The 144,179-nt window shown below is 36.5% G+C and overlaps 2 protein-coding genes across 2 annotated transcripts; both read right to left on the bottom strand.

The window, feature by feature from the left end:
* Window positions 1-4,823: 4,823 nt before the first annotated feature.
* Gas2l3 (growth arrest specific 2 like 3) lies at window positions 4,824-25,621 on the bottom strand. Its single transcript, XM_076853233.2, has 9 exons — window positions 25,542-25,621; window positions 24,576-24,623; window positions 19,582-19,750; window positions 18,439-18,554; window positions 15,389-15,530; window positions 13,260-13,323; window positions 12,377-12,515; window positions 8,567-8,674; window positions 4,824-7,005 (listed from the first exon to the last, which is right to left on the bottom strand). The coding sequence occupies exons 2-9, from the start codon at window positions 24,597-24,599 to the stop codon at window positions 5,680-5,682; spliced, it is 2,088 nt and encodes a 695-aa protein (XP_076709348.2). The 5' UTR covers window positions 24,600-24,623; window positions 25,542-25,621; the 3' UTR covers window positions 4,824-5,679.
* Window positions 25,622-46,795: 21,174 nt separating this feature from the next.
* On the bottom strand, window positions 46,796-89,646 carry Nr1h4 (nuclear receptor subfamily 1 group H member 4). Its single transcript, XM_076855419.2, has 9 exons — window positions 89,538-89,646; window positions 83,561-83,926; window positions 65,801-65,953; window positions 63,359-63,492; window positions 61,874-61,972; window positions 61,433-61,532; window positions 58,594-58,740; window positions 48,697-48,810; window positions 46,796-47,037 (listed from the first exon to the last, which is right to left on the bottom strand). The coding sequence occupies exons 1-9, from the start codon at window positions 89,644-89,646 to the stop codon at window positions 46,796-46,798; spliced, it is 1,464 nt and encodes a 487-aa protein (XP_076711534.1).
* Window positions 89,647-144,179: the final 54,533 nt, after the last annotated feature.

The raw sequence follows: 144,179 nt of genomic DNA, 5'->3' as shown, positions 1-144,179 counted from the left end.
CTCAGAAAGTAAGCTTTTTCAAATTTTACCATGACATCTTCTCAGAAAAATCCTTGCACTATAGGTGAATCAACAGAACTAAGCTAGAGGTTCACTTTACATGTACTGAGGGCTTATTTCTGCTAGTGAAAGGAGATTCCCTTCCCTCCTGACTCCCATAAACACTTAGGCACTATCTGAACATAGCAGATGCAGTGGTGAGACAGTTTCTATTCTAGGTTTGGTGGGAGATATAGATAAGTTAATGGGTTATTCTAGTGTAAGAAACAATGCAATGATAGAAAATCAATGTAAGGCAGGAAGAAAGTGCACTGGAGGCATCCAACCCAGATTTGGAGGATCTGGAAACTTTTAAGTAAGTGATATTTTAGCTGAGATATGAAGGATAACTGTCAGCCAGGTGATAGGATCCGCAGGAGGAGTAGACAAAGTCAAAGGAGCAGCACCCAGCTCCCAGCTCCTGCTGGAATATCCCCTTAAATCTCCAAACTATTATCCCTCTAAACTTGCCCTTTGAGCCTCACAGATTTCAAAGGCTGTAATTCTCAGCAGGGTTGATTTAAAAAAAAAAAAAAAAAAAAAAAAAAAAAAACCTGTAAGGAGTCCGGAGGCTTCATGAACTTCAAAAAATGCTTTTGCTGATGCCTGAGGTAAACAGAAACTATGGCAAATAGCAGTTTGAAGACACTTGCCTCCAACATATTTCAATGCTTGGGAGTACAATAAAATTGAAAACATCACATTCTACTCCTTTTTCAATACATACCACAGTTTGATCTATCCTTCAACAATAATTTATTGGATTCCTGAACACAGCATGGTGCAATGAATAATTGAAAGGATCTACATAACACAACTCTGTATCACATTCTCAAGGCTGTGTGAAAATTTTAATTTATTCCCTTTGGAAAAAGCTGAAACCTGCTGGCTCAGAGGACAATCATTTTTAAATATTTTTTTAAAGAGGAAGTTCTAGGACCACCTACATTACCTTTTATCAACATCTATCTCCATTGCTCCAAGAATAATCCAGTAAACATGCCGAGGTGCTTTATAACCACCAATTAAACTAAAAACATAACCACTATTAAACTAAAAAATATGGTCTTTAATTAATCTCTAAATTTTTATATCTACAATAATTAATAAACAATTACATCAAGATTTTTCTAAGAAATAATTAAAAAATAGGGAATGATATTATAGTTTTTTTTTAATGTCAAATAAATCCTATATTCTGAATCACATTAACATGAAGCAACTAAACAATTTATGGGAAAGTATAAGCAAAGTCACTAAGATTCAATTAATCAATTCCAATAGGTATTTTTTGCGTTCACTGCCAGTTCTCTTAAGGCTTAGTTTCTCCATTTATAAAAAGTGAGTTCATTCATTTATCCATTAACAAATAATTATTGAATGCCTATTATATAACAGGCATTGGTTTAGACCTTGGGAATGCAATGTTAAACAGAATAGCTGAAAATCCCGTCTTATATTCTAACAAAGATAATATCTATCTCACTAAATTGTTGGGAAGATTCAATGTTATGTACTTAGAAGTATTTTGTAACTTGTGAAGCACCACATAAACCCAAGTGTCTTAAATATCATGAGTGTCCTATTTATCCATCTCCCAAAGCATCCTCCACACTAAGCAGTATTACTAAGCAATCTGAGTAGATGCAGAAGCATTTCAACACTTGCCACAGTTGACTATTGGACATCCTTAGTAGTCACATCCAACTTCAATTCATTCACTTTATTTGTTCCTTTCCATATGTTAATTTGAGAAACAATTTAAAGTAACTTAAGAAAATCAGTTGTTTTCAATAAAATGTATTATAGAAAACCCTAAGAGACTAGCCACAAGAGGTAAATTACTTAGGGAGACTATATCCTATAACAGGCAGTATGCTATCCCTGGCCAAAGGCAGAAAATTAGAACTATTATGTATTCATGGTTTATCATTGCAGTCTTTCAAAACAAATTACTTCATTTCCAAATGTACTACTTTAAAATAAATTAACATCTATATAATTTTCAATAACTGTATGGTATTTTATGGCTATACCAATATTAATAATCTGTTTATGATTAAATTGTTTATAGATTAAATCTTTAAAATGTATTGTTTCATCAAGATCGAGTCTTTTGTGTTTTTATACAAGGACAAAGCTGTATGTCTACTGTATAACAGCTTAATGTAATAACATGAATTTTTATATTTTCAGATTTACTGGAAAATGCTTTAATATTTTATAATATTCTCCAAAATTTTATAAAATGAATCTAAATTTAAAATGTCTATATTCTCCAAAAGGTTAGGAAAATATGAAAATTCTGTGTAAGTTGTGTGTTTTCTTCTTGAAAATATCATAGGAAATACATATTAAATCAATGCTTTTTATAATTGCTGTCTTGAATATAGGAAAAAGATGAGTTTTTCCAGAATATTCTTACTTCACAAAAGTGTGAAATTAAAACAGGATTGGAAATCTGGAAATTTCTATTATCAGAAGACTTCTGTGAATACAATGCTAGTGTGACCTAAAGAATTTAATACAATAAATTTATTAAATAAGAGGCTGGCCTTTCTGGAGCAAACTTCTAGCAGATACAGAAATTTGGGAGAACAATACTGTTGCTTAATGGCAACATCTTATAATCTTAGGAACCATAAAATATATTCGATAAGTATAAAGGGGGCATTTTAATTAGCCAAAGAGCTATTCTCAAATTATGAATGCTTCATGTATACAACTTCACATATGAATCAAGTGATTAGAATGTATTCAGAATACATCAAAAAAAGTAAACTGAGACCTTGGATTATGTTAAAATTTTAATACTTGAGAAAAATATAAATTAAAATCAGATACAAATACTGCTGGCACAAGAAAAGAATATATGCAAATGTGAAGTCCCATGGATTCAGTAAGTGAACCTGGATGTAAGAATATATCATAAAAATCTGCTACTGAGCCTTTTAAAAAGAAGTTATAGATACTAACTAAGTCAGACCAAGATGGAAAGTTGGAGAAGGAACAGTAGTTTTTCTTCAAATAATTCCTTATTCATTGAGAACTGTAGGCTCAGCATGGAGAGGAAAGTTCAAGGTCATCTAATTTATCAAGCCATTTTGAAGATACTAACTTTAAACACTTACTTGAAGTTCAAAAAACATAAAAATAAACAGCCTTTCATTTCCCCATTAAGGTTTTTTATTATTATTATTTAGTTGTAGATGGACACAATACCTTTATTTATTTATTTTTATGTGGTGTCGACACTTGAACCCAATGCCTCACACGTTAGCAATCTGCCATTGAGCTACACCCCCAGCCTAAGTTTTATATATTAAAAAATTATAGTAAGAAAAAACAAAAATTTATTTCATTTTTTAAAATAAAGCACACATTATTTCTTCTTCCAGGTATGTAAGTAATTTAAGTTTAATATTCATTTTATTAAATATTAAATACCAAAAGAACCTATAAAGTCTCGCACTAATATTAAGAAGAAATGGAAACTTTATTCTAACTTCAACAATGTGAAACTGTTTTAAAAATTGTGAAAGTGATTACAAACACAGCTCTCTAGGAGAACTTCAAAATATATTTGAAGAAATTAGTTGTCTTTCAGCCATTGTTTTCTTACAAAACATTTATTTTGGAAAGGAAGGCTGTATATAAGTACAAATTCATCTGACATAAATATATCTAAAGAAATTCCCCATTGCTGAAGAATACATTTGTAAATTGACTTCTGATTTTTGAAATAAACAATTCTTTGGTTAATTCTGGAATTTGTGTCAGGTGCTTCTGAAATACTGTTATTTTTTATTTCTCTCAACACAAAAGTTAATGTTTACAAGATTAAAAGGCCTACTTGGTTCCAGGCTAGCCATAATACCATTTACTTTTTTCCTGTCAGTTCTAAAGTTACTGATATAGAACTATTGTTTGGTCTTATATGGAAAAAAATTCTGTGAAGGTAAAATTCTTTCTCTTTGAAAGATGCTTTAAATATTTCTTATTAATAAAAACAATGCTTCTATCACCTCTTGAACACTGACTTCTCTCCCCAAGGATGTAAATATTATCTCTTTCAATGTCCAGAATAGAGTCACTAAACTAAATATTTGGTGGCTGTCTCTTTTTAAAAAAAATCATTATTTATTTTATAAATAAAATAATCATTTATTCAAAAAACTAACCTGACTTTTTAACTGTGATCCTCAGGCAAAAGATCACTTATTTTAATAAAAAGATCACTTACTTTAATAAAAAAAAATATGTTATAACCTATAGAATATTAGTAGCCAACTTAAATGCTTATTCTGTGATTGTACATAATTTTGTTCCTATAAAAAATATACTTGAGTTTAAAACAATAGAGAAATACAAATCTCAATACTGAACATAAATGCTGTGATAATACTATAAAGTTATTAAAAGTGCCCTTAAAATTTCTCAAAGTACATTAATAATTTTTAAATAGTCACAATCCCTTAAATAAATTATTTGCCACTATCACTTTGGGTAGATGAGTCTATACACTCATACAAAATCTGGGTAGTTTCTTGAAAGTATCTGTGCAGCATACGTGCTGTCTGCTTTAACTTAATTAAAGAAAATTAACAGAATTGGAAGAATGTAATTAAAACTGGTTATCAAAAGAAATAACATTTGATAGAATTTATATACAGTATCACTCAAAGATTCTTTTAATATCATCTTAATTTTAAGATCGTTAAAACATTTTAATGTAAAAATTCATACCTGTTTTCATAGGGAATTGCATTTAAAATATCTGTAACATGATGAAAGCCAATAAATCCGTTTCTGCTCTAATACTGCACAACATCCATCTAAAATTAAAAGGTATCTAAATTTTTACAGATGATGTATGCAAAATCTTGTTTTGTTTTTACTAAATTTGCTTATATTTCAATAAGCTTATTTAATTGTTTTTAACCAAAATATTGGTGATAAAATATCATTGCCAATATAAGCCAGATTAAAAAAATCAGCTCCTTCTGATTTGGAAAACTTGAAAATATTTAAATAATAAGAATTCTACCTAACCCAGAGTAATGCCATGCTAATCAGCAGCAGCCATTAGTATTTAGTATTGCTGAATCAGGTAATCCTGATGAGGAAATTAAATTAGGTGTCTTTTATGGGACAAACGCAAAAACCGTTGCTTTCTTACTGAAATGTAGTAACTCTTAATGTAAGCACCAGTGTTGCCATTAGCAGGTATAAAACCTCCATGTTTAATACCCATTCAAAAATATAACAACTATAGTTATAATAAAAATATAACAACTATAGTTATAATTCTAGTAGTGTTATTTGACTTTTACATTTCCCTTAACAGACAGACATTAACAAGATGCTATGGCTTAAAAATTACCTGTATGTCTATAATAATAAGAACCCTTTGGTGATTCTACAATTGTTTGCCTCAGAAGGATAGCTTCTAGTGAATTCAGACTTGTGACTTCTGATGAGCCTTCTCCTCAATCCAGCCTCCACCTCCATCCCCTACCTTCTTATATTTAATGTCTGCACCTATTTGAACAAACACAAACAGGAAAAACCTTTAAGATTTGAAGCTAACTCATTCATTTTGCTCCTTTCTTCTGACTTCTTAAAGTGACCCACATGTATTTATTTTCTAGGTTTCTTACTTCCAGTCATAACAAAATAATGGTCATCATCCTCCTTTTTCTTTGCAGTAGGTTTTTTTTCTCCACTATCTGTTCCCTTACCAGATGAGGGTGGTTTCCTGGTTGAAGCTTGGGGTTTGCCACTCTTTGGAGGCCCTTTAGCTGAATACTGGCCCTTAGGGGCAGGGTGTGCTGACTTTGGTGCAGTTTGTGTTTTGGTAGCAGACTGGGGAAGACTCACAATGGACAGTGGGGTACGACCAGGAGACTTTGAGGAGCTGGATCCTGTCTTCTGGCATGTACTTTTATTCTGAGGCTGCTTTTTGGCACCTGAAACTATCTTCTTATCTTTCAATTCTTGTGCAGCTTTTGCAGGACAAACTGAAGATACAGAAACTGGTTGATTTAAATTCAAGGCAGATTTAAGTTTCCGTGCTGGGATTGCCCCTGTTTGTAGGCTTCCATTAGATGCTTGAGTCTGTGTTCCTAGATCTGTAGCTGTGGTTTTAGAACTGGGTTTTGCCATTTTTCTAGGGAACTGAAAAGAAGGAGAAGGTTTAGGCCTTACCTGTATATTTGCTTTTGGTAACTGTGGACACTTTGATGAACTTACAGGTGCAGGTGAGTGAAATAATGCATCATCCCTAGAAGAAATGTGACTGTGTTTCAAGTACCTTGATTGAGTTTTTCCAGAACACTTATTTGGCAAAAGTTTAGGCTCAAGCACACCTGTAGATTTCTGGCCTGGAAGAGCCTTGACCTTAAGAGTATTGGGGGATGTGACACATTTTTTCACTGACTCAGATACACAAGGTCCAGTTCTTGATAAAGGTGGTGAAGAAGTGTTTTTATCTACATGATTTAAAGAAGCAAGGGAAGATGAAACATTGTTTGAAGGAGCAAGTGGTTTCTTTGTTACACCCTTTGAAGACTTGAGCTTGAGATGAGAAGATGCTGAAGAATCTGGAAATTTCGAACGGACTGACATGGAGCCTGTATTACCTTTTAATGAAGAAGCAGGCAGCAATACACCTGTTGGGTGAACCTGCTTTTCCTTGCTCCTTGGAATACCAACTGGCATGCTAGGCTTTAAGTTTTGTTTCTGAAACATGTTAACTGCTGACAAAGGATTCATTTCAGGAAGTTGAGGTGTTCTGCTGGGTGAATCAGGTATACTTTCATTAGAAATTCCTTTTTGAAATGCTAGAATTTTTTGTTCTAGTGTAGCAAACTGTAATGTTCGACATGGATCATATTTAAGCAAAAATCCTTGAAGAGTATCCCAGCCTCCTCCAACACGGACCATGACATGTTTTCCATGAAGCATCTGCCCCCCAAAGAAAGTGGAAAATAAAGCAGAAAAAATATGAGGTTTAGAGTTACAATTTATTAACAGCCACAAATTGTTACATCTATGATCTATGAAAGTCAGTATTTGTCAACAGCTTGACTATAAATTGACAGTCTCTTTCTTGTTTTTCTTTTTTTTTTTTTTTTTTTTTGGTGGTGTTGGGAATTGAACTCAGGGCAAGCACTCTACCAACTGAGCTATAGCCCCAGCCCTCTTATATTGATAATATAATAAATTTAATGAGTCTTAAACTATGCAAATAACAACTGAAGTCCTCCAATTTGTAATGAAAATATTTACATATTATTTACGTGCTAAAAATCTAAACTGTTAATATACAAAATTGCAAGAGCAATACAATGAAGAATTGAATACTGAAGGAAAGAAAGAGGAGTGAGGGAAGAAGAGGAAGAGAAAGAGAAATGGTGACTTAAAGTGAAAAAGAATGCTTCATACTAAAGAAAAAAATAATTAGGGAAAAAAAGATTAAAATAAATGAAATCTTATATTTTATAAATTAATAAATTATTTTCATATATTAGTTTAATCTTCAAAATACGTTAATTTATTATTCTTTCTTCCTTGCAGATAAGAAAATTATGGCTTTGAGAGGTTAAGAAATTTGAACCTGACCTCAAATGTTCTGGGTTGCCAGCCCCTAACCCAAATGACACTTTTGCAGGGATAAGACAAACTCTGATTCTTACAGACCAGGCTGAATTTCAGGCCCCTGTCCACTCAGCTGGTAAATCTGCACAACTGCATAAGACTAGCCACAAGTTTTAACTCTAAGTCCCATCCTCTGTGCACCATTCACTATATCATATCGCCTTTAAAAAGGAAGTTAATTAAAAGATAGAAAGAGGTTTGGGCATGTGACTCAGTAACAGAGCATTTGCCTAGCACGCACAAGGCACCAGGTTCAATCCCAGCACTGCAAACAAACAAACAAATAAATAAATAAAATTGCAGGTTTTTTTTTTTTAAAGAAAGTATATGCAGGTGTTTCTGTGAAAGCAGGACAGTGGGTGGAAATGTAATGAAAACACATGAAAGAGAAGAAAATATGGATGGTGAAGTTATATATTTAAATCTTTTATGTTCATAGATCAAGGAAAAATAGCTCTTGTATCAGAAGTAAAAAGAATGCTAAACAAGTGAAATTTCAATCTGTTAATCAGAAAAGGGGACAAGTAATCAATTGCAGATGGGACAAAGAAAGGTAATGACCATATATAGCAACAGATTGGTATGCATACTGATGTTATGTCAATAAGAAAAAAGATCCTATGCTTAAGGCCCAAAGTATATATCATTATAAACTGTAGTGTTTCTGTTTTCTTTACTTATTATGGATAATAATCTTATTAGACATTTTGTTTCATCTTATGGTGATGTACAGTGAAATTCGTCCATTAATAGTATCCTTTATTCCAACTTTTTTAAAAGCAAAGGGGGTGCAAAGGAGTTGGTAAAGCAATGAAATCAATTCTAAAACAAGATCTATGTGTTTATAGACTGTGAATAGTAGACTTACCCTTATGAAGAGTATTTTATCCCCTAGTCGGTATCGTCCTTCAGATAAATACTCAATAGAAAATCGATGGGAACAACTACAAGGAGGATCTTCAGCAATATGTTTAACCTAAGATTTAAAATATGTAACAAAATTTGGTGCTAGCTATACAAAGTATTTTGTTTAAAGTTAAAATGCAATGTTATTTGATAGAAAGATAAATCACAAAGACAAAAGTTTAACTATATAATATCTCTTCTCCTTTATTTATTAACAAATACTGAGATTAGATGTTGCCAATCTAACACAAAAGCCAACAGTGATGGAATCTAGGCCTCCCTCTCTCTCTCAGCCCAAAATGCAGTCAGGCTTGCACTGTGCTCATGACAGCTGAAGAAGGTCTGCAAATGTGGAACAGGGAGGTCAAGTCAAAATACATTTGGTGAGTTTAAGGAAATATATGAGACCATTATTAAGCTTGACTTATGGAATTAAGCATTTGTGTCAAATCAAAAACTGGCCAGATAAAGGCTAAGGAGGAATTTTAACTTCTCCCTTAATATTGTACTAAACTAAGATTTATTCAGAGTTATTTAAATATACAAAGACATATTCCTATCTATTCACCCATGACTAGGTAAGATTCTTAAAAGTTTCAATTCAAGAAGCATTTTTCTAAAAGTGTTTATTCTCTTTCAATAGTCTGCTAAGGAGAAAGGAGAAAACTCCACTTCTATACCTCAAGAATTATTTTTATCTCAGTAAATGAAAAACGAAGATGGTAGAACCACAGTAAGTATAAAAAGAAATTCAATAATTCCATATTCAAGCTGGGTACACACCTGTAATCCCAGCTACTCAGAGGCTGAGCATGGAAGATAGAAAGTTTGAGGCCAGCCAGGGGAACTTAGTGAGACCTTGTCTCCCAACAAAAAATAGGAAAGAGGGGCTATGGTTGTGGTTCAGCAGTAGAGCGCTTGCCTAGCATGTTTGAGGAACTGGGCTTGATCCTTGGCACCACATAAAAATGAAAGAAAAAAAAAAAGGTATAAAAAAAGTTGTATTTGTTTAAAAAAAAAAGGTATAAAAAGTTGTATTTGTTTAAAAAAAAATAAAATAGAAAAGAGCTAGAGTGTATATAGCTCAGTAGTAGAGTGCCCCTGGGTTCAGTTCCCATTACAGGGGAGTGGGGGAGATCTATATTTAAAACATGGAAATTAAAATAAATTGATTAAATGAAGACTTTTTTAAAATCTGTCTGAAAAAAAAGGTCATATATATGCCACTATCAAAAATATTTGACTTTTCTCTAAAATCACATTTTGCAAAAATAAGATCATGAATATTTTTCTCAATTACTTGTCACACAGAAGATATCTAAATAAATTAATTGAATTTAACTTAGGTATGATGTTAAAAAAAAAATTCTCTTCAGGTAGGCCCAATTTAGCTGAACACTGAGGAATTTATTTGATTGCCTTAATTATCTACCAAAGATCATATATTTATAGGTGGACGATAAAAATATTCATACAGTACATATGTAAGGAAATGTGTTCATTTGTAGTTTCCACAGCAAGAAAGTTGATCTCAGAAGTCACTTTCCTTGTTTAACATATTGAAATAACCACTGAGTAGTACAATATTGCTAGTGCTAACCATCAGCACTTACCAATAAGCTCAATAAGACAATGACTCTAAAATAAGAACTGTGGATAAGAAGTGTTTGCTTCTGGTTTTATTTATTGCATAATTAATATCAGAATACTAAAGGAAATAGCTAAAAAAATTATCTCCAATGATACATTACTATTATTTTCATTCTCTTTGTTTCTATATATACATATTTTTCACAAAATAAACATATTTTTTTTGCTACACAGTTGTCATGATGACTACATAAAATTATTATTCTGTTAAGATAATGAATCCTAATTCACTAAGCCATTTCCCCATTGGAAGTTTTTTATACTACTTACAATTATTACCAATATAAATAGTGCAATAAGCATTTTTATTTGTTTTTCCTGTTTTCAATCATAATAAAAATGGAAAAGGAATATTTTTGTAGCTCATGATATCTGTCAATTTTTTTTTTTAAAGTATGCATCATTTTCCATTACTAATAGCAATCCTTAAGTGTAGTTTCACCAGAATTTACGGGTACTGTTTTGTTTGTTTTTTCCCCCTGCAACACTGGGAATCAAACTCAGAGCCTCAGCTATGCCAGGCAAGCACTCTACAACTGAGCTATATCCCCAGCCCAGGTTTCATAATTTTAAGAAATTTTGCTATTGGGACAAATGGTTTTTCAGAGCTATTTTAATCTGATTTCCTTGATTATCAGCAAGTTTCAACATTGTACTTTCTGTTTGTGTGACCATAGTCTCTGCCCATTTCCCTACTAAAAATTTCATAGTCTTTAAATAATAGTGAAGTTAACATACTATATTTCTCACTTAATAAAAATACTTTTCTGATATTTCCTTTATATTTTATTATAAGTCTTTAAAAATTTTTAAAATAAATTTTACTTTTTACTGGCTGTATTCTGTATTGATTACTTATGATCACCAAATGTATCAATAAAATAATGTAGGTAAATATATTTTGATCTGATAAAGGCATGGCTGACATAATCTTAAACTTGTCTTGCAATGCTATCTGAATGTTTTATTAATGACTTTTGTTATATTAAACAAATCAATCAAAGCAATACTTTCTAAATGTTTATTAGTAATGATTTATTCATTATTTTAAAAGAATTTTGGACGGGGCTGGGGATGTGGCTCAAGTGGTAGCGCGCTCGCCTGGCATGCGTGCGGCCCGGGTTCGATCCTCAGCACCATACACAAACAAAGATGTTGTGCCCGCCGAAAACTAAAAAATATTTAAAAATTCTCTCTCACTCCTTCTCTCTCTCTCTCTCTGTCTCTCACTCACTCTTAAAAAAAAAAAGAATTTTGGACATTAAGCATTTCTATAAAATGCTATAAACTTTTGAATTACTCTAAAGAACAATCAGTGGAATATGTTTGATAGTCGGTTTACCTCTGTCACTTACATAGTAGTCATTGCAGAGACCCACAGCCTAAGGAATGTAATTCTATTAACTTCTATAGAATGAACAAGCAAAGTTAAGAAAATCTTCCATTGTAACCCATTGTCTAACAAATATGTAAAGATTGTATGAGGGGGAATATTAAAAAAATTTTGATTTTTCCATTAAAATTTTTCTTCTTCCTATATTGTCCAAGTATCAGTATATCATCTACTTCACCTTGGAAATCACCTTAGATTTTCTCCTTCCCTCATAATCAGTCACTAATTCCTGTCAATTCTATCTCCTAAACATGGCTTATAATTGTTCCTTTGGCTCTATGCCCATTTCTGCTCAAATTCAAGTTCTCAACATCTTATATTTGGATTATTCTCATAAAACCAACTTAACCTTTATATGACCATGAGAGTAATCCTTATCATTTGTGAGATAATACTATCATATTTTTAAAAAAGAATTAATGAATTTTTGCAGCTTATAGTACCCTTCATGATAGGTTTCAGGCTCTTTGCCCCATGATTCCTCAATTACACATTCATTCCTCATCATAAGCAAGAAATGACAAATCTCCTCTAAGATAAAGTACCCATCAGAGAGTGGGGATTATTAACTGGTATTCTTATACAGAACTGGTATTCTTATTCAGAACTGGTATTCTGGATAAGAAATATTTTCTTTTAAACACAGTATAACCAGTGGCAGTATAGAAAAAGCATGAAACTACGAGATTTCAGCTAGGATAGTCAAAAGAAAATATAGTGATTACTTACAGCTTCATGTAGTTCTTCATGCTGACAGCACGATTTTGGTATGTTGATAGAATCTTCAGGTCCAGAAGTATTAAGCAAGGTCTCTTCTAACTCAATTTCTTTCTCGAGTTTTACTAACACTGGTGGCTCAACCCCATATCTGAAAATAAGCCAGAAAATCTGATCATTCAAGCAAAGGTGGACCAAGAACTTCCTTGTATATCAAGATAGATTGCCTTTTATTTTTAGAGCAGAGATCATATGATTCTCTTCTACCAATTGTTTCACTGGGACATCTAGAAGTGCCTTTTTTAAAAAAATATTTTTGTTTTTTAATATTTATTTTTTAGTTGTAGTTGGACACAATACCTTTATTTATTTATTTTTATGTGGTGCTACAAGTGCCTTTTTAATGTCTCACAGATTACCAAAAATTCAGATTATAACTTTCACATCATTGCATGTATTTGGTTACTATAGTTCTCTATATTCTTCCTGAGATCCTAAACGTTGGCTTTAAAATCAGCCAGAAAGTAAAGAAGGTTTAGGGCATACCAAGCCTTATCCTTCTTGTCAGATCCTGTGTTCAGAAATTGCTTTGCCTTGGAGTGCTTTAGGACTACATTCCCTTGCCCTATTCTTAATCTAAACATTTTAAGTAATCACTTTCACAATTTAGTATTAAATGAAGCAAGATACATGAGGGAACAAATGTTGACATATGCTCATGCAAATAGAACAAATAAAGACACAAAAAGAAAGATAATATAGGAAATTAGGTTACTTCATTTCAATCAAGAATCACTTTCTTTCATTTTAGAAAATCATGTTCTATCTAAGCTAAAATTAAGTAACTTAAAAGAGCTTATGACACTGAAATTCTGAAATATTGTGGAATACATACCTTGACACAATGCGGCCAATTTCAAGCAGACAAAGATATACTTGTCTTGGATCTTTGTGTAAAACTGTGGGAAAATAAAAACATATTTTAAGGAGGAAAATTAGAAATTTTTTTGACATGGAAGAGAGAAAGAAAAGAACAACGGAAACAGTGGGTTTACTTGTTTGGAAAAGACTTAGAAAAGACATTTTTATTTTCTCCACATATTGTTATTTTCTATAAATTATTTTTAAAAGCTGGCTAAAAAGAAAAGGATTAACATTTACCATGGATCCAATTTCTATAGCATTTTAGTTTTTGAAAACTAAGGGCTTAGTAATATTACACTATTTTTATTTCAGATCTCTCAATAGGAGATACCATTAGAAGAAATATATCACCTCAATTTTACCCTAAATTATCTTTGACTATATGCCATTATCTCTTAAATGTCACAAAAACAGAAGAGGAGAATATAAAGATAACTCAGAATATAAAGGTAAACAGAGATACTGTTTATTAAAAAAAAAAAAAAAGTCCTGATCACAGAATTCATGTTAAATGTACCAATATAGTAATTGTAAATCATCTTCTTTCTGTTCTGGTCCTTATTAGAAACTCTAGGAAATTTCTGAATCTGAATCTAATAATGTATAATGTGTGGTGAGTTTTATGTACACTGATCCCTCCAACAGAAATGGCATTTGTTCTTTGATTTCTAAATAGCACCTTATAATATACCCAAAGACAAAGTATTGTTTTTCAAAGCAATAAAAAAGCCTATATTCAAGTTTAAAATTCATAACAACAAATGAATTTATCCTAATTTTTTAAATCTGTTTTTCCAAACACTTAGGATTACCTAAAATTAGCATTTGTTTCTCTTAAATTGCTTTGAGTTACTAGCAAAATGTAAACATTTAAGAGGCTCGTTGCTGAGGCCTTTAGAGAGTAAAAAAATTAGATCATCAGTTCAATGCCTAAAACTGAATTACTGGTATTGACAGTGAGCTTCAGGATAATCAGAGATATCTCTTACTGATATTGAAAAATACACAACAATCTTATATTCTTTCAGAGCCAGAAAACTAGAAACTAGAGAAGGCAAAGCATTTCCTTTTCCCTTTGATTTCTAGAAGCTGGAAGTGCCATCAAATCAACTACATATTAGCAGTGATCAACACACCTGGACTAAAAGCAGGGTGTATACTGAGGGGTGAAAGAATAACCCACTTCCTTCTACCCTAGATAGGAGTATCCAGTGGTGCAGGTGATAAGGATGTGCACTGTCAGAAGTAAATTTAAAGACAATAGTAACACCAATTAAAAGTCAATTTGCCTTTTATTATCCCCACAAAATTAGCAATTGTAAACAATGTCAGTGATAAAACTTTTCCCTACCAGGGCAGATTCCCACCATGCCTACCCTTGATAGGCTACTGTTCACATCATAGCATTGTAAATTCTACTTGTGTATTGTAGACATATATACAGATGTATATACATATAAAAATGTTTTGAAGTATGTGTGTGTGTGTATCTATGTGTGTATAGTCTAAAAATAGCTACCACTTTAATAACTATATTGATGCTTTTATTGACTTAAAGGAAATGAGAAAATAATGTCAATAATTCTTCAGTAAAGCATGACTTTTCAAAAATGAATAATCAAAAACATTAATCCATTTGGATAATCAAGTTGGCAGCTGTTGTTTACAAGGTAAATCTAAACACTATAAACACACACCATTTGGTTTTCTATTATTTATGTAATTATTCGATTAAACGGAAATTACTAGTAATTTAAACTTGGTAAAGTAAACTTGATGAAAACATTAATTAGTAAGCATTAGTCCAGAACTTCCCACAACCAATTCATTAAATAAAATACAGTTGGGGCATTCTAAATATATAAAATACTTAATTATAAATGAAAAGCTTAATGTATTTAATTTAATATATGATTCTCCAATTGTTCAACATAAAATTAAAGTACAAATTTTTCTAAGAAACTGAGATATGGCATTGTAAGTCACTATTTTAAAAGATGAAATTTTGAGTCCTTATTTGGAAAGAAAAATTAGGAGGGAGGGACACAAAATACCCTAACAAACATTAAAAACTCTAACAATGATAGCAATACCACTTACCTAAACCTTCAGATTCAAAGAGGTAAGTTTCATCAACCCCAATGTCTCTACACCAGTGAAGAAAATTGGCGGTATTGTCTCTGGCAAAGAATGAACCGGATGCAGCATCTTTCTTACAAGGCACTTTTCTCATTGGAAAATTCTGGAAAAGACATAAGGTTCTTTTTATTAGACATCCATTTCAATATTATAAAATAAATGATTATTGCTTTGAATTTAACTAAAAAGTACACAACTTTAGGGAGAAAATATCTTTTTTTAAATACTTAATTTTAGTTGTAGTTGACAATACCTTTATTTTATTGATTGATTGATTGATTGATGCAGTGCTGAGGATCGGAACCAGGTGCTCATACATGCTAGATGAGCAGTCTACCACTGAGCCACAACTCTAGCCCCCGGGAGAAAATATCTTTTTTTTTTTTTTTAATATTTATTTTTTTTCTCGGCGGACACAACATCTTTGTTTGTATGTGGTGCTGAGGATCGAACCCGGGCCGTACGCATGCCAGGCGAGCGCGCTACCGCTTGAGCCACATCCCCAGCCAGAAAATATCTTTAAAAATGATTTCATTTCACTTTTAGTAAACTCAGAAAATGATTCCTTAGAAAATAAACTGGTCAAAATTATCAGTAGGATCAGACTTCTTTAATCTCTCTTTTTTAAAAATGACAGAAGAAGGAAAGTCTGACAATTCCAAAGTATATTTCTCCATACAAAATTCAATACAAATACAAAATCACGGCTATGCTCAAAGTTAACAAACATACTCATTTTTTTTTAACTTCCTTTCATGGAGATTCATGAAGTCAGTCCTGAGTTTCTCAAGGAGACTATCAAAAAAGGAAGTAGTTGTCCATTCTTAATTCAGGTTCTTTGAAAAGTCTAAATTTCACAGATCCCTAAGTTTTTATTATCAGGCCCAAGAATATTTATTTAGATAATCCTGCTGAAGCTGAGGTGGAGGGAGTTACTTTGCTTTAGTTTAAATTTCTACTTGAGAAAACAATTCATGAAAATGATTTTTTAATGTAATAGGTACAGTATGCACCTCCGCCCCTTAGTTCTCTCTTCCTAGAGATAGTCACTATGACCAGTTCCTTATATACCCTTTTTTTTTTTTTTTTTTTTTAAAGAGAGAGTGAGAGAGGGAGAGAGAGAAGTTTAGTATTTATTTTTTAGTTATTGGCGGACACAACATCTTTGTATGTGGTGCTGAGGATCGAACCCAGGGCACACGCATGCCAGGCGAGCGCGCTACCACTTGAGCCACATCCCCAGCCCATATACCCTTTATATAAGGTATATCCTGTTCCTATTATCTTTCAGAGGTAAGGCTTTTTTTAATAGACTATGAAATCATTATAAAAAATAAATAATACAGTAAATACAAAGGTAAATAGTACCCACTGAAATTCTCCCCATTTTCATAGGACATCTCTAGGCATAGCTATTCATGCAGCTGTACCTACCAAATGTCACATAAAGATGCTACTCCGCAATTTGGTGTGTATGTATGTGCACATGAACTCTTATTGACAGGTTGCAGGAATCTTTAAGGATTGAAAATAATAGATTTAAATAATCATTTCTAATAAATGTACAATATTCTAATGTGTTTAAGATCCTTAATTAATTGTAACATGTTTTTATTGAAGAGCATTTAGGTTGTTCCTAAATTTTTTTACTAACATTTTTATAAATTGGTAATTTTCTTAGAATAAATTCCAAGAAGTAAAGAATTATACTGATGGATGAGGTTTAATCTCAATGTTTTACATATATGTATATATGTCTTGTTCACTGTCCCCCAAAACAGTGATACCACTTTATATTTCCACTTACAGTATATGAGTGTCCAGATCTAAAACTTTTGAAAACACCTACATCTGATGAAAATAAAGAAAATCTGATCTATTTCAAATCATGACCTAAGGGTCAATGAAGGAAAATTTCATTAAAATTATTCAATCTTTGGGGCTGGGGTTGTGGCTCAGCAGTAGAGTGCTTGCCTAGCACATGTGAGGCCCTGGATTCAATTCTCAGCACCACTTAAAAATAAATAAATAAAATAAAGATATTGTACCAAATTACAATTAAGAAATAAATAAATATTTTAAAAATTATTAAAGCTTTAAAGAATTTACTACCAAGACACTATATAGAGACTATAAAGAAGATAATAATAATGTTGATGATGATGGTAGCTACCTGTGTGCCAGTAACTATCACAAGCTCTTTTCTCACTTAACCCTTATAAACATCTGGCCCTGTAAGGAAGTACCCTATAAGGAAGGTATGATCATTGATCTTAAGAAGAGTTAGCCACAATGCATCAAGCACTATGCTAGATACTATCTGTATATTATCTCATTTAATTTCAATGAATGCTCACTGCCATGGTTTAGATATTAGGTGTCTTCCAAAAGCTCATGTGTGATACATTCCAAGAAGGTTTAGAGGTGAAATGATTGTGTTATGAAAGCCTTGACCCTATCAGCACATTAATCCCCTTATAAGATTAACTGAGTGGTGACTATACGCAGCCAAGGTACGGCTGGAGGAGATGAGTCCTTAGGGGTGTGCCTTTGGAGTTTACATTTTGTGCTTCCCAGAACCATGTCCCCAGCTGCTTTCCTCTGCCATACTCTTCCACCATGATGTTCTGCCTTATCTCAAACTCTGAGGAATGGCCAGCTGTTCATATACTGAGCCCTCTGAAATCATGAGCCTTCAAATAAACTTTTCTTCCTCTAAAATTGTTCTCATTAAATTATCAGGTCTTTTGGTTACAGCAGAAGAAGAAGGGAAAAAAAAAAAAAAAAACTGATGAAAACACAAATAAATCCCACAGGGCAAATGTTAATATCTCCACTTCACAGAAAACATCTTTTCAGATGTTCAAAAAGCCTAAGTAAATTCTTCAAAATATCATAGCCAGTTGTGGGATAGAAGTTTACAACCTTGTAAAGATGAAAAGAAACACACATAAACAAATTAAATTATACCAACCAAGGTATAATATCACCTCTATCAAACATTTACTTACCCCTGATTCTTCAGAGTTGCATGCTTTCACCATATTTTGAAGAACATCAATCAACTGGCATAAGAGCACTCCATTATCAAGTTCTTCCAATAGTCTTTCTGCCTTAACTTCAATACCTAAAAACAAATTTCAAAGGTAAGGTTCTTCTAAAAAGAGTAAATTCAAATAAAATGATTAAAATTTAATTAAATAAAATTAGGTTACAGCTAAAAAACAAAACAAATTCTGATCATACTCAAAATATTCCCTCTTAGAAGAATAGTTAAAACAAATAAGGTCAAGTTAAATGAAAGCCAACCAAAACAAAAATATCTATGATGTATTACTGCAGAAAAAGATAAAGACAATTGACATGTTTCATTTAAAATAAATTCATTGAATATTAATAGTTTGCATAAGAGGATTTTTTATAAGTAAGATTGATTTTGTTGTAGTTTAAAAATTAAATCTAATACCATAATAGTCAGACAATGCCAACTTTTCACCTTTAAAAGCATTATTATTACATAAAAAACTTTTTAAATTATCCAAATCATCAAACTGTTATCAGATAACCAGATCCAGTGTGTGTTTAATTATCTTAGGAGGACCATAGATGATCTTGAAATGCCACATGAAATTCTGTACTTAAAGTGAATTTTTCTGGTAAGAAAGTTCAAAGAATTCATCATACTCTCTAATAGAGTAAAATATATAATGACAGATATTCTCTAACCTGACATTTCCTTTTGTTTCATATGTCTCTAATCCTCAATGTCTCAGAAATAGTAATTATTTTAACTACAATATAAATTTCACTCAGAATCTAATGATTTACACAAGACCGTGGAAAGATCAGTTAAAAAATAGATCTATGTACTTTTAGAAAAAGATTTTCATATAAACAATTAAATGTTGATTATTCAAAAGTACTGACCTCCTCACTTAAATCTCAAATTTCCTACTATTCCAGACCCAAGGTTCAAGGTGAATCACAGTATTTCCCCTGAACTGGAGGGAATTTAAGCTTGGTAGGAACAAGCAACTTAAACATTTAATTTTACTAGAGCATCTAGAACCAATATTCCTTGACAAAAAGTAAGATTCTAAATAAATATTTATTGAATAAGAGATTATAATTTGGGGTCTCTTGGCAAGCCTTACCTAATAGACCAGATAACCAGATAGACAGATCTTCTTGCATAGGCAACAGAGTAGCTTCATGCCTCACAGCTATCCACTCATCATACTGACAAACATCAGCCAACCCTGGTCCATGTCTGGGGGTCAGAGGACTCCGTGGACTTAGAGGCAGATCTTCTCCAAACCACACCTAGAGAAAACACCAATTGGCTGAATTAATGCAAACTTGCTAACAGTTACCATGATTCACATCTACATTTAAATGGCAAAGTATAAGCCAGACACAATATACTCGTGCACAAAACTGTATCAACTCATAGAAAATACATAAATTAGAAGCAACTATTAGTTTAGATACTTGAAACATTTTCAATATTTAATACAATAGTGACAAGGTAAACCCCTAATAAATGAATGGATTTTATTATTGAGCCAAGAGGATAAAATTCAACAATATTTTTCCTCCACTTATTAGCTGAATAAGTTTAACAATGACTTGACCAGAGATTGAGAATTTCAACTGTGAAATGGGTTAATGATATCTGCTTTTCAAGAGATATCTTTGTAGCAACTGGCATTGGGCTTTGAAGATAGAGATTAAATAAACATTTGTTGAATGAATGGACAATTAATAAAATGTAAATGGCATTTTAAACTTTAAATTATAAAAACAATGCTTTTTAAAAAAATTAATTTCTAAATATTTGATTTAAAATAAGGGAGTGGGAACTACAGATGTTGTTCAGTGGAAGTGTCTTGCCTAACATATATGCAAGACCTGGGGTTTGATCCTCAGCTTTAAAAACTAAAATAAGGTGAGGGGGAGAAAAACTAGGTCCATGAGGCATATCTTGTCTGTCATTTGATTTTGTATGGCCCACAAGTTAAAAGAGAATTTTACATTTTAAAATTGTTGTTATGTAAGTACCTATTTCACAGCCTTGATTTTGCCTACTGACCCACTAAACCAAAAATATCTACCCATAAACAATCCTTGATTTAGAATAAAAATTGATATAACCATATCATCAAATTAATACTTGCAAAATTTTAAACACAACTAGATATGCTTTAATATAAGATTATTTATAGAAAAGACTATTGATTCTTTAAGTTGTAAAAGAAGTAATGATGTCATCATGAAGTCACTTTTTACAAAAGTGACAATAGCCTTTGTCCTTCTCCTTCCTGAATAATTCAGGAAGGGGTATTAGGACCTAAGTGAAGTGACCAGAAGGTTCTTGGAGGGCAGTTGCTTAGAACAACTGAGAGGTCGGTCATCCACATATGGGGATAAGATTATGCAAAGTGTCAGATCCTGAGCAGGATAATAAGGGAACCCAATGGAAGCCAGATTTCTCATTGCCAGACAAGAAAGGACAAATATGGAATTGGGCGGGGGAGGGAATGAACCCTATGACCTTTTATCAGAAAGCAAAGAAGCACTCCAAAGATATGAGGACATGAAAAGAGAACAAAAACTAGCCTGAAGGGACTTCTATTGGCTAAACTGGGGGTAAATTTAATAAATGACAGGAATGGATTATACCACATTGACTAAAATAGACAACTATGAGTCCATACAGATGTAAATAAATAAATAGGTTGAAACTTTTACAAGTATTGGGATGTTTATAACATTATTTATGCTCAAAATACTTACTTAGGGAGAAAAAGAGTAATTTTATAGTAGAGAAACCTGACAGTATCATAACCAAGTGACAAAGGTGAACACTGTCAATAATCATATGCCACCGATAGAATGCAATGAGAAAAACCAGCATCTTTTAAGTAATATTTCTGCCAAGATGCACAACCTGAACCCAATCATGAGAAAACATCACCAAACCCAAATTAAGGGACATTCTATAAAACAGTTGTTCTAAAATATTCAAAAGTGTTAAAGTCATTACAGACTGGCAAAGAAAGATACCATTCTAGACTGCTTCAGACTCAAAAAGAAACCAGACAGCAAAAGGTAACACAAGATTCTGAACTGGATATTACCAGGACAACTGGCAATATCTGAATATGACCTAAGTATAAAATGGTAGTATGTGATATCAGAATATAATTCTGATTATTTCACTGTGGAAGGTGTCCTGGATTTTTTTTTAAACACACACTAAAATATTTGGAAGTGGTAAGTCATCCAACTGTCCACTTTATATTTTTTAAATATAGAACATTTTCCCCTTAAAATACATTAAGATTCATTTGAGGTAGGTCTTACTATACAAAATTAAAAGCCAAAGCAATACTATACGTAATCTAGACAAGCTTTGGAGGAAAAAAAATGAAAACCTGCTTTCAGTCTCCTCTGATGAGAAATAAACATGTTAGAGAGACAGAGAGAGAGACAGAGAGAGAGAGAGAGAGAGAGAGAGAGAGAGAGAGAGATCCCAAAGGTAAAGAAAGAAAATTAGTAAATATAAGAGATATGCAGGAGTAATGAATTCCAATAAAAATACCCAAAGACAAAATGAAACTTAATTTGAGGAACATTATTTTGGGAATTATAGGTAGAAACTGGGGAATGAATTCCTAAACACATGAGGGTTCTATAAAAATTTAGGAAAAAGATGTAATTTACTTTTCTGAATTCTCTCCAAGTAATTTCAAAGGGAGTACAGCAAAGATTTACTGGTTCTTCCCTTCATAAATGTGTTATTTCTGTTTGTTAACAGAGAACTCAGTAAAGTAACTTAGCGTGCAATTTTCAATCAAAAATATTTGAATAATTGAGAAAATAATATTAGCAAATGACTCTAAAATCAAAATCAAAGTGTATCTTACAACCACTCATATTTTATTATGCTATTTGTACTTTTAAATCATTGGCTGAGCTGAAAACAGGCAGAGTAGATACAAGTGTTTATCAAGGAAAGATGAGCATGAGTTAGGAGGGAGGTTTAGAAAAAATTATGTGTAAACATGGAAATGTTAACATTAACAAAAGTCATTCTCACTTCCTGATACTTAAGAGAAGAGACCAAGGTTGAATTTTCCTTTTATTGTAAGCAGAAGATGTTATAATACCCTGGGCTACTCAGCAGCATATTAGTGTTAAAAATTAGATGTTAATACCAAAACTGCACATCTAAATGCTGTTTATATGTATTGAAAGTTGCCACATTGCAGAGATTCTTAATCCATAAGCAGTTTACAGATAAACTTACATACATGAGCTTTCTTACAATTTGAATTAAATTGTATGCTTACACATAGATCATTTATCCGAGAAAGAATTCAAAGATTTTGTCAGATTCTCAAAGAGGACTATGACCCCAAAGCAGTTAAGAACTATTGTTCATTGACTTTTAGACTGTATGTTTCCTTTATTAATCAGAATGAAGGACATAAAAGTAGGGTATGGAAGATTTTAATGTATTAAATTAATAAGAAATCAATTGATTACAAAGATATACCGGCTGTCTCCTCTCTTCAAAGTACTTATAAGTAAGTAACTGTCCAATACATTTAACAGAGAAAGAGCTAAAAATTTCTTACTTTCAGCGGGGAGAGAAGCAAAAACCTCCATGAGAGATATCAAGGTTACTCTGGAAAAAGAATCAATAAAGATGGATCTGTGGAATCTAGATCAGAGATTTCACAGGACCAGAAAACAAAACCATGGGGGGAAAAATCACCAATAAACTACTAATGATCCTCAGCATAGGAAAGAGAAAAACATGGATAATGTGGCAATGAGAAAAGCACTCTATAAGAAATCAAAAAACTATAATCAACAAGAAATTAGTGTTTAAAGACTGAAATGAAGAGAGGACAGATTGAAGGAATCAAATCAAAATGGTTTTGAGAAATAAAGGAGTTCTGGGCACAATGGATGTGAATGTGAAAGAACACAAAACAGAAGAATAAGACCTCTGGGGAGACTGTCATCAATTCCCAAAAGAAAAACAGCATGATGGACTCCATCAGTACAGCAGAAGGGTATGGGACATAACATAGGAAGGCATACAAGCAGCACTGCATTCAGGGTTGTTCCTAACCATTTGATAAACATATTCTCTTCTCTAAACTTTATCAATTGTTATCTTGGTAAGCCTTCTTTCTTAGTCAAGAGAAAGAGAGGCTTTCATGTCACAGGTACTACCTCCAGTTTTACAACTGGATAATTTGGTGTGCCAAGTTTGGTACAACCAAACTTCTGGAGCACCTGCTAGGTACTATGCATTCTTGAAGGCCCTCTGCACACATTATCTCATTGATTCCTCACAGCTGCCCTGCAAAATAAGAACTATTATCCTCACTTTACAGGTTAGGCAGAAGATACTCAACAGTTAAATAACTTGCTAGAATATCACAACAGAAGTAGCAGAATGAGGATCAGAACTGGAATCCGACTAACTCTAAAGTTCTTACTTTCCAGCTCATTGTATTATCAGCTGTTTGTATATTTCTAGATAACCATATTAAATATTACTTTTATCTTTAAGTTAATATTCAATCATGTTCTAGTTATAATAAAGTAAACAAAAGGATATAAGACTAATATAACAAATACTAACCCTGAAAATCAAAGATAAGATTATCCTGGCTTGTCTCATTTCCCCCAGATATAAAATGAACAAAAAAATCTACTCCGTAAAATTTCAAATTTTAACCCCTAGTCACGTTCAGACATTTACAGAGCAAATGTACAATTATCTAAGAAATAAATATATATATATATATATATATATATATATATATATATATATATATATATATATATTTGTTTTCACTGAAAGTTTTTTTTAACTGCAGTTATGTACTAAGTTATAATAAGGGGAAAATGATAAAATATTCTAATTCTTTTATCAAAGTGGTACAAATAAGATGGATGCACCAACTCTACGATATATTTTATTCTTTCAAATGTTTAATACAAATAAAACCTTAGACTTAAAAAATGTTTTTAGAACTAGAAGGTCAAAAACATAATATTCCTGCTATCAAAATGTAATGCTTTAAAAAAAATTTAAAGACATTTTTCCAAGAAAAATACTTACTTGAATTGCAGGCTGCATGGTCATCTATATGGAAATGAAACAGCTATTCTGAAAACAGAACAAACATTAATACAGATGATGGCAGATTTCCCACTTCCCAAAATCCCCAAATCACAAGATTTTAAAATGTGTTTTTCTCTTATTTGACCAAAAACATTCTCTTCCTGTTGGAATAGTTTGACTATAAAAGAACTCAGTAATGACTCCCTGCTTCTAAGGATACTTCCTAAGGATGCTTCTCACTTGAAAGAGGAAAACCTGAAACATACTTTAATATGTTGTTTCTGGCACTAGTATCAAAGAATTAATGAAGCATCTGGCCAGTAACATAAAATTAACAATAAGACTTTGCTTATGTAAAAGTCTCCCAGAATTTCATTTTCCCTGTAAATATAAGATAAATATAAAAATCATAATACCAATATTGAAATTCAAGCATCTTTCAACTGATTTTCATAGGGATCATTTAAGATCATCTGGACTTTAATATAAATTCACAAGCTTAACCATAAGCTTTTTCTGCTAGACAACAAGGTAATAAAGATAATTATCAATTTTAACTATGAAACAAAAATACTCAATTCTTTCCTATAAAAAAATTCAAAAGACAAATAAACAAAAGAAATAACAATTTTAGTTTCAAAGTACAATTCTTGAAATCTACAGAAAAAAAGAAAAACTTTAATTAGTTAAATTAGGTTAATGTAATTGTTAATATATTTTCAGGAGAAAAGTGAAAAGCTTAAAAATGTTCAGAATAATACATACTGTATAAAAACCCAGGATTATTGGTTGCCTATAGCAAACATAATAAGCTAGTCTACTTTTCATTCTACTAAAACATATTAAGAAAAATAATATATAAAACCATTTATAAGACTAAATGCTTTCAATTTCCAAGGAAAAGTTATTTTCTCCTCTAAGTGATATCAAATATACCTCATGCACACTGCCAACTATACATACCACTTTCCTTTCAGGAACATTTCTTCTGATACCAAAGTTGAACCTGAGCTAAACCTAACTGAAGAGTCTAATACTGTAACACATTTTCTTTGTGGGAAGGCAAAAGACAACAGAATGTCCTTTTTGATGTCATTTTCCTACTCTCTACCACAGCAAAAGGCCAAAGAACAAGTGAGCATTACTAATGAGCTTGTTATGCTTCCCACGAGCTAATTCAGTGGGGAATACTTTTTCCTTTAGCATAAATAATCCTTTGTCCCCAACAAAGATCCACAGTAAGAAGCTTCCGAGACGATTTTTTAAAAACGCAGCAAAGAAGCTGTTCCCATTAAAATGGAGTTCCACATAATCAGACAAGAGCTTTAACAGTTGGAACTGCCAACCCAAAACAAAAGAGAGTCTAAATTATAAGGCGTGTGCAAATCAAGAACAGTGACACATTCACAAAGGAGCTATCAGAAGAATGTTTAGTAGTTGCATTTTATGAAAAAATTCAACAAAATTAGTTTTATGAAAGAAATGAAGAATTTGTACACAATATTCAGTTACTTGAACTTTAGCAAAATCATATATATATAATATATATATAAATCATTCTTGTGTAATAGAATAAAGAAATAATAATCTGATTAGCATCAAAAAGAAATTACTTAACAAAATAGTACTCACATAAATTGTAATGTATCCTCATAAATGAAAATCTACTATGTATATCAATATATGCTTTTATTGAAAAACTTTTATAAACTGTCAAGATTCAGTCATTACTTAATGAGTACTATGTTCCAAAGTATGCAAAGAGCCAGTTTTTAATATTTTATAATCATCCTTTATTTTCTTTCTAAATCTTTTTTGTGTCCCAGGCATTGAATCCTGAGAGTAGCTCCTTGGTTAGCCCTAGTCCCCACTCTGCATCATAGCCACAACTCCAGCTTTTCACTCATTACTTATTTTATCTTTCCTTAAAAGTTCCAGTCTTATTTTTTTCATATAAACCAATTATACTGAACCAGTAATACGTAATATTTCCTTTTTGAAGCTGAATTTTTTTGAAGTTGAATCTTAACTAGCACTTTACTTTGCTTTTGTTTTTGTCTTTTAGGAAAAGTCTACTTCAATTCTTTGCCAACCTAAGGAAGTTGTTCCCCTTAGATTGGGGGTCAAGGGAGGAATCTCATGTGACCAAGTCCAAACTACACTCTAAACCTATTGGGAATCTTCCACAATACAAAAATATATGTATAGATCATAAGTTAAGGATACTAAGCTTTTAAAATCCAGGCAAATGTGAGAAACATAGAACAGGCCTATCTACCTTAGATTTGACTTGAATTAGGGCCTAACCCACTGATCCTAAAAAGTGTCAGTCATGAGACCCTCAAGATTACAAGTCTTCTGGTTTGATTTGAGAAGCCTTTAAAGACATTCAAGTAGAAATATCAGGTAGGCAGCTAGAAATACTAGGACTAAAAGTTCAGGAAGAGATTGACAGCAAATATTTGGGAAGTAAAGCCATTGGAAGGAATAGCATTTTCTGATGAGAATGGAAAAGAAAGTGAAAAGGGTCTAAGTACAAATGCAATAAGGCTCTACATTACAATCTGACTTCAGATCATGGGGAAAAAAGACGACCTACGGAGCTGATCCTGGGACCCTTGGCAGTAGGCTCTGAAGCTGAGCACTTTTCCATTCCTTTCCCACATTATAAAATATGATGAGGAGAGCTAAGTGTCATGACTCAGATCTGATACAAATATGGGCAAAACCAGGAATGGCAAAAAAGCAGACCAAAGTTAAAATTCTTCAGGGAAAAAAAAATGCTAATAACATTAATTGCTACTGACCCACATATTTATTCATCACTCTGTCACCAGATTATTGCCAAGATACATATACTGCAAGGACATGATAAATGCCAAAGTTGGGACAGTGGTTACTACTGAGGCTGGGGGAGGAGACTGGTGAGGAATGCACAAGGACCTTTCAACTGAACCAGAAATGTTTTATTTCAAGATAAGTGGTAAGGAAACAGGTATTTTTACACTAGTCTGAATATATGCATTCAAAAAATGTTTCATCATTTTTAATGCTTCATTTAGAAAAACAGTCAAAGAACATATTCTTTATGATTTATTCAGAAGTTGAAAACATTTCCCAGCTTTGAATTTTTGAGTTAAATATTTCTTATTTGTCTGATCCAGAAAAAAGAAATGCCATATCTATACCAAAATATTTCACAGGGCTAGAGGTGTTGATCAGTGGTAGAATGCTTGCCTGGCATGTGTAAGGCCCTAGGTACAAGTCCCAGCATGCCCCCCCAAACACACACACACACACACACACACACACACACACACAATGTGTATTAACATGTCTTATCATAAAGACAGCACAGCACTGTAGCAGTAGAAAGTATTAGATTTATCTGTTTTGAATTCCAGCTATACCATACTAGCTATAAGACCTTGAGATAGGGTAGTTAATTTCTTGGTGCTTCAGTGTTCTCATCTGAAAAACAGTAAATTACCATCTTCTTCAAATGACTGCTGTAAAAATTAAGATGATAAATACAAAGTACTTGACATGTAGCTAGCATTTAATAAATGAAGAGTTATTAATTTTATGATGAGACATAATTATAGTTCATTTAATATAATTTATCAAATTAAAAAGATAAAATAAGGCTAATAATATTCAAACATTAATGATAATTTGGAAAGTTTCTTTTACTAACATAAATATGGTTATAAGTAAAAGCAAAAGTTTTATAATATCCATGTCATTACTAGAGGTCAGAATTTGTGACTAAGATCCTCTTTGCTAGAATGACTCTTCAGGATTTTTTTTTTTTTTTTTTTTTTTTTTTTTTTTTTTTTTTTACATAGGGCCTTTGCTCCATACAGTCTCAATAATTTACTCATGCCCTTTATTGAACTAGGCACTATAGGTAAGAAAGGCAGTGGTGAACATAACAGCCATGTTACTGCCAAAATGAAAGTGATAAAGGAGTTGGAAAGTCTGAAAATAGCAAATACACAACTGAATACACAATATTAAATCATGGTAATTGCTTTAGAGGAAAGAACAGAATCCTCTAAGAGAGATAAACATCAGGGGCCTACTTGAGATTAAATTGAATGAAATTATTTTGCTAGAGAAAAAGCTTGAATTGAAGAATGGTAGGAATTAGCCAGAGGAAGAAAGGAAGAGGAATTATGTAATTAGAGAATGACTTTTGCAAAGGCTTTGAACAGAGAAAGTCTGATGCATTTCAAGAACTGGCTTGGGAGAAAGGGTTGGAGAGTTAGGCACTGGCCAAATCACAGGAGGCCAAGTTGAAGAAATTAAATTTTATTCTGAATGCAGTGGAAAACTGCTAAAGGGTTTTAACAAAGTAGTGGTGACAAGATCTCACTCATAGTTTTAAAATAGCTCTCTAAGAAGACAAATATAAGTGAAATAGTGATGAGTTTCACAGAGAAAAGGGGAAACAAGAAGGAAGGTGGCTAAAGGGGGAAAAAAAAAGCTAAGGAAAAAGAACTAAAGAAACAATGAGAGAGAAAAAGGGGGGGGTGAAAATAGAGCAAAAGCAACAGAACCTAGAGAAAATGAGATGGAGAATAACCTGAAGTAGGGAAGAGTTAGAATCTACTGCAGTAGTTTAGTGACAAATGATGGTGACTGGGTTAGAATCTGACAGTGTCTCCAAAGGAATGGTTTGATAGATGCCACAATTTGGACTTGGAATCTTCTGATTTGTTTGATTTGAGAAGCCTTTAAAGACATTCCAGTAGAAATGTCAGGTAGGCAACTAGAAATACTAGGACTAAAAAGTTCAGGAAGAGAAATTGACAGCAAATACTTGGGAAGTAAAGCCATTGGAAGGAATAGCATTTTCTGATGAGAATGGAAAAGAAAGTGAAAAGGGTCTAAGAACAAGATCTGTGAAAATCCGATATTTTACACGAGAGAACTCAGCAAAGGATATAGAAGGAATAGTCAAAGAGATGCCTCATCTTTTCAACTAACCCAGGCTATAGCTTTTCTTTTTTTTTCTTTTTTTTTTTAAAGAGAGAGAGAGGTAGAGAGAGAGAGAGAATTTTAATATTTATTTTTTAGTTATCGGCGGGCACAACATCTTTGTTTTGTATGTGGTGCTGAGGATCGAACCCGGGCTGCACGCATTCCAGGCGAGCGTGCTACCGCTTGAGCCACATCCCCAGCCCCAGGCTATAGCTTTTCTGATGGAGCTCTTTCTAGTAGTCGTTCCTGTTGGCCTGAATTAATTATATTTTTAGATCTTGAATTCACACAGTATTTCTCTTAATCACTTGCCTATATAGTATCCTGTACTATTCTGAATCATTCCTGCATATTTCTTGCTTAAGTTTCTGGATAACTATTGAAAATAGTGTTGATAGAAAGATTCAAGTCTGAAACAGATTTGGTGAGGGAAATGTGAAATCCCTAGGAAACATTGGTTGTCTCCCTTCTCCAAGAATTTCTGCTGCAGAAGAAATGAGACAGCAAAGCTTAGGAAGCAGCCACGTGGTAGACATCAGGGACCTTTTTGATATTATTTATTATGTGACCTGAATTAATGCATGATTTTGTCTCTTATTCAACAAGTCCAAAGTAAAATATATAGAGAGATTACTGATCAAGGTACCAGCAAATTAAATGAGCTGCCTGATATAACAGATGACTCAGTAAGAAAAAAAATAATTAAGGCTGGTGTATAGGCAGAGATTCCAAGAGAATAGTTGTACCAAGGAACAAGGATTCTGATCAACATGCTACTCAGGAATTCAAAGGACTGCCCAAATAGAAACACATACATTTTAATTATTCCATCAGACAGAATAAGGATCCTGCACCCTAAAGGTTTCTGCACCCTAATCTCCAGAATATGTGAATATGTAACCTTACAAAGAAAGGAGGACCTTATGGATCGATTAAATTAAGAACCCTGATACGGGACATTATCCTGGTGAACCCAATTTAATCACCATAGTCCTTATAAGAGGGAGGCAGAAAGGTCAGAGTTATAGAAGATGGTGTGAAGACAGAAGCAGAGAGGGGATGCCATGATGGGGGAGAGAGTGTGTGTGTCTGTGAGCTGAGGTGCTACACTGCTATGAAGGTGGAGGGAGAAGCTACGAAAGAAATTCAGATGGACTCTCCCCTGGAGGCTGCAGAAGGAACACAATGTTTCTGACAACTAGTTTTTAGTACCATTAAGACTAACTTCTGGGGCTGGGATGTGGCTCAAGTGGTAGCACACTTGCCTAGCATGTGTGAGGCGCTGGGTTCGATTCTCAGCACCACATACAAATAAAAATAAAGATATTGTGTCCACCTAAAACTGAAAAATAAACATTTAAAAAAAAAAAAAAAAAGACTAACTTCTGGGGCTGGGGATGTGGCTCAAAAGGTAGTGCTCTCGCCTGGCATGTGTGTGGCCCGGGTTCAATCCTCAGCACCATATACAAACAAAGATGTTGTGTCCGCCGAAAACTAAAAAAAAATTAATATTAAAAAATTATCTCTCTCTCTCTTAAAAAAAAAAAAAAAAGACTAACTTCTGATGCCAAAACTGTAAGATAATAAGACTGTTGTTTTAAACCACTAAATTTGTGTTAATATGTTATAATAGTAATAGGAAACTAACACACACCTTATCTGAAAGGAAGATTTGCCCAAAGGATCAGAACATTTGATCTAGAAAAAATAATATATATGCAAAATATAATTAGAAGGTGTAACTAAACCAATATGTGAAACTTCAAGGAAAAGGCCACCAGCTGTATCCAGAATGCTTAAACATGCAAAACTGAGAGGCCAAACCCATTGTGAGTGCTGTGTGCTAGCTACTGTCATCACTGTCAATTAGTCCTGCCTTTGTCTATCCATTCCTTCATTCATTTATTTAAATCTACAGATTTTTCTGTGTCTACCATCTCACAGAACAGCACCAACATTCACCAAGTTATTAAAGCATCCTGATTCCTTCCTCTCCCACATCTCTGCTCCTCTCCCTGTTGCTATCTTTCCTCGGTCAAAACAATGACCATATTGTATTTCCACCTCCACATTTTCTCTTTAATACCTATGACTACTCTTCTAATTCAAGCCACCATCATCTTTCTACTAGCTGGCTAAAACAGGCACTCTTTCTTCAGCCTTGCAAGTCTCCAACTATTCCCCTCCTTACCAGGCTTAACGGTTCTCTTTATCCTTCAGGATAAAGCCCATGTCTTGTAACAAAAGCTTACAGGATCCTGGCCAGTCACATCTCTCTCTCTCTCTCTTTTTTTTTTTTTATTAATTTTTATTGTTGGTTGTTCAAAACATTACATAGTTCTTGATATATCATATTTCACACTTTGATTCAAGTGGGATATGAACTCCCATTTTTACCCCGTATACAGATTGCAGAATCACATCAGTTGCACATTCATTGATTTACATATTGCCATACTAGTGTCTGTTGTATTCTGCTGCCTTTCCTATCCTCTACTATCCCCCCTCCCCTCCCCTCTTCTCTCTCTACCCCCTCTACTGTAATTCATTTCTCCCCCTTATATTTTTCCCCCTTTCCCCTTACTTCCTCTTGTATGTAATTTTGTATACCCCTGAGGGTCTCCTTCCATTTACATGCAATTTCCCTTCTCTCTCCCTTTCCCTCCCACCTCTCATCCCTGTTTAATGTTAATCTTCTTCTCATGCTCTTCGTCCCTACTCTGTTCTTAGTTACTCTCCTTATATCAAAGAAGACATTTGGCATTTGTTTTTAAGGGATTGGCTAGCTTCACTTAGCATAATCTGCTCTAATGCCATCCAATTCCCTCCAAATTCTATGATTTTGTCATTTTTTAATGCAGAGTAATACTCCATTGTGTATAAATGCCACATTTTTTTTATCCATTCGTCTATTGAAGGGCATCTAGGTTGGTTCCACAGTCTTGCTATTGTGAATTGTGCTGCTATGAACATGGATGTAGCAGTGTCCCTATAGTGTGCTCTTTTTAGGTCTTTAGGGAATAGACCGAGTAGGGGAATAGCTGGGTCAAATGGTGGTTCCATTCCGAGCTTTCCAAGAAATCTCCATACTGCTTTCCAAATTGGCCGCACCAATCTGTAGTCCCACCAGGAATGTACAAGTGAACCCTTTTCCCCACATCCTCGCCAGCACTTGTTGTTGTTTGACTTCCTAATGGCTGCCAATAGGCTTAAAAATAAGAACCATATGATCATCTCGATAGATGCGGAAAAAGCATTCGACAAAGTACAGCATCCCTTTATGTTCAAAACTCTAGAAAAACTAGGGATAACAGGAACATACCTCAATATTGTAAAAGCAATCTATGCTAAGCCTCAGGCTAGCATCATTCTGAATGGAGAAAAACTGAAGGCATTCCCTCTAAATCTGGAACAAGACAGGGATGCCCTCTCTCACCACTTCTGTTCAACATAGTTCTCGAATCACTGGCCAGAGCAATTAGACAGACGAAAGAAATTAAAGGCATAAAAATAGGAAAAGAAGAACTCAAATTATCACTATTTGCAGATGACATGATTCTATACCTAGCAGACCCAAAAGGGTCTACAAAGAAACTATTAGAGCTAATAAATGAATTCAGCAAAGTGGCAGGATATAAAATCAACACGCATAAATCAAAGGCATTCCTGTATATCAGCGACAAATCCTCTGAAATGGAAATGAGGACAACCACTCCATTCACAATATCCTCAAAAAAAATAAAATACTTGGGAATCAACCTAACAAAAGAGGTGAAAGACTTATACAATGAAAACTACAGAACCCTAAAGAGAGAAATAGAAGAAGATCTTAGAAGATGGAAAAATATACCCTGTTCATGGATAGGCAGAACTAACATCATCAAAATGGCGATATTACCAAAAGTTCTCTATAGGTTTAATGCAATGCCAATCAAAATCCCAACGGCATTTCTTGTAGAAATAGAGAAAGCAATCATGAAATTCATATGGAAAAATAAAAGACCCAGAATAGCAAAAACAATGCTAAGCAGGAAGTGTGAATCAGGCGGTATAGCTATACCAGTCACATCTCTTAACCCTTACACTTTAGGCACATTGAACTTTTTCTTAGACCCTCAATCACCATGTTCTTGGTTTCTGCACCTGCTAATCCATAAAACACTTCCTCTTCTCCTCCAGATTCTTCTACCCATCCTTCCAAGCCAATTCCTTCAAAAGTCTCCCCTGAAATACAGTAACATATAATATGATTCTGATTTTACTATACCCTATACTTTAAGATCTTTAAAAGTCAGTAACATTCTCCATTTCTACTAAATTAGCACTGGAATTACTTCTAAAAATAATTTTTGTATATATCACTAAAAGAAATATGAAATTATAAAATGAATCTGTTATATATTCTGTTACAGAAAAAGCAGCTTTAATAAGAGATGAAGACTTTTAAGAGAAAGAAATATGATTTTTACAATTTGATAAAACAAAACATCACATGTTATTTGAAAATATGGAGACTATCTATTGGTTGGAAATCTTTGCTTTTTTTAATTTGAAAATATCCTCTTGCAATGTTCAGCAAGGATTTAACCAGAATAACCTAATCTTACAGTAGAAAGAATTTTTCATGTGTCAAAAAATTTTGTGGAATACAAAACTTTTTAAATCAAAGTTGAAATCAGTTCACCTTTACATACAGTAGACTAAAAAACTATATGGAATATATGCAGTACACTAATATGAGGAAATGTAAAAAAAAATATCTAATTATCCATTAACAAAAAAAAACTGCTCAAAGAGCTTATGGGACACTCATGCAGTGGACTTATTAAGCTACTTGAAAGAATAATATAGAACTCTTATCTCTTGATACAAAAGGATGTCTACTATCAGGCAACCTGTAGGACAATATGTATAATGTTGCTCAGATCACAGTTTTTTTTTTTTTCTAAATTATGAGTGTGTGTAAAAAAGAAAAAATTCTAAATATGGTTAAGCGTTTTTTTCAACAACCAGTTTTATTTTTTTAATCAAACTATAAGTAAGTCAGAGGCTAGAGGTATAGTTCAGCAATAGACTGCTTGCCTGGCATGTATAAAGCCCCTGGATTCAATCCTCAGTGTCTGTCTGTGTGTGTGTGTGTGTGTGTGTGTGTCTCTCTCTCTCTCTCTCTCTCTCTCTCTCTCTCACACACACACACACACACACACACAGAGAGTCATCCATTAAGTCATTATGTTTAATACTGTATATAGAATAAGCCCTTCCCCACAGCTAATATACTTTCTCTTTTTTTCCATATTTTTTATTGGTGCATTATAGTTATACATAATGGTGGGATTTGTTACATTTTCATACATGCACACAATATAACAATACTACTATGCTTTCTTATAATAAATTGATGTTATATGACAGAAAGAAAAGAGTCTCCATTAGTCAGCATTCCAACAATATCCAGCATATGACTGGATAATATTACAAATTCCTATGATACTGTCAGTAGAAAAGCTAAAACTACATTTAGTGTATCTGTTACATTTTGTTACATTCTTTAAATTTATAATTAATTTATGGAATACACAGTAACTTTCTGTAAACTAAAACATGCTATTATGTAACAACGTAATAAGAAAACCTGAGTTTTTAGAAAGAGAAACACCAAAGAAATACAAGTATAGTTATTGTCTGTATCTTGTAAACATTATCTCTAAGGCATTTCTCTATGACAATTAAATTGAAATTAAAAATAAGGAAACTCAATGTGAGATAAACTGACAGAGACTCAAGTTTCTATTCTCTCAAATCCAATGCATATCATTTAGCTCATTAGGTATGTAAAGATATATTTAATCAAGGTAGGGAAAACAAGGAAAAAGTAAAATACACTCATACATTTCTGAATAAAGTAAAATATAATAATATTGTATATATTAACATTGATTCTTTACTTTCCTCATTAACAGTTGGTTTTAAAACAATTACTTGAGAATCTGTAAAAGCAAAAAAAAAAAAAGAAAGAAAGAAAAACAATTACTAAAGTAACTAAAACTTTTTCCCTTACCTTCAAGGTTAAATTAAGAAATTATGAAAAAAAAAAAAAGAGTGGTCACTTAGTTTTTGTTTATTCACTATGATTTTGCTAAGTGGGAAACTATGGTAGGAAACATTACTTCTGAACTAATTTTCAAACACTGTTGGACTTATTTAGTTTTTTACTAAGAGTATACATATTATTGACATTATTCTCTTATCACACATTTAAGTTTACCATCACAGGTATTTCTCATTGTTTTTTGATTAATAAAATATTCAAAATAAACTCATATCCATAACAGAAACAAATCTGGGCCATACAGAAAACTCAGTCCAGGAAGTTCTTATATTAGGAGTGTAATGCAAAAATAGTGGGATACAGAAAAAGAGATTAGACAGTCTGCACAAGACTCTGGGTGGACCTCACTAGGTTGTTTCCCTTCTTTTAGCTTTAGTTTTCACATCTATAACATGGAGATAACAACAACTCAGTTGCAGAATTACTGATAAATTTAAAAAGGTAAAAGTAAAGTACCTAGAACACTTTATGGCACATTCTAGGTAATAATGTATTTGACAATCAGCAACACAGCATTTACTGTTTCAGATATGATCTTTAATTGCATTCCATGTATTAACTTAATCAATGAGTGATAGTTGTCTTTACCTCTGGCACTGCCTTCACCTGATTCTCCCCACATTTTGAAGATAGCTTGCAACTCTTAATCCAAGTTAAACAGTATAAAAATAATAATAGCTATCTATCAGGGACTGTGCTAAACTAGTTATGTGGATTATTTCATTTAATCCTCACATCAATAAAGTGGAACTATTATTAACCTTCTCTTACAGATTAGAAAATTTGGGCTTAGAAAGATTAAATAACTTGCCTACGGTCACACATCTAGTGGGATCTGATTTCAGATCCATATATTTAGCAACTTCATCCCACCAAAAGGAAAAATACTACTTCTAATTCAATAACGTCCAAATATCAGACACGTACCATCAATACTTTTTTTTTTTTTTTAACGGTTGAGTCAGAAGAACAACACATCAGGAGCTACACCAGAAGACTTTCACTAGTTTCCTCTCAAAAGAAAAGTAAGTAGCTCGAAATTCCAATTCCTAATCACTGAAGCATCAAGAGAGGGGATCAGATAGCAGTTCACAAACTGCTTATTTACACTCCCCACACGCAAAATAAAACCCAAACTCTCACCTAGACTGGGCTTGCAAAAAAAAAAAAAAAAACTTCACTTATAGACTGATCGACTACCTCACCATCCTCCAACAAGGCATTGGAAACTTTTAAAAGCTGATCCTTCATTTAAAAAGGACAATTAGAAAACAGGGGTAATTGCATAGGGAGGCATGCTTTCCAAAAGTTTCCTCTGACTTCTAGGGACATTTGCAAAGTTTTTTCTCTTGCCAGCCTCCCCCAAACTGAGGGGTGTGGGTGGGAAAGCACTGTGCAAGGTCTCCAGTCACATTCCCTAGTTCCGTACATCTGGGACATCTGAACCCTGCAGGGACTACGGAGTACAAATAGGGAAGAAGCCTGCTAAAGGGCAAGATGACCATGTGTCGTTTCCTGAGCCAGTGACTTCATTTCTTTGCGAGGGTGATGATGAAGAATCAAGTGACCCTCGTGCTACACGCTTGAGGATGAGGGTCCCCAGGAAACCCCACACTAGCTTCAGGCTTTGATTTCTCTTCGGATTCTAAGACAGGACGGGCATGGACCCCAAACCTCTTCCCCAGCCTCTTCCACATGCACCTGCTGTCCCCCGCCCCCCCGCACCCCCCCCCGCACACCCCCCGCACACCTGCTACCCCTCCCTCAGCACCAGGGTGGGCAGGTGAAGGCAAGCAGAACTTCACCTTGACAGCTCCAGGAACCAATCAGAGCCCGCGACTCCCACGCCCAGCCAATCACAGCGCCTCTTGGATCCCGCGGCTCGGAGGCCCAACCGAACCTCCACTCTCCTCAGCAGTCGCTGGGGGCTCCTTCAACCTCAAGCTGAGGCGCGAGAGACCAGAGAAGACGAGGAAAAACTCACGAGGGAAAGAGAAGGCACATAAGAAAGCACTCACCAGCCCAGGTGCGGGAGGGTCACTTCTCCCTGCGGGACCCTTTAGCTCAATCTGTGCCGAACTGCACGCCCCAGACCAACCGCCGCCGCCTCCAGCGTTCGCCGCCGGGCGCCGCCCGCCTGTTTCGAAGGAACCAATCAGAGCTCGAGGGGCGTGGCCTGGATGCCCCTCCCCAGGACCGCCCCGGCTAGCGGGAGACCAGAGCGCTTCCCAGGTCTCTGGGTTCTCTGCCCTTCACCTCCCAGAGGCTGGGAACTTTGGAGCCCCTCTTTTCACTAAAAGACAAAGTGGCTCAATTACAGAGCAAGTCCTCCCATCTGGCCCCCCAGCGATTCGAACAACCCCTCTATTTGTCCTGATATGCAGGAGAGGTGAATGAATCTCACCTCTAAAGACTGCTTCCTAAGCATCCTGGAACACTGCGGGGTGGAGTTCAAGGGCCTTTCCCTTTTTATCCGGATCTGTTAGGAACCGCTCCCAATCCTAAATCCACTCTTGTCCTGACGGCGCCACAGCTTCTATAGATACACTGGAGTTTGACTTAGTTCATTGGGCTTTACAATATAGAGATTTCTTGAAAGAAAAAAAAATAACAACAATTACCACTATTAGTAGTAATAGTCAACAGGGATGTATGTGGTCCTAAGCAGAAATCATTCAGAGAGCATCCCCTCCTCTCGTGCATGTGAGAGCCCAGAGGACTCCTGTAGCTCCAGATCACAACTGAAAGCAAATGTTGGCTCTTCCTCCAGGAAACTCCAAAACCAGGCGAGACAGGGGAAGTGAATATTATCCTCGACAAAGGGGATGCTCATTTAGTTCCAAGAGTTGAAATAAAACAGAAACTCTCTCAGTGTAACACCGTAATGATGTCATTGTTTCAATGTGATTATGTCATTGTTACAATGTAATAATAGATCTGTGAGAACTGTAAGTGTGGCTTATTCATGTGGGGAAAATTGCTGGCTAAAAGCCAGGAGAACTTTGTTCTAATCCTGGCCCTCATTCTCCTGTTATTTTTATCTTTATCCAATCACATCATCTCTCTGTCCTTGGTTCTCCATCTCTAAAGTATGGACCTTGAACTGAAATGATCATCTCTCTAGCTTTTATTCCGTCATTTTCTCACCAAAAATAATTAGACAAATGGTTGCTACTGAAACTAAAATCAAGAAGGCAATCTCAGACTTCAAAGTGCTCAGGAGCATAGTAAAGGCGAAATGAAATTAAGTGAAAGAGGGAACACCCCACAGTCCTGGAGGTTGATGGTCAGAGGTTTGAAAGGAATTGAATTTTGAAAGATAAGAATCTGCCAGAAGGAGGAGATAATTTTGAGGAAGGAATGCTTTCCAGGCAGAGAGAACAACTAATGTGAGACTCAGGAGATGTGGGGGCATGTGGAATCTTCTGGGAATAGTAATTTTAAATATCAAAGTTTGGAGATGGGGAGACAGATCATTGGGAAGGATAGGCATAGATGACAAGCCTGATAGGTACTGGGAGGTGTAGATTCTTTCCTGCAGGTGGGATGATCACTTGGGGAAATCATTTTCAAGGATTTCTGAAGAAGGCAGTAAGACAAGTGGCAATTCCAAAAATTGAAAAATGACAGTTACCTAAAGTAGCTCAGAAGGGATAGTGAGGAAACATGTCTGGAGTTACCTAAGGGGCTAACTTATCTTAGTTATTATGTGATGGTGGTGATGATCTAAGGAATACAGGGAAAACCAGGTATGGGGAAAGAATAGTGCAGTTTGGTTTGGGGTGTGTTCAGTTTGAAATACAAAAATAAATTGAAAGTAGACATACTTCAAAGATGGTTGGAAAATTAGGCTTAAAGTTGTTTAAATTGGTCTGTGCAGGCGATATGGATTTGAGAAGTCAATTCAACAATCTTACTTAACATTGGCTCTGCATCAAGCTCTGTGTACACACCAAGGATCCTACTCTCACATAGCTTACATTCTGGGGTGATGGATGAAGATGGTCATTAAAAGTTGACATACAAGTGGTAATTGAACCTGATCAAAAACACTAGTTGTTGCTCCTCCTCCTCCTCCTCCTTCTTTTTACTAAATCAGTCCCCTGTGACTGCAATAGATACATATTCATAGGACCTGTTCAAATTGACCTATGTTTTCTAGTGTTTCTATTTAAAACTAAAAGGCAGTTTGTATACTGCTTCATTTTGAGTTGAGTTGAGGCTTTAAATTGAGTTATTGAACCCTAACTTCAAAATATAATTCTCTACAGAATCTTAAGAATAAAAAAATCATGGGCTGGAGTTGTGGCTCAGTGGTAAAGGTGCTTGCCTCTCACACATGAGGCCCTAGGGTTCTATCCTCAGCACCACATAAGAAATATAAATAAATGAAAACAAAAATATTGTGTCCATCTACAACTAAAAATAAATAAATAAATAAATCGATCAATCACTGGGTGTGATGGCACGCACCTATAATCCCAGCAACTTGGGAGGCTGAGGCATGAGGATTGCAAATTTTTGAGGCCAGCATCAGAAACTTAGCTAGACCCTACCCCAAAATAAAAACTAAAAAGGACTGAAGGGTGTAGTTCAGTGGTAGAATACGCCTAAGTTCCATCTCCAATATTGCTAAAAAAAAGAAGAAGAAGAAGAAGAAGATTGTGTTATATAGATTTTTCTTACTGAGTCATTAATTTTCAATTGTTCTTTTATATTTTCTTATGTGTATATTATGTACCTATATATTTGAATATTATTAAAAATTAAAACTATGCTTGTATGAAGTACTATTCTACTACACAGAAAAGACATACACACACACACACACACACACATACACACACACTTTATATTTTTAAATCGTTTAATGAAACTTTGCTAGCAGGTTATTTTGTGTTTATTTTCATTTTATTCTCATTATGTATTTCTCTATAAAAATATAGAACACTGTCTCTTAATGGCGATGGTGGGGGAGCTTGGGAGGAATGGAGGAACTTTAGATAGGGCAAAAGGGAGGGAGGGGGAAGGAGGGGGCAAGGGGATAAGGATGAAGGTCAAATGAGTTAGACATCATTACCCTAAGTACATGTATGAAGACATGAATGGCGTGAAAATACTTTATATGCAATCAGTGACTTAAAAAATTGTGAGAGAATTGTAAGACACATATAGAGATATGTGTAATAAGAAATGAATTGCATTCTGCCATCATGTATAACAAATTAGAATAAATAATTTAATAAAAAAGATGAATCTCTTAAGATGTAAAGTAAATATCACACACATGTATGTGTGTGTGTACACACACACACACACACACACACATACACAAATATACATATACATGGTGGCAAGTGATCCAGAATCAGGAAATTTATGTAAATCACTACTCTTAAAGCCCATATTCTTTATTGGTTAAATGTAGGATTGGATAAGGAGTTCCCTTCTAGATTCTTTGATTCATTTGTACATCTCTCCCTGCCTCCATCTCTTCTCTACTTACACACACACACACACACACACACACACACACACATTTGTGCTCCCTCTGCCTGGCTTTTACGTTAATTCCCAGTTGCTACCCCATTCCCTAAGCAAACTAACCATTTTATCTACCTTTATTTTAACACTGCAATTAGTAATTGAAGGTTCCATCTAATAAGCTGCAACCTGCTTTCATGTGCAGGCTTTCTAATTGGTGGTTGGGTTAATAACCATGTTCTAGAGGATCTCTCTTTACTTGTAATTGGCATACTGGTAACATGCAAAGCAAGACTCACCAGTTTGTGTCCGTCAACTGACAGTCTATTAGTTTTGACCTGCTAGTTGTGAAGATGTGCCCCATTTTAAGAAAGCACCATGTTTAGAAATCTAAATTGTTTAAATTATTACATTACGAATTATCATTCATCTGAGTAAAAGACTCTATAATACAGAAGTATTTCTAAAAATAATATAGGCCTTGGATATTGAAAGTCCTACAAGAGTGCTTCTATGGCTTCAAATATTCTCTGGATGTTGATTTTTGTTTGCTTTTAATTGGATTCTTAGTTCATTTTCCCTGTATTTTGTCATTATTGTTGCTGTTTCTATATAAATTGTTTTGAATGCTTTGACATCAGCTTATGGATTGTGCCTGTGTGACATACTGGATGAAATCTTTGGGTAATAGAGATCTTGATTTATGCACAATTAAACTATCCATTCAGCAGATAATCTACTGAGATCCATTTACACTAAAATAGTATGTGTAAGTAGCTCAACAATATGAAATTTTACGATAGCAGCAGTTGTGGTTAATAACAAAAATATTGTGTTAAATCTGTATAGGGGTTGAATAATGTGCCCCAAAATTCATGTTCATCTGGAACCTTAGAATATGACTTTTTTTGAAATAGGATCTTCATAGATGTGAAGGTAAAGATTGAGAAAAGATGTTACTGGATTAAGGTGGGCCCCAAATACAATGAGAGTTCCTGATGAGGGTGGAGGAAGAAATACCAACCATGCACAGACAGAGACAGAGATTAGGATTATGTAGCCGTAAACCAAGGGATGCCAGGAGCTATCAGAACCTGGAAGAGGCAAGGGAAGATTCTGTTGGCACCTTGACTTTAGATTTCTGGCCTCCAGACTATGAAATAATAAATGTCTGTTGTAAGCTGCCCAACTTGTGATAACACGGGGGCCCTAGGAAATCTGTGCAGCCTATATCTGGAGAGAAATGTAAAAGTCTGACAACAGAGCAAGAATGACTACATTGAGATACACTCTCCATTCATTCCTCCACTTCATCTACGAGATGTGGTCACAGTAATAACAGTGTGGTCCATGCCAGGCTTTCACGGAAACTATGTTATCTCTAATTGGCTTATCATCTAAACAGCATTAAATTTCTACCAGGGAACAAGCCGGGGAGGAGATGTTCTGGTGTGTGTAACTAAAATGCTAGCATAGAACTTTCTAACTTCAGGCCCAGTTTGATAGAAGAGTTCAAATAATATCACTAGAATCCAGTCTCTGTTGATTCTACTTCTCACGTTGATTTTATTCTCAGATTCCCTCTGGTTACCAGATGGTTTCCAGAAGTTCTAGTTCCACATTCTCTTAGCTTCAAATCTAACCTTAAAAGGCAAGTAGCTCTGAAGAGTGACGCTCAGGTTAGAAAACACAAATCACTCTGGGTACTCCAAAAAGAGGAAACTTAACATGAACTTGGTTTTATAGGAAATGGAAAAGCTGCAAAGATAAATAGGAGCAGATGAGATAACCCAGATAAGAGCCATGTTACCCAGCCACTACAGTCCCAGGGCCTGGAGGTCAAAAAGAGGAATTCAGAGGCCAGTGCCATAGGCATTAGGGCAGGATTTGCCCAATAGGACTGGGAGCCACATGAGAGATGCCATCTGAGAGAGCAAGGGAGAAATAGCTTGGCTTTCCTTTTGTTCCCATTCTCCAATCTTTCACCAATGCTTTCTGTTGATTGAACCTGCCAAAGCCAGTTGACAGGCGAACCTATGAAATGCAGCCTGTTAGGGGTTAGCTCTCCCTCCCGGTATGAACACAGCAAAGAAGGGGAAAGGGGGATGGATCTGAAAAGAATTAGCATACATTTGTGAGGTTTTTTTGCTGTGACCATGCTATATAAAACAATGCCCAATTTTCAGTAGCTTATAAGAATAAACATTGATTTATCTTGCTTGGAGATCTGCAAGTTAGCTGATGATGGAAGTGGGGAAATGCTGCTTCAAACCATAGCTCAGGTTTAGGTACACACCTTCTGACTCTTATTCTAGTACTTGCAGCTATCCAGGGCATGCTTCTCACAGCAGATGGCAGAAGAACAAGAGCAGCAAGTAAAAACATGTGATGTCTCCTAAGGCCTCAGCTCTGAACTGGCACACACTGTCACTTCCACCCACATTCCATTGCCTGAAGCAAGCCACAGGGACAACCGTAACATCAGTGGGCATGATGTGTGTTCTACCTACTCTGGGGAGAGGCATTGAAATTTGACAAGGCAAAGGTCTGGGCATAAACTTCTATGACAGAAAGAGGGTGAAGAGTTTGGAACAATAATACAGCACAGAGACAGGAAAATGCCAGGCACTGCTGGCCTCCCAAAAATATCCTAAGCAAAATATCTCATTTTCTTTAAATGGATCACGTGCCCAGTCCTAAACCAATCACTGTGGTCCAAGATGTGTGATGCTCTGAATTACCTATTTGAGTCAAATTTCTGACTCCGGAGCTAGGAATGGAGTCAATCCATCCAAAGTACATGACCAAGCCAAGAATGTTCAAAATAAAACCCACTACGGTCACCTAACACCCTATTGTGATATGTAATCGTTTACTGGATTTATTCTTTTCATGACAGGGAAAAATAACTAATTGTAATTTTGTAAAAAGAAAAAAATATCTGGGAAAACAAATTTGACTATAGAAGAAACAAGTGAAATTGGTTTCTAATTCTTGATAACAAAAAAAGAAAGAAAAAAAAAACCCTAAAAAAAACAGTTATACATATACAGACACAAATTTTCTTCACCAAATGGATGTCCTTCAATTCATTTCAGTTCTGACACTAATTACTCGGACTTAGTGCCAATCTCACAGTTCGAGGGCTCAGGACAATAAGATGGCCCTCACTTCAGACATCAGCCACAAACCCCAGGTAAACACTTATGCTTCTGACCAACCAATTGGGTTCAATAGCTTGTTAAAGTACTTGGGGAAACATCTCAGTCCTGTTACCAGTTTATCATCAAGGATACTTCTCAGGAACAGCCAAATGGAAGAGATACACAGGGAAAGGTCTAAGGGAGGGAAGGAGCACCTCCATGTGTTTACCAACCCCCTAAATTTCCAAATCTCATTGTTTAGGGGTCTTTAAGGAGATTTCATTACATAAGCATGATTTATTACATTATTGGCTTTTGGTGTTTACAGCCTATCTTCAGCCCTTCTTTCCCCACAAGTCGGGGCTTAGGGCTGAAAATTCCAACTCTTTAATCATTCAGTTGGTTCCTCTAGTTGCAACCCAACCTGAAGTGATCTAGGGGCCCACCAAGAGACACCTCAGTAATAAACCTAGGAATGGTTAAAGGGAGCTTGTTACAAATATCAAAAGATTATTCTATTAACTCTATCACTCAGGGATTTCCAAGGGTTTTTGAAGCTCTGTGTCAGGAACCAGGATCAAAATCAAAATATGATTTGTTTGTTTGTTTGTTTTTGGTAGTTGTCGATGGACAGCATTCCTTTATTCTGTTTATTTTTCTGCGGTGCTAGGATCAAATACAGTGCCTCACATATGCTAGGCAAGTGCTCTGCCACTGAGCCACAACCTTTGCCCCCAAAATATGTATTTCTTATAGTATCATAATTAGTTTTCCATAGGGTAAGCATCATTGTTTGCTATTATAAGGTCATAATCATTTTAATAAATCTAGATCTACAGGATTAAGCTTCTAGCTCTGTCCACAGCACCTCCACAGTCCCCATGTCTCACAACTTCCCCCAAAAGATACCTTGTGATCTGGAGACACCAAACCACACACAGTTCCCCAAAGCTGGATCTACCCTTTGAGACATTCAGAAATTTATTTGTCTTAAGTGTCTTTTCCTCACCAGCCCCCTCCCCGAGGGCCTGCCTATGTTCTCACTTACCTCTTCATTAATCAACTATATCCCTTTAATCGCTGGATGCCGATATCTTCACTTTACAATGGTGAAGCTAAAGTTTAGAAAGGAATGGTGCTCCCTGCCATTGTCCTAAAGATTAATTTTGGTCTTCTGGGGAATCTGCATAATTCCCACCTTCTTCCTGTTGCGGCTGCCCTTCTTTCACCTTGACTCCTAGCCATTGAATCCAGGGCCATCCTTTGAAACCTAAAGGAAATGCCACCTCCTCCAAGACTTTCCCCAGTTGGGTAAGCCCTCAGAGCGCTTTCCTGTGCACCCCAGGTCATTCCCTCCAGTTGATTACTGGGTCGTAATCATTTTTGTATCCCTCATGGAGTTTAACAAAAAAAAAAAAAAAAAGCATGCACTTAGTTGTATCAAGATAGAATCCACTCCCCTTTCCACTGACTACTTATTTTTAGAACTTCAGGGTTGCTTTAGTATTTTAATACAAGAAAAAAAAAACTCTTTGTTTGCTAGGCAAGCACCATTTTGGCTGACTTCAGGAAAAAGGAAGATTTAAGATCATCATTTATAGAAGGTGTGTTTTTGTATTCACCAAAGAATAATGGGGAGAAGAAAGCAGCCATAGAACAATGAAGGAAGGAAATGAACTAATTCCTGCTTTGGGGGAAGTATACAACAGCTGTGCACCCAGCTGTAGGAGTGTTTTCAAATAGCAAAACAAAACAAATGCAAAAGTGATTAATTGTATACACTGGAGCCACTAGTGAGCACTTTAAGAGAGATAAGGGTATGTTCCTTCACTGTAGTTATCTGTCTGCTCTCAATTTATAAATGCAGTGTCAAGACTGTAACTAGGGAGAAAAGGGATGCCTTGAGGGGATATTTTACATGAAAATCATTAACTTTTCTCTATTCTATTCTCTCAAAGAAAATGAAATGATCACAGGGCTATTACAAATGAAAGAATGTGCACCATGACTTCTCCAGGCACGAGAAAAGGGCCATTTAGTTATAAAGATTTATCTTTCTGTAAATTAGCGTCCCCCAGGTTCTACAGGATGTCTTACATCACTTAAAGAAATGTTTGTCAAATTTTGTTCCCAGAGAAGAGCCTTTTGCCATTATGTTCAGTTTATTGCTAAAACTGAATACAACTCTTTAACAAAATATAAGCAATAGGGTAAGAGAAAGAGCAAAATGGGGTTTCCCCCAATTCAACAGACAGAACAGAAGTGACAATCAATTTAATTAGGCAACAGGGCATGCCAATTGGAAAGTAGGATTCCCTGAAGCCTTGTAAAATATAATATAGAGAAGTAATTCTATCTAACCCCATATTTACAGCTGTGGAAGTTATATAATTACTGCATAAATATTCATCAAGATTCTTGAGTGAAACCAGGTACAAATGAAATAAAGGAAAGTCATACATCAGATTTATATTACAAGGGTGGAAAGGAGCTCAACACTGCACATCCCAGATTTCACAGAGCAGTGGGGTGAACTTGTGATCATTCACTCTCCATGACATCAGCATCTCAGCGTGGTGATGGTTGAATGTCCGCAATTCTGTCAGGCGACCCAGAAGACAGGCAAAATGCTGAGGATTTTCAGGCTGATGAATCTTGCACAGTTTTTGTAACACATCGAGCAGTGGTTCCTGAAGTTTCTCCACTGCCTCTCTATCCTTTATGTATTGTCTATCTGTTTTGGAGTTTAAAATATAGTGACAAAATTAAAAAGTGGGAAAGCGTTAATTTGGCATATTATAGCAAGGTTAACTTTTGGGAAATGTACATATACACTCAAAATGTACAAATTAATATACACCCATTAAATCACATGTACATCAAGATATGAACATCTAATGCTCCCAAGAATCCCACTTAATGTCCCCTCCCACCAAAGCCCCTGAAGGTAATCCATGTGATAGACATAAGTACCCTTTCTGATGGGTATAATCCCAGAGGTGAAATTGCTGGGTTAAAGAATATCTATGTGTGTAATTTTAGGAGGAGGTTCTGCCCAACAGCTTTTCTTTCTTTCTTTCTTTTCTTCCTTCCTTCCTTCCTTCCTTCCTTCCTTCCTTCCTTCCTTCCTTCCTTCCTTCTTTCTTTCTTTATCACTGTTTATGGCTTTAAAAAAAAGAGCAATTAGCTTCTGCCTCAATATCATGCATAAAAATGGCTTAATAATTTTTTTTCTTTGTGGTGCTAGGGATTAAACCCAGGGGGCCTTGTGCATGTGAGGCAAACACTCTATCAACTCAACTATAGCCCCAACCCTAAAAAAAAAAAAAAAAAAAAATGGTTTAAGGCAAGCGTTATAATTGTGCTTTACAAATCCTAAACATAGCACAAACCTGGATTACTTGCTCCCAAATACACTTATAAGTGAATTTTATGTACAGAGGTATCAATATTGTTTAAGAAAAGAAAATCGGAAGCATCACACTATACAAACATATGGTAAAGATTTAAAGATTTAGAATGTAATTGTACATCCATACAATGGATTATTATGCCTACATTATAACAAACTTTTACCAATATAATTATACAGCTTACAACTATAAATCAATACAACTGCAAAACAATTGGAATGACTTGGGAAAAGGTCTATTGACAAGCTATAAACTTTAAAAAGGCATAATATGTTCTCTATTATTATTATATGAAGTACATAATTTATTATTTATTTATTCAGTATCAGTGATGCTTACCCACCAAGGTACATCCCTAGCCCTTTATATATTTTATTTTGAGATAGGATCTTGCTAAGTTGCTTATGGCCTCACTAAATTGCTGATGCAGACATTGAACTCGAGATCCTCCTGCCTTACCCTTCTGAGCTGCTGGAATTACAGATGTGCATCACCACACCTGGCTAATAATTTCATTTATAACCCTGCTCAAATGTCAACCATTTAGAAAAGACTTCTCTGACCACTATTTAAAATATCATTATCCTACCACTTTCTTTCCTATATTCTCATCATTACATTTTTGGAAACATTTTCTATCTCCTGAAAAATTATTTTTATCAGTTTCATCATTTATTATCTTCTTTGTACTAGTAGAATGTGAGCCCCATGGGAGTTGTATCTTATCATACCTAATGTCTAGTACATAATATATGTTCAACATGCATTCACGGAATGCACAAGGGTGATGTTTGGGAAAAAAAGATTAAGAAATACACTAAAATGTTAACAATGGCTCTATTTGAATGGTAGAACTACAGGTCATTTTATTTGTCCTTTATGTTTCTGTGTTTTCCAAATTTCCTTTAATAAACATTATTACTGTTATGCCAAGGGAAAAAACAAAAGGTATAAAAATTTAAATGCACAACTGAAATTACCTGGAGAGAGGATAACAATTGCTGTAAGCAGAGCATACTCTTCTTGAGTCATTTTCAATTCCCCAATACTTTTATAAAAACTAAACATAGGTGTGATATAGTCATCAGAGATACCTACATGAGAAGGTTGAAAAATTACAATTACAGTAATATTTTTGAAGCACTAAAAAGCTTAAAACATATGATGATCTCTACCCCCATAGGTGCACATTTAAATAATCACATAATTTAAATTCAGGCAAAAGCAGAACATTGCAAAGAAGACCAATTGATAAAATCCTCAAAGTACAGATTTCAGCCGTGTCTTTGTTTCAGTCACTACTGTTGACATTAAATAATAATGTTTTTGAATTGCCAGAATTTCAAAATTTCACCATTTTCTAGATGGAGCTTAGTTAAATCTTGTTTAATAGTAATATCTATAATCAAGGCATAGATGGCATCTTAAACAACTGACAAAAAAAGTTGTTCTTTAGTCGAGAAGTATTGACAGCTCTGTTGAATACACTGGCAGTGTTCCTATCAAAGTGTTCCAATCTCTGGCCAGAGTAGCAGGCCTACTTGCCCACTGCCTACTTGGCAAAGGTACTTGGCTGTTCTTTTCAAACTCAGTACGTCCAAAATCAAAGATACCATGTACTGAACTCTCTCACCTTCCTCTAAAGCCACTTCTTTCCTGGTTTGCCATTCTCAGTAACTGATATCTTTATCCACCCCATTGCCCAGGCCTGATAACTGGGACCCAGGTGGCTGGTCTTATGGATTCTCCCTTCTCCCCTCACCTGTTGTTCTCTCCACTCTTCATGTCTCCTGGCACTGGCTTAGTTAGCTTAAAGTCCCATCTCTTTCCATCTGGGTTACTGCAATTACCCCCTCGATGGCCTTCCTGTTTTCAACTTGGTCCTCTTCAATGCAACTTTTATCCATCTACCAGAATGACCTTTCTAAAATTCAGACCACACACTATCTCCCCACTTCTTATAAGTCTTTCCATGGCTTACAACTTCCATGACTTTTGCCACAAAATTTTAATTTTCTTCCTTGACTCTGCCCCAGTCATCCCTAACGGTGTGGGCCTCCTCCATGTTTGTATAGTCACTGTGACACACGACACAATACAACAGACACTTGTGACACAGGCCCTTTTTCTATTTCCAAAACACTAAATCTGGCACACGTTTAGTTCCGGTATGCATCTGTAACTTTCTTGTCTCCTACCTATGGAGACCCAGCACCTGGTCTATGCAAACTGTAAAAAACAAACAAACAAACAAACAGTGGCACTGTCTTTTTTTCTCTTTTCCTTTTCCCTATATCATCAGATACCTTCTTTGTTTCATGTTCCTCTTTGATCTATCCTCTATCCAGGACACCAGAATGACCTTCATAAAATTCAAACCATACACATCTCCCCACTTCTTACAAACCTACTGATACTTTGTTGAAGGAATTATCTGATCCATTGGTGAGTCTCTGGAAAGAAATCCCTATAAGTCCTAGCATTGACTGTTTGCTCCAGCCAAGAGATAAGACTCTAACAAAGAGTTCTAAAAATAGCATTAGGCAGCAATTTTATTATGTAAGGACCCTTTTTATAAGACACCCCCCCCAGAACCCACCCCTGGTGATAGTAGGAGGCCATATTTGTTGAGTACTTATTATGTTTTAGGCACTGTTCTAAGTGTTTCTTATGCAATAATTAATCTTTCTATCATCTCATAAAGCAGATACAAAGAGGTATATGACTTGTCCAAAGTCACACAGCCAGTGAGAGGTAAACCAGAATTCAAACCAAAGCTTGTGGGCTTTGTCTAAACTGCCACTGCTTTTCTATCCAGCACCCTTATCTCTAGCCATGTTCAGCCACTTGTTCCCATAACAATTCAATCTGCCCTGTTTCTGCATGTATTGTTCTCTCTCCTTGGAATATCATTTTTCTCCTTTATCTAGCTTACTCCTCTTCATAAGTTAAGATTTCTTTGTGTCTGCTCAATCAACAAATATCAGCTTGGTGCCTGTTCTATGCATGGCTCTACTCCAGAAGGGCCTTTGGCTGGGAAATCAAGGAAACCGAAAATACTGTGATGTGACTTATAAATGAATTAAGATGAGGATGCATCTCCCAGGATTGTTCCAGATGAGAACAGACTGCTCTATTCCTTTCAAAATCAGATCTAAAGCCAAAGAGCCTTGGCTGAACTGAATCAAAATAAAATTTATTGGTACATGTTATAGAAAGTGAATTTATTAGAAAGTCTAAATCTTTACTTTAGAAGACTATGAAGAATCTTCCCAAAATAAATCTTGGGCTTTTCCCTCTCTAGTCAATGTACCACACTCTTCTCCCCTTTACTTCTGATTCTTTAATTGACCCCAGTGGGCTCTCTTAACAACAAAGTCTTTGTTGAGCAACTTGGGGATTTCATCATGTGGAAGGGTTCCTTTTATTCAGCTGTCACAGATTGAACTGAATCCCCACGACCAAACTGGATACAGTTTAAAAAGCTGTGGACTGGAGTATGTGAGTCTAGAAATACAAGTCCTGGCTCTCAACACAGTGTGTAGGAGGCCATGAGCCAGCTCTGAGTGAAGTTTGACTCCACAACTTAGTCTTGGGTACAATGCTTAAACTTTTTAAGCCATAGGTCTCTTATCTGTGAACTGTGAATTATATAACAATAACATCGCATGAGATAATGTGTCAAGAGTGTTTAGCACAATGCCTGGCTCATAAAAAACCCTTGATAAATGTTAGAGCAAATAAGCAGAAAACCTACTGTTGTTATTCAGGTGAACTGAATCCACAGATTAGTTCATCTTAAACTCAGTTCATTTTAGCCTTAGATTAAATTTACTTTTACCTTTACAAAGTTATGTGTTTTTTAAAGAAAATCATTCTGTATATGACTGAGAAGGAATACAAATAAGCTGATCAGTGATTTGCCTCAAAAGATTCCCAGATATTAAAGGTAAACTAAAATCTGGATTTTTCTCATTAAGATTTTCTTTTCTATCTTCAAAAAATGGCTGTCTTTATGCTCTCTTGAGCATGAATGGACTTTTTCCATCAGTCAGAGTTACCTAAAATAATAATTCATGACTATGCCATAATCATAAATAGTACATGCAATTTGGAAGTGATATTCAAGGCAGCTGATTTTAAAATGTCCAATTTTTAGAAATCAACTTTGAATACCTAATTTCCTGGTTCATTTGTCTTTCTAAATCCCCACTTACCCTCCAAAAATGTTACTTCAATTAGCTATCTAATTATACTTGATACTATTTGAGGAAAATTGAGTTAAAATGTTTATTATGATTGTTTCATTTTGTGCAAGTTGTAAAAGCCCAGTATTATAAATATAGAAAAATGTAGAAAACCAATAATAGAGTTCTTAAAAAATAATAATTTTCCAATAGGATGAATCAAATATAAATGTGCTTTGGAAATTAGAGTCAACAATCATTAACTACACAAAAACTAAGAGTGTATTTTCAAGATTTTGGGAACCAGGGATTTCTAAAATAAGTGTAATGACAACATTATCCTGAAGGGGGCAGCCTTTTCCAGTTTTTCCAGCTTCCTCCTACTTCCTAACTGCTTTCTTAAAATTTGCTTCATTTTTGCTCTTGTGACCAATTAGTTGATTTTTGGTCACTAGAGGGGGCTATTTTCTAATTCACTTGCCAAGACTTTGCCATGAAAAACTCTGAAATTGTTAAAATAACAACAAAATTTCTATTTTTACTCCCCAGTTTATTTATTTTCCCTTAAAGAGTTCTGTGATGGATGAATTAATTATTCAATTATCAGAAATATTCTCTTAGAGAATAACCATTTGACACAATTAACACTATCTTGCTTTATTTTAAAATGAATTGTCTTTTGTCTCCAAATTAACTTCCTAGCCTTAATTAGGAACCACAACAAAAAAGTGGCTTATTTGTATGTGTGAGTGTGTATTATATACAAGGATACATATTATACAAGACCAATTTCCAGTTTTGTAAATACCTCTTTTTGATTTACTTTAACTGAGGATCCCACCTTGTTAAAAATGAGGCTTTTTGCAGACCTACGTAATTTTTTAATTCTTTCAGTAATGATGCCATCCCATAAGCCTCTGACATGACATACAAGGTTATATCTGCTTTCTGCTCTCCTTTCAGACTAAACTCTTGCCCTCCCAAGGCTTTCTTCTGAAGTAACTTCTGGGTTTCTAAAGGTGAATCAGTTTGTTGCCTACACTACATATCTACCTTCCCCAGCCCAGCCTCATGACCAGGTAGGTGGAGGGAGATCCTGGCTCCCACCCACAGTCATTTCCCATAGCAGAGGTTGGTGTAGTCAGGAAGAGCAGTGTAATTCTGGCTAATGAGACTGGAGGGGAAATCTACTGGGATGCTCCTTAGAGAGATTCCCACCCTTGGGACTCATTCCTCTCTTTCCTTTGGCCATTGTGGAGCTTGGAACTGCTGTGGCCATTAGATGACCAGGAGGAGAACTTGCCTGAGAGTGAAGCGAACACACCAAGGTTAGCAGAGGAAAAAGAACTGTGTTTCTGGTGATGTGCAGAGCCCCTGGATTAACCAATTCTGCAGCCACCCTTCCTCATTTGAGTTAACACATTTCCTTATTTTTAAGGCCATGTTGGGTTAGATTTTTTTGTTACCCTCAACCACCAGCATTTTAATAGGGATCTCCCCTAATAAATGAGAAAACATGTTTTATGTCTTCATATTTTGTCCCCTGAAACATAATACAGGGTTCTTGTTAGGGTAAAGCACCCTACCCATGTTCCAAAGCATGCTACCCATTGTTCCAAAGCCAAGTTCAACAGTGAAGCAGAATTAGTTGCTTTATTTTCCATGTTCAATTATATGAAACCTATTACAATTTATATCTCTCCTTTCCACTGGTGTATAAAACACCATATATGTATATTGTATAAGAGCAGGAACCAATTACTGCATCTCCAGTGCCTGGAATGTGCCTGGTCCATAAAGGCTACTCCATAGATGTTTCTTATTCATCCCTGTATCTCTAAGAATATCATCTTTGTGGAGACGTGGCAAGAGATTAATAAATATTTGTTAAATTTAGAAGTATTGTGTTTTGTTGGTTCCTTGTGACAAAGATGACATAGCTGTGAAATGTGATTGGGCAAGAGATGTCATTAGGACAATAGGAACATTCTTGAGGTGCTAAGAAAAGTTCCAACTGCAAAATTATCCAGTGAGTCATTTGTGCCACACTCTTAGTCCTAAAAAAAGAAGCTGCTGTCATTGCATTAACAATTTTTTTTAAAAACCTACTATAAATATAAAATATTTCATTTAAAATAGTTAATAAATGACATTCTTTGTATTAGGCCTCACTGGTACTGTCAAGTTTTAGATTCATTCTAACAAACTTCACCAATTTTTGTATGCCTGTTATCCCAGGCACTGTGGCAGTGCTAGGAATATGAAGTCCTCAAGCAATTAACAGATTAACAGAAGAGACAGATGCATAAATAAATACATGATGTCCAAAAATGAGCAAGTACAAAGGACTTTGGGGAATACAGCTAAGGAACAATGGTTCTGTCCAGGAACAGTGAAAATACCAATTCATATTCCTTTAATACTTCCTGTCCATTTTAAAGAAAAATTTTTCCAATAATTGAGCTCCAAGTTGTCCATTGTCAAAATTATCATGTGATCACATTCAAATTAAAATAGTAAGAATTCTAAACTTTAAGCATTTTACCTTTCTTATATTTTCTCATTTGTTCCTTTACATTTCCAACCTTTCTTTGAAAGACAGTATTTCAACTGATCATCAGATTACTGCTGCTTCTTGGGAAATTTTTAATTCTTTTTATTATTTTTGCTTGTGTATGTTACGAAGCCTAACACAGTAAAATTATATACACACATACACATATTTAAAGAACAGAAAAACAGGCACAGTATATTTTAGTATAGTACTACTAACTAGCTACAACTTCATCTCTCTAATATCTTCTTTCTCTGACCTCATTGTCTCTATTTATTTTATCATTTATTTAAAAGTAATTCGACATTGTTAGCTGCTGCTTATACTTTCCATCTCAACTGAAAGGCAGGAGCTGATTTGCTGGGTCTATATTAGACCTTGGTAAGTGACAGGTGCAGCATGTAGTTAAGGCACTGGGCTTGCAGTTAGGGAACACCCGCAGTCACTTCCTGAACTCTACTGATGAGCTGTAGGACCTTGGGCAGGTTATCCAGCCTCTCCAAGTCCATTTCCCATTCTATAAAATATGAATCTGACACCTACCTACAGGAGCCACTGGGAGTACCAACAAGATGATTGTGTATTCCTGAATAATACTCTCTGAACTGAATACTTTATTTCTGTCTCTTGGGGGACCTAAAAAAAGGGGGAAAGCCTATAAAGTTTAGGAGTTATTTATATTTGAAAAGAACAGAAAAAACTTGCTTTGTTCTGTAAGAGGTTATTGCTAATTTCCTTACTGTTAAAAAGTAAATCCATTCAGTGTAACCACTATTGTGTTTTATGGCATCATTTTTGATTATTCCTATTTTTATTAAAAATTCTAGCTTAAAAACCTAGTTTGCATTATAACAGTACATTAGGAATGAAATCATTGCTACACAATAGTGTAAAAACAATCCAACCACAGATTATGTCATATATATGTTCTGAAGCTTCCATTAACATAAACAAAAACTATAACTCTCATTAAGTAAAAGTATCTCATGAGACAGTATCTTTGTGTATGTAAGTGAAATGGAATAATAGAAAACAAAAGAGTATGAATTTGAAGAATGAGGAGAGAAAATTCACATTTTATTCTTTCAAGAGTTCTGCAGGCATAAACAGGGGAACTTTGAGAGGTTGTGCTATCCTAGAATTAAACATATAATAGAAATTAGAACATGTTACATTAGCATAAGAATGAAAATTTCTGAAAGGTCACTGAGCAAGATCAGGCTTTTATGTAGTATGTGAAAGAGGTAGTGTTCTGAAAATCCATGGAGGAGGGGAAGAAAATTCATAAATATTAATAAATAGAAGAAACAGCATTATGGATAATAAAATATGAAGCAGCACGTGAGTTTGGATGGTTTTATTGTCACAATATGTGGTTGATATTTGGGGAAAGGATCTTATTATGAACTAGAGACGTGCTGTGTTAGTCAAATTTTCACTGCTGTGGCAGAAATACCTGACACAAACAACTTAGAGGAGGAAAGATTTATTTTGGTTCATGATTTCAGAGGTTTCAGTTTGGTCTAGCTGACTCCAAGACAGAAACATTGTGGTGGAAAGGTGGGGCAGGGGGAGCTCAAGGAAGGGGCCAGGGATCAGACACAGACCCCAAGAGCACATCCCTAGTGACCTACTTCCTCCAAACATGCCCCACCTGCCCACAGTTTCCATCTCCTCTCCTTCCATCTCCTCATTCCTATTATTACTCCATCAAATGTATTAGTCATTGATGAGGTTAGAGCCTTCATGAACTAATGGCTTCGCAAAAGCCCAACCTCTGGACATTGCTGCTCTGGTGGCCAAATCTAAGCTTCAGGGGAGGGGGACATTCCAGGTAGAAACCATAATGCATGTGTATTCATTTGTACAGATTATATTGTAGAAAACTGAATTCTTGATCTTTTCTGAAACCTAAAGAATCACAAGCTCTGAAACTTATGACAGGAGAGCAAAGTTTTTTGTTTTTATTTTATGAGTATATATGTTAAACCTGGAAGAACTTCATGATTTCTCACTTATATATTACATTAGTCTCTTTATAGGTCTCCCTACTTGTAGTCTCAATACCTCCAAATCTTCATTCAAATCTTCAAGCTAGAAGGAGCTCCTGTGGTATAGCTATGGTCATGTCATATATGCTCAGAGTATTACCAAGGCTGTCCACTGTGTAAGAACTAAATTAAACTACTTTAGTGGCATTCAATGCCCTCAGTAATCTAGCACTTGCTACATCTTCCATTTAATAATATTGCTGTCTAAAACATTGAAGCGCTTGTAAATTCTATACATGGATAGTTATTCACTATTTCTATATTATTTGCACTATTTCTATATTATGGAAATATTATAGTGCAATATTATATGTGACATATAATATTATATCATAGTGATTCTGTTTCTTTCTGCTTGGAATGCCTTTCTCAGACTTCTGTGGCTATTAAATTCCAAGTCATCCTGCATGATTTTATTATTATTATTATTATTATTATTATTATTATTGGTACTAGGGATTCAACCCAGGGACACTCAACCACTGAGCTATATCCCCAGCCCATTTCTTAATTTTTTTTAATTTTGAGACAGTCTCACTAAGTTGCTTAGGGCTCCACTGTGTTGCTGACTTTGAACTTGCTGGCCTTGAACTTGCAATCCTCCTGCCACAGCCTCACACACTTCTGGGATTATAGTCATATGCCCCTGTACCCGGAAAATTATTAATTTTTTTGAGCCCATCCTAACTCACCAAGTAGACTTAGGAAGGCAGACATTCCTTTATGCTCCAATTTCATTTTATATATATCCTCATATTTGCTCATCCACTTCCCAATAGTCTACAAGATGCTGAAGGATGAAGATTATGTATCCTCATCTCCATATCTAATTCACTATGCAGTACCTTGTGTAAAACAAGTACTTGCATTCAGTGTATATTTGTTGAATGACAACTCAAGAAATGAATAGAAAATCTCATAAGGTATCCAATTACTGTGTATTTTCACAAATATTTGCTGTTGGAATCATGACATAGAAGACATTTCAGTTTTTGACCAAGAGGAGAAAACATAATGACTATGGAAAGACAGCTTTTAAAAAATTAATTTTCGATCCTTCAATTAGCTTATTTATAGCACTATCACAGATGCAGAATAGTCTGAACACTCTCATTCCAATCTCTATTCTAAAATACTTTCAAAAGTCTTTAAACTTATTCCAACCAATCACAGAATGATAAGATTTTGAGAAGTCATCTCATCTCATTTGCCCTCCTCCCCCAACTCAGACATAAAGTCCTTAAGGAAAATAAGAACATATTCTATTTTAAGGTTCTCCTAAGACAAATTGCTCAGAATTTCTAGAAACTCATCTCAATATTTCTTGACCCTCTCTGTCACAGTATTACTACATAATAAGTTAAACTAAGTTACATGTGCTATTATTTCTTTTCATCTCTTGAAAGGTAGTGCAATATAGATATTAAGATGCATGGCTTGCTTGCACATGCAAGGACCTGAGTTTAACTTCTGCCATTGCAAAAAGAAAAAGAAAAAGACACATGACTTCTGAAGTCAGATTTCCTATCCATCTCTGGGAAAGTTATTTAACTTCTCTCTATCTCAGTTTCCTCATCTGTAAAAACAGAAACAATAATATCACTTATATCAGAGGGTTTTTAAAAAAATTAATGAAAGAACAGAATCTGGAACCCAGTAAATGATATATAAAAATTGCTATTGAAAATGCTTCTTATTTTATTTTGAATAGTGACAGATAATTGGATAATAGTAGCTGGAATCTAGTCTATTTCACCTGAAATTTTTGAATAAATAAATATTTCTGTAATGAATAAACTCAGCTCCTCTGTGTTATTTTTTTAATCAGACTAATTTTTCAGTCTTTTCAAAAACCTTCCTTTAACATCTCATCTTAATGCAGTAAAGAGAAAATTTTTAGTATTTTGCTATTATAAAACAGATTTTTGAACCAAGACTCCAAAAGACCCATCTATTAGTACCATTCTTCATGCTAGGCATGATGGACATATAATGTTGCATAAGGCAGATAAGAGCCTGCATTCCTGGGGTATACCAATGTTTAGTTGCATAAACAAACTCTTTACCATTAATCAAATCACTTACCACTCTTCCGAATTCTTTCTTCCAATAGGTCAGCATGTCCAGCTGGCAGTTTCTTATTGAAAATCTCAGCTGACCGGAGGAACATAGCTTCAACCGCAGACCCTTTTAGCAAAGCAATTTGGTCTTCATGGTCCAAAGTCTGAAATCCTGAGTATAGATGATAATCAAATCAGAATCAAGGAGTTGTTTGTAACAAATAAGCAATGAACAATAAGCAGTATAAACTTCAATAAGGAGTATAAACTTCTTTGGGCACAGATTTTTATCTGTTTTATTACTGTTGTATCCACAATGACTGGTACATCATAGGTACCTGAAAATTATTTGTTGGATAATTGAATGATTGAATCAAAGAGGGAAAAACACAAATTTGTGTGCATGTTGGTACACACACACACACACACACACACACACACACACATTAATAGAGGTAATTAATACCATTAGGATCTACATGGCTTAGGAAGGAATTAAATAACAATCAAAATTTAAAGAAGACAGCAATCCTAATGATTAAGAGCTATTATCCTGCCAAGTGCACTGTTAATTCCAGCGATTTGGGAGGCTGAGGCAGAAAGATTACAAGTTTAAGGTCAGTCTGACCAATTTAGTGAGACTCTGATTCAAAATAAAAATTAAGAGGGCTGGTGATGTAGCTCAGTGATAGAGCACCCCTGGGCTGTTCAATCCCATTTTTTCATTACCACCAAAATATATATATATATATGCCATTATTATCTTTGAGTATCCAAAAGCTCCTTTGAGAGGAGGAGCCATGCTCTGCTCCCCTCTGGGTCTCCAGCACCCTGGACAGAGCCTGACACAGGCTCTGCTCAAGGAACTAAAGGGAAACACTCAACTGGAATCTTCTGAAAATACCCTTTCAGTATTGATGTTATATTGTTGTATGTAATAACATTGTAATTTCTGCAATTATTTTTAAATAATTTTTCCTTATTGAGGGTTTATTTTTTTGCATCTTTTTTTCTCCTGTATTTGTATTGTTTCCTTCTGCTTTACTCATTGAATATACATTAAATGTACTCTTCCTCTGGAACTAGGCTAGGCACTGAGAATTTTGAAGAAATGTTAACATATAGCCATTGCTTTCACGTAAGCTACCTTTGTATAAATTAAGATTTCTTTGTCTTCAATTATTTCTTGATTCAAGACCAACTGACCATTTGAACTGAAAAATCCTTTCCTATAAGTAACCAAAAGTATCACATTTCTTTCCTTTTCTCAGCTCCTCCCAGCACATACAGTTTTCACTCTTATGTAATCCTGTTTTTTTGATCAAGATTGCCTTTGAATTAATTAGCTATAGCAAATTAAGTTTATCTTTCATTGCTAACAAAGAAATGAGAGAATATTAGTGTTTCAATGATAACAAGAACTTTCTCCCCACATTTTATTAGTTTTATGTAGACTTCTGCCTGTGACAAATTTAATAAAATAATAGCATAATGCTGACAAAAAGAAGGCAAATTAACATACCAAATTAAAATCTTATGACAGAAACTACCAGAAGTAATTTACATTATAGAGTTTTGCAAGGTATCTATTATACTCTTCAAGACCAGGGATTCTGATACACTAAATTTTTTTTCTTAATCTAAAACACTGGAACAATTTCAACTGATTAGATTAGAGGGCACTGATAATGCAGCAGAAAGAATTTTAGGCTAGAAGATAAGACTCCTGCATTCTAGTTTCTGTGTTGATAAGTCCCTCTCCTTTACCTTACATGTACACTGTTCACCAAGTCCTGTCATTTTGCATCTGTCTTCATTTTGTTCCTCTTCCCTCTCCCACTGTTATTGCTTTATTTCAAGCCCTCTTGACAGGTCTTGTGCAATAGCCTACTAGCTGGTCCTCTCAGCTCCCATCCCTTCCTATTCAAATCCATCTTTTATGACCCTGATAAAACCACCTTCGTACAAGAAAAATTTTATCATTTCCCTCTCTACAAAATGAGAAGCCATCAAAATGTCTTCATCACCCAGGGGGAACAAGGATTAAATTCCTTAGTTAGGTCCTTGTCATCTGTACCAACTTGCTTTATTGTCAAATGAAGGAGTCATCACAGACATCATGTTATTGTCACACTGAATTTTCTCTCCCATCTCTAACAATCCTGTTCTTGTTATTGCCTCATTGCCTTCTCATAAGATCTCTCAACTTGGAAAGCTCCTCTCCATGCCCACTGAAAACCTCCTTTGTTTTCTATTCAACACAAATATAATTCTCTCTGAAGTCTCCCTATCTTTCTCAGACACAATGAGTAACTATTCCCTCTCTGTTCTAGCAGCTCATTTTGTGTGTGTGTGTGTGTGTGTGTGTGTGTGTGTATGTGTGCATGTTTTAATAGCCTGTCACCACTTTTCTTGAAGGTAATAGCTAAGCAGCTAAGCATTTAGATACTTACAGAGTAAGTATCAACAATTACTTATTGGATGAACAAGTGGATGAATGACAACTTTACAAAGTCCCAATTTCTATTGATTTGGAAGAATCTTTATAAGTGATATTAAATATCCTTTATAACTCTAACTTTTCATGTCTATAGTGGTTATATACGAATAGGATGTGAGATGACTCTCATTACACAATGAACATATCTGCCCCACTCAGTGTCCCAAGAATATTATACAGCACAGCAGAGAAGTAACTGCATATAAAGGTACCTGCCAACGGTAATAGCGATAAAAGATCTGATCCCACAGGAATGTTTGAGACTCAAGAAAAAAAAACACTATATGTAAAGTGATGAATATAATCTGTGGCACATAGTTAAACACTCAATAGATATTAAATTTTATTATTTAAAAAATACTACCTGGAAGTTTTTTTGTGAATTCTACAAGAATCTGTACATGAGAGGTAGCCATTTCTGTTAAAATGAGAAAATTTTCTTCTGCACTGAATTCTTCCTTTAACTAAATTTTAAGAAAAAAGCAAATGATTAATAAATAGATAGAAAAAAGGTTAAATCAATATAAAATCATTAGACTAAAGGAAAACAAAATTGAGATAATGAAATTTTAAAACCCAGCTCATATTTCTCAGATCTTTGGAGAGCAATTACTATTAACAAGATAGATGTGTGACTTCTTCCTTTTTAATTGCTTAATGCTGCTAAAAGTTTAAATATAGAACTTAAATTTTTAGTTTGAATTATTTCAAGTAACATACCCATAAAAAAATTTCACATCCAAGGTAATAAAAGCTCCAGAAAACATTAACTTTAAAGAAATATATTTTTAAATATTATACATACAATTTTATTTGTGATTTCCTGAGGCATCCTCTGTTTGCTATATGAATCCATAATATAATGTAGAAGATTCTGTTGATCTGGGGTGAGTTCATTTTTCTCCTGCACTGGCAAGAAAATAAAAGGTGTTAGGGAGAGCGGTTATAAGTCATTCTTCCTATATGTGCATTCACTTGGAGTGAACTGATAGCAAAGTGTTGAGAAATGCCCTAAGTACAGCAGGAACTATGAAGCTTAATATAGTGTCTAATTAAGAGCTTTTTGTGGGTCTTGGGGCAGGCAATATCATTCTTCCTTACATTTGTTTCAAGTTACTCTTTTTTCTATCTAGAAAATATGTATAACAAAATATGCCTTTCATGTATTTCTTAAGAATAACTAATAGTGTGCACATGAAAACCTATTAAGCCCCTTCACATTGAAGGTCAGGGGAAGTTCAAGGTTTAATCAAAAGTAAGAAAATATTCCTTCATGTAAAATGGAGACTCCAGCTAAGCATATTATTCTATATGCAGAGGTTGACAAACTGGCTCATGGACCAAACTACCTACTTTGGTAAATAAAGTTTTATTGAAACATGGCCACACTGTTTTGTTGATGTATTGTCTATGCTGGTTTTGCACTAAAATGGAAGAGTCAAATAGTTGTGATAGAGACCATGTGACAAAATCCTCAAATAATCTGGCACTTAACAGGGGGGAAAAGGTTTGCTGATCCCCAAAACAGAGAGTTGTCAATCAGGACAATTCAGATCTCAAACATTTCTTTCCCTCTTAATAGCATCTTTTAAGGAATATGAATAATTGTGTCAACTCTTTGTTTCCTTATACCAAAAAGTGTTGCTGATGAAACACTAGGAAGAATAATATTTGGGGGGGGGGGGGCGGTGGGATTGTGGCTCAGAGGTAGAGTGCTTGCCTAGCATGCGTGAGGCACTAGGTTCAATCCTCATTACCACATAAAAATAAAATATTGATATTGTTTCCACCTATAATTAAAAAATAAATATTTAAAAAATTTTTAAAAAGAATATTTTTCTATAAAATTATTTTTTTCCAAAATGAATACAAGATAATATATTTTGAAAAAGTAAAAATGGACGAAATTGGGGCTGGGGTTGTGGCTCAGAGGTAGAGCGCTCACCTTGCACGCGTAAGACCCTGGGTTCGATCCTCAACACTGCATAAAAATATATGAATAAAATAAAGGTATTGTGTCCAACTACAACTAAAAAATTTTTAAAAATGGACGAAATTCTCTTTGGCCCTTTTCAGAATAAAAACTTTTACTTTTCACCTTATACATTGCTATTATTTGAATTTTTTCAACAAAGCATGTCTTTTTCTCTTGATTAAAAACAAAAGAAGGGATCCATTTTAATGCAAAATGGAAATGGGAATTCTGCTGTAGCTATGGCTCTAATCTGAGTCTCCCAGCCAGATCGCTAGGCTCCTGCTGGCTTTGGCAGACACCACTGCATGTTATTACCCTGCATGACTTAGTCGTTGAGGTCACTTGTCTCAAGTCCCGTCCTTCGCTGTCCTCATTAATGGTCTGATCTGCATACTGCTTCACATTTTTTCTCAGTCGTTTAGATTTACACTGAATTTCAGTTAACAAGCCTGAAAAAATGAACGTAGGGACTTTATCAATCACAGAAAGTTCTGTTAGGTGTATGGTCATGAAATAGTTGTATGGTTGGCTCAGACAATCTGTGCAACTTGGCAAGGAACTAATTCCAGCTCTTTAGATATTTAAAAACAGAAGGCTGAGATTTAAAGACTTGACCTTGAATAAGAAGTTTAACCCTTGTGAATCTCAATTTCTTCATCTGTAAAATGCAAATAATATCCACCTTGGATTTTTTTTTTTGTAGATTAAGTGTAATCAAATCATTTTTTAATGATGGCTTTTATACGAAGAATTTGTGTTACTAAAGCATTACATACAATGCAAGACAATCAATAAAAAGGTGAATGACAATCTCCCTATTCCTAATCTAGGGGATCTGGAAAGCCCTTAATTCAAAACATAAGATTAATATTATGTTGATACATGTTATATACTATGCCATAAGAAGTACATTTGTTTTCACATTTAAACTTGTTGAGTAAAACAAATATTAACATCCTTTAGGAAAACAAAATCTTATCAATTTCTATAGCTATATAAATTATTGAAATTATAGTTAAATATTAAAATAACTCAAGAAATGCTATAGTTTGGGTGTTAAATGTCCCCAGAAGACCCAGGTGTTAAAGGCTGGGTCTCTAGTATATGCCCTTGGGAGGCAGTGGAACCCTTAGGAAGTGGGACCTAGAGGAAGGTCCTTAGGGTATTGGGAGTGTGCCCTCAAGGGGGCTTGTGGGGCCCTTTCCTCCCTTTTTCTCTTTTGATTTCTGGTCATATTAAAGTGAGCAATTTCTTCCGCCTGCCTCTCCACCGCTGCCATTGGGTACCCCAACCAGAGGACTAAAAGCAATGAGTCCCACAGATCATGAACTGGAACCTCCAAAACTGTGACCCAAAATAAACCTTTTCTCTTTATAAGTTAAATGATCTCAAGTACTTTTTATTGTGATGGAAATCTGACTATCAAGCAAGATGCCTGAAAAAAAATGGTTTTAAATGCTCATACAATATCATCACTGATTTACCCTTAAACAAAGCTATAAAAAGTAATGTAGAACAATCTTCCATGTTCACACTTATTTACTTAAGTGAAAATGAAGTTCCAGATTGTTCTTTGTGCAGGAAATTTATTTTATAGATTTATGAAATATCTATATCTGTTACTGAAAAAGTTTTTGTTCATAAATGATATTATAGACTTTTATAGAGGGACTCATGCAAAATGTCTTTGGAGCTTCAACTGGAACAAGTTCATATTTAAGTGATGAGCAACATGAACCACGCAGTATCAAACTATTTCCATTGCAAGATTGGATTCCAGCAGCAGCCCCTGTTCAGGATCTTGTTTCATGTATGTTAAAATAAGATTGGGATCAGCCACTATAAAACTTTCATCCACCTAGAGCTGGATTATTTACACAGACCTATTTTCCCTTCTCCTGCATACATTATTTTTCTGGGTCCATCCCAGTTGCCTGTACTATTTGGGAACAATAGAAGTGGAGTCACCTTCCACAGGCTTTTATTTCATGTGGCATTCCCTCCCTGAATGCCATCGTCCCCTTGGTGACATTTGTTTGTCTATTTGTGTTTTGAGGAGGAACAGGACATATCTCAGAATCTGAGTGCTCTGTAGCATTTGCAGAATGAAAAATTAATTATGTTATATACTAACATGCATTCCAGTTTTTGATGAAGATTGCGGTCCCTCACAAAGCCAGCAGTTAATACAGTGTCTCTTTATCAGATTGAAGGACAAAATTATATTAAAACTCAGGGTAGTTAATTTCCTGTGTAAACCTATACAAATTGGTTCAAAGCTGCACTAGGAGAAAATGGATTCTTAATAAAATGACTTGGTTTAAAACTCTATTTAGACCATTCAGAGGTGGCTATACCCTATGAAACATTCTTACTTTTTTCCCACAACTATAAATTTTATGTTAATTAATAAATAAGGAGTAGATTAAAATCAAATTTGGAGGAGACTTTCAGACTGTCATTCTTTGTAGCATATTAAAGCATGTTATTTTAACTGCATGTTAAAGACACTTCATTCCATGTATAGTTCCTTACAACAAAGAACAACAAACAACAGTCATTTCTTTCAGGTGAACAAGATGCTCTTTAGATGACAGTTTGGAGAATTTCAGTGGTTCATGACCCTTTTCAAGAACTTAAATGGCTCAGCAGATTCCCTCTTTAATATGTGAAGTATCATTCTTGCGATATGATTTTTACCTGGCATCGGCCTCCTTAAGAGATTTTTAGTGGAATTTAATTGCTTGAAGTGAATACCTGTATACATACATTCAGCCAACATTCCCATCTCTTTGCACTTCCTTAGCCGACACTCCTGGCACTTCCTTCGCATGTACATATCCATCACACAGTTGCCCCCATTTTTACACTTGTACACAGCATTTTTGGTAATGCTTCTCCTGAAGAAACCTGTGGAAGAAACACTGAAGAATGTCAAAAGGCCCCTAACCACTCAGGAAAACACATCTGGAGCAGAGATGCCAGAATGTTTTCTCATGAGCTGCTGGAGGGCCAGCACCCAGGCACTCCTTGAGTACACCTATAACAAAAGGTACTTTCAATTACACCGTGTTAAGAAGGCTGCTATTTTTTAATTTACCTCTCAAAAAAATAAAAACAAGTTTGAATTATAGTCTCTCTTAGAAAACTATCAGTTCATATGGCATGATAAATTACTTTCATAGATCTTTATCGAGGATCAATTTTATGCCAGCGAGTGTTGGTACTTGTGCTCTCTAAGCAAAAAATTCATCCCTCAATTCCAAGAGTGTAAAGGTTGACAGAAAGCAAAGACATACCCACAATTAAACACATGAAATTAAGCATTGCACAGGTTCTACCTGGAGGCTATGCTGGGGCCCAGTAGACACAGAGAATGGTCAGTCTTGGATGGAGAAGTCAGAACAGAAAGAGAGCAATGATCCAAGTCTGGGAAAGTGTTTTGGTGTTTATCAAGCAGTTAGGGAGAAAGTTGCATTCATCTTACTATGTTGCCAATCTGTCATAATAATAAAAATTCCAACCTTGATTTAAAAGCAAACGTCTCCCCTGAGAAACTGGAGCACAGCTTCAGCCTATTACAGTTAAGATGGGTAGAGTAAGAAAAGGAGTGTGACTGTCTTCATCTCTTGCTTCTCCTTTTCCCCATGTCCCACTTCTTCTATTCTCCTCTATCTGGTTAACCACAGTTTCTGACACCTTCAGTGTCAGGGGGATTGGTGAAGAGGGAGAGGATTGTGGGAGGCAAGGGAGAAGTGACAGGAAAATGCTTAATTGCTTGGTACACAGTTCTGTACTCTTATCCACAGTTTCACTTCCTGAGGTTTTGGTTACCCGTGATCAACCACGGTCTGAAAGTATTAGTGGAAAATTTCAGAAATAAACAACTCACAAGTTTCAGATCGCATGCTGTTCTGAGTGGTGTGATGAAATCTTGCAGTTTCATTCCATGCCACTCAGTATGTGACTCAGCCCTTGGTTATCATCTCCACCCTATATACTACCCCCACCCAGTGGCATTTGAGAAAGAGACGACATTCACTTAACTTTTATTACAGGATATTGTTACAATTGTTATATTTTATTATTAGTTATTGTTGGCAATACCTTCCTATGCCCAATTTATAAATTGAACTTTACCACAGGCATGTTATGTATAGTGCACATAGGGTCTGGTACTATCCATGTTTTTAGGCATCTACTGGGGGTCATGGAACATATATCATCTGTGGAGAGTGGGAAGTACTGTAGTGTCATAAGCTGGTTATCCTTAACAAGTTTTAAAGTTGATTCTTCTTCCTTGGGTTGGGTTCTCTAAAGAGCTCCTTCTATCATTGGGATGCTTTCTTCTGTACTTCCTTGATCAGAGCAAATAAGTTTCTATTCTGTCCCACGGCTTGTATTCCCTTCTCCAGCATCTAGGAATTTGGAAGTTCACTCCACACTGGTTATACTGAGACCTAACTCTGTGGTACTCTTGGCATGGACTTATGATAATCTAATGCTGACTTTCTCTGACGCAACAAACTCTATGGAACAGATAAATCTCTCCCACTTATCCATAAATGGTCAGTCACCTGCCTTTCAATTTCTCAGGTAAATGATAGACACCAAACCTTACATCCCTCAATTTCAGGAGGGATGCAACAATATTCTCAAATGATCCTGTTGTAGATACTTTCTCTGGGCCTGGGGAAGCAGGATGTCTTTATGTATATATTTTACCGAGGAAGGGACACATTTTTCTAATTCTCACAAAGGTACTACACATACCAGTTGTGGCACCTTTGCTATGGGGATGAAAGATTCATAGAACACTAATTTCATGCTTCAAAATATTTTAAGAGGGGCTGTGGATGTGGCTCAAGTGGTAGCGCACTCACCTGGCATGCGGGGGGTGCTGGGTTTGATCCTCAGCACCACATAAAAACAAAATAAAGATGTTGTGTCCACCTAAAACTAAAAAATAAATATTAAAAAATTCTCTCTCTTTGTCTTAAAAAATGTTATAAGACCTTTCTATAATTTCCAACTGCTGATTTATTTGTATCCTCAAAATAAGTGAGATGTTTAACTGGTCCTTGAATATCCACTGTGAAATTTCTACAAGATGGGCTCCCTATTGAATGTAGCAACCAGTGTCTTCATGTCATAACTGAGACAAGAGTACCTCATATTTTAACAGACTGTTAGAATAATTTCTAAAATTTATTAAGTATTTACTATCTATTGTTCTGGCCACTTTACCTCCATTTCGGTATTTAATTTTTATATAAATTTTATGATGAAGATGATATTACATCCTCCCATATTATAAATGAAGAAAAAAGGTACAAAGAAGTTAATAAATTCCTTGGTCATGATCACGTTTAATGAGTGGACTGGGAGGGTTCAAACCCAGGAAGTCTTACTCTAAAGTTCATACTCCTAACAAGTCTACTAAGATTGCCTCCCTTGGGTCATAAGAGAAAGTTAACACATGCTCTGACCTGGGAGATAACAAGATGAATAAGACATTGCTATCTTCAGATTCCAACTTAGTGGGATGATGAAGAAGTAAATTCACAGCATAATACAAGATAGACTGATTAGATAACCAATTAAATAATAAATTATTGACCTATAGAAGCAAAAGTGATTATTTCATGGCATTACATATGCTTGTAAAGGTTGTGTCATGTTTAGGGAAGAGGGGCAGCAATTACATTGCAAATTACATAGAAATTTGCATATTTATCATGACAATTTTTCAGAAGCAGGCAAAAAAACTGCTATGATAAAGTAAGTATAATATGATGATTTCTCAACACCGAAAAAATAAGTGTCTGGAAGAAAAGGCATTACATGGGCTTAAAGTGACCCTAATTAATTCCAAGTAGGGGGAATCAGAGAAGTAGGGATTTGAGAAAGGCCTTGGAGAATAAGTGGGACTTTGAAACATGGACCAAGGGGGAGGAAAGACATTCTGGGAAATGGGCAAAGTAAGGGTGTTTCAGAAATTCCAAGGAACTTGGAACATGGTAGAAGGGTAGAGTATGGGGGCACTAGTGAGAGATGATTAGAGGATGTAAGGGGAAAAAAATGTGATTAAATTCCCTTAAAGGCCAAGCAAAGGAGTTGAGTCTTCACCAAATAGAAAGCAGTCATTAAAGAGATGGACAGGGAGGTATGAGCTAACCTGCATGGGGGGAAGAATCCCTGAAGCTAGAAAGCTTGGAGAGGGGAGACTGGGAAGTCAGGATGACTACCATCATGAGCTAAGAGGTGATAGATGCCTGAACTGGATTGGGAGAGGATAGAAAGCAGGACATGGAGAGAACACTCTAGACTTTGGTAACTTACTATGAAAACAGAGGCTGAAAAAAAGTTAGACATGTCAAGGTTAAAAAAGTCATAGACTTGCTTGTGAATTTGTCAGCTGGTGTAAATTTCAGTAGGAGAGAGGTATAACGTTTTCTTAAATGTCAAATCCAGCCAAATAAAGTCTAAAAAAAGACTTTGTGCTTCAGATCAGGATTGATACTGACAGTGCAAATACCAAAGAATGCATTTTAAAAGAGGCTGAAAAAAGAGACCCATTTTCCTTTGTATCAAATCATGAGCTCCTGAACAACCTAAACTTCATGATTCAGTCTTCATCGTATAAACTTCAGCTCCTCCCAGGAATGATTCCCTTTAAAACTGTCATAGATACTGATAGACAGCTCAATAGTTAACAGAACAAAACTCCTTATTCCAAGATGAGTCAAAGGAATGGTGCATAGAACAATTCTGCAGGGTTTTTGTGTGTGTGTGTGTGTTTTTAAAAAAACTCTGGTATTAACTGAGAAAGAAATCATTATCATCTCAATAGCGGAATTAATTAGCTTTCATTCTGAGATGGCAACACAATATTATCATTATATCATTTAAATATGGATACATATACTGTATTTATACTTATGCAAATGTACCACTGCCTCTATCTTGCTCTTTCTTGTGCATATTCAACAATGCTCATATCAGAAAACTCATTTGGAAATGAATGGAAAGGAAATTCACAGAAGAACAGAGCCTTCCTGATAATAAAAGATGAGTAGACGGTTGGCATTGCCATCTGGGGAATGTGTAGCACTAGGGGAATCCCTGGGGTAGCAGAATAGCTACAGGATGGTGCTTTTACTGGGATCCCTTAATTCTTCTTGGACCCCTGCTTTTCGGGGTGCACACAGACCACACTCTATTCCCAAGTCATGCAAATATATGTCTACATACACACACACATGACAGCCACCAGTGATTGACACCAGTAGTCACTGGTACTTAAGCTACCCATTACTTTGAACTTAGTAAAATATTGTTTAATGTTTTAAAACTTCAAGGTCTGTAAGCTTTTGAAACAAGAACAAACACAGCTGAGTAAGGAGAGATCTTTACATTCAATATGGCCTCAATACAGCTAGTCTATCTCCGCTTATATAGCACTTATTTTGTGACACTGTCCTAGATACTTTGCATATAGCAATTCATTTAAAATTCTTAACAATCCAGAGAGAGAGACGTTATTATAATCTCTTTTATAAAAGAGAATGAGTTACACAGAGGCTAATTTGCGCAATGTCTTACAGATAGCAAGTGCTACAGCTGAATTTGAACCCTAATAGTCTCTATTCAGACTTTGCGCTCTTAACCACCATATTATACTGTCCTTCCAGTAGTTTACATTCCAGAAAAAACATGACTTGAGACATTAATCTCCCCAAATCTCACATAGCATAATTTCCTACTTCTAACAGAGACCTGTTACCTTCCTCAGTCTGAGTTCATATGAGCATTTTGCAATAATTTTAGAAATGTTAAGGTGAATCCAGAATTTATTGAGCTCTTCATATGTGTTTTGTCCTAGTTTCTATTGCTTTTGTATTTTCTTTCCATTCCAAGAGGGTAATCATCTTTTTATGTTTACTTGCTGGGACAAAAGCTCAAGTTTCCTACCTCTAAAATAAAGAGAACTCTTGCACAATGCTATTGTTTTCAAGCCTTTGTTGACAGGGATATAGGGGATCATCTCAAAGATGTTGGCATGGAGGTCAATGCTTTTAGAGTTGCAGGAAGCAGAGGCAGCTTAGGTTGAAAGAGGTTTGGGAAATTTTCCTAGAGCCTGGGGACAGAATGAGTCTCATAGTTTCTGTGAGTGTTGGACCAGCACACACACAAAAATTCTCCAGAAAGGATAAAGTTCTCTAATACGTTGATCTGAGATGAAGACGGAAAGACACTAAGAACCGTGGCCTTGAGAACCCCAGGGCAAGATCTCCATGTTGAACTGTGTCAGAGTTATTCACTTTCAAGGGACTGATCCAAGGTTGAAAAGGAGCACACCAAGAGATAGCAAAATATTCCACCTTATGTAGCACCCCTGAGATTTGTAAACCATCCTGGGGAAAAGAGCGTAGTCCAAATGGAACTTCTCATCAGCCAGGAGGGTTATGAGCTTGGAAAAGTTTCAATTTGATTTAGGAAAATACAGGAATATGTCAAACCTCACCACTAGTCCTATTGTAGGTAGTAGTTAGTAATAAGCAATGAAATGTGAACCAATAACATAGCAGGGTCATGGGATTTCTTTGAATTGCCTTTAATGAACAATCAAGACACATGTAATGCAGCAACAGGTGCACTAACTCTGAGAATAAACAGGTGGAAACAATAGGAAAAATCAATGGGGTTAATTCCTGACAGGGTCAACTGAAGGCATTGTAAAATTAGGATTGATGGCCATCCAAATAGACTTATCTGTTAAATTGAATTGGTAATTAATAACTTCCAAAACAGAAAGCATTAGACACAGATGGTTTCAATATTGACCATTTAAAGGAGAAATGATACCAGTTGTCTATAATCTCTTCCCCAAACAGAAGCAGAGAGAACACATTCTAACTTATTTTATGAGGTCAGCATTCACTTAACATTAAAACTACAGAAAGATATGATAAGAAAGGAAATCTATAAGGCAATATCTCTTTATTTTTTTTAAATTTAGTTTGTTAGAATTTGGTTTTGCTTATTTTTATTTTTGTCTGGTATTGTGTGATTCCATTCTGAAGATTACCTCATTAGGCGGATTTTGGAAATGACTATTTTGAGATAATTAGGACCAAATTTTCCCAAAAACAAAACAAAACAAAACAAAAAAACGCCCACCTCTCAAGACACTGTGACTCCAATCCAAGAGTAAGTGCAACATACTTCAGGGTCTCTCAGCCAATTCTGCTGAGAATGAGACCCATATTTTCAACCACTGGTTCATCAAGACCATTATCAAGAGAAAAGTGGCTACAATGAAGTTAGCTTGGTGCATCTTGACCAAGAAAGAGAGAGCCATGCAGATGATTGACAGACTAAATGGAACTCCTCCAGATTCTAGACACTGCATAATAAGTACATGCTGCTGTACATGTGGCCATGTTGGGGACAAAAAGATTCAGTGCAGTAGTAGATAGAGATGTGCAAAGTACCTCAGAGATATCTCAACAAGGTTCAGTGTAAGCAGATATGCTGCACCTACAAAACTTTCAAAAATGTTGCTTCCAAAAAACTGCCAGATTTAGGTTTTGAAATGTTCCCAAAAGCTTCCTGGGACATCTGAAGAGGGGTTTGTCGTCCTCTTAGACTTGGCCTCCCACCTAGCTCCCCTACTTCAAACTGCAGAGACACTGGACTGGTGTCCAAGAGGACATTTCTCCTTACCTGGCCCTTCTTGTTTTTCTTCCATGTTGTGGGAGAAAAGATGGTTCTACAAATATAAATAAAGACTATCCAAATGACCTAAATAAATAGATAGCTAAGTTCAAAAAGACAGAAAGAACGAGGTTATTAGTAGTAGTCTTTGGGGAGCAGTACTTGGTGTGGGGGTTGGAGCAGAAATCTTTTTCCTGTGATACTCCCTTTTTGCCATTTGGCTTTAGAATCATGTGCACTCATTACTTTAACAAAATTTTTATCAAATGGTAATGTACTCTAAAGCACTAGAAAACAAAAATACAATGACCCCCTCACCCCAATGGAGCCTCCTGAGAAGATACACAGGGGTTCTAATCTCCTGGAGCTTGACCTTTTTACCCATCTTTAAGAGCTATTTGGATCCCCCATGTAGGTAAACTCCCAAGACCTGAAACCTGATTCCCAGCCTCTTCCCTGGGGTGCTCTGAGTTCCCAGTAAGGGATTTTAGTCAAGGGAGGTACCTGCTTGAAGCCAAGAACTGGTTTACTCTTACAGATTACCCTCTGAGTTGCCGTTTGAATTCTAATTCCTCCTCCTCCTCCTCCTCCTCCTCCTCCTCCTCCTCCTCCTCCTCCTCCTCCTCCTCCTCCTCCTCCTCTTCTTCTTCTTCTTCTTCTTCTAACGTGTGTTTGTAACTGTTTTCATTCAATAATTTATACTTTGGAAAGTTTCTTTTAATCATCACTTACATATTTATATATTGCTTGTATTTTTACTTTAAACAGTTTTTTTTTTCTTGTTTAAATCTAGTATTTATTGTCTTACCTTATTGCCTCTATATTTATTTGAAATATCTATCTGCATCCACTGGAAATCATTCTTCTGTCATTTTCCGTATGTTTTTTCAGATACTATTTTATTGATTTTTATGTTTTTAAATCTCTTTTATGTTTTACTGTTTTCTCCTTTTTGTCTACTTTTGCTCAGTTATATTATATAAACAGTTTTCTCAATATTGCTTCAAAGTAGTGACTATGAGGAGAAAACTTTTGTCTGTTTTGTTCACAGATTACCTAATCTTAGAGTTGTGCCTGGTGTAGAAACTGTTACTTAATAATGTTTGATAAAGAACTTAATGAATTAATTAATTAACAGGAAGAGAGAAAGTTTAGAAGATAATGTGATTCCAATTGAGGAGGCTGGGTGAACAGAGAAATAACAATGATAAAATGAGAAGAAATCATCAACAAAATAAGAACTAATGCTTATAAAGCACATAAGTGTGCAAAATATCAAGTCAGGTGTTTTAAAAATGATGTCTTAGTTTTCCAACAAAAGCCCAATTCCATAATCATAGTAATAATGACAGACATTAATGACAATTTACCACTGGCAAGTATGGTATTAATTGCTTGGTAGCCATTATTTTGTTTAATCCTCATAACAATCTGTAGATCCCTACCTCATAGGGTTGTCCTGAAAATTAAATGAGTTAGCACATGGAAAGTTCCAGAGCAGTGACTACATATAGTAAGCACCTGATGTGTGTTATCTATCATCACCATCATCACCATCATCCACTCACCCTCCTCCTCATCATCTTTTTTATCATCTGCATTTTACATGTAGGAGTCTGAAGCCCAGAGATGTTAACCAATTTACAACAGCTGGGAAGAGAATCACTTGGAATTGTCTAACTTCCGAGTCCCACTCTACCCATGATTTCACAACACTTACTGCAAAAGCCTTCCAATGCAGTGAAATAATTTGGAATCCCATCTTGCATCATACTCTAGGACAATTTGGCCTAAGGAGTTTATTAGGATCATTAGTAAATTTATAAACTCAGACCTCACTTGATCTCAAATAGGATCTCATTAAGTTTATATGATAGCCCCATAACTTTCACAAATGTTCATAAACAAAAGCTCTATCAGAAACATTTTCATCCATTCTATGACAGGATAATTTCAATAATTTCGGAAGCTTTTCTGAAACCTCAGAGCTAAGTCAAACATTGGTTCGTGGTATTATATAAAAATATATTCAGAAGGCCCGTAGGGTCACCTGGTCACTCATACAATACCTTTTAAGAATTCTGCTATTCTCTCTCCCTGATATGTAGACTCCTGGCACTGAGATAGATGTGACAGACACTGACCTATTAGGAAATGCAGCTATTTGAAATTTTCAGTCAGATGCAGATGAGTTTTGTCTGTTAAGGTTTGAATCAAAATTCATTCAGATGTTATCACATTTCCATAAACTGTGCTGATAACTGAGAGGGAAAGAAAGCACTTGATATGATCTAGGGCCAAACAAATGGCAGCCATTATCACTCTGCACTATGCTTGTGCTCCGCTGCTATTACTTTTTAAAACATTTAAAACTGCAACTTCTGTTACTGATGCCATAAATGTCTATGACAAAGCATTCAGGAGAATGAATACATTTCTAATGGAACTAGAACTAAAACCCAATGAAATCAAGAAATTCAACTATGATCTTTGTTTTGTTTCTAAGATTTTTTTTTCTTGTTTTTTTTTACATTTACATGTTTTTCACATTTACATGTTTCTTTACATTTCACAGGTCAGCAGATCTGAAGTGAAATTCTAAAGCAAGAGATATGACAAAACATTACATATAATAATCTGATTTAATCCTCACAAAAACCCTGTGTTATGGATAATATCCCCGTTTTGCTGATTTGAGGTTCACATAGGGAAAGTATGGCATTGAATAGGGACTGGCTAGCTTGATATTCCCTGTACCTTCCTTCCTACTGTCATTCTTACACTATAGAGGCAGGAAAGGGGAGCACCACCTTTCTCAGACACCCTTGCCCCTAACGTGGTGGGTATGATTTCACCTCTCCCATAAAGATGCCTTTGGAGGACACTGAAAACCAGAATTGAGGCTAGAGCCATGCTTCTTTTGCTTCCATTATCTCCATGAACAGCCATTTTGCCATGGCAGCATTTTGCTTGTCAGTTGAGAGTGCGGAGAGACAGGGCGCAGGGCACTTGCTGTTTATACATAGATACAGACTCGGCAGACAAGTCATAGCTCTGGAGCCAGAAATTGCAGTGAAGGCAGCTCCACAGTCCCTAGGTGGCAGCTGGGTGGTGAATTCCTGGGGTCAACCATTCTTGTTATGGCTTCCTAGGTCCCTATCTTCTTCGCTGTGGCAAAACAGTGTTGCAATGTGGCTCTGAGCACCCTCCTCGGCATGCAACCTCTTTCTGGCCCTTCTAATTTCTCCTGTATTAATTCCTTTCTGCTTGAAATAGTGGTTTCTGGTTTATTTCATCAAACTCTGACTGATACATTAATTTGCTTATGCTGCCAAGAAATGAAAAACGTGATTCAATGCAGGCTGGTCAGTCCCCAAAGCCACACTCCCTTTGCTGAAACACTACAGAGTGAAATTTGCTTTGTGTCTGGTGAGCACAGATATTCAAGGGATGTGGACGTGGGGTGGGAACAAAGTCGCCTAAGCTGTGAGACATGCCTGGCACAGGGCCCTGGATCTTTCACTCACACTCTACCCTATTCTGGGCTCACCCTCTGGTTTTCCTTGCCTCCCCTTCTCCCTTCCTTATTCGCTAAACTAAGACAATTTTTATTTATTTCTGAAGAGAACATAAAAGTCCACAAAGAAGCCTATTTTTAACTCTTCAGTCTGCAAAGCCTAAGCCCTCGATTCCCAAATACTAGATGAAATTTCCCCCATTTTGAGTGGTGCAATCAGTCAAAAAGAAAGTTACAAGAGCTAAGCCATGCTAGACCTGGAAAGGCCCTGAACTCTGTCCCTCTGGTATCCTGAAATCCTAGCGGTGGGTGGATGGCTGAGAGAAACTCCATGTTATTTGGATTCCTAAAACAAAAGTGCTCTTTCCTTGGTAGGGCTGGGAAGGCCCTTGGGGTTCCCTGAGCCCCGCATGGCAGAGAACACATGAAATAGCTGCATGCTTTCTCCAGACAACCAGGTGTCCTAGCACAACAAGGGAGCGGCTTCAGGAACCTACCCCCAAGCTAAAAGAAGCAGACAGACATGACCAGACACGAAGGAGGAGTGTGCTCAGGACCCCAGGATGGTGCCACAGAGAACTTTCCTTTTGGTAACTGAAGAGCAGACCAGATGTCGGACTATGTCCACAGTACTAAGGACCAGAACTCCATTCCCACCGCTCCATGTTAAGCCTAGTACTTAGACAAAAACCCAGAGAAATTTGGTAGGAGTGAGGGGAATAATAATAATAATCTGATTTAATCCCCACATAAACCCTGTGATATTCAATCCTTAATTGAATGAAATAAAATTTCCACCAGGGCTTGAAATGGAATCAAATCCAATCATTCAAAACAGGGCTGCATTTCTTGCACATACCGTCGGTGCATTGAATGTTGTGCTCTTTCACGATACAAGCTTTCAGTTAGTTCTGATACGGACCCTCAAGAGTCATTGCTCAAGAACAGGGGTCAGCAAACTACAGACCGCTGACTCTGTTTTTTACTTTCCTGCCTATTTTTGAAAGTAAGGTTTATGGGAACACAACCATGACCATCCTTGATATGGGTGCCTTTGTGCTACACAGGCAAGAGTTGAGTAGTTGCAACAGAGACTGCTCCGGTGCAAAGCCCAAAAAACAAAACAACTTCTGGCATAGGACATGGCTTTCCCTGGCTCCCTCTGGTTCCTCTCTTGACACCCGTCCTTTTGTTGACACCACGGGGGCAAAGTCTCAAATCGAAATCAATGAAAAAGCTCTATCGTACTCAGCTGTTAAAAAAAAAAAAAATGTCCAAGTCTAGCTTCTCCTTCCTAAATTTTTCCAAAGGTCTGTTCTCCTCTGACCACTTTCTCTGTCCCTTGTCTCCTAAATTCCTGTACTTTCCTGATAGCCTCCTATCTCCAACTTCTATCCTATATGGACTTCTATTCCCCTGCCTGCCTCTAAGGTGGGTATTTCCTAGGGTTGGCCTGTCCTACTAGTCTGGCTGTAATCATGCTGCCATGCCCCAGAATTCTCAGAAGAACCAAGTGTCACTGTAGTGTTCCCTTCTTAGAAGATGATACTGACTCTAGGGGTTTATTCCCTATGCTTATACAACACTGATAGTTTAAAACCTAAATGGAGCACTTAACTTTCTTCCTTAGGCCACTGAAGTAGTCAGTCTTAACCCTGAGCTAGTAGCTCAAGAATAGATTGAACACTTAGTGGGAAAGCAATGAAGAGCCTAGTGGTCAATTTTACAGTTTCTAGAGTTGGAGTTAAGAGCTATAGTTTTGAAACTCTACCCCTTTATTAGCTTTGAAGCCTTGGGTAAGTTGATTAACTTCTTATGCTTCAATTTCCTCTTCTATAATTATAATTGGCATAAGGCATGAGAATGAGTGAGTTTTACTGTTGAAGTCTAGTTACATACATCTCATAAATCATTAGTACTGGCCTTTCTCAATCTCAGCTTCTTTTGATATGATGGCCTTATTTCTCTCCTTTATATGGGTACAATAATACCTACTTACCAATTACAAAGAACTAAGAGAATTAGCAAGTTATCCACAATTGGCATAGAAATTTGTAGGTTCTATTGGGAATTCTCTTTCGAATCAGACTTGCAGAATAAATTACACATGTTCTCTCCCCACCGCCCCAGGCAAAAAATAGGACTTAGGTTAGACTTCTAGTCTAGGTTTCTAGTCTGCATTTTTATCTACAAATTGTCTTATTGGAAAGGAGCATTCCTCCTGTTTTCTGTTCCTTTCCTTGTGGATTTCACAATCAGAACACTCAATCACGCTGCTTGACCAAATGAGTTTCATCAAGTGCCTTTTTAGAATAATTTACATCAGTAGTTCTCAAACTTTAGAATGAATGGCTTATTAAACAAAAGCATTGGGTCTCATTCCTAGAAATTCTGATTCTGTAGGCCTGGAATAGGATCCCCACATTAGCATCTCTTAGAAATTCCCAGGTGATGCTGATATGGCTGGACCAGGGACCAGACTGTGAATAGCACAAGTCTACACAAACAAATTAAAGTGACTTTTAGTAATTTGAACATGTCAAATATAGTGCCTTAGGAAACAAGTGATAATGGGTTGGGCATCAACCTTTGTAAATACAAACAGAAAACAGCCACCTTTCAACTACCTTCTGTGTAAACAGATGCAAAGACCATAACAGTAACAACAAAAGGCATTTATTGAGTTTTGACTAAGTGTTGCACTTTTTTCTAAGTCCTTCACACATATTAAATTACTTTTACATTTATATCTTATGACAGTCTTAAAAACTAATAATAACATTCTCCAGATCATTTCAATGACTATCTTATATTAACATTCAAATTAATTGCCCTCATTTTTGTTTGTGCCAATGATTTCATTAACAGCAAAAAGTATGACTTAATTATCAAGAGCCATGAGAAAATGGCTGGGGTAAATGTAAGATGCATGATAGGACCCTGCTTAAGGATGGCCAAATGGAGCTAGGCATGAAACAAGGTTTGAATGAATCAATTGTTTGAACAAAGAAATGAAGTAGAGAATTGAAGCCTCGTGTGGCATGTGGTACAGGCATACCAAACTCAAAAAAACCTGGGCAACAGGTAACATTTTGAGCAACAAAACCACATAACTAACACATTTTATTGGCTTTTCTAGTTTTGTTGATATTTAATTTTGTAAATTTGATTTTGTTTTTTGGCTATATAGAAACTTTTCATTGTATGAAAAAACAATAACACAAGGAATTTCATAGAAGCAATAGGAGTCAGCATTAGAAGCACCCAAGAAACAGCTTCCTTCAAGAAAGCTCCAGCTGGGCATGGTGGAGCATGCCTGAATCCCAGTGGCTCCAGAGGCTGAGGCAGGAAGATGGAGAGTTCAAAGCCAGCCTCAGCAAGAGCAAGGTGCTAAGCAACTCAGTGAGACCCTGTCTCTAAAAAAAATGCAAAATAGGGTTGAGGATGTGGCTCAGTGGTCAAGTGCCCCTGAGTTCAATCCCCGGTACTGCCCCCCACCAAAAACAAAGAAAAAAGAAAGTTCCAGAGGTAGCTGAAGTTTGAGAACCTCTGCATAATAGTACTTTCTATCTCAGTGGTTCACAGTTGGTGAGATTTTTGCTCCCCAAGACCATTATCAATGTTTGTAAATCTTGGGGTTTGCCACTGGCATCAAGTGGGGCTTGCTACTGGTATCTGCTAAATATACAAAACATTCCCCACAGCAAAGTTAGGCAGCCTGAAATGTCAATAGGGACAAGGTTTAGAATCTCTTGTCTGTCATTCTCTTTCATTCAGTAAGAGGGGCTACTTATGAAATTTACAAACTACTGCAGAAGATAAGACACACAGACATGAAATAATTAGAATAGTGTAAGAGATGGTGTTAAAGTATTTGAAGAAGGACCTCAGAAGCCACAGAATACAATTTCTCATGCAATGCAGAAATTTCCTGTTGGGGACTCAAGCTCCTTCTTCATCTACCTCTTTTGGAATTCTAATATTGAGGAGCTTGTTACTTGGTATCACCAGAGGCAGGAAGCCAATCTCATTGCTGAAATTCCCTCATGTTAGTATCAGAAAATTAATTCTTGAATTAAGCCCCAAATGTGCCATCCCATAAGCTTCATTTTTTGGTTCTAGTTTTGCTTTCTAGAGTAACAACCCTGGTCACTAGTTGACTAGAGATACTACAAAGTCTTGAACATGGGTCAGCAGTTGGTTTCTCAAAACAACCTGGAGAACATTTATTTGTGTTTATTTTTTAAATTTTTTAATTTGGTTTATTTTTTATTTTTGTTTATTTTAAACCAGGAAATATTTTGGCTTGCTGTCTAACTAGCAATTCCTTCCAGATTTATTCCAACCTCCTTTTTTTTTTTTTTTAATTCAATGTCACATACGTAGGTAGGTCTCCATTTCCATAACTCTGCCCATTCAAAAAAATTGTCATTAGATCTAGGGACTGAGAGGTAGTATTTGCTTTTTATCATTTGAAGCAACGAAGGATTAAATGTTATAAAAACCTTTGGGATGTACTTTTACAAAGTGGAGATATATTATATTGGCGGACTAATTAAGTACCAGCAATGAATGTAAATTTTCATTATGGTATTCAAAAGACATTTATTTCATACTTACTTTATACCAGGCACATATATCCTGTATGGGCTTCTATTTCCTGACCAAAATCATGTAACTAACAAATAAATTTTATTATTTTATTGGTTTTGTAATTTTATTTATATTGAATTTTTAAAATTTGGATTCATTCTTTTGTTATATAGAAATCTTTCATTACATTAAAAAAATACCATAAGGAAATTGATAAAAGCAATATGAGTCAACGTTAGAAGCATCCAAGAAAGATCTTCTTTCAAGAAAGCTCCAGATGTACCTCATGTTTTTATCCTAAAGGAATTTTGGGTTTCATCAAATGCTTTTTCTGTCTCTATTGAGATGATCGGATGATTTCCCCGCTTCAATCTCTTGATATGATGTGTTTCATTGATTTACATTGAACCATCCTTGCATCCTTCAATATCAACTTGGTCATGGTGTATGACCAAGTAACCCAATTTAAAAAATGGGCAAGCTGATCTGAATAAACACTTCTCAAAAGAAGACATAAATAGCAAGACATATGAAAAAAATGTTCACTATCATTAGCTATCAGGGAAATGCAAACTGAAATTATAATAGATATAATCTCACCCCAGTTAGAATGACAATTACCAAAAAATCACTGGCAAGAATATGTCACAAAAGGAACTCTCATACACTGTGAGTGGGGATGTAAATTACTATAAGCATTATGGAGAACAATATGGAACGTCCTCAAAAAACTAAAAATACATCTATCAGTTATCCCACTGTTGGGTCATATGTTCAAAAGAAATGAAATAAGCATATCAAAAAGATACCTGTAAAACAGTTTTTCAAACATGAGAAAATCTCATTATCTTTCTTGGATATGAAAGCATATAAGGAAATTGAATGATTCAATGAACCATTTCCTGAAAGAAAAAAAAAGATACCTACATACCCATGTTTATTTAAGCACTATTCACTATTCATAGTAGCCAAGGTATGGAATCGTCCTAGGTGCTCATCAACAGATGAATGGATAATTAAAATGTGGGATAGATAGATATAGATATAGATATAATTATATATATATATATATATATATATATATAAAATTCAGCTATGAAGAAGAATGAAATAATGTCTTTTGCTGCAAAATGGATGGGAATAGAGGACATTATATTAAGTGAAATAGGCTAGACACAAAAAGACAAGAATTTCATGTTTCTTCTCACATGTAGAACTAAAAAAAAAAAAGGCCAGTGTGGCCACACCTATAATCCCGGTGGTTCAGGAGGCTAAGGCAGGAGGATCAAAAGTTCAAAGCCAACCTCAGTAAAAGCAAGGTGCTAACCAACTCAGTGAGACCCTGTCTCTAAATAAAATACAAAATAGGGCTGGAGATGTAGCTCAGTGGTCAAGTGGCCCTGAGTTCAATCTCTAGTACCCCCCATCCCCCAAAATTGACCTGAATATAGAATAGGGATTGCTAGAGATAGGGGAAGAAAAGGTACATAAAGGGAGGCAGGATTTAATCAGTATACATCATATGTAAGTATTGAAATATCACACTGACCCTCATTAACAAGTTCAATTAGTACATTTTAATCAAAACTAACAACAGTGCTTTAAAATTCTAAGAAAATCACACTCAGTTTTTAAGGGGCAATTATTATGGTTTAATGTAATCTGATCATTTAAACTTTCAAAGGTTTAAAATGTCCTTGTTCTATTTTTATGAGACTGGATCCTCTGTTTATTTTTGAAGCAATCATTAACATCTGGAAACCCCAGTTTGGCACATTATCCAATAGATTCTGTTCAAAGGATAGTTCTTATTCAGCTTTCAATATCCTGCAAGCTAGCAGAGTACCTACACGTTCTAAAAATATTTGCTGAATGATTAAAGACAAAACTAAATAGATGAACTTATGAATTCACTCTTCTTTTCCTTTGAAATTTTACAAACTTATTATCATTGCCCTTACTGGGAGAGTAATAATAAGGGTCTTTTAGTCATTTTTATATTTAATATATTTTATCCATTTGGAATAGATTGTTATAGATTCTTCTATAGCATCGTTCACAGATCTATAATCTAAATGGAATATTTGTTGAATTTAAGCTATTATTACTTACTTCTTTGCCCATTTTCTTCCTCAATTTCTTTCTCAGTAAACTAAAAGTATGCTGAAAATATTTTAATCTCCAGTACCCCCCCATCCCCTCCAAATTGACCTGAATATAGAATAGGGATTGCTAGACATAGAGAGGGGAAGAAAAGATACATAAAGGGAGACAGAATTTAATAATAATTGCCCCTTAAAATGTATGCTAAAACATTTATTGAATGAAGTCTCATCCCCCTTGATCTTAATTTTAAAAGAAATGAGTTCAACGGTTTCTCTTTTCTTAAAAAATAAACAGAAAAAAAAAAACACACAACTCCCTAAACTTGGTCAAAATTCCTTTTAACCATCTGTGAGGTTGTGAATATGGGAAAGATTATTTATATCTAAGCTAAATACTCTGATGTGCTTTTCCCAAAGATCAATGGCAGTCCAATAAAGATAGAGAAGATAGGAGGAGGCAGAAGCAGAGATGGAAAAACAGGAAGTTATCTGAGAAAAAGGAAGCATCCAGCTCAAGGGATTTCAATAGCCAATAGAGTAGAACTTGAACAAAGAGAAAACTGCCAATCACAAGCTGCTTACCTTTGCACCCCTCACAGGTCAGTGCATTGTAATGGTATCCAGATGCTCTGTCTCCACAAACAACACACAGCTCATCCCCTTTAATTCTCCCTGCTGATGTACCCATTCGGGGCTTCTTTGTTACAGGCATCTCTGCCATCTCAGTCTCTCCCTGGTACAGAGTCTCAGCTGGCATTCGCCTGAGTTCATATATTCCAGGAGAATACCACTCTTCAGGCTGCTGGGGGTAGACACCCAGGTTGGAATAATAGGATGATGAGGAAATCTGTGGTTGAACTTGGGGAAACTGAACATTGTTGTATTGTGAATATGGCTCCACATCTAGATTCTGTCCCAGTGGACCTGCTGCTTGTTCTGTTAGCATACCTGAATAAAAGCAAAAAAACCTCAAATTAATGTCATTATTCTAGAAATTAAAGAGGTAGTTTAGCATAATTGTTAGGAGTGTCGTGGGGACTGTGGAAGCTGATGTTTTTGCATTATTTTCTGGGGTAGGAGATTATACCATCTTTTTACCGTTTGTATTTTTTTCCATGTACATGTGTTATTTAAATTACTATAAAACAAAGGGGGAGCTAAGGAAAGAAACAAGAAAACAGTACTTGGAATCTATCTGGATTCAAATCCCTGTTCTGTTACTCACTATAAGAATGTTTGCTGAGTACTTTGTTAATTTTGGCACATAAGAAATACTCAATAAATTATATCTGACACTAAAATAGGAATAATAATTACTGTTCCCATGATCATTATTATTCAATGGGCTACTTATATACAAAACCACTAGGTAACAAAAAACTATCAGGTTATAAAAATGTCTCTATTTCCCATAAGCATAAATTATAGCTCTTTAGAAAATAAAAATATTTGAATTTTGCAAAATGCTAAAAAAAAATTTAATAAATCAAATTATATTGTATGCATATATGTATGAATATGTAACAGTGAATCTCACTGATATATATAAAGAATCAATGAAATTTCTTTAAAAAGCAGATGCAAAATGTAATACACATAAATAAATAAGAGAGTATGTAAATGTGTGTGATTCATCAAAGTATTGTTAGATAACCCTAAACCAAAATCCCAGCCCCATCTCTTATGAACAGTGACACTTTAAGCAAATTACTTGTATTGATGAAGCTCAGTTTTCATAGCTGTAAGATTGGAATGAAAATATCTATATCCAAGGTTATATAGATCATGGAATGAGATAATACAGATTCACATTTTTGGAATCACATATGTTTTAAATTTTCAATTTTTTTTTTTTTTTTTTGGATTTCAGAATAGAATGCAGTGGTATTTATATAACACTCTGGGACAAACCAAGAGTCAAATATAATATCTTCCAGAGTGAAATGCATGAATAGTCAAATAAAGTAGAATAAGTAATAACCATAAATACTTTCACACCAATTTAGATGCAGTTTTGCCACCAAATAAGTTTGTGCCAAACTTAAAAAAAAAAAAAAAAAAAAAGCTTTCTAATGCTTTTTGGAATTTGAAATAGGCAATTTTATAGGTAGAATTCTATATTGGTAGAATGCTCTTTGAAGTACTCAAAAGATGCTTAATATTATTACTATTGTTGGCAGAAAATTTTATAAAGTCCTTCCTAGACCAGGTACTTATTTGTATACTCTCTTTTCCCACAAAATCCCATGATGTAGATAATATTATTATGGCCCACTTACAAATAACCTGTGGCACCCATTTGTAAACATTAATCATTTGGGGGCTGGAGTTGTGGCTCAATGGTAGGGTGTTTGCCTGGCATGTGTGAGGCCTGAGTTCAATCCTCAGCACTGCATATAAACAAATAAATAAAATAAAAAATCCATTGACAGTTTTTTTTTTTTTTAAGTCAAGCAATTTTACTCCTACCTACCTAAGTAACTGAGATTTGAACTTTGGGAGTCTGACCTCAGGGCCCCTGCACTGAATCACACTCTGGGAGAATTTCAGATATAAGATGTTTCAAAAGCAGGAAAGGCCAAGCTTTCCTCTTCCTCTGCTCTCTTACTTGAGTTTGTTACTCCTTTCAGTGCCTCTGTTCGCATGTACCTTGCAACTAAACCTGTGAGGCTCTGCCTCTCCCCAGGCATTTTCCATGTTCCATCTTATCTATTCTTCTTCTTTTTTTAATCTGTAGATGGACATAATACCTTTATTTTATTTATTTATATTGGTGCTGAGGATTGAACCCAGCGCCTCCCACTTGCTAGGCAAAAGTGCTCTACCACTGAACTACAACCCTACCCCCCTTTGTTCATCTATAAAAAGAAGATTGTGCTAGATGATGTTCTAATTCTTCTTAATTCTAAAATCTTCATAAACATGCGACTAATAGTTCATAAGCATCAAAATTCAAGACTTTTCTACAATGGCAAAGTGGAGTATATACATATTAAATGTTGTCAAAAAGAATGTGCTCTCCATGACCCAGGAAATGACTAACAGCACACAATATACAGTATCTGTGAAAAAATCAATTTCCGTTCTTTCATGCCCAACTTATCCACATAAGCCAGCAGAAAAATCAGTACAGCTGATAGATGAAAAATTTTGGTAATGTTGCTTTGCCTTAGGACCCACAAAATGGAAAAATAAAAATATGAAATGATTATAGAAAAAAAGATAAAATATAAGCAAAATCATGATCCATTTTATAATCAAATGTGACTAAAATCTCCAGAGTGAATAGGATGGAAAAGAACTTAAAAAAATAATAAAAGCATTAGTTTTGCTCATCCCTAGATTTTATCCTCCAACATATTCCCTTAATTCTTCCCCTACAGCCCAGGTTCTCTCCAATACAAGGTTAAGCAACTCACCCACAGTCAAATAACCAATTACTGAAGGAATCTGGATTCTGTAGAATCCAAGGAAATGGACAATTTTTTTTCCTCTCAAACAATTTAAGATCTCTGAGCATTATTTCAACAAAACAAATATTTCCATAATCAAGAAACGTAATAGAGACTCAACTCAGGCCAGATAATATTGATGTCATATTGATCTCTGGAATCATCTAAATTAACATAGGACATTTTACAAAGATATAGATAATATGATGCCAAACAATAAAGTGGCAAAAATATGAGAATGGTACATAATAATAGTAAATAATGCTTCTATTCTCAAAGTGTACCCACTTCTAGTATTTCACTGTGTGCTCACAAACTAGAGAGATAAATATGCATAAAGCTTACAAGCAAAGAAACAACATGGCCAACATATTTCAAAATGGTTGGGCCAGAACAATATCCACTATTATATGGAGTTCTTAAACAACTGCCTACCCTTTGCAGATCCAATTTCTTCCATAAAATGGGACCATTAACCCCCAGTCCTGCTATCTTAGATGGTTGTTCTGATACAAAATACGGTTGTTAAGAAAAAAGTTTGATAAGTCCAGTACCACTAAAAGACAAGCTGTTTCCCAAAGAACTTAGAAAAATCCCTATTTTAATGATAGCCAACTGATAGCTAATTCATACTTATTAACACAATCTGCTTTGATGACACAAATATGAGACAGTTCTTTCATTATAAATGTGTATTGAACACTTACTTGCTACTGAGAGACATTGTGTGAGGCTCTGAGAACATAATGGTGAATGAGACAGAAAAGGATCTAGCATTTCTCTCATTTGTGTGTTAACGGATAGGAATGACAAGGAACTAAGAAAGCAAATAAAGACATTTTGTGACACAGAAGAAACTGGAGGGGGGGGTAGGTAAAGTGATTCAAGTTTAAGGTATGTGATTTTTTTTTTTTTTTTTTTTTTTGGTGGATTTTAAGGAGTCAGAAAATCTCCATGAAAGTTTAGGTAAGAGTTTTTAAATAAGAACACATGGATAAACTCCAGGGGAGTCTGAGAATCCCTGAAAAGGAAACAGAATTCTGAATAGGTTTCTAGCTTTTGATAGACTCTCTAAAGGACTATCTTCCAAAGGAACTGCCTGAGATGATGGGTTCCATACCTATGGATATGGTGATACTAACCATATGGGGATACCGAACACTCAAGATGTGGCTAGTGATATGAAGGGATTAAAATTTTAAATCTACTTAATTCTAAGTAAATAAAATTTAAATAGTCACATGTGGCTCATGATTGTCATATCAGACATATAAAAAGTTTGTGACCAGAACCACTGTGCACCCAAGTGTGAGAATCAGGTTCACAATAATAATAGCAGCATTTCCCATGACTTCAGTTTCTGATGCTCCTGAGAAAGAGTCCACGTTCCATCTAGTTTGTTTGTTTGTTTGTTTGTTTTTTTAATCTCTGGCACAATGCTGACCATAGCAAATGTCTAGTGACTGTTTATTGAATCAAAGTGAACAGAAAAATTGCCTTTTTGCCTTCCTTCATTTCCTATAATCCATGGTGTCTTGGCTGGACGGCACGACTTCATTTGTGAAGTTATTTGCTGATCCTGGCATCAGGCCTTTGTGATGTTGGTGCCTCTCCCTGCCTTGTCAGCTGAATGACCTCCTCCGCTGAGTTCTGTCCCAGTTCCCTCAGGTGGAATTAATCTCTCCTACCCGCTGTACACACCTCTACTATAGTGCTTATCTAAAGCACGTACACTTTTATTTGTTCAAGGCTTATCTTCCATGCTAAACTTGAGGTGGTATGAAAACTACTTAAGAGTGTACTAGGAGTGGGAAAATCTGCATTCAAGTCACCTGCAGCTTCCTAAATGTGTGAACTAGGGAAAGACATTGAACTTCTTTAAGCTTCTATTTTTTCCTCCTTAAAGCTAGAATAATGTAGCTCCTATATCAAAGGTGGTAATAAGGATGCACTAACATAAAGAATATAAAGTGACGGTGCCTGTGCAAACATTATGCATACATTCCGTACATTTTTGTTATTATCGTGGTTAGTCTCTGAACTTTTGAGGGGAAAATATCAGATTATATTCCCTTTCTATTGTTTCTGGCACCTGACACAAAGTCTGACACATAGTAATTTTTAATAAACGTGTGTTAAATTGAAGGGAATAGAAAATTTGCTTCCCCAGTCTTCCGACTAATTCCATTCCTGAATATGGTGTCAATCACTCTGAGACATCCCATTTAAACAAAATGGTATGCTGCTAAGTCTGTGGTCAAAAATACATTCATAATTATAATTATCATAAAAATGATTAGAATTTCTTTTGGTGGAGATTTTAAAAGGAGAGTTTCTGCTTTGGGAAAAGTGTTTAAATAATATTTATATTATACATTCTTTTAATTATAATGTATATTTTAATTCAGAGAGCACAAATAGCCTAAGTCTTACAGCTCAAATTTTCACTTATCTGATTTGCCTTAGACTATTAGGAGAAACCTACTGTGAAACTAGTTTATCACATTCACATTTCTTATTTTATATTTATTGATTTTTTATTACATCCTCTAGTTTGGAATACATTTTATACCATGATACCTGCACAAACTTAAACATATACAACTGAAAATTTCCATGAAATGACACATTTAATTCTTGAAGGACACATTGTTATTTCTAGACTATTCTACTCTGTTCTGTTCCAGTTTTTAATACTAGTCAATAAATAGACTTCATGATCTACTGAGACCTTCGACTAACCATTTTTAAAATAAAACATTAAACAATGTACTTTAATTTTTTTCAAGTGTGCATTGACATTAACATTCACACTTCACTTGACTTTAAAGAATGGTGCTAATTTGAAAGAATGGTGCTAATTGAACCTAATATCCTATAAAGAATTTTAGAGAAAACAGAATTAGTCTCAATAAGATACTCACCTGCTTAGAACCCTATACAAATCACCCATCCCAACCTTTTACCCCCTTACCTTTTATCTTCTAGATGTGACTGAATCATCTCTGATAGAGATCTACTGCTATAATCTCAAGCAAAAGACCCACAGATTTCCTCTGTCCAGCTGCAAAATCTCAACCTGGGACCTCGTGTGAACAGTATCCTACCTTTAGCAGGCTTCACGTTCATCATTTCTGTAACAAATCCCGACGGTGTATGGCTGTGGGGAGGACTAATTTGAATTGGATTTTCTAACCCCTGAAACTGCATTACCATTCTTAGCTAATTCACAGCAACTGAAAATGAGACTAGGTAAGAAGTGAGAGAGGCCAGAGGTTGTGTAGTTTACTGATTAACTTCATTTCAGAGTAGAATATTTGTAAATGTTTATGAGAAAAGTCCTCCATGCCAAATTGCCTAGTAAGCTGGAAACCATTCTCTTAAACAAACATTTTTGGGCAACACTTTTCCAGCTTAAGAACTTTTACAGGGTAGATTTCTATTCAGTGGCTCTAAGTCTATATTTTGAAGAGCAAGTGTCATGCTGTAGGTCTTAACAGTTGTTCCTATCAGAAAGCAAGAAGGTAATGTCAGGAAGCTATAAGACTAATGCTTAAATGTGGAGTCCTACCAACCTGGTCAGCTGGGTTTGTATTTGGTATGTTGAATTGTGTCCCATCCTACCCTCAAAATTCCTATGTTGAGGTCTTAATCCCCAATGTCTCAGTATGAGATCTTGTTTTATGATCCATAAAAATATCTTTGTATGTAGATATAAACAAATTTAAATGAAGATTAGGGTGAACTCTAATCCACCATGGTACATAGGCATACATGGAAAGAAGGTAATATGAAGAAACAGAGAGGAGACAGCCAAGAGAGAGAGCCTAGATCAAACTTTTCCTTCAATTCCTCTTTCACACGGGTCACATTTTAAGTGTTCAATAACCACACATGGACAGTGGCTACTAGATTGGACAAAGTATATCTAGAATAGTTCATCATCACAGAAAGTTTTATTGGACAGCACTGTGGTAAGTGGAACTTGGGAACAATGTGAATGATAGATCAATCATGTTGAGTAGGGCTTTGGCTATGAAGGTATGAAAAATGGGAAGTCCCAGAAAAAAGAAAAAAAAAAAACATTGGCAATGCTTTTCTGAGCCCTATTCTTGAGAAGAGATGTGGTCAACAGAGTCTAACATAATCTCATTGGAAAGACTTTCTTCATTGAATATGTAAATAGAACTGTTCTCTTAGCCTGGAGCCTTTAAACATTCAAATCTGACTCCATGTCCTGATTATATTTTGGTGGCCTACTTACTTATATGGAATGTTAAGCAGGTTATTTAATATCTTTAAACATCCATTTTCTCACCATGGAGGGGGGAATAGTAATGGCATCCACCTCAGAGGAGTGTTGTGAGAATTGGTATTAATGGCAGATACAGTACAGGTACTGACCATGTGCCTGGCATTCTTCTGAGCACTTTATTGAATAAGGCAAAGAATTTACAGAGTTAGGGAATTTGCCTAAAATCATAGACTAGTAGATGCAGAAATAGAACTGAGCCAGGAAGTCTGCTAACAAATCTACACTGCTCTTAGTATGATGGCTGACCTATAGTTAACACTGTAATTCTTCTATCTCTATAAATTTACAAATTTGAAATATTTCTCAGCTTGGTGTCCTCTGAGAATCTGTTTCTGAGCCTGCAAGGTTGAGAGCTAGATCCTAGAATGCAATGGAGTCTCCTACCAGCCTTTCAACTTGTCCGTTGTATGTCTTTACCAAACTATTCATGCCCTACCTAAAAGAAGCATTAATCTTGTTTTGTAATAAGTAAAGGCTCATTCAATATTTCTTTCCTTTCCCAAGTCCTTCATTGCACTAACAGGAATAACAGATCTGAGATTCCTTGACAGAGTAAAAACCAAAGCCACAATGAATTAACAAAAACTTTAGAGACTGATTAGAGCTGTGGAAGAAATGTGAATAAGAAATTAATAGTGATGAAATGGTTCAAGTATGCTGAAACAACGCTTCATTTTTTTCTGAGCCAATGGTAGCTTTCCATGTTCTGGAAACTTTACATTTTAATTCAACCAATAAGTCAAAACTACATTCACTTGAGTTGAACTCAATGAGATGGAAAAATACACTTGAAATCAAGTGTCAGAAATATTCTACAAAACTGCATCTCAAGACTTTTAATTGTATTTTAAAACATCTACATGACTCTATAACATCTGGAAGAGTCTTTTAATTTATGTTTATGTCATAAGCAAGAACCAGATTCCAAAGTGAGTATCTTCTATAAAAATAAAGCATACACAGGGGCTGGGGCTATAGTTCAGTGGTAGAGTGCTTGCCTTGCATGTGCAGGGCCCTGGGTTCAATCTCTAGCATTTCAAAATAAAATAAAATAAAGCAAGTGCAGAAAAAAAATGGCTATACATAGCTGAGTGACACATAAAGCAAGAAAAAATAGCCAAAGGAAATGGAATGTAAGTTATGAGGATTGTATGGGATCTGCCTTCTGCCACTTGTTGAGCCTCTCGAAATGGGGCTTTGGAAAAACTGTTAGATACAATAATAAAAAGAATATAAAACGTGGATTTCAAAGCTATTGCTAGCAATACTATAATGCCAACGTGAGACAGACCATGTGTTCCCTTCCTTAAAGGACACAGAAATGTGTTTACATATTGTTAATTTTATTGGGTCTTTGAAAATTCTTTGCACTCAACAATGCTAAGATAAACAGTACTTCCTTCTTTTAATGAGCAAAGTAGTGTTTATCATTTCAACAATTTAAATATAACACATTCCTTTCAAACCCTGGATTAATTAGGATGTTTCATGATGACTTGCAGTTTGCAGAACACTTTCCCACACAGCCCATTCATTCCTCCCTTGTGCTGTGAAGTTATTAGCACCTTTATTTTCACAGGGGAGAGAACAGAAGTTCAGAAAGTGTCACTTGCCTTGGAGACTTTTTTTTTTTTCAATTTCATTTCTTTTTTTCCACTCACATTCAGTGAACTTTTCTCAATATGACTGAGATAAATGAATCAAGATGCACCACTCTGGGAACTTTGGGCATGGGAGCACAAGTCTATACGTTCTCTGTTTATTCTCCTCCATTATTACAATGCTTTGCTTATTAGTCTTAAAAGTTCTGTGGCTTTTAATTTTTAAATCAAAATTTGCTAAAAGAAAATAGAGATTTTAATTAATATACCACCCCTGACCCTGTTCACTATGTCAAAACATGGAAAGCTGTGGACTTTGTCATTACTGCCTTTTATTAGGCATTAATCATGTACCTTGCCTTCATTCAAAGAGATGCCTTTTTGAAACCACCAAATTAATCTTTGACCGAGTTTCCTGGCTTGCAGGCTCTCTCAAAGGAAAGGAGATTTCTCTTGTGAGGTCACCAAGTCCTTCCCTTCCGAGTCATCTGTGGGGATTCAGTCACCTATGGTCTGGATTCCCATCTGGATTTACCAGGGCAGCAGACTAAATTAAAGGGCCTCGGGAAGGTGATTCTAGTACCTCATCTTTAGCTCCATTTTGCCCAAGCTTTTTCCTCCTTTTTCTGGTGATGAGGTCACAGTCCTTCGGCCACCTCTGACTTGATTTGCAGCTCAAGTTATCCTACGTGAGCACAGACTCCCCTCAGGCTGACAGCCTGTTATTTCAAGAACATGCTGCCCGCCCTTTTGCTTTCTGACCAGAACTTCTCCAACAGCACAGGAAAGAGCTGGACTTGAGCACAAGGACAGTCCAGAACTACAAGAGAGTCAGTGACCCCCAGGGATGACTCTCAACCAATGGGAGCCAGAGACTGGTTATTAAACATTCCAGTCCCTGATCCCTTCACTGACAATTCTCTAGGCTACTCCCAAGGGCATCAAGCTCACCTTGCTCACAGCAGTGATCAGAATCACTCACCTCCCATTGATTTCCCTTCCTTCGCTGTCTCATCACCCCCAGTCCCTCACATCTGCTCCCCCATCACCTCTCATGTAAAAACTGCCTGCACACCATCTTTCCTCCAGGCTCTGCTTTTTTGGATTAATCATTTCTATGGGTGGAGATATTCCCCTTTATCTTAAGCAAAACCTTTGAAGAATGAAGAGTCCATGGCTGAAAGTTATCATTGAAAAGGTCTTTAGTGTCTCCAGCACCCATTAGTGAGTGCTCAACAGTATTTGTCTTCAATAGAGGTCACCTTCCCAGTGTCTTCAGGCTGGGATTTAATTATGGCTCTACACTAACCTGCAATGAGAGGGACCATGCCCAAGGCCACCTTGAATGGTCCAGTCACGTCATGTACAAAGTGAGTTCCACAGAGTCACCACTTCCTGACAGGGGCAACTACAACATTTTGTAGACTCAAATGTTAAAACTAAGCCAGGTGTGGTGGCATACACCTGTAATCCCAGCTACTGGGGAGTTGAGACAGGAGGATCGAAAGTTCTAAGGCCAGCCTCAGCAATTTAGTAAGATCTTCAGCAACTTAGTGAAACCCTATCTCAAAATTAAAAAAAAATAAAAAAAAGGTCTGAGGATGTGGCTCAGTGGTAAAGCGCCCTGGGCTGGATCCCCAGTACCAAAAAAAAAAAAAAGAAGAAGAAGAAGAAGTTAAAACCAGATGGAGGTCCCGAAGTTACTAACCTACCTATTCTATTTTACCAACCGAACCGGAATGAGCTATTCCAGCTGCACAGGTGGCTAATGGAAGAGCAGGTCCAAAGTCAGACTAGACTCTAGACTTCCTACTGCCCTCAGTAAGAAGGGGAAGACAAGGTCCAGACTTGAGGCCTTTGCACTTGCTATTCCCTCTTTCCAGAACATTCTCAGCTCCTGGTCTTTCAGTCTGAGTTAAATTGTCAATTCCTCAAAAGCTTTCCCTTACCACATCAGATAGGGCAGCCCATCCTCCTGTCCCAATGACATTGTCCCATGTTGTTGTTTTCATAACACTTACCACGACCTGATATTATTTCATTTATTTACTTACTTACATGTTTATCGTGAGCCCACTCTCCATCAGGATCTTTTCTAATTCTCTACTCCAATACCCAGCTGTTCATCAGTGCTCAACATCTGAATGGACAAAGTGATAGTTCTCCCATACTCTATGCCATAAACCTCACTCGCCATTATTGGAACATGATGGCTAGTTTTGAGTACACAGACTATTGGAAAAGAGTCCAGGTTTCTGGTTAGTTGGACCCATAGATTAACGCTTCTGCACCTCTGGCATAGCTTAAGATCCAGAGTGATAAGTTAGGCCCTGAGGCTACTCATCCATGAGCAAAGTCTTTTTTCCTGATGTGTTCCACACTAAACTCAGGGAAGGGGTGGTCAAAGAATTCATGTGTCATCAAGACACACAAAAAGATGGAGAAGAGGAAGGAAGGAATCAATCATCCTCCCCTTTGGCCTACCCCTAGCCCAGATGTGGTGAGTAGAATAAGACTGAGGCCATAGAGGAAATGTATTTAGAAAGAATGCTTTAGGTCTGGCTCTACAGCTTAGTGGGCAAAGCTAATCACACATGGTGATTAGCTTACCAGAAGAGGGGACCAGATAAAGAGGTGAAGAAACTGCTCCATCCAGCATTAGCAGCCATACATTGCATCTCAGGCACCTTGTACTACACATTTGCAGAAACCTTAGATGCAGTGTTAGGAAACAGTGAGAATGATGTAGCCAAAGAGAGAGGAGGGGAGCGCAATGCAGAAAGCAGGAGTCTCACTGCATCCTGAGCAATCATTTTCAGGTGCTTCCAGCCAGAAAGCACCTTCAACAGCGTTTTCTCTATTCACTGACATCTTTTTCACCTCCTGGCTGCTCAGGTGAACTTATGACCTGGTGCTCTTGCTTACAACTGGGCTAGTTCGTAAGAGACACCTACCACTTCCTCCCCCGCGTGCAAACTGGAGCCGCACAGATTGGTTTAATAATGTTCAGACTGGGAGATTGCAACACGTGTTGTAAAAATTTAGAGCAGGAAATGACAGTTTTTATTTGAAAAACCTTCTTAAGTGGAATTTTCCTTAGTCTTCAGTAAGTACTAATTGTCCTAATTTTGTTGTGAGTTATGATTGTTAGAGCAATAATTAGGAAGCTGTCTATACAACGTTTTTTTCTAAAGAGCTAAAGGAAAGCAGACCAGAAGCAAAAGGTCAAGTGGCCAGACCTCGAGGCAGGGCCTCCCACAGCCCTTGACTGCATCTACAGGCTAAAGAAATAAGAGCCAGTGAGTATGAGGAAAACTGGATTTCATAAGTAATTACTGCCATCTTTGGTCTCACTGAGAGTCACTGATCAACATCTCCTTATTCCATCAACCTCTTTCCCCCTACTTGTATAACTTACTACTGCATTGCTATATATCAAGTAGATTCAAGGATTAATGAAACATGGTCACTATCCTTAGATGCCCTTATACTATATTGCAGGCAGACATGTAAATAGGTAATGCAAATAATGACCTAACAACCCATTACACAGTAAAATGATAGTGACTAGGAGGGTAATAGAGTAAACTATAGTATCTCCTAGGGATATCTGAAACCAAATATGGGATCATACCTCAACACACTGAACTTGTGGGAATTTCAAGTGCCCCACATTTTCACAATCATAGTCTACCATGGTTCATATATCAAGGTCAGATGAAGACTGGGAATATCCTGGCCTCCCAGCAGTGTTCTTATACAGAAGGGAATAGTTTTAAGTGTGGCAGGAAGGCTGCCTGCCCCACCCAAAATATTGCCTCATTTTGACTCTGCTTATATTCTCAATTGAAACCTTTTATAAGGAGATGTTTTTCGTACATGCATAAAGTGGAGCAATATACCATTTTATGGTACCATCTAGTTACAGATCTACTGGAAACAACTCAGAACAATTTGTCCTTAGTCCAGTTTCAATGACTAATCCCAACACTGTGCCATAGATTCCCCCAGCACTGGAGGAATGATGGAAAGGAAACCTACTGCAGAGCTGTAATCCAAGTCTTTAATAAATATAATATTAAACCATACAAATCATGATTTCATACTTTATACCTGCTATAATAATATTAGAATTAGCCCTAGAGTTACTCCCAGCTCTGTTAATTATCTAGCCTCATGGCCTTGGGCAAGTCCCAAAGCTCTTGCAGTCCTCATCTATTTAAAAAGAAAAAAAAAAAAAAAGAAAATTTGGTTCAATGAATCCAAGGTCCGCTCTGCCTCCAACTTGGCAGGGTAGCTAACATTTATTGAATACTTAAAAGATTAAAGGGAACAAAAACATTTTCTTGACTCTTTGTTGAACTAATTATCTCAGGGGTTTTTTTTCCTTGTGTACTTCCAAATGGTAGTTTCTTTTTTATGGATATTTAAGTCAACTTGACAACTTACCAAATAAATTTTCAGAAAGAGAAAATTCATCCATGGCTGGTATATGGGAGTGTTCAATAAGATTCATTTTTGTTCCCATTCAAACTTTTCAATTTGAGAATGCACTTTCATCATGGTGGTCTTCAAATAAAAACCCTGAAAGGCAAATACATAGACAGTGTGCAAGGTGGATATGGAGCTGGTTCACAGACATGAGGAAGGAGAGGGAAGTCTGATTTACAAAAGTACAAATGGCTCATTTGTAGACATTTTGCTATAGCCTTTCTCAACATTTATCATGTTTACACATTATTTGGACTTAAAAATGTCCAAGATATATGCTTTCAGAAGAGATACTCTTAGGTATCTAGGGAAATACCATATGTTTTCATTTAAATTTCAGCAATTGGAGATTTGAACAGAATATATGACATTTTAGTTATGACTTGCTTTTACATTTAGAAAGAAAAACAGAAACAAATATAAAAGCTTTGATTAATTATTAAATATAAATATAAAAGCTTTGAGATCAATTATTATCTGTGTGCGGTGGTGCATGCCTATAATCCCAGAGGTTCAGGAGGCGGAGGCAGGAGGATTGAGAGTTCCAAGACAAGCCTCAGCACAAACAAAGCACTGGGATTGGGATTGTGGCTCAGCAGTAGAGCGCTCGCCAAGCACAGGTAGGACCCGGGTTTGATCCTCAGCACCACATAAAAATAAAGGCATTGTGTTGTGTCCATCTATACCAAAAAATAAATATTAAAAAAAAAAGCACTAAGCAACTCAGTGAGACCCTGTCTTTAAAATAAAATACAAAATAGGTCTGGGAATGTGGCTCAGTGTTTGTGTGCCCCCAAGTTCAATCCCCAGTAACAAAAAAAAAAAATGGATCCATGATTTATTATCTTAAACTTTATTTGAAAGTTGATCAGGTTTGTGTAAACATACAACAGTAGTAAAATACTTCCTGCTGAAACTTTCTTGATAATTTGTGCATGGTCAGCACATCAGAAATTCAGAAAGTGTTCCCCCAAGATCTTCTTTATTTCTGCCTTTTAGTGAGAGTTTCAGGGACTTGCATTTTCACTATCATGTTTACCTGGGTAATATTTTAGAATAGGGTAAAAGGAGGTTATGGTAAGGCTGGGAGTGTAGCTCAGTGATAGAGCACTTGCCTACATGTATGAAGCCATGGTTCACCCTCCAGTAACACAAAGAAGAAGAAGAAAAAGAAAAAGAAAGAGATTATGGTAAAAAGAAAACTAATGGCAAATCTCACCGAAATGTCTGAAGTTTCATCCTGAGGAAATTTCCAGACTAAGTCCGAGAGAAGCAGTGCTCACTTTGAGTTATATCACTAAGTCTTCTTTTCTTCTTTCCTTCTTCCCAAGATGTTCTCTACCCCCTAAGAAGTAATTTGAAAGATCGAATGATGAAAGGTGCGCTGGTTTCTGAGGATGATTTTCAAATCATTTTATCCTATCTCTACCAAGAAATCATTTTGTTTACCAAGAAATACTTCTATTTATTACCCAAAAAGAAAACATCAGGGTTTTGTTGAACAAATATTTATTTCATTAGAATTCCCCCCCCCATTTGGCTTCTATTTCTCTCTTACTCATCAAATGTCCCCGCTCACACACAAGTCAATTTCAGATACATCTGGCTTCTGTTAAGGTAGTCCACCAGAAGCCAGTTTTCTTCATTTGTTTGTTTATTCATGCTTTAAACATCATTTACTGAACACTTATTCTACCATAAACTACTTACTGGATCTTTGGAAATAAAATGGTGACAATGGAAAAATGAAATCTGTAATCCTTGATATGAAGCTTATTGAGGAACAGACATTGAAAAAGTAACATGAACACTCAGATGATTACATAGTGTCCTGAACACTGGTTACTAAGGCAAAGAACAGGTGCTCTAACAGAGAGCGTAGGTGTGAAAAGACAGGGATAGGGAAGTAGCTGGAAGAGGACATGGTTTCAGGGTCGTTTTAAAGATGGGCAATACTGGTAACATCTGAATTGTGAGAAAACACTAGAGAGAGAGAGTAAAGAAGCAAAAATGAAAGTCCCCTGAGAAGGGACACAAGCTGTGTCCCCTGGGGGAGAATCAGACAGGCCTGGGTCCATAATAAGCCAACCGTGTAGCCCTATAAACTCTACTGAACTTGATTATCAGACTCCAGGAAGACAGGCTGCTTGCTGGGACAAAACTCATTCTAAAGTCAGGGGGTGCTAGGAACCCTGATTTTTCATCCCAGAGCACAACCTCAGTCATTAAAGAAATGCATAATTCTCCGTGTAGCTGTGTTTGACTCTGGATGTTTTTCTACCACCCAGAGGAGAGAAGAGAAGACCTATAAATAAAAATGAAGCTTGGAAACACTGAAGTATAAGGCAGACTCTTCCACAGAACACCACGAGTAAGAGAGATGGCTCATCTCAACCTCACCCTTACCTTCAAATAACTCGGCTATATAGTGTGGTGGAACTTTGAACCCGAGAGAGCCCAGGGCCTTCCTGGGGCAATTGTGAAACAGAAGCAGCATCACAACCCATAGAGAGGCACCCAGCAGAGTAACACAACTAACTACTGGGTGAATGGTGCACTGCCCACCCCACCCCCCAACAAAGCACAGTGGGAGGAGAAGTCAGAAAAAACTTGATTATGAGCCTAAAGAGACCTTCTGGACACTTCTGAAGTGTTTGGCGGTTGTTAGTGGGAGGAGACGCTCTGATAGGGAGCTGGAGGTCCTGAGGCAATGCCAGTGAAAGTTGAGTTGTGGCTCATAATGGGATCTCATTCATCCTCACAAACTAGTCTGAGACTAGAGATATTCAAGTTTCAATACATAAATACCAATTGTATAAGTATGGATATGAACACACATATGAATCACATATACTAAATATATATATGTATTTATTAGCTTATTTAATAAATAAGTTAAAAGTCCTCCAAAACTTAGGCCACTACTGCTCTAGATAGTTTCCCCTATTTGTGGATTAGGAAATTCTACAATGAAAAGTAAATAATGATTTTTTCCTAATATCCAACCCAAATTTATATCCTATAGCTTAAGTCCCATTTCCTCTAGCCTTTAACAAAAATGGGGAGGGGCTGGGCTTGGTGGTACATGCCTGTAATCCCAGCAGCTCAGGAGGCTCAGTCAGGAGGATCATGAGTTCAAAGTCAGCCTCAGCAAAAGTGAGATGCCAAGCAATTCAGTGAGACCCTGTCTCTAAAAAATACAAAATAGGGTGGGGGATGTGGCTCAGTGGTTGAGTCCCTGAGTTCAATTCCCAGTACCCCCCAAATAAATAAATAAATAGATAAATAAAATATATATATATGTAGGGGATGTAGCTCAGCAGTAGAGTACTTGCCTAGCATGTACAAGGCTCTGGGTTCTATCCCCAGCACACACACACACACACACACACACACACACACACACACATACACTGAAAGAAAGAAAAAGATTATAAATCTGTAACTTTTTGATTTTAGGTTTCCCTCTGTGCTTTTCTTTCCTTGAATGATTTTTTGTTTAATTTTTATAAGAGAGAGACTCTTTGACTACACTGCCCAGGCTAGTCCCAACCTCTTGGGCTCACCTGTTCCTCTTACCTCAGCCCTTGTGAGCAGCTAAAACTATAGCAGGCACCATTGTACCCAGAATCTCTCTCTCTCTTTTTTTTTTAACCTTGAACAATGTTCATAAAGCTTTCCCATACTTCAATTCTCTAATATTTTCAAGGTATACTCATTTTCATTTTGGATTCCTGTAATATTCATATAAACTTGGCACTTTAAATTCAAGTGCTTGGCATACAATAGGCCCCAAAGAAATGTTGGCTCACTTTAAATTATCTGTATTTATTGCTTTTCTTGCTTAGTTCTGCCAAATCTATGACATTTGGCATGCTCTTCCTGGAAAAAAATGACATAAGATAAGGATTGCATTCTTTCATTGCATAAGCTTTAGGATAATTTATCATTTGCTCACCCAAGTGAAAGTCCAGTTCCCCTAATTCTGAATCATTCAGATGATTATCCCTGGCAGGAGACTCACTACGTTTGTGCCCTTGAAAGCTAGCAACAAAACTTTTAAACCCAGATGGCTACAAAGGGTTCACTCAAAGCAGTTTCAATAGATTTACAAATCCTGAAGGGTTTTTTTTTTTAAGGAAATTCTTTCATTTTTTAAGTGATAGCACAAATAAATGGTATTTTAGTCTGTTTTGTGTTGCTATAACAAAACACCTGCCTGGATATCTTATTAAGTAAAGAGGTTTATTTGATTCATGATTCTAGTAGCTGGAACATGGCACTGACATTCTGGCAAGGGCCCCTGTCTGTATCACAACAGGGGGAAGAAATGGAAAGGGATATTGCCACATGCAGATTGGGCCAAGTACATGGAGTGGCCTTGCTAACAACCTATACTTGGAAGAACGAGTTTACTTTTTGAAACCAGCATTAACCCCTTCTGCTATGTTCCTCCTCTTTTTTTTTTTTTCTTTAAGAGAAACTGGATTTAATTAAATAAAAAACTTCTGTGAAAAAAAAAAATACCAGGAAAGAGAAAAGAAAATTTTAACAGGATTTTTGTTTGTTTGTTTTGGAAGAGCTATTGTAACCCAGTTTTTTTTTTCTCTCCACCTCTTAAAGGCTCCACCATCTCTTGACATTGATACACTAGATCCAAGCTTTTAGCCCACGAATCCTAAAGGAGGCACACTCAAGTCATATCCAAACCTTAGCACATAGCAAGTAATTTAAGCAGTATACGGGAAAATAAATCTTCCCAGCTCAATCACCCATTACACTAACCAAAATACAATCAGAGTGCACAGTTTCCTGTGTCTCCTTCCAGATACTAAGCCTGTTTTTCACATAAAGAGGCCTTTAAGTACTATATCTGATAAGAATTTACAAACTGTTACCTGAGACCAAAGCTGGCCTGCTGCCTATTTTTGTGTCACCTGTGAGTTTAGGATGCTTTTAAAATCAAAAGAAGTATGTTTTCTGGCATGTGAAAGTTATATTAATTTTAAAATCTGGTGTCCATAAATAAAGACTTATTGGTACATAGCCACACTCATTTTTGATGGCATGTGTTTATATGCTGTCTCCCCACAATGTCAGAGCTGAGTAGTTGCAACACAAGATTTCATGACCTGGGAAGCCAAAGATACGTATTACTTATCCCTTTACAGAAAAAAAAAAAAAATGTGCTAAACCATGTCTTAAAGAACAAAAGGGCTTAGAAAGAATCAAAGTATAGGTAAACTGAGTGTAAAGATTGCCTTGGGGATATAAATCTGATTAATTATATACATATCATTACAGTAAAATCTTCTTTACCTCTAACAGCTTCTTACTGGGATTATCAGCTTTACGCTATTTGAAGTGTTTCTATATACCCATCTCTTTACTTGGGGTTATTTGTGTGTCCTCTTTTTCCCAATATTCTTCTTACTAGGGAAAGAACTTTAAAAGAAAAGTAATTCCTAGGATACCCCAGACTTGAACCCTGGAGTCTTTATTTTCCCTTTAAATCCTCCCTTCCATAAAAGGAGTCATTTTACAGATTGAGAATAAGTAATGGTTATTCTTTATATTAATGGTCTTCAAATATTTTTACTCACTTTCTCCCTAAAAGAAGTTTGAAAAACAGTATGCTCCTTCAACACATTTTTGGAGGTTGACATCTATAGCTTTTCACTAAAAACTAAGATACTTGCAATAAATGTAATTTCCATCATATTGTAAAAGTTGATATTTTTACATGTGGTTGCGTTACTGTTAAGTTTATCCAATTAACCTTAAGTACCATAGCTTAATGTCCTTATTCATCCTTTGAAGAAATACTTGATATTATTACTAATGCTCACTTGATCAAAACTCAAGCTCACACATTAAACTCTCTCTACATATAGGTGGCTCATTCTTCATGCCAAAAAGTAGAAAAAGCAGTTTGTTGTTGAAGAGAGAATGCAGATCAGAAAGGAAGATGCCATTGTCAGGCAACAGTTGGCTGAGCACATGCAGTAGAGGAAGCAAACCTCCTTAGAAACATAGTTAAAAGTTCTACATAAGTAATGAAATTGAACATCCTCAGAGAGGCTAAGAACTCTCCATAGTAATAAAAGCTAGATAACAGAAAGCCATCATTTCCATTCAAATGAGTCCATGCATGTGTTAATACAGAAAGGATTAAATATGGAATCAGAGCAGATAAAGAAGCCTATCTGAATTTGCACACACCCACTTCCCTACCTTCTCCCTCAATTCCTCATTCCCCACTCCTGCCCTGGAGGTGGGGATAGGGTGAATGCAGGTGAGTGAACCAGTTACCCTCTCTGGGTCAGCATAATCATTCTCAATTAATAGTTTTGTTAACTTAATCCAGCCCCAACTTTAAGAACTCCTTCATACACTGTTTTCCTGAAAAGTTATTAAAATTTATTTTTTTAAATGAAAGTATTTTTCTAATAAAAAAGCCATTGCAGAAAATTCAGGCAATACAGAGATACATTAAAATGCCAAACTGTATTCTATTTTTTTTTCTCAATTTACCCTCCCACAAGCAGTAAAGGTGCCTTTCTCATACTGGCGTTGCCTACCCTCAATTTGAACAATCATTTCTAATTTGTTAGATGACAAATTCTATCTTTTTCTATTAACTCACATTTCTTTGATTACTGGTGAGGTTGATAAACATTTTTTTACATCTTTAATGGCACTATGTGATAGTTTTCTGTTTATGTCCTTTGGCATTTTTCTATTGAAAAATAGAAAATGTGTTTTACTGACTTGGAAGAGGTTATTGTATGTTGAATGGTATACTTACTATATGTCTTTATGTTTTCCTGAAAAGTTTTGTATTGCATATACTGAAGTATATTACATTATTTAAAACTTATTTTTCTTGCTCTTTACTTTTATTTTATGGTACAAGGTGAATTTTTGCAAAATACTTCTTCCCTTCCTCGTTGAATTACGATGTGTCTTTTTACTAAGACTGACTTTAGTTGTCCATTTATCTTATAGTTATATCTTATACCAATATTATCCTTTCTACTCTTTTTTCAACATTTCCTAAGATATTCTCATTTACTTATTCACTATGATAATTATCATCTTTTGAAACACACCCTTTTTAAAAAAAGTTTTTGAGTAGTTGGGATGGTGTCAAACATAAATATTTAGGGAAGAAGATTTATACCATGATAATATTCAATTTTGCCTTTTAGGAGCATAGTTTGCCTCCATTTATTCAAATTTACTCTTACAACTCTCAGTTTTGTATATTTTCCCCCTGCGGTCTAGTAGAAATACCACAGAGAATGAGATGTCAGAAGATGGGGGGAGTACCAGTTCTGCTTCATGCATGACCTAGGACTGTTCACCCAACACCTCCTTCCCACACTACCACCCTGAGCCCCAGCTAAATAAGGATTTTAAAACTAAATAATAGGGCTGCTGCAAAGATTAAAAGATAAACTTTTCATAGTTCTTCACACATAGGTGTGGGGTATCAGGTACAAAAATGTTTATTGTTATTGTTTCCAATAGTAAAAAGTTGGAAACAGCATAAATCAACCAGAGACTGGATGCAATAAATAATTATTATCTTCACAATACTAAATAGTAATTAAAATGACTACAAACAGAACTAAAATAAATGACTGTAAAATTAAATAGAATCATATGTATTCGTATGGATAAACTAAAAACATTGAACAAAAGAATCAGGTTGCAGAATAATACATACAGTCTTATATAATTTATATGTGTTTAAAGATATGCAGAACAATGCCACATATTATCATCAATATTCTACTGCAGGGATCAGGAAACTATGACACAGGCCAAATCCAGCCTGCCAAGGAGCATATTTACTTGTTGTCCAGGGGTGCTTTCAAGTCACAATGGCAGAGTTGAGTATTTGTAACACAGACCACATGGTTTTCAAAGGCTGCCATAGTCACTCTCTATTCTGTGTTTTTTTAAAAAAATACTTTTATTTCCACTCTTATTATAAAGACTTAAACTAAAGTGTTGAATCCCACACTCAAAGTAGTGGCACAGATTGTGAGTAGGTTGGGTACAGAGGGAGTTTCCATAACTTCTATAACACTCCTCTTCTTAAGTTGGGTAATAAATCCAAAGGTTAATTTATTACTCTGTTTTCTGCGTGGTGGAACTATTTCCTAATGAGCAAGATTGAATGAATCATAATATAGTTATATATTATAGAAAGTTTTCTCATCTGTAAAGATATACATGTTCATACACATTTTCTCTCTCATACACTCGTATCCTCACCTGCACATACATTTCTTAAACTTCTAAGGAAGAAGTAATTCCTTCCCACAAAATATTTTGGGAACCTAACTCTGGCCACTGGGGAGATATTGGTAATTTTGAGGAGCACAGTGAAATCTGTGTTAAAGAAGAGTACTCCAAGGAGAAGGTAGGATGGGGAAGGGGGTAGTAAAAGAAGGAGGAAAATTCCAGAAAATTCCATGTTTGACGAGAAGAGATGATCAGTGACCATACCAGGCAGCATCCACAGAAAAGTAAAGGATGGAATTTAGCACAGCATTAAAAAAAAGGAGGAAGAAGGAGAAGAAGCAGGCTGAGGATACAAAGTTTAAGCCTTGGGCATTGTTAAGAAACAAGGACTAATGTTCATTTTACTTTGTCTATTTGTACAATTCTGTTGCCTAAGTGTTAATTTAAGGACTTGGGAATAATTTCAAAAATGGTATGCACTGTTTGTTTTTATTATGATAAGACACACAGTTACTGGTAGCTTGGATTCCCACTTTCTGGTTATCAATATTTACTTGTTTAGATACTGTATGTCACGGGAAGTTCATGGTGTAAGGAGTGCCTCTCATTTAGCATAAACCATTTGCAAATAGGGGCCTTGGAAAGATACTGTTCCAATTAAATAGCTTTAACTCTGATTTAGAGAAATTTCAGTTCTTGGAAGATGAAGATAGAAAACTGATTCCACATGCTTGGGTTCACTATGAACACTTCACACACAAAGACACCATCCTTGGTGACACTGTTGCTGATCAATACAGTCGTTGATGGCAGCGTACACTTTGTGGTGTGTCTGTGTAATTCATTTGTAGAGGGCAGGGGAAAAAATGACGTTTTTCTAGCCATCATGATTTCATGCTCAGGGGAAGCCCTGAACTCAGTCCAAAGGCTACAATAGTGCTCTTAAGGAAAAGGTCCACAGTGATAGATGAGGCAGAGAGCAAGAGGTGGATGGTATATAGATTGACCATAAGATTCCTGATGGTGATGATAAGATAAAAAGAGATAAGGGACAGAGCAGTGTAGTTGAACAATTTGGAGACGATCATCAGAGATGAGCTCTCTCCAAAAATTAGACAGTTTGAACCAAGATGTAAAGGACAAGGAATAAGTCATGCAAAGGAAAAGCAAGTCTTGGCAGAGTGGCCAGCAACTGCTAGAGGCTGTGTTGGAGTGTTGGAAGAAAGCAGAAGCCTAGGGAAGCTGGAGATGAGCAAGCCCAGCAGGGAGTGGAAGAGACAAGGCCTGGGGTTGGCAGCTCTCCTGTGGCCTTGTTAGCCATGGGAAGGAGTTTGGAATGTATTCTAAATGGCAGCCATTGGAGGGTTTCAGCCAGGGGTGTAACTAGGAAAATGAAGGAAGTCTTTCTGAGGGTGGAGGATTGATTCTTGAAGTTCATCTTTAAAGAGTTAAGTTCCACTTGGAAAATGGTGTATTGGGGTGTATTAATATTAATGACTATAGGACAGGAAAATAGCCCATTGTGTCCTGAGCAACTGTAGACAGCTCTTTACGCTGTAGCTGGTGGATTCAGCCCAAATCAGTGGAAGAAGGATGGTCTGTTGAAGAAATTGTGTCAGGAAAATTGGTTATTTCTTTGGATGTAAAAACAAAGATTTCTATTTTTTCATTATCTTTCAAAATAAGCATCAAAGAAATTAAAGACTTTAAAAATAATAAAATTGGATAGAAATATGGGGAAATTCATTATCCTTATGAACGTGAGGTTTGAGAAGGACTAACTAAATAAGAACTAAAAAGAAAAACAATGAATTTGACAACATTAAGATGTATGACAGGAATTAAAACACCACAAACAAAGCTAAATATCTGAAACCAGAAGACGATATTTATATGCCAAAATATGCATACAAGCAATGTATAAATCATAAATAAAAACAGAAAAGATAAACAATACAAGGGAGAAACTGGCAAAAAAAATATAAAAAAGGAAATTCACCAAAGTAGAAACATAAGGTGCCAATAAACATAGAAATTCACCAAAATAGAAACGTAAGTGGCCAATAAACATAGAAAGCATCTATGATTAATTTAAAATCAGAAAAATGAACATTAATATAACTAGATACCATTTTCCCCTATCAGATTGTCAAAAAAGGTTTAATAGAAATGAAATCTTGGAGTGGTTTTGATTTGCATTTCTCTAATTGCTAGAGATGTTGAACATTTTTTCATATATTTGTTGGTTGATTGTATATCATCTTTGAGAGGTGTCTGTTCAGTTTCTTGGCCCATTTACTAATTAGGCTATTTTGGTTTTTTTGGTGTTTAGCTTTTCGAGTTCTTTATATACCCTAGAGATTATTGATCTATCTGATGTGCAAAAAGTAAAAATTTGCTCCCAAGATGTAGGCTCTCTAGTCACCTCACTGATTGTTTCTTTTGCTGAGAAGAAGCTTTCTAGTTTAAAAAACAAAACAGAACAAAACAAAAACATGTTTAAGGGCTGGGAGTACAGTTCAGTGGGAGATTTTGCGCCTAGCTTGTGAGACCCTGGGTTTTCTTAATAGAGAGCTTGGCTGAATTAGGCAATAAAGTACACACACACACCAGCTGTCATCCTCTTCAAGTACTATAAGTTACCTAGAACTATGCACAAAAATGAATGAATATTTAAAGATGATAAAAACTAAATTATAAACCTATAAATTATAAACCTCACTATTGGGAAAAACACATAAAATGCACAGATTTTTAAAAATCGATAAATTTGGGATGGGGAAGAAATAGTTTTAGGTTCACAGAAAAATTGAACAGAAAATAGAGAAAGTTACCAAAGACCCACAACCTCTGCACAGTATTGATAGATGCCCCCCTACTATCTATGTCCCTCACCAGAGTGGTACATTTTCACAGCTGATGAACCTACCCTGACCCATCATTGTCAGCCAAAGTCCAATTTATATCAGGGTTCATTCTTGGGTTATATGTTCCCTGGGTTTTGACAAACATATAATGACATGTATTCACCTCCGTAGCATCACACAGACTAGTTTCATTGCCCTAAAACTCTTCTCTTGAATTCACAGATTTCAAAATATAGTCTCAAAAGATCCCTGGCCCCCTGGAGCCCAATCATGGCCTGCAAATCAAAGCCTAGACTCCAAAGAGCAAGGGTCTTCCACGCTCCCACTCTAGGGTGGTATTTCTTGGTCCTGCCCCTTTCCTCCCAACCCTGGCTCATAATCTTTGCCCCACACTGGTGTAGACTTGCTGTCTACACTGACAGCTTCCACAACTCTTGAGGAAATGGCAGTAGACAGTTCTCTGCTCCATCAGGGACATCAGTCCCAGAAGAAGGGTCTTTCCTCTGATTAGGAACATCCCCTAGCAGGACTGTCATTTCCACAGACAAGTAAATTATTTACCATGACTACTGAATGACCATGTTCTATATACCTGAAGGACTTGAAATTGCAAAGTCATGCTGCTTCTCCTGTCTTTGAATTAATGGCATTAATTAAAGTATAAGAGACCCAAGTTATCCCAGGTTCATTGGGGGCCAGAAAAAAAAAGCCATCTCAGTCTACTTAAATGGAGGAGGGAGACCTCAAAGTTTTGTTAGAATTTTATCTTGAAAGATGAAAACTAATAAAATTTTATTTTGTATTTGTATTTGTATGTATTAACTTTATTTTTTTTTTATTTTTATTTTTTTTATTGGTTATTCAAAACATTACAATGTATGTATTAACTTTAATCACCAGGACTTTGTTATATTTCTTAGGCCTAGCACAGAATAAACCATGTTTCTTCCTGTGCAATATTTGCAATTTCACTTTGCAATCAAGTTGCATTATATTAAGGGGGTCCTGACACAATTTTACAAAGAAGAGAGAGAGAAAAAGAAGTGTAGACATGGAGAAAATAACTCACCGTAGAAACTAAGGGGTTAGGAAATCTCAATGTTGATGGGAGAGATGAGTGGGAAAAAAAGGAGGATGGATATTTTTTATGTAATGATGACTTTTGTCTCTCCATGAAGTTTGGGGACACTCATATAGTGATGACTCTTTTTTTTTATGTGTGCCAGGGATTGAACTCAGGAACACTCCACCACTGAGCCACATCCTCATCCCTATTTTGTATTTTATTTAGAGACAGAGGGTCTTGCTTTTGCTAAGACTGGCTTTGAATTCACAATCCTCCTATCTCAGCCTCCCAAGCCGCTGGGATTACAGGCACGTACCACCGCACCCGGCTATGATAAATCTCAATTATATCTTCCACTTGTAGAGACATAGGAACAATAAGAAATACCTGGGAGGAGGCTGGGGGTGTAGCTCGGTGGTAAAGCATGTGCTTAGCATGCACAAGGACCTGGGTTCAATGCCTCAGCACCACCCAAAAATATACCAGGGAGAAATTTGTCCTTCTTTCTTTCAGCCTCCTCATGGTCTCTGTTGCTAGGATTTCAAAGAAAAGTGAGACAGGGAGCAAAGCAAAGGAAACTCTGTCAGGAGAGAACCTTCTTTCTTTCCAACAGAAATGGAAGCCTTTCAAAATATATCTCAACAGGGTACCCATCTTTACGGCCCTCATAACCCGCAGCCCTGTGAACCATGGAAGCTCTGAGCTCCTCCAGAATGTCCCTATCCACAGCACCTGTCCTGATGGGTTCATTCCAGTCTTTGACCAAGATGCTAATCAAAGTGTCCAATCAGCTCTCCTAGGCTGGCCTCTGGGTTAAAACAAACAACGATGCAAACTTTCCACTTCCCCTGCTGATGGTGCAGTCCTTAGAAAATGCCTTACACACAAGGTTTAGGAATCTTCAAAATAATTCCAGATTTTAACAAATCACCACTGTCAGGCCGACATATTTGCCATCTGGCCTTCCTGCTCGCCCATCATTTCAGATTTCCTGATTTCCCAACGGCTAACAACATCAGGCAAGTAAGGAAGGGACTTTAGAATCAGAAAAACCTACCCCCCAACTTGGGCCCTGCTGATTCTCCCCTGCCCATGAAGAGGCTACTCATCTTCTTTGAGCCTCAGTTTCCTCATCTGTAAAATGAGTATAAGCAAAACTTCCATCATGTTGGTAGACACTGAATTCAAGTTAGCTCCATCACACACTCACATGCGCGTGCGCGCGCACACACACACAACGCATTTCTTCTCTTTTCCTTAGAGAGCTCTGGGCCTCACAACCACTGGGTATTCCATTACAATCTTTCCTGATCTTGGAGATGTGGAATTAAGAGGAAGGACCAGGATGACATTACTTTTCCTCTCCAACTCCAAGGACAGGGGCAGGGGTGACCGTGGAAAGAGTGCTACAGATACTGAGGAAGGGTCCCAGGACAAGAGAGCTCTGTTCTTCTCTAGAACTTTTTTCCTATGAACTAGGAGTTACATCAGTCATGTTGCAACAGTCTCAGCAAAACAGGAAAAGTCCAGGGTGCAAATGGCAGTGTTCCACAATTGGGAGGATTGGGGGTAGGGAGGGAGGGGTTCAAAGACAAGAGCTTGTGTTTTATTAAATCACGGCTAGAAACACAAGGATGGCTTCCCAAATATCTTTCCCTCCTCCTCACCCACATAAGGGAGGCATGATTGACATACAAAAATCAAAATCATCACCATGATCTATGCCATAAAACTATTTATCATCTTGAAAAGTTTCCTCCCTACCTTCTTATTTCTTATTAATATTAATTTTAAGTGTCCCTACCCCTGTCGCCAATACTGTCAAAGTGGTTCTAAGATAGTGCCAGAGACAACATCAGATTTCTTCAGAACTCAGATGTGTGTTACTTCAAGAATATAAGGTGACTCATTTGTTATCCCCTCGCCCCTCCTTTCTAAATAAAAGTCCAATTAAGAGAAATGATCCAGGCTCCGCAGTTTCCTAATTTGCTATGTCAGAAGCAGACAAGGAGATGCCTTATCTACAGATCCAGCCCTTGGACAATTTTAATAATAAAGTTTTTTCTCACCAATAAAAAAAAAAAATTTTCCTCATACTTTTCATCTTTTATTTCCATCTCATATTAGAAAGAGAAAGCAATAGAGAAGTTTCCAACTCAACTCAAAAGAAAAAACTTTTTAAAGCTACCCTTCTCCTGGGGAAAATTTTCTTGCCAATTAAGTATGGCTTCAGCGTCCTATTCTGACTTCCCAGATCATCTGACATTAGAAATATTCCCAGACCCACATCAAGATCTGGCAAATCACCAGAAAACAGCACACCACACAGGTCAAGCTATCTATAGAATCAGAACAAAAACATTTCTAAAATTTACTCTCTTCAGTGATTCTCTTTGGGTGACACAATATTAAAAGGATATTCCTGAAAAATTGTTCAACAGATAAGCAATCATTGAACCATGAATTCCTGCTTCTTTCTGTTTTTACAGTTGTTTTATTTCTTTTTTCAGTTTTCAGGGTTGTACATCAAACTTTACTAACTTAGAATTCATTCATTGACAAAAATCACAGATGTCAAAGAGAAACCTTTAAGCAACTGTTTTTTGTTTTGTTTTTCCCTGTATTGCCTGAGTTAGACACTCCCACTCCCAGAGGAATTAGGTACTTACTTGGATTGTTTTGGGTAGGAGATGAACATCCAAGGTCCTGGAAGAATTTTGAGTCCAGTCCACCTCTCCAAATCCCAAGAAACTTTGCTAAAAATGCTCAGAATTTGATTTCACATTTAGGGTGAGTTGAGGAAACAGGGGGGTGAGGAGGAGGAGGAGGAGGAGGAGGAGAGAGTTCCAGCAAAAGCAGTGGATGACCACAGGCAGCCTTCCGGCCCTAGTTGAAGCATCTCTTCCTTGGCTCTGTGCCTCATGGACACAGATTAGTCATTAACAATCCTTCCCTGCTAAATGACATAAACATTGAAAGGAACCTTGGGAAAGCCTCGAGATTCCCAGAACAAACCAAGAGAGCACCAGAGTAGGAAACAGGACTAGGCGAGGAGCCCCGCGGCTCACCTTTTAAAACCTGTTCCGCCGGCTGTTCTGTAGGCTCCTGAGTCCCCACAGGTCTGCCATCATCCTCGTCTCTTTATAATTTGTTTTCACAGCTCCATTCACTTCCCCGAGACAGGATCGGCCTTCTTGACTCTTCCCTCTCCCTGGCCTCCCATATCAAGTAATAACAGATTTTGTTGATTCTGTCTTTGGAATGTCTCTTACTTCCAACTGACCCCACTGCTCTGCTCTGTTGAGTCTACCACAGCTTCCTTTCTGAAGAATAACATTGGTCCCATCCCTCCATTCTCTCCTCTCTTCTTTTTCTGTTTTCCAAAACTGTAGAGCAGCCCAGAACGCAGGGTCTGGCCAGATGTACTCATTAGTCAAAACCGGAAGCAAGACATTGGCCTCTCTGACTCCTGGTTTCCTCATCTGTAGAATGGATAGATATAGAGAAACTCTCTCATGGACTGTAGTGAAAATTAACAGAATAAGTAGCTAAAATGTTTGGAAAAGTACCTAGCATATCAAGCACTTGATAAATTTTGGCCATTGTTATTCCTTTTATTTGGGGTTGAACAAACATGGATGGATGGTCTGCCTACTACGTGCTCAGCAATTTGAAAGGTGATCTCCTAATCAAAACTCCCTCATGGGTTCTCATTGTTTAAAACTCAAACATAAAATGCCAGACATCCAAGGCTCAGTGGTAGAGCGTTTGCCTAGCATGTGTGAGGCACTGGGTTCGATTCTCAGCACCACATATAAATAAATAAATGAATAAAATAAAGGTCCATCAACAACTAAAAAAGGAAAAAAAAAATTGCAGATATCTGGAAACCCATTCACCCCCAACCATCGAGACCTGATCTTTCTAGAATTTTCTCACATCCTGTCTCTTCAGAGACCCCCAAGCTATGCCCACCTATACCAAGCTCTCCTTCCTCCCTGCCTTTGTCCAAGCTTTTCCTTTCAAATAATCCTTAAATTTCCTTCCTTTCACATCCACACTTCTTCCAGGCATGGAACAAAACCTGGGTTCTCCCTAAAGCCAGCCCCATTCCTCATCTGCCCCTACTCTGCACCAAACTTCTCTGACCCTTTGTATGTAGTTCCCTTACCATCCCTCCTCTTCTGACCTTGTATGATATAGTTTTCTACCATCTCTTTTACAAGAACAAACTTCCCAGAAGACAGGCATGGTAGCAGCCTTGGCTTGGTGTCCATTCTTGGCTTAGCATAGCACCTATCCCAGAAGTATTGTGTCACTCTTTGTTAACTCAATCAATCAAACAGCTGCGAAACTAACAACTCCCCAAAGTGGAATAGCTCTGTGTGTGTGTGTGTGTGTGTGTGTTTCCCAGTGTAAAGTCAGTTTAAGTAAAATACCTACATTCAAATCTGTTAGGAATGTCATCATTTGCTCTTCTTAGGAAACAGCTTCTGTAGGTGCTACAGGTTCACATTCTCCACTCCGTGGGTTCCCAGGTCACTGCACCACCTCCTTCTGCCCTGCCAATTCTCCCTCCCTGGTTTGATCAGGCTTTGTACTGACAATCTGTGCTCTGCAGCTGGCTGAGGGACTTGAAGCCCAGTTCTCCTTGGATGATAAGAGCTCACATTGTGATTTCATTGGCTCTAGCCGCAGTGGAGGTGATAACTATCAAAGACACAGACTCTTGAGCCAACCACCTGGGTTCAAATCCCAGCTCTGCCACTTACGAGCTGCGTGACCTTAGACTTTAGGCTTTTATTTACACCTCTTTGCCTCACTCTGTATTTTATGGGGTGATTATAAAGATTAAATGAATCAATATATATGCCAAGTGCTGGTACATGGAGGGAATCCCATACACAGAAGGTGCTGTGTACACATTAGCTCTTTGTATTTTCTCTGGACATTTCAGCGCTGGCATATGCCATGAAGAAAGACGGTGTCCATTCTCTGGATTTCTGACTGTGTACAACACTGGGCATGATTGTGCCTTTTCAAAAATTTCAACAATTATTTGGGTTTTTCTCATACCATAAAATTAATACATTAGAAAAATCCTTAAATTTCTTTTTTTAAATATCTTTTTGGTTGTAGATGGACACAATATCTTTATTTTTATGTGGTGCTGAGGATCGAACCCAGTACCTCACACATGCAAGGTGTATGCTCTACCACTGAGCCACAACCCCAGCCCCTTAAATTTCTCGACACCTTCTCATCACCTCTATTACCATCACTCTGGTCTAAGCCAGGTTGCTCTCACACAGATTCTTGCCATAAGATCTTAACTAGTCTCCCAGTTTCTGTGTTTGCACTTTACAGTTCATTCTCATCACTGGGACTAGAGTGGTCCTATCTTTAAAAGAGGTGGGGAACATGCCATTTACTCAACAGCCCTCAAGGACTTCCATCTTTCTTAGAATAATAGCCAGACTTCTTATTGTAACCCAGAAGGATCTACATGGCCCTCCACCTCCACCTACTCCCACTCTCTCCCTTACCGCTCTGTCACTTGCTCCAGCCACACAGCCTCCTTGCCATTCTTTGAACCCATAAATCACAGTTCCTCCTCAGGGTCTCTGCACCATATTTCACAACCTGGAAACCTTTGGGCCCTGAGCCCTTCCATTGCTTTCTACTCAGGTTTCCGCTCACTTTATCAGAGAGGCTTTCCTGGATACACTACGCACAACATGCTTTAGTCTTACCTTACTTTATTTTCCCTCATTGCACTTAGTACCACTTGGCATACATTTACTTGTTCAATGTGTGTCTGGCCACATAGAACATAAATAAATTATCTCTCTCTTGATGACTACTGTGCCCTTGATAATCAGACACCTGATACAATGTGCTAAAGAGAGCTCCACAGCCTAACCACTGGAAGCTTACCTTCAATTGATAGAGGGAGGTGCTAAGAAAAAATAAGAACAGCAATAATAGCAATAAAGTAAATCACATAAAGAATTAACAACTAATTGGGATAATATGGAAATGTCCAGAGCATCATAAAAATTTTATTAATCATGACAAACAAGAAATATGCACTCATGGGAATAATTCTATCCGGCCCAGGGAGAAAGAAGGGAAACAGGAACATGAATTTATTGAGCACTTAGTATTTTCCTGGTAGTCTATTAAGCACTGGCTACATTCAATAGTGAACAAATGGTGTGGTTTTCACCTTCATGCAACTTGCACCCTAGTGCAGGATACAATAAGTCAATAAGAACGACACGACGATATTATAATGTTTCTTGGACAACATATTATGAAGGATGTGTATGATGGTATTTATCAGGGACACTCATGTCAGAGAGGTTAAGAAAGGCTTCCTCCAAGAAGTGGGGTTTTAGCAAAAGACCTGAAGGACCTCAGAAATGTGAAGAACGAAAGATATTGAAGGAAAAGGAAAGCACTTGGGAGTTGTGGCAGAGGCAAAAGGTCATGCAAGAGGTAGCTTAGAGAGCCCCATTAAATAAAGAGAGGACCAGCGCTTATAAAGTACGAGTGTGAAGAAAGAAAGAAGAAATAGAGGTAAAACAGGAGGTTAGGGGGGTGATATGCTGATAAATGATTAACAATTGCTCTCAGAGAGATGGGTATACACACACACACACACACAATACACACATACATTTTAAATTTTGTTGATATAACAAATGTAACACCTGTTTTATAAATAATAATAAAATAAGCAACTTTTGGATGGTATAAATTCCATATGCCAATTGAGTCCACTGGGAATGCTTTCATGGAGTTTTGCTGAACTCTTATCCTTGAAACCAGCTTATGGTTGCACTTCAACCATGATTTGATAAATGGAATTACATCTCAGTCCAATAATACTTTTCCCAATATAGTTACTATCCTGAATTTTATACGTGATCTACTATTGTCAAAAGTTAAATCACACAAATTATTTTCTTTAAGCTGAACTCATTTTAGTTCCAATACTAATTATGTTGGACAACCACTTGTTCCTCAATGATGTGAACAGCTTCAATTATAATTTTCAAGTGGTGGAGCAACATTTCCTCTGTTTTTGTTGGTGAAAATAGAAATCACAAACGTTTTATGTTTAATCTGCATTAACAGTCTCTCCATCATTTCGACCAGAAGGCAACAAACTTTTTCCTAAAGGGTCAAAATAAATGTTTTAGGCTTTGTATATCATATATAGTCATATTTTAAATGTCTTCTCATCTTATAGGCTGTATAATTGTGCCTGCCCCCTTCATTTGTTGACCCTTTAGACCAGTGACTCTTGATATAGAGAAGGGGTCAGGAGACATTTAGCAATATCTGGAAACGCTTGTGGTTGTTACAATTTGGGGGACATGTCATTGAGTAAGTAGAGGCCAGGGATGTTACAATTCATGGAACACTCCTCCAATAGTAAAGAATTATCCAGGCCCAAATGTAAATAGTGTTCAAGTTTAGAAACTCTGCCTTAGACAATAAAAATACAATGCATTCAGTCTTGGTTTGTAGATTTTGCTCACTGCCATGGAGTAAGTATTCTCTGTGGCAAATTTTAAACTTCCGATATATTGTTACCAAACACAATGTCAGGAAGAGATGCACAGTGACCACCATTACATAATATTTCCACCATATGGATCCAATAGGTTAAATAACTCAGAGAGCAAAGATAATTATATAGTTAAATAATTAATATGGGATTAACTTAGAGTGTTTGACTTGTTTTTAAAACATTTTTCGTTGTAAGTTTATGTCATTTAATTTTTGATACGGACAATTTTTAACAACAAGCTCAGAAGTTCCTGAAAATTTAACAACAAACACTCAAGAGGCCAGGGAAGCTGGCTCCAGCACACCCCTAGGAGAATGAAGGCTTCTTCCTCTTGTTATGTTATCTCCCTTTTACAAAAAAGAAGACTAAGCCTGAGAGATACAGTGACTCATCAAAGTGACAAAGCAGGGTTTTAAATTCAGGTTTGTTTTCCCCAAAGCTGAAATACATTCTCCTCCACTATCAACCTAGGCAAAGTGAGATGAAAATACTTATTCTGCAAAATGCTTATCAGCACTTAGATATTTAAATTAATTTCTGAATAGGATAGAGATGGAAGAAGTCATTACCATTTTGTTAGTGATCGACACTGGAATATTATTAGTGATGAAGCAGCCAAGCCATCCAACCAAAAAAGATCTTCAGTCATGACAATTATTACTTTTTATTGTTAATTCCTTGACCTCTTGACCTTCTCCAGGACTCATGTTAATTGAAAATTTCCCCCTCTCATCAGTGATTCACAGAAGATTGGGGACCAAAAAAGATCTTGAAACAAATGGGAGGCAGAAGAGGTCAACTTTGAATATTGGTGCATTAGGGTATTAACTCAGATCACCACATTTAGAGGACAGAACCAGGGCACTCACCTTCACAGGCCAGTGACCACAAAGTGGGCACTGAAACGCACAAAGAGAAGGGCCAGGGGAACATGTGCAAAAGCAAGCTGGCCTCTTTTCCTATGGGCTCCAGCCTTACTGGGAGTGTGAGTTTCCGTCCCAACCCTGAATCTGTCTATTAAAAAGTGATTGGCATCTGCAGCCTTAAATAAATTATTTTTCTTATTAAACACCACAACCTTCAAGAAGCTGTGTTCTAAAAACCAAAAAAAATTTCCTAGACTTAGAGGGAACACGGTAAGGATAACGCTGAGAGCATGGGTGTAGGAATAAGGGTGTTCCAGTCTGGTCTCTGGTCTCATCATGTGACCTTTGGTGCCTCAATCTTTGGGTCTTAGTTTCCTCATCCAAACAACCATAATAATACTGAGAAAAGAATGCGTATTTCATAGGGTTAATTGTGTGGATAAGCAGGAACTATCACATGAAAATGTGTGGCAAAAACTATCAAAGGGAAGTGCCTGGCAGGCCCCATCAGATATAAAATCTTCCAGAAGCTAGCCACCATGTAGGAGCTCCACCTCACTCCCTGCAATTGGTTGTTTCAGTGACTCACTGATGTCCCTGAGTCCACATTGTGGAGAGCTCTTCCACACCTGGACAAGGAATGAAGCTGCGCTTTCACTAGAGCCTGGATGTCCATTGTTAATCATCAGGATCTTTCAAAAAGAAAATATTCCTAAACCACTCTATTGAATATATCACCCACAAGGTAACACATTACTGTATTGCACTTAGGAAGTCTCAAATGTGTCTCTTCACTCTTAGGAGATCAAAGGCACATTGCTTTACCTTTCCTGCTGTTACCTTCTTTTCAGAGATTCACCCTTTATTGATTGCTTTTCTTTTTAATTACACAAAGTCATTTAAATTTAAATTACTCAATGATAAGTATAGAAAAATTATAAAATGCAGATAATCAAAAAGAAGGAAACAAAATTTACATATAAGCCTGTAGCTCATAGGCTGTGAGTTGAATTTTGTCTCCCCAAAATTCATAAGTTGACTGTATTTGGAGATAGAACCTTTAAGAAGATAATTAAATGACACATATGTGGGGTGGCTGCTTGGGAGGCTGAGCAGAAAAATGCAAGTTCAAAGACAGCCTCAGTAACTTAGTGAGACCTTCAGCAACTTAGCAAGACCCTGTCTCAAAATCAAAAATTAAAAGGTCTGGGATGTAGCTCAGTGATAAAATGCCCCTGAGTTCAAATCCCAGTACAATTAAAAAAAAAAAAAAAGGTTAAATAAGGCTATAAGGGTGGAGCCCTAATGTGATAGGACTGGTATCCTTATAAGAAGAGGAAGGAGATAAAAATAGGAAGAGATATTAGAAGTGTGCATGCACAGAGAAAAGGCCATGTGAGGACACAAAAAGAAAGTAACCATTGGCAAGTTAAGGAGAAAATCCTCAGGAAAAAAAACAATTTCCAACATCTTGATCTTGGACTATCTGCCTCCAGACTACGAAATACATTTCTGTTGGTTGAACCCCTTGGCCTAATAGTATTTTGTTACAGGAGCCCTAGTAGACAAATACACCCTAGATTCATAGAACACACTGTTAATAGTTGGTATATGTTCTTCTGAACTTTTAAATGCAACTTGATATAGCCATGTCTTCCATTTTCAAGAATGACATCATATAATATATGCTGTTTTATATCTGCTTTCCCAATTTAATAGATCACAAATATTTTAATATCACTAAATCCTTTTTTACATATAACGTAATTTAATGGTCTGCACAATCATGAATATATGTCTTCATTTTACCAATTCCCAACTGTTGAACATTTAGCTTGTTTCCAATCTTCCTCAATTATAAATGATATTGCATTGATTATCCTTTGTAGCTAAATCTTTGCCCATACCAATGATTATTTCCTGGGCTTGATTTTTAGAGGTGGAATTGTCAAGTCAGAGTGAATACATTTGTAAGACTCTCCAATAAACTTAGCAGATCAGTTTCAAAAAGGTTATGCCAATTTATATTCTCCCAATAGGATTCAAATGTGTCTATTTCCCGCCCTTTCACTAGCTCACCAAGGTCTTGATGGTTCTTTTTTCCAGAGGAGTCTCCAGGCCTCACGTACCCTTCTCAGTAGGAAGCAACATGAACACTTGAGTAGTACTTTTTCAAACTGTGTGTTATGAGCTATTAGTGGTTCATTTTAGCAGGTTGGATCAAGGTTGGTATTTGTTTTTAATAAAATAGTATATAAATGAATAGCATATCAACTGTTTGCACTGCAAATAGGAAAGTAAATATCAAATAATGAAACTTTTGTTTCATTTGTATTTTCAACTCCTAAATTTCAATGGAACACAATTGCAAGGTCACAGTGTAGAAAGTTTGAAAAGCACTGGTTAGTCAAAAGCTCATTGGATCAAGGCCAAAGAGACTTGGATCACAGGCATAATTTGGAGGGGAAGAAGCCAGGAGGACATAAAAAGGACACAAATCCTACTTACCTACTCTGGTAAGAAAATAGTGCTGTTAGAAATGTGATAGAGCTCTCAAAGTTACACAAAATTAGCTATGAAAAAAACATATAAACTAAATTGTGATTTTATAAGAAAGGACACTTTAAATTTCAGGGTTTTGCAAATAACCTGTACCTCCCTTCTCCACGTAGTTTAGTCTCATTATGTCTGTGGTTGTAGATCTGTCTCTGCCTCTCCCTTGCTACATTCAATATGCTGCATATCTTATTTTGAAATTCTTAATAATTTCTAATAAGAGACACTATGTTTTTATTTTGCATTGAGTCCCATAAATTTATGTAACCCATCCCATCCATTAATACAAAAGCTATGCATTTCCCTGATAGGAAAGCCAAATTCTTTTCTTTGGCATGATGAGAGTTGAAGCAATTCACTCCCCACTTTAGCAGATAAGGTACAAGTTGCTCTGAGGGTTTCCGACATGCACCATTTCAAAGAAATCAGCCACGTACCAGAACCACACATAAGGGAAGCTCTGGCCATTGAGAACTTTTGTTCGGTCCAAGGTTTGTGTTCAATTGTTCAAGCCCCAGATGGAGTAGACTTTTCAAATTGCACTCAAATTGCACAATTGTTTTTGTAAAAAAACAAAAACAGGATGACCCACTTAATGCCCTGGGTTGCTATATGGGTTAATTGGATGTGACACATTCACAGTAGGTTCTCAATAAAAGATATAATAGAAAGAAGAAGGCCACTTTGGGGACTGAGTGCCATATTATGTCTGATCTGCTTTTGAAACACAAAAGTTGCTAAAAGACTACTCGTGCATAGAACAAAAGACCATATTCGAGAAATTTAGCTGATAGTTCAATGGTAAGCTATCTTTCTTCAAGAGAATTAAAGTCACTTATCATCAGAAAGGCTAGAGCTTTGCAATACTGGTGATGATGTGTTCACACTAAACCTTTTGCATCTCAGGGGCTGGGAAGAGAGGTGACTGTAGAGCAGAATCCGATATGATGAAAATCATAACACAGGACTCCTTAGAAGTGACTCTGAAACAGAGCGACCATTGTCTCTATAGCAAAACAAGCACATATTAGGCATCTACCAGAGCTGGGGATGTGCACAGTGGTAGAGTACTTGCCTACATGTGGGAAGCTCTAGGTTCAATCCCCAGCAGTAAAAAAAAAAAAAAAAAAAAAAAAAAAAAAAAAAAATATATATATATATATATATATATATATATATACTGCTCAAAGGCTTTGAACATCCTTTGTAGAAATTCTTAATCAGACATAGCCCACATGAGTGTTACCTCTTCTATGTGCTCTCACAGCACCCCATCTCACTCCTCTCAAAGCATTTTTAATTTTTTTTATTATTGGTTGTTCAAAACATTACATAGCTCTTGACATATTATATTTCATACATTAGATTCAAGTGGGTTATGAACTCCCATTTTTACCCCAAATACAGATTGCAGAATCACATCGGTTACACATCCACATTTTTACACAATGCCATATTAGTGACTGTTGTATTCTGCTACCTTTCCTATCCTCAACTATCCCCCCTCCCCTCCCCTCCCATCTTCTCTCTCTACCCCATCTACTGTAATTCATTTCTCTCCTTGTTTATTTTCCCATTCCCCTCACAACCTCTTATATGTAATTTTGTATAACAATGAGGGTCTCCTTCCATTTCCATGCAATTTCCCTTCTCTCTCCCTTTCCCTCCCACCTCATGTCTCTGTTTAATGTTAATCTTATCCTCCTGCTCTTCCTCCCTGCTCTGTTCTTAGTTGCTCTCATTGTATCAAAGAAGACATTTGGCATTTGTTTTTTAGGGATTGGCTAGCTTCACTTAACATAATCTGCTCTAGTGCCATCCATTTCCCTGCAAATTCCATGATTTTGTCATTTTTTAGTGCTGCTTAATACTCCATGGTGTATAAATGCCACATTTTTTTTATCCATTCATCTATTGAAGGGCATCTAGGTTGGTTCCACAGTCTAGCAATTGTGAATTGTGCTGCTATGAACATCGATGTGGCAGTATCTCTGTAGTACGCTCTTTTAAGGTCTTCAGGGAATAGTCCGAGAAGGGCAATAGCTGGGTCAAATGGTGGTTCCATTCCCAGCTTTCCCAGGAATCTCCATACTGCTTTCCAAATTGGCCGCACCAATTTGCAGTCCCACCAGCAATGTACAAGAGTACCCTTTTCCCCACATCCTCGCCAGCACTTGTTGTTGTTTGACTTCATAATGGCTGCCAATCTTACTGGAGTGAGATGGTATCTTAGGGTGGTTTTGATTTGCATTTCTCTGACTGCTAGAGATGGTAAGCATTTTTTCATGTACTTGTTGATTGATTGTATGTCCTCCTCTGAGAAGTGTCTGTTCAGGTCCTTGGCCCATTTGTTGATTGGGTTATTTGTTAACTTGTTGTCTAATTTTTTGAGTTCTTTGTATACTCTGGATATTAGGGCTCTATCTGAAGTGTGAGGAGTAAAATTTGTTCCCATGATGTAGGCTCTCTATTTACCTCTCTTATTGTTTCTCTTGCTGAGAAAAAACTTTTTAGTTTAAGTAAGTCCCATTTGTTGATTCTTGTTATTAACTCTTGTGCTATGGGTGTCCTAATAAGGAATTTGGAGCCCGACCCCACAATATGTAGATCGGAGCCAACTTTTTCTTCTATCAGATGCAGAGTTTCTGATTTGATATCAAGGTCCTTGATCCATTTTGAGTTAACTTTTGTGCATGGCTAGAGGAGGGGATTCAGTTTCATTTTGTTGCATATGGATTTCCAGTTTCCCCAACACCATTTGTTGAAGATGCTATCCTTTCTCCATTGCCTGCTTTTAGCCCCTTTATCGAATATAAGATAGTTGTACTTTGTGGATTAGTCTCTGTGTCCTCTATTCTGTACCATTGGTCCACCCGCCTGTTTTGGTACCAGTACCATGCTGTTTTTGTTACTATTGCTCTGTAGTACACTTTGAAATCTGGTATCACTATACCACCTGATTCACACTTCCTGCTTAGCATTGTTTTTGCTATTCTGGGTCTTTTGTTTTTCCATATGAATTTCATGATTGCTTTCTCTATTTCTACAAGAAATGCTGTTGGGATTTTGATTGGCATTGCATTGAACCTATAGAGAACTTTTGGTAATATCGCCATTTTGATGATGTTAGTTCTGCCTATCCATGAACAGGGTATATTTTTCCATCTTCTAAGATCTTCTTCTACTTCTCTCTTTAGGGTTCTGTAGTTTTCATTGTATACATCTTTCACCTCTTTTGTTAGGTTGATTCGCAAGTATTTTATTTTTTTTGACGATATTGTGAATGGAGTGTTTTTCCTCATTTCCGTTTCAGAAGTTTTGTCGCTGATATACAGAAATGCCTTTGATTTATGCGTGTTGATTTTATATCCTGCCACTTTGCTGAATTCATTTATTAGTTCTAGTAGTTTTTTTGTAGACCCTTTTGGGTCTTCTAGGTATAGAATCATGTCATCTGCAAATAGTGATAATTTAAGTTATTCTTTTCCTATTTTTATGCCTTTAATTTCTTTTGTCTGTCTAATTGCTCTGGCCAGTGTTTCGAGAACTATATTGAATAGAAGTGGTGATAGAGGGTATCCCTGTCTTATTTCAGATTTTAGAGGGAATGCCTTTAATTTTTCTCCATTCAGAATGATGCTAGCCTGAGGCTTAGCATAGATAACTTTTACAATGTTGAGGTAAGTTCCTGTTATCCCTAGTTTTTCTAATGTTTTGAACATAAAGAGATGCTGTACTTTGTCGAATGCTTTTTCTGCATCTATCGAGATGATCATATGGTTCTTATCTTTAAGTCTATTGATGTGGTGAATAACACTTATTGATTTCCGTATATTGAACCATCCTTGCATCCCAGGGATGAATCCTATTTGATCATGGTGCACAATTTTTTTCATGTGTTTTTGTATCCAATTCGCCAGAATTTTATTGAGATTTTTGCATCTAGGTTCATTAGAGATATTGGTCTGTAGTTTTCTTTCTTTGAGGTGTCTTTGTCTGGTTTCGGAATCAGGGTGATGTTGGCCTCATAGAATGAATTTGGAAGAGCTCCCTCTTTTTCTATTTCCTGAAATAACTTGAAAAGTATTGGTATTAATTCTTCTTTAAAGGTTTTGTAAAACTCCGCTGTATACCCATCCGGTCCTGGGCTTTTCTTGGTTGATAGTCTTTTGATTGCTTCTTCTATTTCATCCATTGATATTGGTCTGTTCAAATTGTGTGTATCCTCCTAACTCAGTGTGAGCAAATCATATGACTTAAGAAATTTATCGATGTCTTCACTATCTTCTATTTTATTGGAATATAGGTTTTCAAAATAATTTCTAATTGTCTTCTGTATTTCTGTAGCATCTGTTGTGATATTGCCTTTTTCATCCCGTATGTTAGTAATTTGAGTTCTCTCTCTTCTTCTCTTCGTTAGCATGGCTAAGGGTCTGTCGATCTTATTTATTTTTTCAAAGAACTAACTTTTAGTTTTGTTAATTTTTTCAATAGTTTCTTGCATTTTTAATTTTTTATTGCAAATGTTTATTTTCTGATCTGTCTCCTTCACTTGCCTGCAAGTGCCTTGAAGATAAGTACCATATTTATTTTTATTATTTATTTTAATCTCTGTATCCTTAGTCCTAGAATAGCATCATGCCTGCTATAGATCCTCAATAAATTTATATTGTAAGTAAAAGAATGAATGGGATATAATATATAAAGAACTCCTACAAATCAATAAAAGACCAACAACAAAAATGAAAATGGGTAAAGCATATGAAAAGACAGTACATGAAGAAGAAAGTATATGTGACTGATACATGTATAAAAAGGCATTTGATCATAAGAACTGTAATAATAGACAAAAAAGAAAGTTTAACAGCTGTTAGACACTCTAAAAGATATTCATATCCAATTAGAAAGAGAAATGCAAATTAAGAATAGACCAAAATATCATTTTTCAGATGGGAAAAGACCAAAAGAATTTCACTAATATATTACATTGGTAAGAATGAAGAAACAAGTACATTTATATATTTTCAGTGGTGATATAAATTGGTTCAATCTCTAAGGAGGAAAAATTGAAAGTGTGCATAACCTTTGACCTAGCAATTCCACTAGGAAGTAATTCTAAAAGATATACACAAACACACACACACGTGTGTGTGTGTGTGTGTGTGTGAAATTATGTCTGAACACAGAGCTAGCATCACCTGATATGCTCCAGACCCAGTGTTAAAATACTGAAATGCTTACTTATTTATTAGTAAATGCTACTCCCTGACCCACCTAGTACCCCACAACTGTCCTGCCATTCATCCCTTCCCAAGAATCCCCACACCTTACTATAATCCAGCAACTCAAGAGGCAAATGCCTGATAATACAGGGGCCTCTGGAACCATGCTTCAGCACTGTGGCCCGCATCAGTCTGCTTAATCAGTGCCAATGCTGTAAGAGTTGCTAAATATTTGAATATCACCCCTGTGTTCAAGGTTATTCACTGCAACACAGAATGCAATAGCAAAACTTGGGAAACATAATCAATAGCTAATGTTTATTGCTGTTTATTATGTGCCACACACTGTTCTGACTCCTTACCATTGACTAACACAGTCCTTACAACAAATGTCAGAGGAGGTACTATTGTAATGGTAATGAGAAGTTAAGTAAGTTGCCCAAGGTCTGAGAGCTAATAAGTGATTGAGCCAAAATTCCGTGAAGGTAATCTGATTCCAAAGTTCATGCTGTTAAAGTCAAATGTGTTTGGTAGGGATTAATGAAATAAATTAGGGGTCATTCACAGGTGAAATATTATGCAACCATAAAGATGGGGAAGCTCTTTATAAACTCATAATAAAATACAATCTAAGTTATACTATTAATTGAAAAAAAGGACAGAAAAATGTGTGTGGTGGTTATCCACTTCAAGGATAATACATTTATGTTTATGTATGTATGTATGCATATTTTGTCACAAATATTGGATATGTACTACCCATAAACATGTGTGTCATGTGTGTGTAAAATCACAAATCACATCTATAGAGCATATCTACAGTGGTCTATAAGAAACTGGTAATGCTGGTTGCCTGCCCTGGTGGGACAAAGTATTAGGAAAAGTGTGTCCTGTGTGTGCCTTTTTTCTATCTTTTGATTAAACATATACAAACATTACTTATTTTTAAAATTAGACATTACTAATATAAAAGAATGATATGACATGTACGTAAACCTCTGAGGTGGGAATCAAAAGGAGTTTAGAGAAAAATAAAACAGTCCAAGCTGGTCAGAAGTGGGTGAGTCCAACCTCCCGATCATTAGGAAGAGCTGAGCATTTGAGCAAAGCCTTAAAGATGGCGGAGCTGCAAGGCTATTTAGGGAGCGAAGGAGGGGCAATCTAAGGAAAGAGGCAGAGTCGGAGGCTGTGACAAATACTAACAATAGTGAACCACAAATAAGGCGTGGGTCACAGAAGGTGCTTGTGTCCTGCACAGTTGTGAGGATGCCTAGGGGCCCAGCTCTACCTAGGGAAGGGGCAGGAGGCGGGTTTCAGGAGTCCTAGAGGCAGAAGTCCACCCAGCGGTGCCCATTCTAGGGCAATTCGGAGGAATATCAACCTGAAATGCCCCAATCTGTCCTGTCCCCACATCGAGTGCTGATAAGGAGTTAAGCTGTGAAGCTATCCCCAAAGGACAGGGCAAGAAACAAAGAAGTAATTGAAGGGTTGGGAGAAAATGGGGCCTAGGAAAAATGGCTCAAGGCGCTGGGATTGCTGGTTCTGCAGGAGGGCAATTACATCCCTCCTTGATGACTGTCTCACCAGGCATTGTCAGAGGAAGGGTGACCAGCTGTTCTGTGCCGCCACAAAGAAGACAAAGAGGGAGAGGGCTTCAACTGCAGCATGAGCAATTTAAATGGGATTTGGAGAAAAATCTTTGTCAAAAGAAAAGAAAGTTGTTAAACACCCAGGGAACAGATTCTGAGGGAAGATGCATGCGGTCTTGCTCCCCCAACTTCTTCTTCTTCTTCTTTTTAGTTGTAGTTAGACACAATACCTTTATTTTACTTATTTATTTTTATGCTAGGGATCAAACCCAGTGCCTCACACGTGGTAGGCGAGGACTCTACCACTGAGCCACAACCCCAGCCCCCCTCCCCCCAACTTCTTGATTAGACTGGAGGATATAGAAATGAATCCAGCTTTGAATTCCCATCCTGTAAGGCACGGTTTGAAATAAGTTTCCAGGAAACTTATTCCAGGTCAACTTTTAGGTGTCCCAACGTGTTCATCTGAAGCCCTGGGAAACAATACCAACCAAAGTTGTCACAAGGATTAAGAAAGCCTGCAGCATTTGCAACCAGACCTAGCATGCAGTAAACTCTCAGTAAGTAGCAGATATTGTCCTTTGAGGGATACAGACGGTGTCTATCAACAATAAGCATCTTAAGCATGTTGGACGGTCACTTGAGATGGTCCCCAAAGGTGTCCTTGATTCAAGAAAATATTCTAAGTGCCTCATTAATAGTTTCATGTACCCAGTTTCCTAAAGACAGATTAACTTTTCTGGAATCAATATTCGAGCTTACATCTCATTTGCTTTGGTTGTTGGGAGTTCTGGTGTTAGCCATTTTCTAAAAGAAATTACATTTCTAACAACAACGCCCTCTGGAAAAGTGTAGCACACAGCGGGGTTTTTTCAAAAATTTGCACTGTGACTCCCACGCAGTAATAAATAAATTTCATGCCACAGCATGGTACAAACACACACACCCATACACATGTAACTGAAAATAAAGTTTGCAAGAAAATATTTACACTTTCTATGTGTCACTTATTCTGATATTTTTTATTTTATTTTACGACTTCATTTTTAAACACTTGTCTTGACATACTAGATTGATTTCACAATTTGAAAAGTCTGGGTATAGTTTAAGAGCCATGGCCCCTGACACTGGGCAATGCTGAGCAAGTTTCTTTAATTGCTCTGAGGCTCTACTTGCTCATCATTAAAAGAGGAATTAATTATTTATATCTTAGTGTCTCAGGAAGTTCAGGTTAAGACCCAAAGCTCCCTGGGCCTAACATTTATTCAATGCTCCCTTCTCAATAGAAGTAGATTATATCATTAAAATGGCTACCAGTAAAGCCAAGATTCAGTCCTAGTCCCCAAGTGTCTTAGCAGTTATTTGGCAAGGATCCTCACCAATATCAGGTGTTCATCAGCAAACCAGAGAGAACTTAAGAGCAACGTGAGAGGGGACACCAGTTGAAGAGACCAAAGCACTCCAAAAACCACCAGGAGACTCTCTTTAGTATTAACATCCAGATGAGAACAAGAAGTTCAAGAGTGCAGAAAGAGCCAGACATGGTGCACACCCATAATCCCAGCTACACCAGAGGCTAAGGCAGGAGGATGGCAAATTCAAGGCCAGCCCAGGCGACTAAGCCAGACACTGTCGCAAAATAAAAATTAAAAAAGGGGCTTGGAATACAGCTCAATGCTTGCTAATATGTGTGAGGCTGTGAGTTCAATCACCATACTAGAAGCAAACAAACCAAAAATCTACAAGAAAAAAATAAAGAAGTGTGTCCTGTATCTTTCATTTTAAAGGCAGAGTAAAGTGGAATATATTTTAGGAAAAAAATTCCATTCCAAGTAGCAAAAAAAAACCCTAAATATTTGTTTTTCAAAGGAATACATCTTTGGTGTTAAAAGATTAAGGTGAAAGAACTCTTTTTTCCAACTAAGATAAATTAAAGAAACATCACTATGGTTTGAGATAAGTTTCCAGGAAAAAAAAAAAATAGTTGGGCACTTTGCTTATCAACGTGCAATCTACAGGGCCCTTAAATCTGGCATTTTTGATTGCTAACCTCGGTCCTGAGTAAACTAAAAAAAAGAGTTTTCATATTTTGCTTCTAATCATTTTATAACTTTTAGCTCTGAGCAGTGGAGCAGGATACTAAATGGAGAGATAATTGTGTGTGTGTTCTAAAACAACAACACAAAACAACAGCAACAACAAAATGTATCTCACACACATAAATATGCCAAATGAGAAGAACAAAGGAATTATTATAATTCTTTAAGGAATTATGCTGGGAAAATGAAAAGAAGAAACTTCTGGATGAGATTAAGACTTTTAGAGATCTATACTGAGAATAATATGATGCCAACACCATCATCCTCCAGACATAGTGTCAGTAACAGGAAGTCCAATTAAATTTAGCTTTTCCTTTTGATCAATGATTTTTGTAATATCAAATATTTTCTTACATTTCTTTGTGTGTTTAGGTATGTGTGTGCGCCCCTGCATTCCTAAAGTGCAAAGCGTTTATTCTGCCTTTGGGTTCATCTAGCACTTGGTGCTTGAGAGGGAAGTTGTTGCAAACCTTGAGAAGCAGAAGCTTGGTGAAAATGTATGCCTCACCCTGTCCTGGGTGATGCGAAGGGCTTCCAAGGGAACAGCTTCAAGGGATTTCTAGAAAATTGGGCGTTAGGCCCAGAGGTTCCAAGTGGTTCCAAAGGTTTGGGTATCCCAAGTGTGGTATGGAAACCACAGGTGACAATGTGCAGTTCAGAGCAAACACTGGATGGCAAAGCTTTAACTATGGGTAAGATCTTGAGACCACACCAGAGCAGGATCCTAACATGGACAAAGATTTATTTTCTTTCCAGCTAGACAAAATGGAAAAGAGCATCTGTTTTCACAGCCTTGATTTTCTGGTCTGAGATTTAACTGTGTACTCATAGATCCTACACCTTGGTCTTAGTGCTACCTCTGCCGCTGTGGCTGAAATCTTCCTTCCTATGAAATCTATGACCTTTGAGGGCACTGCTTCTCAGGAAATTTACATGTCCGGTAAATTTCTCCTGTGGTCCAGGTCAGCCAATTGAACTCTACCCCTTGAGTACACACTCCCAGGTCTTTCAAGCATGACTCTAGGACAATAGGCAAAGATTAGCTGAATATCTATACTAATCTCTGGGATTTTACATTTTAGAGAGCAACTCATACTCCTGCAACAATGATTCATTGTCATACATTATCCTGGGAAGATGTAAGACAAGGTGACACTTTGGGGAGATGCATCACCCTGCAGAATGATGAATTATTTGAGATATAAGATGTTGTCAGCCCAGCCCTCTCTTTTCTGCCTCTAGGCAAAGGAAGTGAATGTCTGCATCAGGTCTGGAGATCAGATATCACAGATAAAGCTGAAAAAGAGTGAACACTTTGTTATTTTATCAAAGCCCATTTTCAAAGTATTATCCCTCTCTGTTTCTGTATTTATCAAAGAGAATCAGATTATCATGGGAACAAGGAGCATTATTTTATACAGAAAGCTAGATCATTGCTCATTGGGTTTTAATTACTGGTTTTAATTTTGTCAAAGCCTCTTTCTTTTTTTAATTTATTTTTTGGTTGTTGATAGAACTTTATTTTTATTTATTTATATGTGGTGCTGAGAAACGAACCCAGTGCCTCACACATGCTAGGCAAGCACTCTACCCCGAGCCACCATCCCAGCCCCCCTTTCTTTAATTTTCTTCCTCTAAAGAAAATTCTTGGAATTTCTTCCATTCTTTATGATTTCTTAATACATATGAATATTAAATACTTGATTTGCTAACATTTTTGAATGATTTTTGAAATTCATTTCTAAACATCAGTCTCTATTAGTCATTTTGGTAATATCTGTGAACTCATAAACAATGATTGAATACTACTAATCATGGGCTTTTTTAAAATTAATGGCTTATTTGTTAAACCATTGCTCTTACAGCATAATATTAAACCACGTATCAGAAAATGATGTCTTCCCTGGACTTAATTGCTGAATGCACTATATTGAAAAACAATACTATCTACATGATAAAATGAGTAAACATTATCTATAGCAACCACATATGAACTCTGAATTTATCATCAGAACCAGTATCCAGTTTCTCTTCCTAAAGTGTAAACAGCAGTAAGTGGAAAAGTAAATTGCAAAAATTAAAGAGATCTTCAGCAATAGTAGAAAAAGGAACGTTTGACTATCAGTCAGACCAGGGAGAGGGTGGGGAGACATCAGAACCCCTAAATCCTTTCATAAAGGAGATATCCTATATTAGATGGACAATATTTTCTAAATCAGGAATCTTGAGGCATCATGTGATGAGGATTAAGATAGATGTGGACAAAAACCTTGCCCACTTCACCCTAGATCATTTGTGCATTAATTCATCTATTCATCCAACACATGTTTATTGAGCCCCGCTCTGGGGCAGCCTCTGGATGTAGGACGTGCACAGGACTGATGGCACTTCCCGTCTTCATGCATCGTATTGTCCAGTCAGCTCCAAACCCCTTCACGTAAACAGAACAAAGTGGAAGACAAGCATAAAAATGAAAAGCAACTGAAAGGAATTAAGGTAAATCATTTAAATCTCCACACTGCCAAGAGGAATCAAAGAAAAATAGCTAGTGTTCACACTCGTCATGTATTGACCTTCCATTCAGCATATGATTATTTTGATATATAAACTTTCCAAAGTGGATCCTCTTCTCTGATTTACAGCAGAGGAAGTGGAAGCCAGCTAAAGGGCTCACCTAAAGCCAAGTCCAAATAGTGGAGTTTGAGCCAAGGCCCACCAGTCTTCCAACACTACACTCTTTTATTATTCGTGGAAATCTAAGACAGAGGGTCTTTCCTCCTCTAGGAATCAGAAGGATCTGGGGGTGTCTGCTGGACATGAGAATATGGTTATTCTTCTAGCTGTCGAGACACAAAACCCTACAACTAATACACACAAGACAGTGTCCCTCAACCTGCACTATTATCTACAATAGTCTCAGTTATCTATCCCCCAAAAAGGTATCTACTAGCTGCACACCTAAGTGAATCCCATCTCATTTCCCTGCTTGAGTTTCTGGAAAGCAACCTTTAGAGGTAGCTAGGTTGTGAGGAAGTGAGAGTAGTTCTTCCTCTACCGGGTGGCAGAAAAGAATATAAGCTCCTTGAGTGCGGGAGCCATTCTTATTAATTTGGGTATCTGTCCCTGTGCTCAAAAAAATATAAGATGGAACTGGGGTTGGGCCTGTACTCAGGGCCCAGAAGAAAAGGGAAAAGGAAAATGAAAGTATGATAGGCCTGGACCTTGGTCATCTACCACCATCCACTCAGCCCATCAGCTTTTTAGGTTTGGAGGAATCTCTGATTTTCTCTTAAGTGCCTTCTTACAGTTCTACAACCTAAGAGCTCAAATGTTGTATCAAGTAGCAAAATAGTGACATAGCTATAGAATATTAAGGTTTCTTAAGATTATGCCATGTGGTTTTTAAAAACCATTTAAAAATACCTTTTAGACATAAACTGTTTCCATTTCTTCTAAAATACTGCTGTTGAAAGATGTTGTCATTTATGTTACTCCATTATTAAAAGCCATGCAATAAAGTGTTTCTCTAACCTTATATGCTTTCTTATGCTAGATATATAATGCATCATTTTTCTCTTTTTGCTCTAGTTTCTAGGAATTTCCAAGTTTAAACACTAATTTTAGTTTAATTTATTCCTTTATTCATTCACAGAACATTTATGTGGAAAATGATCAGTTTGATTATTTTGTTCCTGTGTCAAAGGGCTCTCAAGTTCCTCTTTCTTTACTGTAACCGTTTTCCTGTTATATGTTTTTTATAGTGTTTTATTGATGTGTCTCTTGGAAATAGCAGCGAATAAATATAGATAATAAACAACGAAAATAGTTTTATTATAAAAATGATGGGATCTGGGTCACGCTGTGGAATAGGGACGAAGCACAGAGGACTGGGAATCTCATAGTCCCTGGATCAAAACCTCAATTCTGCTCTACTAGCAGTATAAACTGGATGTATTATCCTTTCTGAGCCTTGGTTTCCTCACCCATAAAATGGGGCAGCTAAGAATTCCCACACAAGATGCTTATGAAACTTAAACACAGTAATGTATACGAAGCACCCAGGACACAGCAATATAACAAGTATTCAATAGCCACTACTGTATTAAAACAAGTAAATATACAGCAAACCATTCTATCCACAAATACCCAGTCTCCAAGATGGTTGAGTTTGGTTTCCATGGAAAATAAACAGAAATTTTTAAAAACTCAAAATTGAAATTAATTTTAAACTACTTCCTTTTGGTCCTAATATTCTCGGCCATGTCCCATCACCCCTTGTTGTTGAGCCCTCTTGTCTAATTATAAACTAAATTCTGGCTTGTTAGCAGGAAAGATTTTCTCAGGCTCTGTTCTATAAACAATACCAGAGAAATCACAGATGCTTCAAAAACCAGAAGGGCGCTCCCAGTCTGCAGTTGTTTTTGTGTGATTTTTTTTTTTAATCTAGAAGATACCACAAATGACTCTGACTTTCAAAAGTTGTGTATTGGCCATCAATAAGCACAGCACATCAAACCTTTCTCTTCTATAGCGAGCATCACACCTTCTTGTAATTATTTATTTCCATGACTGCCTCCCCAATATGGTTGGATATGAGATGTCTCTAAAAGCTCGTGGTTGGATTATGAGAGCTATGACCTAATCAGTGGATTAATCCATTTAATGGATTAATAATTTGAAAGGACTAATATACTGGGCAATAACTGTAGGCAGGTAAGATGTGGCTAGAGGAAGTAGGTCTGGAGGGCATTCCTTTGGAGATTCTATATTGCCCCTGGTGCCTAGATATTTCTCTCTAGCTCACTCTCTCACACTCCTGGTCTTTTCCTCTTTCTCTCCCTGCTGCCTCTACCATGATGTCTTGCCTCACCTCTGGCCTAGAGACAAAGGAGTTGGCTGACCATCGACTGAGACTTCTCAAATTGTGAACTCCAAATAAACTTTTCCTCCTCTAAATTGTTCTTGTCAGGTTTTTTGACCACAGCAATGAAATCACACTAACACACACACTATAGTGACTAACACACACACCCATCGTGAACTCCTTGAGGGCTAGAAGGATTTTTCATTCCCTATTCATCTCCTGTTCCTAGCCCAGGGGCACAAATGTAGTAAGTGCATAACAAATATCTGTAGAATCAATGAATGAACCAATGACCAGGACCATATCAAATACATCAAGTTATCTTCTGTGGCACTTATCAAGGAATAAGTAAATTAATATCATTTACTGAGATATAAAAATTGTTACAGCATAACAATTTCTGCATAATTTTGTACCTTAAGCCATAAAACAATAGCTTCTAAAACCTTTGAGTTGATTTTCAGAGACCTTTCAAAGCCTCAAGACCATTTCATAAATCGACTATTTTCTTTCGTGACTATTTGTGTGGACTATTTTCACCAAAATCCTCAAACACTCTTATTAACCCAAAAGTATTAAGTTCACACAATGTTCTCATGTGTGAAGCCTTCTCCCTACTGATAGGGGAAGCTTGGGGAGAGAGAGATAAATCCCCAATCCCCGAGATAAGACAGAGTTTAGCAGCAGGGGCCTGGGCTGTGTTGACTGAGGCACAGCTGGAAGACTGATGAAGGCATCCTGCCAGGAGTTCACTCCCTATGAAAACCCAGGAGACTCTTGAGAAATAACTCTTCCAAAACTGGGTTCACAGGCAACAAGCCAGTGTACAGCTGAGCAGTAATTCTGAGTACAGTTGTCCCTTGGTATTCAGGACTCCTGCAGATGCTCAAGTCCCTAATATAAAATGACATAGAATTTGCTTACAACCTGCACATGTCCTCCTACATGCTTCATCTCTGCATTACGTATAATTCCTCATACAATGTAAATTCTATGAAAAGAATTGTTATGCTGTATTGTTTAGGGAATCATGACAAAAAAGTACATGCACATGTTCAGGAAAGACAAAAAAAATTTTGGACCTATGGTTGTTTGGATCTGTAGATGCAGAAACCAAGGATGCAGTCAGCTGACTGTACTTGCGTTTTTCCATTTGTGAATTGTTCACTTTTTCTCTACAGACTTAATGTAAATGCAGGGAGTCCAGGCTTGGGTCAAGGATCTCAGCACTCTTCCTACTCTTATCCACATAGAAAAAGCAATCCCACATACTTTAATTGACCTCTTCAGGGAGATATCCAAACTCCTTTTACTCTACCCTCTCTTTCTAGTTATTACCCTACAGCTTCTATTTTCACATTCAAATGATCCATAAAGGTATTTCCCTAAACAAAGGTACTACTTTCCCTATGAAGATTCTTTTTTTAATGCTGTTCTTTTTTAAATTTATTCTTTAGTTGTAGGTAGACACAATACCTTTAATTTTTATATGGTGCTGAGGATTGAGCTCAGTGCCTCACACATGCTAGGCGAGTGCTTTTCCTCTGAGCCACAATCCCAGCGCCCCTAAGAAGATTCTTATATCGGATGTTAAAGAATTATTTTTGCCATATGAACAGACATTCCTATTTTTTTTCCCTCAGTATCCATTCTTTAATCTTTCAATTAGAACTCTTGAATTTTAACTGGGCACATAGACACCCAAATTAAAGACCATCTTTCTCAGACTCCCTTGAAACTAGGTATAGCCACAGAATAAACGCAGAACTCATGTGAGAAATTTACTAGCCATGGATCATGGTCTCCATTTCTTTTTGCCTCATTCATATTGGATGAAATGTAGACTCAATCGAGAAAACTGAGCAGCCACCTGGGACCATGGAAGACCTTGTATGTTGAGAATAACAGAGCACAAGACAGGAGCCAGGGTCCCTCCATTGCAAAGCTGTGATCTCTGATCTCTGCCCTGGACTACTTATACCTTTCTGTGAGAGAGAAATAGGCTTTTCCCTTATTTAAGCTACTTTTATTGTAGCTCTCAGTGACAACCACTAAAACTGTATCCTGCCTAATACACTTCTTTACACAGATACTGGCAAACATCAGCAGCACCAATAGATAATATGACAGGCATTCTAATCAGATTATCCATTAGAGTAAGCTCTGCTCATTTCCTTGCTCTTTTTTTTTGTTGTTGTTGTTTTCCTTTTCATGTAGAATCATCCTGCAGATGCTTGTGAGTCCAATAGACCTCTACTGTTTTGGATTATAAAAATATTAATATTTTACATGTGATGGGATTTTTTTTCTACTCCAATAAATATTGTAGGTTTCTGAGTTTCACTTTGTTTTCATTGAAGTTCTATTTATCTTATTTAAAGTTTATTAAGTTTATAAATTTTACTACTTTCAGATTTCTTTTTTTCAAAAATATTTTAGTATTGGGGCTGGGGTTGTGGCTCAGTGGTAGAGCGCTCACCTAGCACATGAGAGGCCCTGGGTTCGATCCTCAGCACCACATAAAAATAAATAAGATAAAGGTATTGTGTCCAGCTACAACTAAAAAATAAATATTTTTTAAAAAGATATTGTGTCCACCACCTACAACTAAAAAATTTTAAAAATATATATTTTAGTATGATATCTTCAAGCATCTTTAAAACCCCAAGAAATATACATCTTTAAAACCCCCCAAAAAATACATCTTTAAAACCCCAAGAAATCACTAGCCAAAAAATTCAAGAAATCTGAAGTTTTTGTCACATTTGGGTCTGTTCTTTTTTGAAAGAAATGAAAGCTGACATGGAGCTGGAAGCCCTGCCTATCTCTCCCTGATTCCATTCTCCTTTTTTCCATAAAAGGAACCCCTGCCATGAGCTTTGTGTGTTATCACTCCTACTTGTATATTTACATTTTTACTACATGCCTAATCATAAACCATTTACAGTACTCTTTTGGGTAGTTTCAAATTTTAAATAAGCAAGATTTTATGACTATCATTCTGCAACTTGCTTTTCCATTCAACATTAGGTGGTAGTTCGTTAGTTTTAATTCTATTGTATAGTTATGTTGCATTGTATTCATTCTCCCACGGATGAACATTTAAGGTTATTTTCCTTTTTTTCTTACTTGGAATCATAAAAACATTCTCCTATATTTTAAGCCAATAATTTTTAAATTTTTTAAATATAGTTTTATTTGTTCTAATTAGTTATACATGACAGTAGAATGCATTTAGACACATCATATATAAATGGAGTATAACTTCTCACTTGTCTGGTTGTACATGATGTTGAGTTACACAGGTGATGTACTCATATACACACATAGAGTGAGAACACCCGATTCATTGTACCATCATTCCTACCCCAATGCCCCCTCCCTCTCTTCACTCCCCTCTGTCTAGTCTAGAATACCTCTATTCTTCGCCCAACCCTCATTGTGAATTAGCATCCGCATATCAGGGAAAACATTCAGCCTTTGGATCTTTGGAATTGGTTAAACCAATAATTTTATGTATGCTTTTCAAATTCAGTGTTTAATCTTTGGAGAAATAAAATTTTACTGTAAAGGTTTTAATTCTAGAAACAATAAATTATGACTTTGTTACATTTGAAGTTTTGGTGAAAGAAAAAAAAGTGATTAATTTCTGAAAAAAAATAGAAATGATACTTCAAAATATTCAGACCGATATTTCAGAAGAAGCTGAAGGAGTTCTTTCAGGTGTGTATTTTCTTTTTCTTCAATTCACAAGTATTTTAGGATCCTTTCATCAGGATCTCATACTTTATGAAGTGAACTCAGTTTATGTCCTTCGACAGATCAGTTCATTCCCACATGCTCTCCAGCCTTGGCTACTTGCCTTTCTTCCCAGGCTGGAGCAGTTCCAGAGATGGCTCATGTCCCAGCTGCTGCCACCATGGCCTCATATTCTAATATCTCCAATTTTCTCACTCTCCTCAGGGATGAGAACTGGGCTTAGCCATGAAGTCTCTCATTTTCCCAGCCAATGGTGCTGCCTTGGGAGGCATTGAGGCATTGGTATTGAGGGAGACTCAGTGCCCTGAAGGATGGTCTTTTACCATGAGGCAAAAGACATAAATGAGTTTACAAATCAATTACTTGCCCTTTTTCTTCCACAGTGGACTGTTCTGAGAAGTAGTGATTCCACATGACCACGCAGGAGATGTCTCACATTCAATTTCATGAAAACAGAAGAAGGAGTTTTGTGTATGGTAGAGCAGGACCCATGGATTTAAGCAGAAGATTGTCAGAGAAGATGTTAAATTCATGGAATCTGAGGGGTCTGAGATATTTTGCAAATATTTGCATAAATGGGTCTCTGTGAAGTAAATCAAAGTTGGAAAGATTGTTTTGTTTTGTTTTGTTTAAGCACCATGATTGAGACTGTTATTATCCAACAATAATTTCCCCCATCTTCCTTGCTAAGATAACCCCAATTTCGTTCCAAGCAATGACATACTCATTTCATATGATGAATAAAAATCAGGCCAATCATGATAATTCCATTTCTCTTTATCATTGACAAGTTTGAGTTTGCACATATGATCCATTTCTAAGTCAAGAGAAATCTACTGGGGAACTTGTTTAAAAAAAAAAAAAAAGTCCTCCTGATAAAACACAGCCACATGGAAAGAGTTCTCTTCTGCCTTCAAACCCCCTTCCTTCCCACTTTAAATGTGCAAGGTGAGAACTTGCAGCTTGGAACATTAGCTACCATCTTGAAACTGAGAGGCAGTTCTGTAAATGGCAGAGCTGATGGCATCCTTCAGCCTCCAAAGCATCCCTAAAACAGACGACCTCCAGATTTATTGTTTTCTGAGATACTTAAGTAGCATCCTTGTTAGGCCATTATCAGGGACCCTGACATTTTTATCCAAAGCTTTCCCAACTCATATATCTTTTGCACACATCTGGTAACTGGAGTGATAAAAGTATAAGAGACCATAGAGAAGACAAGACCTTGGGTAGAACTCAGAAAAAATGCCAATGTTAAAAGAACAGAAAAAGAAGAGAGGAATCTGCCAAGGAGTATGAGAAGGACTAGCCCAAGAGATGTTAGCAATCACATGTCACCAAAAAAGTCATAATTTAGTAGTATCACAAGGAAAAAAATTAAAAATAAGTTAAAATCTGAAAATACTCTGATATTCTGTATTAAATGATAACAGCAAATTATATCTTTATGCACATGTTCAAACTCACAGAATGTACAACCCCAAGCTTCAATCCTGATATAAACTACAGACTTTAGGTGGTAATGATAAATGGGTGTGAGTCTATCAATTAGCAAATGTAGTGCCCTTGTGGGGGATGGTAGGGGAAGGCTATGCTTGTGTAGGGGGAGGAGATATATAATAAATCTCTATACCCTCCTCTCAACATTACTGTGAATCTAAACTACTCTAAAAACTCATCTTTAAAGAAAAGGATGTAATTTAAGAACTATCAACTTAGCTCTTAAATTACAAATCTGTTCAAAGATTTGGCCAAAGATTCAGGAAAAACAGGGGCCATAGGTTTTTTAAAGCAAAAATTTAAGTTTCTGGGAACTTCATTGATTTTTTTTCACCCTATTATATCAGCCAAGTATTCATTTGAATCAACCATTGATACGGTGAATATCTTTAGAATCCATGCTTAAGAGTTTCCATGTTCCTGTAGGTTTGGGTCACGAAATTCACTTGGCCCTGACAAAATAATTGCTTGTCAGCATGAAGTTAAGCTGATGAATAATTCTGACAACACCACACACTAAATTTGTGAACTGGCCAACTCCAAATTTCTCTTTTAGCTCCTGTTTTTGGCAAAAGTTTAATTGTGAATGGATGTGATAAGTTATCCCTCTCCCTTCACTTAGAATAAATATTTGTAGGCTCACTGACATTACATTATCCATATAATATGTTTATTCTTTCATTGTGCTCTTGGTAGTTTAAGGACACAATATTTTGCTGGATCACAGCATAAAAGATGAGGTCAAGGGCTGCTTTATGTGAGATAATAATGCAATTTTAGAAATGTTCAAGGTAAACTAATTTAGCACAAGGAAGAGAAAAGGGCATGGGAAAGAATTCTGAAGTTAGACAGAGTTGGTATTGAATGTTGGACCCACCGCTTAGAAACTGAGAAATGAAGCAAGTCTCTCATTCTTTCTAAGTCTCAGCTTTCCATCTGCCAATGGTGATAGTAATGTCAACTCCAAAGAAGTCCTGAGAACTAAACCATGTCTGGCAAGAACAGCATAATGCCTCATTCATGGTATATTATTAATAAATAATCCAAAGTGCTAAATCCATATGTTTATAGATTCTAATATTAGAAAAGGTTATTGAGGCTAAATATCCGTTAACTATGTCACTTTCTGGTCAGTTATGCATTTCTTAACATTATATATAATGCCTTTCTTTGGAGGAGGAAATCTTTTTGTTTGTTTTTGGTACCAAGGATTGAACCCAGGGGCACTTGACCACTGAGTCACACCCCATTCCTTTTTTGTATTTTATTTAGAGACAGTGCCGCAGTCTGGCTGGGCACAAAATAATTGAGCCACCACAAAAACTTGTAGATTCCAACAGCAATTCTTTATTCCCGAACTCTCACTGGCACTCTACACACAGGTTCTGGGAAAAATCCACCTCCACCGGGCTCTGCATCCCAAATACTCTCTGAATCCCGCGGGAACTCAACGGGAACTCAAGGAGCGGGCGGGCACCTGAGGCAGCAGGATACGCCCTATTCCCAGCAGGATCCACCTTAAACCTGGAACCACCCTATTCCCAGCAGGATCCACATCCTAAACCTGGAACCGCCCTAAACCCGGATCCGCCCTGGTCCTTGAGCAGGGTTACTTTTTCATGCAATGTCACTGCAAATGACCTGGGTCCAAGGCAAGCCCATTTCCACAATGGAGAGTCCTCCCTCTAAGCAACATTGGGTAGGCTGACAAGGAAATTGCCATGCGTCATTCCTACTTGGCTATGGCTCTCAGCAAGACAGGATCTCACTGAGTTGCTTAGTACCTCGCTAAGTTGCTGAGGCTGGCTTTGAGCTCAGGATTCTCCTGCCTCAGCCTCCCAAGTTGCTAGGATTATAGGTATGCACCATCGTGCCCAGCAAAAAATCCATTCTTATACTAATGTTTTACTTAAGATTTATTTCATCCATTTATAAATAGGATGGACATAAATGTTCCTTTGTGTATGTGTCCTCTGTGCCAGTGGTTAGGTTGTTGACTCTTAGCTCCAAGCCTACCTTCTATACGTGGACTTCTTGGGCTGGGGCTAAAACTCTGCAAACCAATTTCTGTTTTGCCAACTGGCTTTCTAGAGGCTCTAACTGACAAAGAAGATTTGCAAGGTTGAAAGAGGAAGAGAAGATGCATTCCTTCCTGCTGGCTCACAGCCGTCTTTCTGTCTCCTTCCTTTTCCTGCATGTGAAAGCCAGCGAGGAGTGTTGACCCAGCAGCCATGTTTTCCCACTGCGGCAACTGGATCCACTCTGTGGTTCTCCAACACTAGCAGAACCAGCCTCATCCATGACATCAGTACAGCCAGGGCAGCAGCCTGTCCTAGAGATCTGAGTTTCAGGTCATAGGGTCTTCCTCTAAACATCTATATTTTAATAAATCCAACTTCTTTCACTCACCAGGATGAAGTTGCTTTCTACAATTGTGACAAGTTAGCCTTCACTTTTTAAAAATTTTTTATTTGTTCTTTCTAAAACAAAGGAGATTGGCTTATTTCATTTACCATGATATTCTCCAGTTCCAACCATTTACGAGCAAAATGCCATAATTTCATTCTTCTTTATGGCTGAGTAATATTCCATTCTGTATATATACCATATTTTCTTTATCCATTCATCTGTTGAAGGACACCTAGGTTGGTTCCACACCTTGTTATCGTGAATTCAGCAGCTATAAACATTGATGTGTTAGCCTTCTATTTCATCTTTTGCTACCAGAATAAAAATTTCATATCTAATAGTCAGTTCTTTCCATTATTCTATCAATTTTGCATAACTGGCAAGTTTGGTCTCCTGGCTAGAACTTCACTAGTATTCCATCCTAGTCTAGCTTTGGTAACAGAGACTGGTAGCCTCCTTAAATGAGTTAGAAACCTTTCCACTTTTTTCATCTATTCCTTGAAGTTCAATTACACCTTCAAAAAATTCCTGACTCTAGATGCCCACTTCTTGCCTCTTCCATTGATGAAGGTCCAAATTATTATCCTTGGTGGCTGCCTGGGTCTCTGCCACAGTCTTCTTTCTTGCCTTTCTGTTTCCACATTTGCCTCACCACCCCCACCCCAGTCTCTAGAAGCACCTGAGGGAGGAGTTATAAAAGAAAATTATGGGAAGTTAAAGAAAATCCCATTTAGAGAGCAACAAGCCAAAGTCTAAAGAGGACTCTCTGATGGGGCAGTTAAGGGAAATGTCTAATACGTTTCAGAGAACAGGAAAGTCTGACGTGCATGTGAGGTTGCTCTTCCACTCTAAGTTACACGCCTATCTCCCATCATCCACACAAAACACACAGTCAAAACTCTTATCCATAGTAACCTTGGTGCTTCAGGATGGCTGGTAGTAAATCCAGTCAGGTTCAGCACAGAGAAATTTGGGAGCAAGGTGACAATTGAAGAACAGGAAAGAAACTAGAGGAAAAATTGACCACTGGGAATCCTCAGAAAGCTGAAGGTAGGACACTGGGACTCCCGCAGTACATGCAGTGGAGGCTAAAACCACTTTATTTCAATGGGAAGACAAAAGGGCTCAAAAATCTACATAACTTAGGAGCATCTACTCAGGTATTTCTGTTACCTTAATATAATCTCAGGGGAAAGATGGACTAGATGTGGCCATTTCCACTCCCCACCCCCCACCGGGGTTCTGGGCATTGAGCCCAGGGCTCTGCATCCCCCAGCCCTGCACCCTGTTTTCTAACTGGTTTCATGTGGACATTTCACAAGCAGGAAAAGTGTCTCATTCATCTCCATGTCCCCTGCATGTACCATAGCCCGTGCCTCAAAACAGGTGTCAGAAAACATAAAATGGGTGGGTGAAAAAGAAAGGAAGGGAGGGAAAATGGGATGGGAAGAGGGAGGGAGGGGAAGAATTTACAGGTAATAAAGAATGGCTAGTTGAATTTCAAGGTTGATTTTTTTTTTATTTCTGTGAAAATGACCAGTGTGATTCTACAACATGTACAATCAGAAAAAATGATAAATTATACACCGTCTATGTATGACATAACAAGGTACATAAATGCATTGTACTGTCATGTGTAACTAATTAAAACAAATTTAAAATTTTTAAAAAGAAAAGAATGGCCAGTGCTTCCTGAGCATTTATAGCCAGTTATGGGTGGTTTTTTGTATTGATTCATTGACTCTGGATTAGAACTCAGTCCCCCTGACTCTGTGTACCTTGTATATTTCCATTGTTAGCTTCTCCAGTGATCAGAGTCTCGGAGCGAAGAAACTCTCTAACGACATTGGTGAAGGAACAGATGTTCTTCTTTCCTGAAAGGTACTCATCAAAACTGTTCTTACATAAGTTGTCCAGGTGCTGTTGGCTTATGAAAATGTGTCTGAGCACCCGAAGCTAGACACTCCAAGGGGATGTCCTCATTATTTCATTAGATGAACAAGTAGAGATGACAGGCCAAGTCAAAGCAAAGTAATTATCCTGTTAATTCAGGCCTGCCCAAAGCTGCTTGTCTCAGCAGTTGCTTAGTTCACTGATAATTAACCTCACATGGATCTACATATTTTCCCCAAAGGTCTTTCAGTACATTCTCTTTCATGTAGTCATTCGACAACTATTTATTGAGAACCTACCACGTGCCAGGCACCCTTCCAGGTGCCCGGGCCCTGCCATAATCCTAACAGTGTCTGCTCTCATGGAGTTAGTGCAGAAAAAGAAACTGTGGCTCAGAGAGGTTAAATGATCTGGTGAACCACAGTCCCCTCTAGCAGGCAGAGAGATGATGGCACTAGATGCTGATTCATGCTACTTTGAATTTAAAACATCATAATTTGTATACAGTAAGTGTTTTGATGAAATAGTATTTTGGTTTCTCCTCAGACTGTAAAATACTTTGTAAAGTGTCACACACTGTGCAGGTCCTTGAGCCCTCCCTTGCCTTGTAGCATTGCTGCTGGGAGGATTTGGTGTGGGGAGAGGTAAATCCACTGTGGGAAGGTAGTAGGATTGACTCATCTTTGCCTCTCAAGCTCCTCCACAAATCTTACCCTGAACACAATCACTGAGCTCCTCCTTGTCACCAGTCTAAGCCCTCATCATCTCTCACCTGGATTATGGACGTAGACTCCTATCTTCTCTGACCATCCTT

This window comes from Callospermophilus lateralis, chromosome 4, assembly GCF_048772815.1.
Source record: "Callospermophilus lateralis isolate mCalLat2 chromosome 4, mCalLat2.hap1, whole genome shotgun sequence".
NCBI lineage: Eukaryota > Metazoa > Chordata > Mammalia > Rodentia > Sciuridae > Callospermophilus > Callospermophilus lateralis.
Note: the sequence above shows the minus strand (reverse complement) of the source record. Positions and strands in the feature narration are given on the sequence as shown.

Coding starts and splice junctions, on each gene's coding strand:
- Gas2l3 (XM_076853233.2), bottom strand. CDS start 24,599: ATGACCATGCAGCCTGCAATTCAA. Junction 18,555..19,581: donor CTGGTTATCTGGTCTATTAG/GTAAGGCTTGCC, acceptor ATTTGTTTTTAG/GTATTGAAGTTAAGGCAGAA. Junction 13,324..15,388: donor CTTTGAATCTGAAGGTTTAG/GTAAGTGGTATT, acceptor ATTTTCCCACAG/TTTTACACAAAGATCCAAGA.
- Nr1h4 (XM_076855419.2), bottom strand. CDS start 89,646: ATGGTAATGCAGTTTCAGGGGTTAGAAAATCCAATTCAAATTAGTCCT. Junction 63,493..65,800: donor GGCTGAATGTATGTATACAG/GTATTCACTTCA, acceptor TCATTTTTTCAG/GCTTGTTAACTGAAATTCAG. Junction 47,038..48,696: donor AATTGTTATCCTCTCTCCAG/GTAATTTCAGTT, acceptor ACTCCAAAACAG/ATAGACAATACATAAAGGAT.